The sequence below is a fragment of the Euprymna scolopes genome, chromosome 16, assembly GCF_053919585.1.
Source record: "Euprymna scolopes isolate OS-2025 chromosome 16, ASM5391958v1, whole genome shotgun sequence".
In the NCBI taxonomy this organism is placed as follows: Eukaryota; Metazoa; Mollusca; class Cephalopoda; order Sepiida; family Sepiolidae; genus Euprymna; species Euprymna scolopes.
Genome location: NC_136497.1, coordinates 54,129,962 through 54,274,140, shown reverse-complemented (window position 1 = coordinate 54,274,140; position 144,179 = coordinate 54,129,962). Strand labels below are relative to the sequence as shown.

The window sequence follows — 144,179 nt, the reverse complement described above, 5'->3', positions numbered from 1 at the left end:
TCTTGAAACAACAGATGTGGATCCAGTGCTTTTTCGTTTGCGGCTATCTTTTGCAATTCTTTCAAGTGAACCAATAATGCTATCTTTTGCAATTCTTTCAAGTGAACCAATAATGCTATCTTTTGCAATTCTTTCAAGTGAACCAATAATGCTATCTTTTGCAATTCTTTCAAGTGAACCAATAATGCTATCTAATATTTGCTGCTGATGGTTTTTCTTTCCTCAAAAATATGATTTTTTTGTTTCGTTTTAAGTCCCTGGTTAAAGAAACAACGTTTTCTTTTAACTTACAAAACTAATTGTGCATCAAATATTATTATGAGATAGCAATTTTTTTTCATGAGTTGTTGATACATCTAAATATAGAATTAAATAAAGAATACTTTTTAATGCAATTCTGAATTTTTGAGATGAGATGTGAATGCTTGTGTTATGTTGATAAATCGGATTATTATTCTCATCTTGGGTATTATTAGCAACGTTTCGGTCGCTGCAACCTTGAGCCATAGAAAAACCTTTAACAAATATCTTAGTGACCCCTGATGATTGAACCTTTTTTTATGATCTACGAACCCACCCTCAAACGAGCGGTTCGAATTCTTGTAATGCAGAGTCAACCCTCTTTTTCCTTAGTAGGAAAAGAAGCATGTTCTCAACACCTGAAGAAGGTCGCAGGTTGCAGCGACCGAAACGTTATGCTAATAACACCCAAGACGAGAATAATAGTCCGATTAATCAACATAACATAAGCAAGAATATTGTTTGTAAGCAAAAAAAAAACATAAGATTTAACACAAGTCTTTAATGTATTTTAATTGGCGTTAGTTCATTGTACGAACTAGAAGTCACTAATTGTGCATATTACAAACCAGCCTTCTCGTAACTGTCCACGCAAGCTGCTGGAATATGCTGAGCGCCATTAAAAACGCTCAAAATCTCGTTCAAATAATTGTTTGTTCTTTTTAAATAGCATTTTCAAGTTAAATTCAATTTTTACGATATGTTTGTTCTTCTTTTATATCAAATAACAATTTTGAAAACCATTTTTTGTCAAGTTTGTGTGTATTTATTTAATTCCTATTATTATTTGGTAGAATGCTAGCTGGAATACTTGTCACAAGTAGGGTGTATACCACTAAGACACCCATGGACCTTTTAATAAATGCTATTGATGGGACGATTCCAATATTTTTTTGATAATTCCAATACAAATACTGATTTCGATTTTTTTCGTTTTTAATCTCTAAATATTTAGCTATAGAGTTATTTATATATTTGGATTACTGTAAAACCTCATATAACATGTGTAAATATTTTTACAAATGTAAACACTTGTGGGTGCTGATCTATAGATTTCAGTACCATTAATTACTAGTAAGGTGACCCGCCGTTACCTGGTATTGAATGATGATCAACGAATGTTTCACACTCCCATATTTTTATTGTCATCGAAATTGGTGAAACCGCACGATTTTCAATCAAATTGATTGATTGCCTTCCCTAATTGGGGGACCCATTGCGATGCACCTGGAATAAACTACACATGCTTTTTACATGGACTAAGTTCACAATATATTGCAGTCTACATTGCACTGTAGAGAGTGTACTATTGATTTTATAAAATTATTTTTATATATGATGGCTTGTATTAAAGTTGAATACGCAAAAGTCAAGAACCACTGTGAAAATGTGCTCTGAACAGAAACATTCATTTCAAACGTGCCCTTGCCATACCAAAGAACCTATTCTTGATTTTATATGTTGGGCTTTATGTTTTTTTTTGTTGTTTTTTTTTGGTAATGAAACTTCTCAAATGCACTTGCGATGTACAGCTGTGTAAGATGTTAATTTTGATCAAAATCGCCTGTTCCTTCTTTCATTAGATTATTTCGATTAGCGATTATCAGTACTTATTGAAGACATTCTGGCACAAAACCTATTTAAGAACACTACCAGGTATATAAAGTACTTTCATGTGTAATTTTATAAAAATCAACCCAGCCGTTTTCGAGTCCACAGAGGACGAACTCACAGACAAAGTTCTTTTTTTATAATAGTAGAGACTTAATATCAATAAATATTTATCATTTTATAACTAGTGTCAACAATGGAAAATAAAGTTTAAAAAGAAAGAAAAACAATTAAAAGAATTTTTCTGGCATTGGAAAAATAGGTACGATTTTTCCGATTCTGATACCCTCAAAAGTTTCGATTCACGATTTCAATTAATCGTCTCAACACTAATAAATAGTAAAGCCCATACACACAAAATATTTAGAAACAGATAAACTCATTATACTAATGGTGAAATTTATAAAATTAGAGCTTATAATGGGCTGAGAAATGATCAATTCGGGTTTAGATCACGGTGTGGTATCTGTTCTGATATTGTGCTTAAGTCAATTTATCCATAGTCAATGTAGGGGAAAGCTTTCTATACTGAGGTTATTTTTATTTTTGCCTACTACCAAAGTGCCCCATTTTGGGGACTTGGTTTTCCCCCACATTAAAATCGACCTTGTGTCACATTTTGCTCTTTTGGGGAAGCAAATAAATAGAAATGGGTAGAAATTGTAGAAATTCCCATTAAAAAAAAGTCATTTTTATTTGACGAAATTCTGATAATCTCTATACTATGTGTCGTTTGCCATGATGTAAGTCTAAAGAGAATATATACAAATAATTTTCAACCGAAACATAAGAAAAGTATCAATTTTAACAGCTTTATGATAATCGTAGATTTGATAGTCTAAGGGTAGGAGATAGTCATGTGGACGGGAATACCACTCGTGTTATTATATATTCTTGATTGCTGTTAAAAACAAGCAACAATTATTTCTTTGTAAACGATTTTTGAAAAAATAAATAACAACATGCTATTTTATTTATTTATTTTAAAAATGAAGTAAAACACGGAAAAAAATACATAGAAGGAAATTGTGATAAAAAAATGTAACTAATATTTCGATTTGAAAACCGAGAATGAAATCTAATAAGTCATATTTTTGTGATTTATCCGGTCGATCCTTCCCAAAGAACATCAAGAAATACAAGGAGGAAACAAAATTTCTTGCCAGAATATTTCATTTGTTGGACACACACTTGAGACTTGAATACCTATTAGAGAGAACTTGAATGTTTACTGGACACTATCCTCGGGTGTCTAAGTTTTCTCTGTTACAGGGGTTTGTCAGGACAACATGACAAGAGGATACTTTGCCCTACAAGTAAACCCTGACTAAATATTAAAAATCACATAATATTCACAGCCCAAGTAAGATTTTCTTGGTATGAATAACATACAGTGACTTTTACGACGATAAGTGCATCGTTTTTAGATGATGTTGCCTTTAGTAATAGCACTAAGCTGGATACTCCACCAGACTAGATGAATTCTCATCCTGAAATCCAGTAAGATGAAGAGAGCACAAGAAAGATACGCTATAACATTTTTAAATGGTCAATTGGGGAGAAGAAAAGTGTATTCTGAAATTCAATGTTTGTTAAATAAAGAGCTGTAGGGATTACATCCTCGGCCCCAAAATCAACAGAGATTAGACCATTCCTGTAATGGTCTGGTCCTTGCTGATTTTGTGGTGGGAGTTTAGTTCTGTGCAATTCTAGGAGGTTTACCTTCCCAGGCTTTGTCTTCTCTCTTTGAGAATGGGTTAGTTTATTGCTAATCGTCTGATGCACCCTTACTGGGAAATGCCGAGGGATTGCCCAGGCACTTTTTGCAGGTCAGAGTGTCCCTTCTCGGGGGTGCTGCCACTTTCCGGCCCTGGTGTCACAGTTCCTGCAGTGGGAGAGAACTAAATACTTTCAAATTCAAACATCTCATGTAGAGTTCAAATGTTAGCCCCCAGGCAGGGGAGGGGGGAGCTTGATTTCTGAGAACTTCGACTGAAGTAAAATGACACCAAAAGGTAAAAATGTGAAAATCTTTTTCAGTTAACTTGAGTTTATTGCAGCATATGCGAACACATGCTTGAGAGAGAAAAAAAATCTGGAAGAATGGGCCAACGAATTATTTTCTGGATTAATTCACTTAGGACTATATAGATAAGGAAGATTATATAGACTGACTAAAAAGAGGATTGATCCACTATGATCAGAAGAGGATTATAATGGCTACCCAACATCAAGGCTTTATGACCAATACTTTTAAGGAGATGAATGCAAGTGCTGCCAAAAAGAAGTAGAGAGTGTGAGCCACCTGACATCGTTGTAAGGTTCAGCTGGTGAACGGCTACTATAAGACACAACACAGTAGAGTGTGTAAATATCTCCAATGGACGATCTGTAAAAAGTTGAGAACCTGCATCTGCAGTTGCAGAGGAATTGGAAAAAGTGATGCTTGAACAAGGTCCAGTAAAGGAGATGATAATCGACAACGGCACTGTTTTTCGCCCAGAACCTTTCTAGACGATGTTAAAAAAAAATTGAAGATAAGAAGCAGGGCAATGTATAGGCCTGGAGGAAATGGAATATTTGAGCAACATCATTAGATGGTCAAAGTGATAGCTGAGAGAGGAAGGATATCACATGCCGGTACAACATGGTTTCTAAGGTCGGACAGAGAGAGGACACAGTGCCACATAGATAAGTTTTTAATTATAAATGAAGGTACCTAAGAGATACATCCCCAGAAAGTGATGAGCAAGGACCCTCCAGAATCCAAATAGGAAAAGTGGTTTGTGTGAAACCACCGAATGTGTGATGTATGATGCATTGGGGAAGAGGAGCGATTACTGGAGTGTAATCCACTGAGTGTAGATAAAATGCCATGACATATTTTAGATTTAATGCGTGTGATGCATGTAGACGATGAAGACATAAATGCTGGGCCAGAGGACAATAGAGATGATTCAATAGCAAGGCATACACCACAGAAAAAACTGTACTGAGTCCATCTGGGCACGGGATTATATAATGTCAAATGATCTTTAATGATCAGGGGAGTCTGTGGTCTGAAATGCTACCAAAGTGCAAGATAAGTTACTCTTCTTTTATTAAACACCTTAAAAATTGGTACAAACCTGCTTTCATACAACCTATAGGGTCCCGTGCAGTCAAAAAGAATGAAAAAAAAATGGCTGCCTTTTCTTTTTATATGCTTGCGATTTTGTCACCTAATATGCAACTGAGATGTTTCCGGTTTTAAATAAAAAGCCTGATTTTTCAGAGACTATGTAGATTTTGGATTTGGATGTCGGCGTAGCAGGTTTTTTCAGCAGTGCGCCGTGTTTTAGAGTAAAGTTTTTGATAGCAGAGCGTCGAGTGTTGGAGTAACGAGTTTTTTGCAGCAGTGTGAAATTTTGCTTCATGAATTTTTACATCAGTATGTCAAATTTAACCTCTGAAGTTGTTACTTGGAAGCGAAACATAGTAAACAATCCATCAGGACGAGTGTAGAACATTTAATTGTTGATTGTTTTAACCATAAAAATAATAAATTAACATATAAATAGAAGGAAAGAATGAAAAGGACATAGAGAAAAAGTCAAAGAACAGAACATGTAAACTGAGAAAATTCGATTTCATCTTTTAACATGATGAAGGAAAAACTGGTTTTCAAAGTAGATCATCATCATATTGTATGAATCAGAACATTCTATTGCTGGCATTGGTTTCCTCGATATTTTTCTTGTCGGAATTCTTTATAAAAAACATAGCAGGGACCATGAGAAAGTTGCCAACATGTTAAGTGAAAATGATCTTTTTTGCAACCTCTTTTCTACAGAAGGTACGTTGTGAGCCTGTCTTTGTTCTATCATTATTTTCATATCAAATGCTCGTCTGAGCTTCAATCTATGATCCGCCCCTTTGTCAAACTTTCACAAGAAACACTCGTTAGCTATAACAACCATCAATAGTTTCCTTCACACTCTCTATCTGTACATGAATCTATGAAAAAAGCTTATTTCCTTAAAATTTTCTGCTTGTGAAACTGTTTCTTTGGCCATCTTTCCAGCTTACTACAGTATGGTCGTCTTCAAGTCCAATGTAAACAAGCTCTTGTTGGGCCGCTCCATAAATAATCCATTTCTATCCCATTTTCACTGCTAACTATTAACATGCTGTTGTCTCAGTGACTACCGTAAATTAATTAACCCTTGTCCTCGAGTGGCTTTTGAGCCTTGATAAGTGATAACTCCCATGTAACAAAAAAAAAAAAATTAACATAAATCAGACTAGAACACGAATCGCATTTACCATGACTTTCTATAATGGTTAATGTTCAGAATGACTAGAAGTTTCTTGAAGAAATCACTAAATATTTTCCTCGATATTGACACTTAGAAAATATAGAAAGTTGTGAGATTAATAATTCTGAATAAAATTGTATCGAGTGGGTTCTAATACCGTGGCCGACCCCCCTCTGAATGAATTTGTAAAAAAAAAAAAACAAGGAAGTTAATTTCCTAATGTTCATGTGTTGATAAATTGTGGAAGTAATTATTAGGAGATGAAGAACTGCATAATTAAGTGCTGTCAGTCCTAAGATCCGGTTAAGCAACCAGGTGGATAATTGTATTAGGGCTAATCGCTTAGCAAAGCCAGAATTATAATTACCCCTCAATCTTTCTGAAGGCAGAAGAAAAACCGTGAATTAACTATTTTAAATTAACACCAGCTGAGCAACAATAGCAAGCTAATGAGGCAATTTAGTGAAAAGCGGCAAAGTTGGAAATTGATTGATGCTTGAATCTGGCCATAGTGAAGCACAGATCTTAAGTGACCGTTGGACTACTGGGTGGAGCTTAACTGAATTAGCCAAACTGGAATAAAGATTGTAATTGTCACATGCTCATTTAAAAGACAGAATAAAGATTCTAAGATTGACCATTTAAAATTAAGGCTGACAAGATGGGGAGCAAGATGGCGCTAATAGGAAGTAATTGATATTGATGAGAAAAATAAAAATGAACACTTGCTAATCTGATTCTACTTGACTAAGAACAAGGCAAGTTTTGAAGCCTATTGTGATAGTCTATTATAAACAAATGGGAATATCACCACTAGTATTAATACTATTAAACCATTAATAGGCAGGAAAACATTTGGATCATACTTTAACAGTACAGGTGGTTGGAACTTATACTTATATATACAGATCTCTCGAAAGTATTCAACAGTAAAGATCAGACAGGCGTCCCTGCTTGCTTCTAGCAAAGCCACTGTGATATCAAACTATACACTGAGCCATGATTTTGCATCATACTCCCAAAACACATAGCCAATAAGAAAGTTCACTGAAGTGTAAAATTAGTGTCACCATTAGGAGAGCGATTCAGCAATGTATCTTTTTATATATTATTACATATAATTATTACATATCAAAGTTGCGTTAATCAACGTTTGTTTCCCTACGGTTTTTTTTTTATGTTGAATGCATATTAAAATATCTCTTAGTTTTGAGATTGAGTTTTGTTTGAGAAAAATTCATTTTAATTATTCTAATTAGTCATCATTTGGAATTTACTCATCAAGTCATCCATCTCTTACTACGGCTCTGGATATTGAACTCACCATGCCTCACTGTATATTATTTGATTCCTACTCTTATTTTATGCAGCGCCTATCACTCTTGCATCATTCATGCTCTCTTTCTCTGTTTATTAAGAATCAAAGATATCTAACTATAAAACAGAAGATTGTAATCGTTCCTTATAAACAAATGGCAATATCATCACAAGTATTAATACTATTTAACTCATAACTGGAGAAAGAAAGGTAGAGGAAAACATAGTGAGCAGAAAAGGAATAGCTTTAGATTTTGTTTTTATACCTTTTAAAATTGAACTGACTTTATAAACTCGTGTTTTCTTGATTCAAATAATCTGTCTCAAGCTCAATGATTGATCCAATTAATCACATTCTTTTTAGATTTTTATATAAACCGTTTCTCTTGCTTTTCTAAACCTCAAATCGATTCTTATTTTTTTTCTGTGAATGTCTGTAACGTATCTCCTTGAATACTTTCTATTAGTCGAACAATTTTGGTGTACAATAAGTTTTTTCCGAGATCAAATACACAGTGTATGTGGACAAGTGATTAATCGCAGACTTTATTAGACCATTTCAAACTCTGAACGTTGAGATGCATCTAAGGTGGAAGTTCATGACCAGAAGATACAACATAATCATGATGATCGACACAGGGTCTGGACAACCATAGCTACATAAATAGAAATTGAGGCTCAAAGCAAAAGAAGTTTTTACATGGGATCAAAGAACTTATACAAGAACCAAGAAATTGTTACCTAACAAGCTATACAATTCTTGAATTAAAACGAGTACTAAACGCGAAAGCAACAAATTTAGTGCATTGCGTAGTTGGAATGCCTGTCAATGATAGACTTACTGTGGAAGATATATTTAACCAAGAGAAGAGAGATTACTGAAGAAATAAATAGATTTAGGTTTAGTTTGGACCAGAATTGCATTTCTCCATTTGGAATTGTTAGTATCTCTTTAAGCATAGGTTTATGCTGAGAATAAAAAAAGGACCTGAAAATCTAATGTCTACTCAGGCAGAGAATTTTCTGGGCAATATGTACTTTATGAACAAAGATTGGAAACAGTTTAGCCTTTTCAAGTGAGTGTCTATGTGATCTACTACTCTAAATGTCCCTAGTAAATTTCTATATATTCAAGCAGAGTAGGTCGTTTTTTTTTTTTTTGTATGAGTTGAAACCTAAGCTAAAGGATTGCGTACGATTGAAAGAGATGTTTGTTTTGATTTGCAGAACTGCTGTCTAGTAGAAGAAAACAAGTATTACTATAAAATCATTCAAAATGATACTTTGTTACTTATTTCAAACAGGATTTGTATTTTTTTGAAAGAGAGACTAGATATGAGTTCTCCGCTTTTTTTCCAATAAAAAAAGAGCTGATTTCTGCTAAATTACTAAATTACTTATTTTCCATTAGTTTTTTTGGCTGCATTTTATTTGTTTTTCTCTTTCTTTTGCTTTATCTTTCTTTCTTTTTTTTTCTCTTCATTTTGTCCTGCCTTCCTTTTTCCTCCTATGACAGTTCTTTCTGAAAACTGAAAATGTTAATTTTGTTGTGAAGGATGGACCTTAGATGATTGTTTTTCTTCATCAAGGAATTACTTCCTGTCTCTATTTCCCCCAAATGATGTGCAGTTGGTGCCTTTCTTAGATTTGACTTTCTTAGTTGATTGGAATAATTTAGAAAAAAAATTATTTTTTGCATTGCCTTCCCCACATGTGCACGCACGCACACACACACACACACACACACACACACACACACACACACACACACACACACACAAACACACACACACACACATACAAACGCATACACACGCACACATACAAACACACACACACACACACACACACACACACACACACATAGATACCTCAAGTACCGTTCGTGTGAAATTTAAACAAAATCGGCGCAACTATTTTGGAGTCCATATAGAATGTACACACACACACACACACACACACACACACACACACACACACACACACACACACACACACACACACACACACACACACACACACACACTCCAGGCTGGGAAATTTATCTCGATTTCAGCTTCTGTTTTCATCGTTGTATCACGTTTCATTTGCTCATCAAACTCACAAGAAGTCATTGTTTCAAATTCGATCATCTTTCACAAATAAGATAAATCGAATGTTTTCTACCTTGCCTTTGGTTACAGGTATATTAATGTGTTAATTGTCTTTCCTCTGGATTTGGTGGAGTAACGTTTTCACCACATAATTCTGCAATTATTTCTTTGTTTCTATCATACTTTATTTTAGGCAGCTGCGTAGGTCTGGGTTGTACGAATGTTATTTGCTTTCTTCCCACTTCCTTCTTACTCTTTATCATTTAAAAGCAGTGTCGGTCGGGAGATAGGGATTGAAAAGCATTATTTTTATCATCCTGGCACAACATTTAAGGAGAATATAAATTTTACTATTTAGGAGTAGTTCAATTCTATTTTCATTTAGTTTTATTTTTCGTTTATAATTCCTCTTCCCATGTCTAAATTAGGTGATAGGTTGCATGATTTGCTAAGATGTGGGTCTGTTTTTGAATTTCGAAAGAAGCGTATGTAATAAAATTTTTGTGGCCTGCATCATTTTTTCAACTGGCAAATCAGCTCGTCAGCTACATTTAAGAAAGTGTCTGCAAAGGAGGATTCTTATACTAATCCTGGGTTTTACATGGTAAATATATTTCATCTATTTTTTTGTGTATAAAATATTTATTCTTCAACTACTCACTACATACCATATCGTATTACATGGGTCTTAATGGTTGAAGTGAAGTGATTGTTAGAAATTATCTCCCTTAGACTGTAATTTTGATGACGTGTACTTTAGGTTATATATAACTGAGTGAGTTGACGTTTATCTTTCTCTTTCTTCCTTAACATGAAAATAAAATATCTTGTGTATGTGTACTATTGAAAAGGCCTTCTCAACGTGTCTTTGAGTTTTTCCTTTTTTTGTCATCAACTTCCACAAAGTTTATACAAGGTATGTAATTATTTGATTAATTAGCTTTATTGACTTTATAATTGACTGCTGTAAAAATTGGCTTGGTTTCTTACGTTGCACAGATACAGCTGGATGCTCTACTTACAGCTTCTCTACCGCCCATTTCCTCACACAGACAGTCATGTTCCCAACCCATCTCTCAGATTGTGAACACCAGCAGGTTTCACTTCTAGACATATTCCTTACTACAGTACCCGATGATTGTGTGAATAATGCCCACAGTCCACTTGGAAATAAAGACCCCCTAGTGATGTCAGTGGACATCACATTTAAATCCCAACCCCAAGATGAGGAGTTATTGCTCAAAACAAGGTACTACAAAAGGGCTGACTGGGAAGCCATGAGAGAACACACCAGAAATGCTACATGGGCCAATATCTTCTCTCTTCCTGCTGAACAGTGTGCCAATGAGACAACTGAATGGTATAAAGTGGGCGTTGAAGCACATGTTCCCACACAGAAGTATTATAGTAAGCCCCACTCACCTCCATGGTTAACTACAGATTGTGCAGCTGCCATTGCACAAAGACAGCATGCATTCTGCCGGTTCGTATGTGATAAGTCAAATACAAATAGAAAAAAAAAAATTATAGATGCTAAACATCATTGTAAGAGAGGAATAGCCGTGGCTAAAAGAAGGCATGCTGAAATAACCAGGGAATGCATAGAATCGCAGAAGATAGGAACTTGTGATTTCTGGAAAATCTATAATAGTGTAGTGAATAAAGGGCAATCAGCAATTCCCCCACTATCTAACAAAGATCGCATGCACAGCAACTGAGAAGGCGGAACTGCTTGCCTAATGATTCGCCTCCAATTCCACCTTAGAGCTAACAAGCAACTCCCTCCCAAATTTCCCTATGGACTGGAGCCACGCTATATGATGTGAAAATCGCCCCTGCTCATGTCCACAATATCATAAAAAACACCTCAAAAACGTGTGGGCCCGATCTCATCCCTGCATTACTAATTAAGGACTGTTCAGCCGAGCTAGCCCCCATACTTTCCAAGCTCTACAATAAATGCCTTGCTGAATCTTGCTTGCCTTATAGCTGGAAGATAGCCTCTGTGGTATCAGTGTACAAGAATTCTGGTGAAAGAACTGACCCTCTCAATTATCACCCTATAAGCCTCCTTCCCCTCTTCACTAAAATTTTTGAGACCTTAATAGGTACTCAAGCAATAGTCCACCACCACAAAAACTAATGTTCTCTCTAACAAACAGTATAGATTTAGGCAATGTCGTTCTACTGCAGATATCTTAACAGCCATCTCTGAATGCATATACCATACACTGGATAAGGGGGGGAGAGACGAAGCCAGAGCTGTCGTACTTGATGCATCTAAAGCTTTTGACAAAGTTTGGCATGAAGAACTGCGACTGAAAATTAAACTGTACGGTATAACTGGACGTATACTAAATATAATTAGATCCTTCTTAGACTATAGGACCATCCAGGTTGTCATTGATGGACGTACATCCAAACAGCATAACATTAATGCAGGAGTGCCTCAGGGGGCGATCCTTGGATCACTATTATTCCTGATATTCATTAACGACTGCCCTGATAATAATGTCTCTGGTATAGGTATATTTGCTGATAATACAACGCTCTATAACATGCATGAGGGAAGAACGGATGTATACAAATGGCAGAATCGTTAGCAAAATGACCTCCAGACAATCGTGGAATTGGGCCGCAAATGGATGGTAACATTGAAAGCTAAGATTAAGCTGCTCTCCTTAACAATTATCCATGAAAAATAACATGCTACCTGAGAATTCTTTCTTCAAACTCGTCAGCTTAACATTCATGGGTACTATGAACTAGAACAAATACATTGAGGACATTGCAAAGGCTGCTGCAAAGAAGGTTGGTTCTCTCTATTGTGCTAGAAGACTACTCACACCTGAGAGTATCTTGCACCTCTACAAGTCCACCATTCGCCCATGCATGGAGTATTGTTGCCACTAGTCTCTTTCTTCTCATATAGGATCCAAAAAAGAGTATTCAATCTAATCGGTTCCACTTTGTCAACTAAGCTACAACCCCTGTCCCATCATCGCAATGTTGCATCTCTGTACCTGTTTTACAAGCATTTTAATGGAATGTGCTCTGATGTGCTTGTTGCACTTATGGCCACTCGATGTATATATCTTTGACAAACCCGCTTAGCAACAAAATCACACCCCTTCACTATTTAAGATGCCAAAAAGCTTTCTACTCTAATAGTTTCTTCCTTCAAACAGCTAGATTTTGGAATTCCTTTCTTGCTACCTGTTTCCCTGACTGTACTTATATACAGAAGTTTAAACATAATGTAAACCAACATCTCATTAATCTTTCCTAGGCATAGTCCCAAATAGTAGCCCCTTACGTCTAAGTGGCGATATGCCCTGTTGGGGGTGAAGGTGAGTAAAAATATTTTTTAAAATTACCCAACATTGGTTATGGGCTCAGAATTCAACGATAAAAAAAAACAAAAAACAAAAAACGAATTGCAAAATAGCACGTTTGAACTTTGATTGCTCATCTGGAATTTTCGGTTATGATAAAATTTTTGTCTCGTTTATAACAAGGAATACCAATGGAAACAAAACTTAGTGTGATTGTATCTCTTCATGAAGCAAACTATGCGACTTGGAAAATTCAATGCAAAATGTTTTTGATTAAAGATGTATTGTGGAGTATCATGGATGGAACAGAACCTACACCCGAAAAAAGATTAGACATGCAACATATTTACGAAGGAAGGATCGGACATTAGCAACGGTTGTTTTATGAGTGGAATCGTCACTGTTATATGTAATCAGAGATCCGATTGACCCTGTGATTGTTAGGGTTATGACAAGAGAATATTCTTTTCATTATTTTGACTCTCTAGTATATATCAGTCAATATTTTATATGTTTTTTTAGATAGAGTGATGTCGTTCTTGATTGATTAACTATGTCTGTGTCGGATATATACTCGAGATTCAAAACAGTGATAAGAACTCTTGTCATAGCCCTAGTGATTGTTTTGAATAAATTGATTGATCAGTTTCAAAAGAAGACGTGGCCTAATAAATTAGTGTTGAGGAGAAAACTATTCCCTTAAATTAAAAGAGAATTCACGAACACATCAAAATGATGATAGAAAATTTTTTATGAGTTTGCGGTCATTGAAGACTCGATTGATGAAGATGACAGAGTTGTGCATCTCCTAGCTTCACTCTCAGATTCTTTTGATATATTGGTGAAAGCATTAGAAGCAAATTAAGATGTTTCCAAGTCGGTGTTCGTGACTTAAAGATTGCTATATGAAGAAACCAAGATTAAAGAAAGGGAAAATAATAATGCTGTATTGAAAGCCATAACGTTCAAACACCACGTCAGCAAAAGGGCCCAAAACGTGATTGTTGACTGCTTGGTGAAGAAAGAAAGTTTCCATCGGAATCATCCGAAATAGGAAACTTTTTTCACACTTTTTTCACTAAGAAAATTCAAGCTAATTTAAGTGTTGCTTGGCTGTTTTCGCATAATGCATTGTTGTCTAATAATAAAAAGACAGACTAGATTATGGTACTATGATGTGAAGAAATTTATTAATTTAAGAAAATTGGTTGTAGCAGAAGAAATAACCCTTGGCAATGGATTCTCAGTAGGTGCACTAGGGATCAGACCACTTGAATGGAAAGTGAGTTTACCAAAAGGGAAACACCAAAAATGCAGGTTGTATAAGAATCTATATGTTCCCACGTTATTTTATCTCTACTATTATATAAAAAAAAAATTTATCTGAGTGTCTGTAAGTTCGTTCCCTATGGACTCGAGAACGGCTAGATCGACTTTCATGAAATTTCACACGAAGGTAATTTATGTGTTTGGCAGTGTTCTTAGATAGGTTTTGTGTCAGAATGTCTTCGATAGGTATCAATAATCGATAACCGAAATAATCCGATGAAAGAAGGAACAGGTGAATTTGACCAAAGTTAATACACAGCCTAACATCGTAAGTGCATTTGAGAAGTTTTATTACCATGCAAGCCGAAATGCTAGCATATGAAATCAACAATAGGTTCTTTGATATGACAGGGGCGCATTCGAAATGAATGTTTCTGTTTAAAGCACAATTTTACAATGATACTTGTCTTTTTCATTTTAAACTTAAATTCAAGCCATTATCACCGCACAACCAGTAAGGTTAGGCATATAAAATCAACAGTAGGTTCTTTGATATGACAAGGATGCATTCGAAATGAATGTTTCTGTTTAAAGCACAATTTTACAATGATGCTTGACTTTTTCATTTTAAACTTAAATTCAAGCCATTATCACCGCACAACCAGTAAGGTTAGGCATATAAAATCAACAGTAGGTTCTTTGATATGACAAGGATGCATTCGAAATTAATGTTTCTATGTAGAACACAATTGAACCATGATATTTGGCTTTTGCATTTTAAACTTTAATAAAAGCCATTATGTACAAATAATTTTATAAAATCAACAGTAGGTTCTCTTCAGTGCAATGTAGACTACAATATATTATGAACTTAGTCACTGCGAGAGGTATGTGAAGCTTCTTCCAGGTGCATCGCGATGGGGCCCCAATTAGAGCAGGCAATCAATCGATTTGATTGAAAAATGGGCTATTTCATCGATTTTGCTGACAATAAAAATATGGGAGTGTGAAACATTCGTTGATTTTCAAGCCTAGGTAACGTCAGGTATATGGCATGAATATACTGCTCCTAAAACACCAGAAAAAAATTGAGTAGCTGAACGAATGAACTGAACATTGGTGGAAAGTGTGCTGTCGGATTTAAAGCTACATAAGAAATTTTGGGAAGAAGCATTAACACTACTTTATATGTTTGGAACCGAAGCCCAACAAATGCCGTACAAGGTATGACGCCATATGAAGTATGAAAAGGGTACAAATCGAATGTGAAGCACTTACGGATTTTTGGAATGTGATGTTTTTGTCCACATACCAAAGGATGTGAGACATAAAATTAACTCCAAAGCAAAGAAAAGTATATTCCTTGAATATGATATTGGCGTTAAGGGATATAAACTCTGTACTGCAATAAAATCAAAAGTATTTCATAGCAGAGATGTCATCTTCAATGAATCAGATTCATTAGCTGAACAGGGGAGAAAGAAAGTTGTAAACCTAGTTGTAATTGAACATTAAGACAGCTGTAATGATGATGGTGACAACTTGCAGGGGGTGACAGGACCCAATGAAAATTTACAAGAGATGATAGTACCTCGAAGATCTCAAAGGATTAAGAAAACTCCGGATCGGTATGGTGAATGGGTCTACATGACTCATACTTTAAACGACCCAGTGAAAGAAGCACTTTCCAGTTACGAGAAAAATGGATGGATGCAGTGTCTTCAAGATGATTTAAAAGGAGCTTCAGTTGAATCGACACTCATCTATGAGGACAATCAGTCAACGATTGACTTTATTAACTTTATAATAACCCAACATTAATTAGGTTAATCATTAAGCGATTTTGTTCTGGTGGATAGTGAATAAATGTTTAGTATAATTGTGATAGTTAAATGAAATATATGAATGTTGCTAGTTAAGTAGTTAAAGTTATAACCTCCCTCTTTTCGGCTTTGTGCCACATTTTGTATATATTTTTACACATATAAATATTAGCTTCGTTTTCATTTGCAATTTCTCGTAGCAAGATCAACCAACTGACCTCAGGTCTTCTTTGGAAAAACTTTGGCTTGTGATGTTGAAATCTCCGAGAGACGATCACATCAGATCCTGAGCGTCTCGGTGTAGAATTTTCTGGAAGCGCAAAGAAATGAAGCTCGCATATGCCAGAAAGACGAAAACTGGTTCACCAGAAAGAAAGACAAACAAAAACAAAATTCTATTCTACTAAAATTAATTTCACCAAAATTTATAACTTTTTACATATATATACACTTCAAGTTCTTAGTCCGTTTTCAATTGACAATTATTATTATTCTTCAGAGATGGCAGTCAGGCGAAATGGAGAGGGGAGGTGGTCACGTCTTCAGGGAGCTATATTATTATCTCAAGATTCTGCGCCAATCTGGAATCTAGTTAAAAAACTTGGGCGCTTGGTTTATATAGTAAGCGCAGGCGTGGGGGAGACGATATCCTAAGCCAATCAAATTAAGATACATGTCAAACACCTTAGGCTCCTCACTCACAGCTGGACCTCTTCCTCCCAACAAAGACGAGCCTAGTGTCTATTTTCACAAGACATCCTTGAGCTAACAGAGGTATTCACAGTTTTTTGAACTCAAACTATATATCTAACACAAGTGTGGTTTGAAAAGATTAAGTGAAGTTCACTAATTTACAGTCCTCTGCTGACAAACCGAGCAACTCTACATTTGTATTTACATTCACTCCTAGACCTCTTCACTCTCACCCCTACCACTGTAATGGTAGAACAAATATTAGTTTTTAGAACATAATTTTCCCTTTCGTTTGTGCTTGTTAAAAAAAGAGGAAATATTTTTCTGGGTTTAGGTACTTATTAACTTGATTTTTATCTAAAATTAGAATGTACTTTTGAATATAAAGACATTGTTTGATTTCTTCATAGAGAAAATCATTCACCGGTCAGTGATGATTAAGCATTTTTATTTTTAACTTCGACTTCTCTTTTGTGTTTCATTGTGCAATTCATTTGAATATTGATATTTTTTTATTAACTGAACAAAGAATTTGTTAAGAGCAATTGATTTTTTTAGTGTAGAATAAAAAGAAAAAAAAGTGATCGATTTATTATACACTTTGAAAAGCATTATTTGAACCATTTTTCAAACGATTATGTGATTAAATATGACTGTTTTGAAGATCAACAATAAAATATTTGTGTGTTCATTTTATTAACGTCTCAGTATTGGAACAAATTCACTCATATTTTGAATGTCATCATCGATGAATTTGCAATCGGTTTAATAAGAATATACGTTAGTTCGAGTTTGCCTCTTGGTTTCTATAGCTTAAATAACATATCTAATTTGATATTTTCACAAATGCGTTCACATTTTCTCAAATAATTTCGAAAATAATTTTTGTGGCGCATGAATATAATTATAAAAAGTTAATATTATTTCTTGAAATTTATCTTTTTAAATGCAGAATCTTTAAGAAACAAACAAAAAAGTAAATCCAACTAGTGTTTTATCAAATAATACCAATAAATAAAAAAAAAAAGCCACTTACATTTGACAAGAATTTTACTAAATTTGATACACTTTTCATGTATACGATTTCTTTTCTTTCTGATTTTTTTTTTAACTTAAAGCAATTTGCATGAAAAATTTTCAAATATATTTTCTGAAAACACTTCCATATGTGTTATGGCGTTCATGACATGAATAGCCTGATTAGTGCAGGATGACGTTGAATGTGATGCGGTTCAAAAGGTTAAGAATCATCAAACCCTACGAAACCACTCTGACGTCTTGTGGTACGGTGGCTTGCAGGTGCATCTGGGTTGAAGATCACCTACACGCACCTCATCCCCAATAAAAAAAAAGGATGGATGCACACGTGCTTGAGACTTTCGGTTGAGAGTTTAGTTGGGTCAGTTCGTCAAAGCAGAAAGCAGTTAGCGAGATTCGAAGAAGACTGGTCATCTAGGAAATATTGAGAAGAGAAAGAAAAAGAAAGAAACCAGAAATGGGTTGTGTGTGGAAAACCTTTCCAGAGAGTGTGAAAACTCTATGATTATAGACTGTCTCCACAAGTAAGAAACACGTTGTGTCTTGGGGGGGCATGCATTTTGGTTCCAGATCAACGAGACGAAATGGAAGACAAAGGGAACAGAAAGAGAAGGTATGACTTTCATTATATGCATATATGTTACACACACACACACACACACACACACACACACACACACACACACACACACACACACACACGAATGCACACCCACAAATGTATAATACACGCACATATAAGAATATATATAGACCCAAACATGCAACATGCAACATATATAGTCACCAGAATAATGATAGTCAATTTAAATTTAATAAAGAGTTTATTTTTTTGTTTTATTTCTTGAAGATTCTGCATTTTAAAAGATACACTTCAAGAAATGATCTTAATTTTTTATACATATTCATGTTCAAAAAACACTATTTTTGAATGGTATGAGTGTAAATACCTATTATCCCCCTTTTTCGATCTCTCTGCATGGGAGTTTGCAAATACAACCTTACATGAGGATATTACATTCCAGAAAATCTTTGAAATATTATAGTATTCACATTCCTAATAAGATGCAATTGGTATAGCTACGCATCGATGCATATGAGGTGCACTGTGATGCTACTTCAAGTGAAAATGCCAATCTGGATATTCCATAGAACCTGAGAAATTATTGTCCTGAAATCTGTTAAAAACCAAGAAAAGACAACAAGGAAAATAAACTATAACATTGTTAAAAGAAAATTCTTATTCATTGCTTTGTTTACTCTAGGTTTTAAAAATGTGGGGGAACCTTAAATAAACACTCGGATTTCTATGTATCTCATGAAGAAATGAAGTGTTAACCCCTAGGAAGGAACCCCTTGATTCCTGAGAGATAATTGAAATAAAAATCATGAAGAGTGAGACCATATTCTCATTTCATTTGCGGCTCATTTTCAACTAACTCCTGTTTACTGTCACATATGTGAACACAAGAACTTGAATGCCCACAGGAGAGAACTTGAATGTCTACTGGACACTATCCTCGAATGTCTACGGTGTCTTTGTACAGGGGTTTGACAGGACAACCTAGTATGAGGATACTTTTCCCTAGAAGTAAACGCCGACTAAATATGCAAAATAACACAGTATTCACGGGCCAAATAAGATCTCTTTGGTATGGCTAACCTACACTGGCTGGTATATTGAGAATGATGGTGACTATGTAGAAAAATAAATTTTGGAGCATAAAAGGTTGCTCGTTTTAATAGACCCACTCTGGTCTTCATAGCTCTCCAACATTTTAATTTTTGTGTTAAAAAATAGGAGATCTTATTTTTGGAATGCCCTTTAAAATTATTTTGAGGTGTTATATGTTATTAAAGTACTTTCCTTGAAAAATATGATAAATATATTCCGAGTTAATATCTTGTGGCTTGACACACACACACACTTAGAGAACTTGGATGTCTACTAGACACAATCCTCGAATGTCTAAGGTTTCTCTGTACAGAAGTTTGGTAGGACAGCCTGGCATGAGACTACTTTTCCCGACAGGTAAACCTTAACTAAATATTCAAAATCACATAGTATTTGTGATCCAAATAAGATCTCAGTATTGCAGCCAACACTGGCTTTTACAAGGAATGATGCACCTTTCGTGTGATGTTACCTCAAGTTACAGCATGAAGCTGGATACTCCACCAGACTAGATGAATTCTTGTTCTGGAATCAAGTAATAATAAGAAACCACGATAAAAATATACTATAACATATTTAATGATAAATTGGGGAGAGAAATTTATTTTCCCAACTAAAAAACAAAACAAAAGTGACATTAGTTGAAGTTATCTATCCGAACACATACTGAATCTTAGCAACCTTAGTAGAAGTTAGTGTTCTTAGTGCTGCTGAGCCGGAAACGATAGAAAAATACAAAGATCTTATGTACAACATGAAAAGAAACTGGAATTTTAAAAATATCTTCATCATTCCAGTAATTATAGGAATTACCAGACTCATAAAAAAAAGAATTTAAAAAAACTACCTGGCAAATATACCCGGTGAAACAAGTGCAAAACAGGTACAAACAATTGCACTTAAATGGGGCAGTTAGAATCTTAAAAAGATTTCTTGGTTGGAGTTTCTGAAACAGTGAATGAATATCCGGCATCTGATACGATGCCTCATCCCCAGCAAAACAAATAATACCATACCATCATTGAGGAATTAAGCAATACTGTCAGGGACTTGGAAGGCAAGATACCAATGTTTGCCAATAGAATTAAGTATCAGTAGACAAAGAACTAAATTCAAAACAGGCAGTTCCAAACAAACCAAGGAACATTATACAGAACACTTGAAAGAGACTCAATCTCTGTGAAGCAATCTACTGACAAGAGAAATATTGGAGATCCATATATTAAAATGAAATTGCACATAAATTAGAAGCCATGAGGATTGCGAACATTCAAAAGATGAATGAAACCTAAGTGGAAATATCAGAGCAAGTAATAACACCAGAGAAGATATCTAGAAAAACTGGCACGATATACAAACTCCTCGACCTGACATTAATGGGCAATATGAACTGGAATGAATACATTGAAGACATTGCAAAGAAGGTGAGTTCCCTCTATCGAGCTAGAAGACTACTCACACCTGAGATTATCCTGTACCTCTACAAGGCCATCATTCGCTCATGCATAGAGTATTGTTGCCACATATGGGCTGGTGCATCTACCACTAGCCTCTCTCTTTTGGATAGTGTCCAAAAAAGAGTTTTCAATCTAACAGGCCACACTTTGTCAACTAAGCTCCAGTCCCTGTCCCATCGTCACAGTGTAGCATCTCTGTGCCTGCTTTACAGTTATTTTAGTGGAACATGATCTGATGAACTCGTTGCACTTGTGCCCCTTGGCATACATATTCCCGACAAACCTGCTTAGCAACAAAATCAGGCCCCTTCATTGTTGAGGTCCCTAAATGCCAAAAAGCTTTCTACTCTAATAGTTTCTTCCCTCGAACTGCTAGACTTTGGAATTCCCTTCCTGCTACCTGCTTCCCTGACTGTACTAATATGCATAGGTTTAAATGTAATGTAAACCAACATCTTGTAAATCTTTCGTAGACATGGTCCCAAATAGTAGCCCTTATGTCCAAGTGGCGATATGCTTTGTAAGGGGTGAACATTAGTAAAAAAAAAAAAGTTATCTGGCATTGACAATGTCCTTAATTAACTTGGCGTTGATGAAAATGACATTATTCCACATACAAAGATGAAAGAAAAATAAGTATGTGGATAAGATCTACAAAACACAACTCACAAATAAAAATATGATTAGTGCAATCAACCAGTTTACCATAAAAGTTATCATGTACAGCTTTGGCATCATAAATTAACCCCAACAAACTTGATGTAAGGAAACAAAAGAAATTAACACGTTCTACCGTTCCAATAAATATCTCACTGCTGATGCAATTCTCTACATCTATAAGAGCTAAGTACATCCAAGGATGGAGCACTGCTGCCACATCTGGGCAGGAACTGCTAAAAGCAGCTTATCTTGCCTTGACAAAGTTCAAAATGGACTTGATGGGGGATGCTCTTTCCTCTTCCCTAGAACTTCTTTCTCACAGAAGAGACGTTGTGGGCCTGTCTCTGCTTTATCGCTATTTTCATTGCAAGTGCTCGTCTAAGCTCCAATCTATGTTCCCCTTTGACCTGACTTTCACAAAAAAACACTCATCTAACTGAAACCACTATCAATAATTTCCCCCCACTCTTTATTTGTGCCTAAACCTAAACGTAGATTCCATGAGCAAAGCTTCTTTCTTAGAACTCCACGCCTGTGGAACTCTTCCTTTTTCCTGCTTTCCAACTGACTATAATATTGTGGTCTTCAGGTCCAATGTGAACAAATTCTTGATGAGCCACCCCCTTAAGTAATCCAATTTACACAATTTACACTACTAAAGATGACTGACATGTTCCCCTTGACCACTGTACACTCATTAACCAATAACCTCGAGTGGCCCTCGGGCCTTGACAAGTGGTAACTCCTTTGTATAAAAAAAAAAAAGAAAGAAAAGTCATATACAGGAATTAGTGTTTGTCAACACTGTACCAGTTTAGAGGAATTGGAAAACTGGGAGTCTCAGAGATCAATCACATCACCAGCATACAGTATTCTTAGTATTGGGCAGTATCTGTAAAGCTCCAAAAACCATAATCTTGGAATGGTACAGGAACAACAAAAGCTGGTCAAACGACTTCCATAACATATCTGGCCAAATATTTCAAACAGAGCTGTCTAACCAATGAGATGGAAACACTAGCAACATTATAGCAGAAAAATCACACGCAAACTTTTAAAAATTCCTGTTTTTAAAGAACAAGCTAAATAGAAATGTGCCATTGATTTTTTTTCTGATTTAGACACCAAAGGATTACATCGACAAAGAACTGGCTCAAAAAAGATCTCAATTTAATATTTAAGCAATTTTCATTAGTGATTAAGATCTTGGTTGTTTGTTTTCTTCTGATCTGAAGCACGTCGTAAAATAGGGAAAACCTTGGGTTTTTTTTTTTGTTTTTTGAACACTTTTCAAATCAAGCCTTTCTCCTTTCACAACCAATGATCTTATTCTTGCATTGTTTTGGTTGAAATGAATGACTGCTTTTTTAAAGAAACAATCCTTTTGCTTTGATAAGCTCCTAGTGTAATGTCTTGTGTTACAAAAAATATGCAAATTCTATATAGTTATTTTGGTTAATCGTTAAATTCTAAAATACTTTTTGCACGCACGTTACTTCTTTAGTTTTCGGCTTCTTTTTTATAATTTTAATTGAAAAGCATCGAAATGTCCCTCATAATTATGCATGTGTGTATGACGTATGAGTATGTTGTTAGCTTTTCTTATACTTCTTTGTCAGTGACTATCGCTATGCGCTCAACTTCACTACCATTTTTTTTCTCCCATTGTCGACTGTTTATTACGATTCCCTTGTTTTTTTTTTTGTTTGTTTCTACATGACTGATTGTCTACAATATATCTGGACCCATGTCCTTTGTGAATAAAGGATATTATTTTGCACAGAAAGGAAAACTCAACTTGCGGCAAATTTTTTAAAGTTTATTTTAGAGAGAAATATTCACATTTGACAGATAAGAGAGAGAGAGAGAGAGAGAGAGAGAGGGGGGGGATTAGAGAGAGAGAGAGAGAGAGAGGAAGAGGGGCAAAATTATTATACTTAACATTACATTATTAGATTTTATTTATGAAAATTGCTCGAGACAAGACATAAGGCCACTTGATGTAAGGAGCTAACAAGAACAAAAGCTGATTATTGCAAAGACAGGAGATGCCTATTGACCTAAGTTTTGAAAAGACAAAGATAAAAGGAAAACAGTGACAAGCAAAATTTTGGCGATTTCAACTTATTTTAGTATTACATTATTTGAATTTTAATCCGTCTCATCTAAGCTGGTTCTCTGCAGTTCAATGTATTGTGGACTAAATCACTGTGGGGAAGCATGTGAAGCGGCGGGTCCTTAACTAGAGCAGGGAATCAATCGATTTGATTGAAAAATGGGTGATTTCATTGATTTCGATGACAATAAAAGTATTAGAAGAGTGGAACATTTGTTAATCTTCATTCAATCCCGGGCAACGTCAGGTTTTCCTGTTAACATGTAAAACATATACAAATGCATAAACTAGGGACGGACATTAAAATGTCGGAATTTAAAATAAATATTCCTGGATGTAAAATAGGAGTATCGTTTAATTTAATGAAAAGTTCAGTATTTATTGATAAATTAATGAAAGCTAATATAAACGGTTTATTTTATTTAAAAAAAAAAAAACACTTATTATACTTAACTACATTATTAGATTTTATTTATGGAAATTGCTCGAGACAAGACATAAGGCCACTTAATGTAAAAAACTTAAGATCATTTAAATTACTTTGACCCCCTCTTATTTAAAGAATTAAAAACGTCTTATTATACTCACAGACGAAACTAAGTGACAACCTTTACAAAGAGCAAAGGTGCAAATGAATTTTTTAAGGTAGCAGATATTTAACGTTCTCAAGAGAATTATTATTTTTTCTAGATTTAATTATTATTTTTTTAAAATCATTTAGTTGCCTTTATTAATTAATTTATTTTCATTTGGACGTTCATGGTGCTATCTCTTTGTAAAGGTTGTTACTGAGTGTTACTATGGGTATACTGAGACGTATTTCGTCCTTGAAATGTGTGTGTGTGGGGGAGGGGGGTGATGCTAGGGGTAAAATAATCTAAATGAACTAAAAAAATCGGCAATTTTTTAATTTTTGTTTTTGCTAAATAAAATAAATACTTTATATTAAATTTATTTATCGATAAACAAATACTGAAGTTTTCATTAATTTTTGTTGAACTATTTTTTCAATCAGGGGATTCATTTTTTTAATCTTTCTTTTTTTTTATAATAATAAAAAAAATACTTTCACTTTCATTGCCCGTCATTAGAACCTGATCGATTAAAATGGAGCCTTCGGGTTGCCCGCGACTATGATTGAACCAGTCGGAATGTTGGAAGTTACGTTTCTGAATTTGATAATTCATATTATTTGGATAATTCTGATAACTGTTCTCATCTTTAGTGTCATTTTCACAAAATAAAACTCAAGATAAAAAACAGTGGTTGGTGTGAATAATCAAAATTGTACGGAATGGTGGAAGGGTGCAGAAAATTATGTAATCCACAGAGAAGATGGCATGATATCATATCTTTCTAGATTAAACAGTCGGCTAAACAACTTAATGACGAACAGGAAATTTTGAGGACAATAGCTCACAACTTACACGATGTGAAGAAAAGTTTTCATAATGAGCAGTTTGATGGAGTTATCTCCCTTACATTATCTTTATGGAATTATCCCCCTTGCTACATTGCTGACAATTATCTCCCTTCTAAGATTATTGAGACGTTTATCTAAGTTCTAATAAAGGCAGTTGTTATATTTGATGGGGAGGCGGGGGGGGGGCATAAGATTAAAAAAGAAAAAGGAAATTTTTGCCATCACTTATCAAGTCATAGAAACATTCGAGAGCAAAGGTTAATTGGATGGATGAAACGATTGCCAACCGACATGAATCAATTCGATGAAGTTGGTTTGGCATGTTTTCCAAGTGACAACAGAACGAAAAATTAGTCAAAAAAAAAAAATGTTATAAAAGGTAAAATAAGTTACTTTTCTACTTGGCTGGATAAGTTTTTAGTATTTTTACGTATTTTAAAACGTTTATTCTGATCGAAAAATAAGTAGTGTTGAGTTACTAAGTTTTCTAACTTAGCAACTCGACACCACAACATGGTGAAAATGAGGATATTGCCTTCAGAGTTTAGTTTCGGTGATTGCTCAAAACTCGAAAAAATAAACAAAATACTGATAGGAATCTACTCGATAAATGTTACGGTGGGTTTTTTTTTATGCGTTTCTATCAGTTGTTTATTTTCGAGTTTTGAGAAATTGTCAACACTTTGAAGACGGCGTACCCATTTTCGCCATCTTGCAGTCGTTCTAGCTTAGCAACTCGGCGCCACTTATTTTTTAGCAGAATAAACGTTTTAAAATAAGTAAATGTTATACAGTGGGTGAATGGGTAACTTATCTTGCCTTGTGTAACATTTATTTGTTATACATTTGTTTTTTGTTTTTTAATATATATATATATATATATATATATATATATATATATATATATATATATATATATATATATATATATATATATATATAGTTGTTGTTTATTTTTCATTTTATTGTCTATGGTAAATAATTTTCGTAAGTTTGATTATTTATAGAATGGTTTACGACAAGTACTTGCTGACATTGGATTTAAATGGGACTAGATTGTAGTCTACAGGGAAAGCTTTATTCATGGAAATTATTCCTGGCGCTAGTCACATGGATGAATAAAAGAAAACTTTTTTTCTGGTGAGGTAGTAAGACGAGTTTTGTTGCAATTGTTTCACGAGAAAGGGGCAATTATTGGAGCTTAGTTGGCTCCCGTCCATGAAAATAATGATAAAGTAGAGAAAGTTGGAAAAGAGAGACTAGCAACGGTTCTTCTGTGAGAAAGGGACTGTAAGCAGCGAAAGAAAGTATCTCCAATAAATTGTGAACTCTATCTAGGCAACGGCAGATGAACTAAAAGACACTTTCCAACAAGGATTTTATATGACACACACTTGGGATTATTGTGAAGGCGTATTGATTACTAATACGAACCTTGGTAAAATAGAAAATATCCACTTGTTCATGGCCACCATATCTGAAATCGGAAATGGCGAACTGGTAAATAGACAAATATTCCACATTATATTTTAGGTCAGATTTTGGAGGTGGGGGGAGTGTTTTTGTCCAGAATCCAGAATATATGAAAAAAATAAGAAAGAAAAGTACGTATGATGTTCGCACCTGTGACGAAACGAAAATATCATATTCCAAAACTTACGTAAATTGATCAAATAATTTTGTTTTAGTAAAATAAATCATGTTTAAGCGATTAATGGGAATTCGTAAGCATTGCAATATAAAGTTTGGATTATTTCCCCTCCCTTTTTAGATTGTTTTCAAAATTAATTAAATTACGTGATTTTTGGAATATGATATTTTCTCTTTTTTGCAATGAATAAATTGTTTTTAACAAATTTTTAATTATAAACAAATAAAAAATAAAAATAAAACTGTTTTATATATATATATATATATATATATATATATATATATATATATATATATATATATATATATATATATATATATATATATACTGTGGCGTTTTCTTAATAAGGTTCGAATTGATATTGATATTTAGCGGCCAGAAGCAAGTTAATATTTTCTATTTCATGTGAACCTTAACTAAAGTGATCTAACTGAAGCCACTATCTCAAAATTAAAACGAACCCCGAGAAACACACAAAAGGACCGTAAAATTTGATTACGTTTAAACAGAATTCAAGGGGAGCAACTAACGCATTAACGGGAGATAAATCATTATCTTTTCAGAAATTTTCATATATTTAAAGCTAATTATATATAGATAAAATATGTTTTGAAATATGAATCCACTCAAAAATATTATTAAACTCGATATTTTTAATTAGGTCAACATATTTTTATTTTAAAAATACCTTTATAAGAGGCCTTTAAAAGAGGTAACTTATAACTTTAGATGTTCAATAAATAAAAATCGATTTTTGACAAATATACGAGTATTTGTTGAAATAAATTGTGATAATGTAAATATTTTTATGTAATGATAATTTTCAAGGTTAATTATTTGGTACTTTTTAGTTCATGTTGCATATAGGGATATAACGTATCTATTTCCAGTTTTCTTACCAGTAGAAAACACTATGATGAAGTTATGGCTATTGTAGGAATTATGTTATGTCAAGATGGGAATTTTATCTAATATGTTTGATGCTCTTTGTTGAAGGCAAGAAATGAGACAATCATCAAACAACAAACCCTGTAAAATTCAAGACAAACTTTATTGGTACACAGGATATTATTGCAAAATAGTGCGCCCATCTTGCGTCCAACTTTGGAGCTGGTAGTTTGCTTCAATGAAGCGGTAGTTTGAGTCCTTTTGCAATCCGCATGCTGTTGTAATCTGTTGCAGAGAAGGATGAATTTAGTCATGTTCCATTGGACTTCATGGCCCTAAAACAATTGGTAGCAACACAAATAGGCTGCATACCGAAGATGAAAAGTTCACAATGATAAGAAAAGTCTGTAATGCGGTTGTAGACATTCTGTCTTATAAGTAAGCCTAATTCATAGGCTTTTACAAATATGTTTTATACTGCATCCATGGCTGAGATCAGAAGCATAGAAGGCAATAATGTTAGCACCCAAGTCTTCTTCTTAGAAGACATAATAAAAATAAGTCCTTCCTTCTTCGCTGATCTGGAATGAATTGAAAAATCTGAAAAGGAAATAGAAATTGGCATCAAAGGCACATGACATGTCTGGTTAGATTCGACCAATCAAATCAATCGATACAATGGCAGTTAGGGCTTGTATTATGACTGAAAAAGTTCTTACACTATTGCATGCAACGTTTTAGCTTACCCTAAGGACAGTTTTGCCAATTTAGCGGTTTCTGGAGATTTTGTGTGAATCTAGCTAGAAAAATTTGAATCTAGCGGTTTGCAATTTCTGTTTTTTACTGAGATTTTGTTTGCCACCAACACAATGATAATGTCAGATTACAGTTTACTTACTTTTCAATTTCATTTCCTATCGTGTCATCATATAAAACTATTTTAAGCTATATACCATGATGTCTGTTCTAAGTAATTCACAACTGCATTTGTCACCCGCATTGAGGATTGAGCACTCAATCTCCAGAAGAGTATAACTTACAACTGAATTTTACCAAGTACTTTATCCACTATGTCACAGGTCCTTGGTGTTCAAAATTCTTACCGAGTTCGACAATGATATTGGAGTTCAACAAAAAGATCCTCAAGTCTGACAAGATACATCTGAAGAAGGTCGGATATTACATCGACCGAAACGTTGTGAAAATACCGCTTAAAATATAAGCAGTCCGAAGAATTCAAATAATACAAATAATCAATCATCATCTCAAAAATTCATAAAGATCAGTTTCAGTTCAATTCCAACATGATGTGCAACTACTGTTGTGCACTGCAATGTCCGACTTGCTTTATCTTTGTTATTAGTAGCACTAGCTCACACTACGGCATTTATATTTACTCTCTATCGCCCCCATAACAGCGGAGTTACTATCTTTAAAAGCATATCTGAGAAAATTGACCAAGTTCTATTAGCATATCCTTCAGCTAACATTCACGTATGTGGAGACTTCAATGTTCACAATGTGGAATGGTTGACCCACTCAAACAAGACCGATGATGAGGGGAGATTCTGTCATGATTTCTCCATTGCTTATGACCTCACTCAGATTGTTCACGAACCCACCCGTGTGCCCGACGATGACGGCCAGTATGCAAGTCTCCTAGACCTTTTTCTCACAACTTGCCCTGAACTATGTTCAGTTTCCGTTCTGTCTCCTCTTTGATCTTCCGACCACTCAGTTGTATCAATTAAGATAAAAATGAAATGTAATAAGTCCTCAGACGTACCTCTCCATCGTACAGTATATTGATACACTATGGCTGACTGGGATAGTTTCCGTACATTTATATCGGATCTTCCTCTGTGTTCCATGTTTAAAAAGGATGTGTCATCTATAGTATCAGACCTTACGGAATGGTTAATTGTAGGCATAGACCATTTCATACCCTCGAAAAAAGTTCCAGCAAAAACCTAACAGCCAGCCATGATTTTCTCCAGAATGTGCTGCTGCTATTGCGCACAGAAATCACTTTTTCCACTGCTTTCAACGTAATAGATGTATGGAAACTAAAGCCGTTTTCAGGACTGCCAACAACCATTGTAAGAAAGTAATAAAGAACGCAAGAGAATTGTATGCTCAGTCCGTCAAATCCAAATTGCTGAGCAGCGGCTTGGTTCCCACCAGTTTTGGCAAATTGCAAACAGAATTCTGAACAGAAGCGTGTGCTCTATCCCAACAATCATCAATGGACGTGCGTTAATCTCGTCAGCATCAGACAAAGCCAAACTCTTTGCCAAGAACTTTGCAGCCAATTCTACCCTTTGCAACCAAGGCCGCCAACCGCCAAATTTCCTCCTGTATCAGAAAACACACTATGTGATATACAAATATCTGTATGTGATGTTGCCAAGCTAATCAAAAACCTTGATTCCAGCAAAGCAACCGGCCCTGACGGTATTCCAATTATAGTACTCAAAAAACTTCAAGCAGAACTAGCACCCATACTTACAAAACTGTTTAAACGTTGTCTTAAGGAGAATTGCTTCCCATCACCCTGGAAAATCTCATCAGTATGCCCTATATTTAAGAATTCAGGTGATCGTTCATCCCCCTCTCAGTACAGGCCAATAAGTCTCCTGTGCATCATGAGTAAGTTGCTGGAATCTGTGTTAAATCGAGAAGTAATCAACCATCTCAGCAAAAATAACCTGCTTAGTAACACACAATATGGTTTCCGTTCTGCTAGATCTACAGCAGATGTGCTTACAGTTATATCTCATAGGATTAGCGAATCTCTCGACAGAGGCAACCTTTCTAGGGCAATTGCTCTTGACATATCAAAGGCCTTTGATAGGGTATGGAATAAAGGTTTACTTCACAAGATCTCCAGCTATGGTATAGCTGGAAATGTCTTCTCAATTATTAAATCATTTCTCTCTGATAGGTTCATAAGAGTAGTAGTTGATGGGCAAAAATCAGAAGCTCACAGTATAAATGCCGGAGTCCCTCAGGGGTCCATCCTGGGTCCAACTCTTTTCCTGATCTACATTAATGATCTTCCAAATCACATCCTTACATCATTCGTAGACATTTTTGCTGACGACACTACCATCTATGGTAGCACATCTAAGACAGTAAACGACCAAGTTCTCTCCGATTCTCTCTCCTCTGATCTTGATCACGTTGTACAATGGGGAAAGGAGTGGCTGGTTACTTTTAATGCATCTAAAACCAAGCTTCTATCTTTACATCATCAACGTTCTGATCCCCATCTGGCATCAATTAAAATGAATGGCTCTCGTCTTGGGGAGGCCTCAAGTTTTGACAGGCTTCTGGGCTTGACCTTTACTCCTGATCTTAAATGGAATACGTACATCAAATCTGTTGCCAAGGCCGCAGGAAAAATGGTCGGATCCTTCTATCGATCCAGTAGATATCTCACTGCTGATGCAATTCTCTATCTATATAAGAGCCAGATACGTCCAAGGATGGAATACTGTTGCCACATATGGGCAGGAGCTGCTAGAAAAGACTTGTTCTACCTTGATAGGGTTCAAAATAGACTTCGTGGCCTGGTGGGAGATGTCCTTTTCTCTTCGCTGCAACCTCTATCTCACAGAAGAGATGTTGCGAGTTTGTCTCTGCTTTATCGTTATTTTCATGGAAACTGTTCGACTGAGCTTCAATCTATGGTCCCCCCTCGCCAAACTTTCACAAGAAACACTAGACTAGCTGAAAACATTATCAATAATTTTCCCCACTCTTTATCTGTGCCTAAACCTAAACATAGATTCCATGATCAAAGCTTCTTTCTTAGAACTGCACGCCTGTTGAATTGTCTTCCGTTTTCCTGCTTTCCAGCTGACTACAATATGGTTGTCTTCAAGTCGAACGTAAACAAGTTTCTGATGAGCCGTTCCACTTATGTTGACAAATTTACCGAACTTCCATTACTATCGCTTACTATATTGTCCTTTTGACTACTCTACACTCTTTAACCCTTATCCTTGAGTGGCCTATCGGCCTAGATAAGTGGTGACGCCTATGTAAAAAAAAAAAAAAAAAATTAAAGTGTTCTCTTTATTTGGTATGTGGTTTAAAAATGAAGTGGCACCCGTCATAAAAAGTCACATGCAATGTGAACCTGCTCCAGTTTTTTTTTTTTTTTTTTTTTTTTTTGTTGTTGTTCAGGTGAGGATTGTCATCAAAGCCTCTCATTCAGATGAGGTCTCTATGCAGTACATCAGCTGGTACCGTAGAAAGTGAGAAGTTGTCCTTCAGTGTCAGATTGCTGTAGACATAAATAAAATAGACTCATTTTCTCTCACAAATCAATGTCCTTGCTAAGTGATATGGCTGTGACGTGACCGTCCCAAGGAGTGGTAAGGTTCCCCATTTGGAGGAGATTGAGACTCCCGAAACTCTGGAGAAAGCTGGGCAACTATGCTTGTGTTTTATTGTTAAGTATTGTTGTATACCCGGACAACAGCAACCAACCCTGCTGAAAAGAAGAGTTAAGTTACAAATTTTATTATTTTTATGAAACCGACATATAAATCTGATTGTTTGGTGCCAGTGACAATTTGATGTAATTTTGAGAAACATAACGAAATATAATTTCGTTTCCGATGCCAGACAAGGGGTCATGGGGTTAACCTCTCCTGATCGTGAGAAACACAACTGAGAGCGTTCGCAGATTCGCAGGTGTATGTAGTGAATCGGGAATCCCCCTGGGATGACGTACTTACTGGTGATTGGCCTAGGGAGCAACCTACCCTACCCTGATACCGCAGTACATAAGCGAATCCCCACGCCAAAATCAGTTGAGTTGGAGCTGAGTTTTGAGCAAATCTAATCCTAATCGAAGAGTCGTCTCCACCCCTCTCTTCTCAACCTCACCACTGCAAAATTAAGAGTAATGAAATCTAATTGGGACTCAATAGTGCTTGTTATAAGTGTATATCATATTTTGTATATCTAATTTGAATTAACCAAGTAGAATAGATATATCTGAGTCTGTCTTTCTTTTACGTGCATGAAAATCTATTTACTTCCAGCGTGATAGCGGCATATCAACCCAAAGGTGAAATCGACTCTGACCAAATCGATCAACGAATCCTGCTGCACCGAGAGATCCTGCGAAGAATTCCCTGTGAAGAACGAGCACAATGCATATGTGACAAGGGATTCCTGTTAGGGATCATTGAGGGTCCACAATCGCTACACACTGACCAATCAGCTTGCTGGGCACATTAATTCTATTTGTCTCCTAAGGAATCACAGTCAGTCAACAGATAGAACCTTGGAAACATTGGAGAAAAACCTCTCTCCTCTATTTCTTCTGTCCTTGTCCACTGGATAATCTACCATTGACGATCTTCATCTGAAGATAACTGCTGGCAGACTTGCGATAGCCCAACAAGCTTTCAACTCAATTCATTTTCTTCATTCGAACATTGCCCAACTTTCTGCCACTGAAATAAACCCTGTAGTTGTTATGTTAAAAGAGGTTTGAATTTTTACTTCCGTTCTACATTTTTGTTACTAATATATATAGAGGTGTATCTCACATTTTTTTTTTTTTTTTTTTTTTTTACACAGTGATCACCACTTATCAAGGCCCGGAAGCCACTCAGGGATAAGGGTTATTGCAAGTACATTACGTTAGTGTGGAGATTTGATGAAATGTTTACTTAAGGGGGCGGTTCATTAGGAATTTTTTAACGTTGGATTTGAAGACATCCAAGTTGTAGTCCGGAGAGTTCCATAGGTGTGCAGTTCTAAGAAAGAAGCTTTGTTCATGGAATCCACGTTTTGATTTAGGCACAGATAAAGAGTGGGGGAAATTTTTCACAGTGGATTCGGCTAGACGGGTGTTTTTCGTGAAAGATTGGCGAGGGGGGGACCAGAGATTGGAGTTCAGACGAGTACCTGCCATGGAAATAACGATAAAACAAGGATAGTCTCGCAACGTCTCTTCTGTGGGAGAGAGGTTGCAGGGTAGAGAAAAGGGCATCCCCCACTAAGCCACGAAGTCTATTTTGTACTCTGTCAAGGCAGGATAGGCTGTTTTTTGCAGCTCCTGCCCAGATATCACAAGATTATGCCAGTAGGATGAAACATAAGTATACTGGAACCTTAAATGCAAATCACAGCTAATTTTAGATTCCTTATATTGTCAATGTAGTATCATTATCGATCAATTTTTTGTAGGTCTCGTTCATAAAAGAACTATCTATAGTTGATCAATGATGTTAGTTGAGTTTTGTTGCTTACATGACCACCATATTGTGAAACAGGAAGGATCACAATCGATAAGTGTCAGAAAAGATTGCACCAAGATAACATTATATTCAAGTTAAATATGTTATAAAAAAAAAGAATATCTACTGTAATACAAGGAACATATTTTTGATTTTCTATTAAGTCCTTCTAGCTCAACAGCAAAACATAAATGTCAAAACTGTCATGAAATGAAAAAATAAAAAAGGGGAAAAAGATGGTCTGTATAGATGGAAACAATGAGTACGCTCTTATCCAATAATACCGTTTTTAATACTAATCTCAATTGATCTTAGCCCTTCAAGTGCTAAAATGCAACCGACAGTTTTTATTGGGCTCGTCTTTTATATTATTTACCTCCTCTGTAGAAGATTAGACACAAGGTCAGGTGTGGATTTGATGAAATGGTTTCTGTGGAACGAACTAAATATTTCTGTGAACAAACTTGGCACAAAGATTTTCAGTCCGTCAATAGATGGAAAAGCATGCCAATCACACCTGCATATCCTCGTTCCGTCATGCTTTTGTTCTTTCTCATATCCAGGTTTTGCATGCCAAGCAGGAAGGAGCCTTTTTATTGCAACGATAAGGAAGCCAAGACTATGACACCACTCGATAGGGGTCTTCATCTTATTCACTTATTATGCTTTGTGTGTTCATCTTGAGATAATTTGGACACAATCTTTTATTGAATCAACAGGATTTCAATTTACTCTGACCGTTTAGAAGATGTTATTCTATCTCTCTTTGGTAAAGGAGAAAGAGGAAAGTAAAAACGAAGAAAGGAAAGAGAGAGAGAGAGTGTAAAATGTTGAAAGAGACATCCTCTTTTACAGAACCAATAACATCTGAAACATAAAAACAATCATCTTCTGTTAGATATCAAGCCAAAACGTGAATATAACTGTAAGAATATATCTATGCCATCGAAACTAAGACCAAAATTGCAGATACTGATTTAAATGCAAAATACAACTGACAACTTCTATTGGGCACGTCTTTTATAGATGGAAAAGCACGCCAGTCACATTGCATTTTTTTTTTCGAAGGAATTACCACATATCAAAGCCCGGAAGCCACTCGAGGATAAGGGTTAATGCGTGTGTTGCAGTCATTGGGACAGTTGTGTAATAATCGTTTGCACTGGTAATTTGAGATAATTAGATTATTTACGAGGACAGTTGAACAAGAAATTGTTTACGTTAGACTTGAAACAATGATATTTTAGTAAGCTGGAAAGCAGACAAGCAGAACAGAATTCTTTACTCTCATTCCAACGTGCACTGGTTCTTTTTCACATCCACATTCTGCATGCCAGACAGAAAGTCTTTCTAACAGTGATAAGGTATTTCAAAATTATTTCCATTGCATGATTCATGTCTGTCACATAAGATGTACATATTCACATGTAAGTTCAGTGCAGTAAAAGCATGCTAGATGCATGCAACAGAGCACGGACGTACATATAGCAGCAGCAGCTGTATGACAACCAGTGTATGCAAATGACTGAGCCATGTGTGAGGTGGCATAAAAGTGAGAAAGAAGGAAAGAAAAAGATTGTAAAGAAAAGATATGCATGGTCCGAGAAGAACAGAAAATAGACTTGTTACACACATGGCCCGAGAGTGACAAGGAAAGACGTGTCCTAAACAGAGTACCATGTGTTCGACATGGCAGAGTCTTGTTAAACACATTAAAGTACGAGAAGACTTTTGAACAAGAGACAAGGAATTATTCTGGAAGTACCTGTAAATAAATGTCTGTTTTCTGAACTGAAAAATAATGTGAGTTGAATTCTTTCTCTGTCTTTGTTTCCTTGCGGCTGTCTGCATACAACGTGTGGGTCTCGAATGTTGATATGTAACGAGTGTAAAGTCATTCTTAAAATAGATGTTATATCGTTGTGACCACAAGAAATTATCTGTTATTTATCTGTCTGTTGATCTATGTGTATCTATCTCGATCTAGCTGTCTATCTAACTGGCGAGGTAAACAAGAGATGAGATGTAAAGCTATGTTTTGATGAAAGTTGTCAAAACATATTGAGATGTAAAATGGACAAGTTGCACCGAAAGCTAAAAAATAGCTGACCGGAAGGACATGGATGTTGTCACGTGTTCTAGTTGGCTGGACAAAGTAGAGTTGGAATTTGGATGTTGAGAAAAGCAGATGAGTTAACGGTTGTCTCCCCCTCCCTTGGGAGGGAGCTGATGTGTCTCAAAATTGGAAACTATAATTAACCATGCAAGCAAAGATATTCACTTTCCATTCTTCTGCGATTGACACCTGGAAAGTGAATAAAAATTATATAAAATCAATCATCGTCTTCGAGCGAGATGCATTCGTTCAAACAGGTTCCAGCTTCCTTCCAAGAACAGATGAATTTCCCGATGGAAGAAAAGACCAACGATGCAGTTGAAAAATTGACAAGGTATGTCGAAATACATGTATGTGTTTATGTCATGTCTGACACACATGCACGCAACACATTTAGATGATCATGGAACGTAAATCGACTGCAACACGATAACTTAGGGTTCAGATAGTGAAGAAGCCACTACAGACATTTAGTAACACGACGCACAATCACGCATGTATATATGAACCACCCTACAATGTAACATAGAAAGCCTGTGTGAACTTTGTGGAAAAATGTAGTTTCAAGCAAAAAAGAATGGCAGCATAAATCTGGTTAAAGAAGCTTTTCCAGGCAAAGAATTAATCCAGCAGAAACGTAGTGTGCTTCTCGTTTTAACACAGAAACGCTAAAGAATTCAACAAGATTCAGTTGTTTATAAAGCTGTTCTGGCATTTGATTGGTTCGTTCTTATCATGCATGATTGCAAATAGAATCGTCAAAATTTATAGGAATATACCCTTATACAGTGGCAAAAATATTGCAACAAATGGTCTCTTTCTAACAGTGATAAAGATGAAAAGACTTTTGAATAAGACAGAAGGCATTATTCTGGAAGTACCTGTAAATAAATATCTGTTTTTTGAACTGAAAAAAAAATGAGTTGAATTCTTTCTTTGTCTTTGTTTCCTTGCGGCTGTCTGCATACAACGTGTGAGTCTTGAAATTTATGAGGATATACCCTTATACAGTGCCAAAAATATTGCAACAAATCCATCTCTCTGAGCATCATTTTCATAGATATCAACTCTTCCAAGATGAGAGATTGCATCCATATCCAATGACCTCAAAACCATCCTGCATGAAGTGACCCCATTGTTCTCACAAGGTATTTTTGTATTGTTTCTTGCATATTCACTGTGTAATGTGCTTTCTCTCAGCATCATTTCATAGTCCGGGAGGTGAATGTGGTTCAGTGGTTAACAACATGAATTGTTGCAATCCGGTTCACTCCACAAAAATCACTTTCACTTAGAATATTGACAACCTTCTTGTGGTCCGTCCATAAATAGAATTAATAGAATAAATAGAAAAAAATTATGAGGGCATGCCCTTACACATTGCCAAAAATATTACTACAAATGGTCTCTTTCTAACAGCGAGAAGTTTATTCAAGATTATTTCCATTGCATGATTTGGGTTGTTGCTTATCATGTCCGCCACACTTTTGGATGTTCATCAGAACAAACGAGTACATAAATATTAATAATATATATAATATAATATATATAATACAATATATATATAATATAATATAAATGTTTAATATAAATAATAATAATAATAATAATAATAATAATAATAATAATAATAATAATAATATATGTTAGAAGCAAGAAACACACAAAGACACATGAGAAGTGGTCACACCATTTTATTAATATAGAAATAGGTTTACAGAGATGTATTAAAAGATATTGTCTATTTAGAAAATCAATTAGTACAATAGTCAGTGTAGCTGTCGCCTGTAAATGTAGCAAGTGTTTCGCTGAGTAGCAGTTGTTTCCTCTACATGGTCTGCGTTAATAGCTGCTAAAATAAGGGGGAATAACTCAGCTAAACTAATTGATACACCTTAAGGCGACACATACACTCATTTTTTTTTCTGTCTGAAATTAGAATTGATATTTGAATTTTAAAAGCTGATAGATGCGTGAACAGTCTAACCAAGTCATGCTGAAGCAAGTTGCGTCTGGCATTCTAAAGATCGTTCAAAAACCCATAGTAAACAATAAAAATATCTGTTCAATTTCAAAAGTCATATATGTTGAGAACTATTTCAATGACATGTTGCCTACAGAAAATCCTACAGGATCAATGAATGTTTGCACGTCAAGTGTCATTTTATAAAATCCAACTAACTGATTCACTTTTGTTTGTATGTATCCTTTAGAAAATTATTTTCAAGATAAGAAATGTGTAATATGTAGAGTGTTGTGGTTGCTTTTTTCCTAATACATGAAATCCGAGATTAAAGTACGATATCATTTGTTGAGTTAGTCATGTGCTAACCCATATAAAAAAAAAATATGACTCAGAAGTTCATTTCCTCTTTTACTCTTTAAACGCCAAAATGATAACATTGTTTGTCCAGGGCAATCCTCGGATATGTGCCTAGTCTTCTAACTAACAGAACCAGTTTGCCTTTATTTTATCCATGTATCGGGAAGGCTGATATATGTGTACATTTGGTGTATTACTTTTGAGCATAAATAAATCCTGCTACATTTTTCTAAGCAAGATTCTTGGTTCTTTTTTGCATTATGTAAAAGAACAATTAAAAAAACCGACAATTCTTATAAAAAGTGACTCCTATGTGATATTTGTTGAGAATGCTTAAAAAAGAGGAAAATAACAAACCGATAATTCTTATGAAAGTAAATCAATATTATGATGTCTAAGTGTTGATCCCATTGATTAATTAATACCTCGCTCTCGCTCTTTCTTTCTTTCTCTCTCTTTCTCTCTCTCTCTCTCTCTCTGTCTGTCTGTCTGTCTCTCTCTCTCTCTCTCTCTCTCTTTGTCTTGCAACTGGTTCAATATAATATAATAGTAAATTAGATTGTTTTTATTTCACCTGACCTTTCAGCAAGTTGCGAAACATTTACAAATAATATCTTCTATCTACATAAATTTGTACATAATAAAAAAAATTCTTAAAATGAATAATGAAAATATAATAGATATTTAGTGTCGCACGTCTGTAACCAAAGCTATGTCACAGTTCTCAACAATATTTCGTTATGTTTCCACATTTTTATTTGGCACTTGCGCATTTTCGTTATTTTGGACAGTTTTTTTTTTCTTTGCATTTTTGAAGAATTCCTTTCAGAACAGGGAGACAAATCAAGAAGAAAATGTCAACGTTTCATGTAACTTTTAGTTAAAAACAAAACAAATAGGCCGAAGAAATACAATAATATGAAATAAGATATTAATTACCTTAATATTTATTGAATTAAAATAAAATCAAGAAAATTTTGTAAGGGCCTCTGTTTTTTTACGATTTGGAAAAAGAAAAGTTCGTTTTCAAAAATATTTCAGAAAAAAAAATCACACTTTCCAGTAATAACTGTTCAAAACTATAAATTTTAAAAGTCATGTATTTTCATATAATAACAGCTTTCATTCATTTCAGAATTTTATGAATTTTATTTTAATTCAATAAATTTTCATGTGATTAATGTGTTATTTTGTGTTATTGTATTTCTTTAGTGTATTTGTTTTGTTTTTAAAATAAAAGTTATATGAAACTTTTCCATTTTCAGATATACATGCACTCCACATATATTTGTGAATAGTAAATTCTTATTAAAGCCGATTTTACCATCACCCCGTCAGATAAAAAAGTAATTCATTATTTATATCACAAATATATTTATACTTATAGGTATTTATACATATCATTGCGATGAGTGTTTTGGGGTTATTTTTATATACATACAATTGTATATCGGAATAGATTGACGCCAATAGAACCTGTAATACATGAAATATTACTGGATATGTGTTCAAGCAGCAAAGATTGATATCGTTTATTCTGCAGACAAAAGGTTACAAATCTTCTGTGGACCATCCCATTGATTCCTCGATCCATTGGCGCATTGGACCAATTTTTGTGAACACATTTGGAGAATTGGCTGCACAATTGTAGCGTCCTTTAGACAACACACCAACCAGAGTCCATCTATTGTCGGGTTCCCAACACATTAATCCTCCACCACTATCACCCTGGAGGAGAGAAAAAGAAGAAGATTTTTTTAACAAATGAAGGTATAAAGAAAAGTTAAAAGAAAATGATTTCTGCTGATGAAAATAACGAAAAAAAAATGAGTATGGAAAACATGATTCTTACATAGCATCCGGTGATCGTACTTTCAAGATAACCTGCACACAAATTGTGTTCCCAGTTCGGCTGCGGACGGAATGTGGAACAATCGGAAGTATTCCGAATAATCATGCGGACTTCATGAAGAAAGTTGCTATATCGTCGTCTGCCTTCTGAAAAAGGTAAATATAGGGAAATATCTTGAAATTGGTAGAAGCAACTTTGGATGTGTATCTTGATCTATAAAATTATTATTTGATCAGATATTGAGGAGGAAGGTTTGTGTGTGTGTGTGTGTGTGTGTGTGTGTGTGTGTGTGTGTGTGTGTGTGTGTGTGTGTGTGTGTCATGCAGAGGTCTGGTAATGTCCAGCGCTAACACCTTGATTATATGCCCCAAAATCTTAGTACTAATGGATTATGATGAATAAATATTATTAGGCATAATTAAACACGTGATTAGCTGCATTGAATGCTAACTCAAAACTAATACGGAAGAACATCTTATCAACACCTGTGTGAATGCCTGCATATCTTTCATCAACTATCTACATATCATGAAAAAAAGAAACTGGAATCTTAGGAAGATCTCTACCATTCCAGTAATTATAGAAGCAACTGGACTCATGAAAAAGAATTTCAAAAACTACCTGGCAAATATACCCGGTGAACCAAGTGCAAGGGAGATTCAAATAATTGCACTTAAAGGTCATAATCTTAAAAAAGATCTCTCAGTTGGAATATCTGAGTTAGTGGGTGAATGTTTGGCACCCGGTAGGATGCCCTATCCCCAGCTTGAACAAACTGATAAGAAAATTAAAAAAAAAGGTTCTTCATACCACCTATTTATAAATACGGTAGATAAATGTCAAGATTGATCATCTGAAATCAATGCCTGGTGGATTAGGACTTAAGTGAAGTCATAATATAAAACCTCAATCCCTTTGTGTTGTGTGTTTGACCAAAAAAGTGATATGATTATGGGACAACCTTGTGGATGACCGGATCTGGTCAGTTGGTCAAGAAATCATCATCATCATCATCATCATCATCATCATCATCATCATCATCATCATCATCGGTTTAACATCCATTGCTAGTATGTGTTAGACGGAAACATAAGCAAAATCAGTTCTGTAAACAATAACTTTATGAAAAAAAAAAAGAATATTTGACTGATTTGTAAATCGAAACCAATTCTGAAGTCAATATCATAAAGAGCAAATGTCGGCTTGCGTGTCCAGCTATAACTTGAAAAATACACAACAAACACCCACAAAGTCAGTATTTTTAATAAGTGTAATTCCAGATGCATATTATCTAAAATGAAAAAAAATAAGATTCATTATTTGGGGATCTAATGGATATTTATATCATTAATGTTATCAAGACGTACATGTATCTTTTAATGTCATCATATAAAGGGAAGTAACTCTGATTTTTTCAAAGAGTTATTTCCCTTACACTAACTTAAGTTATGTGTGTGTGTCCAGAGAGAGAGAGAGAGAGAGAGAAAGAGAGAGAGTGAGAGAGAGAGAGAGAGAGAGTTAGATGAAGAAAGAGAGAGTGGGAAGAGAGAAGACGGAAGAGAGGGATAGAATTTGTTACACTTTTGCCGTGGACAATGCCGGGTAGCCCTGCTGGTATTATATAAAAATAATAAAAATGATAAATAATTGATATATCTTTACCTCCTGGTTTATGAGTTCCTCCCCAGCCAGCAAGGTAACAAGTTGAGCTCTGGTCATGTTTCGGCAGCTTGGGCATGCATATAGATTCGATCTGGCGATTAGGTTTGGCCGGATACTTTAGACGTAAAAGAGCGATGTCAGGATCAGGATTGAAGACAACCAATTTCATATCTCCAGGCAAAACTATTTTATCAATTGGGATGCGTGTTCCATTCATCAGCCCCTTGAAAAGATCCACCTCTCCAAGAATGGCTGAGAAGTAATGCGGAACTTTGGTGCGGTTCCACATGCTGATGAAAGAAATACAGAAAAAATGTGATGAGAGAGAGGGATTTTTGATTCAGTACTGGCAGCAATGAAAAACATTTGGTGTTAAATATTAGACATTTAGATCAACTAGTTTATATTTTAGTTAAAGCTGGGTCAACTAGTGCTTTGAGAATAACAGGAATTTTAGTAGGCAAAAGGCCAACAGAAAAGCTAACTCGCTAATCCAGGGTTAATTTAGCTAAACTGTGGGATTCTGTTATCTAGCGCATATTACATTACATGATTCTGAGAGATCGAATGATAGCAACAAAATCAGTCTGAGAAAACATACAGCATGGCATATTTGGACATTAAATGTCATGGGCTGACAACAGATGATTAATAAGTGATTTTAAACAAATACAAGTTGAATAAATATCTTTTGTGTTCAATCAATTTTTTCTCAATCATTTTGAAAGGATAAATTGGAGATTTTATTAAAGAACAACAAACTCCTCAGTCTGAAAGGATTACAGAGTGCATTCAAAGAAAACAACCAGCAAGTATTTCTGTGATGATTTCGGCAACTTGGTTGCTGTGTGCATGACACGAGGTTAAAAAATAACACTGACCTTATCCATGTACATCTTTTCAAACTTAAGAACCTTCGAATTCAGTATTTCCTGAAGTTTGACTACAAGGTCCCCAAGTTCGAAAAGATGCACCTAAAAATGTCAGAGGCTACATCGGTGGAAACATTGTAAATATAATAATGATAATATTAAATGATAATAATAATGAGCATAGTCATCTGAATCGTTTAAATTTTCAAGCAGCATCTTTTAAATAACATCCACAATAAAATTCTGTTCAACAGAAACTGGTAAAATGTACATGGCTCTGAGAGAAAGGGTGATAGCAAAAAAAAGGCAGTCCAGAGCACACAACATGTTTGGATGTGTAAATGAAATGGGATGACAACACATGATTAAACAGTGATTATTGATCTCTATATTTTTTTTGCCTCCACCACTTATTAGCAAAAAAATTTTGTGTTACTGTAGGACTGCTTCCCTGCTGATTGCAACATGGTCATCTTTAAATTCAAGGTAAGCAAATTCTTGTTATAAACCATTCCAAAAGTAAATAAACACAGTTCATACAGTTGATCAATGCTAGTATTCCTATAGTGTTCCTCATCTATCGACTGAGATTCATTCCCATCTCATTAATGTTGATCTTCGATTAGCTCTTGGACTTAAATGGTAACCCCGATAGTGTAATAAAAGGAAGATGTTATAGTTTAAACGTTAAGTGCTCTATATTAAAAGTTGTCATCAAAGCTATCATGTTCATGTAAAACAGGGAGTTATTTCCCTTGTCTCCTGTGGACATTTGCAAAGCAAAAGCAATTGGAACAAAAGTGTAAAAGAAAATTATAGACATACCCAGTAACAATGCAATGGGCAGCTGTTACTAGCCAACGGTCAGAAATGAGAGTTGCTCCACATGTAGGCTCTCCAAGATAAAGCAAGGATACTGACCAGGGCCATGTGTAGCGCCGGGCTAAATCCCCACCAATTATGAACTCCTGGTATTTTATTGAATGATGTCGATTTGTGCCACAAGCTAAAAAAAAAAAAAGAAAACATTAGAAATACAGAAACTTAGATTTGAAAAAAAAAACTGATCTTTTTTTTTTTTTAATATAAATTTTTTTTTTAATATAAATTGATATAATATAAATTGCAAGTGCTTGCTAAGAAGAATTGATTAATGTGGAGTCCTGAGAATTGAACGAAAATATGTATGAATGTCTTCACACAAGAACTGGATAAATAAAGACAGGTGATCTGAATCTTTGTTTGATTTTACTTCAGACGAAATTCTTAGAAATGTGAGGCTAGAACTTGATTTCTACACAAGATACACAGATATTCGAATATTTTATTAAAGTTCTTTTTATCTCTCAAACTTGAGTTAGTAAAGAAATTGATAACATTAATTTTCCTCTCATCAGTTACCTATGTTATAGTATACCTTTGTTTTCGTCTCTTATTATTAATATTACCAGATTCCAAGAAAATCATCTAGTCTGGTGGAGTATCCCGCTAAGTGCTGTTACTTGTAGTAACATCACTTGGAGAAGGTGCAACATTCTTTGGATCAACCGATGTAGGTTGGCCATATCAAGGGATCTTATTTAGGCTTTGAATACTTTATTTTAAATTCTTGGCCAGGCTTTACTTGTAGGGGAAATTATCTTTATGCCAAGTTGGTCTTACAGACCTCCTCTGAAGATAATCGAGGATTGAGTCTAGTAAGTAAGTCAAACTCCCCAATAGGTAAGCCAAGCACCTGCCTATTTATGGATAGGGTGATGCATAGATAAATGTCCAGAAAGGTCATCTAAAATTCGAACTCCATTAAGTAAAATCATTTAGGGTCTCAATTCGCTTGTGTTGTGTGTTTGACCAAAAAGAGAGATGATTATGGGACGGCCATGTGGATGGGCGGCTATGGTCAGCTATTCAAGAAATCATCATCATCATCATCATCATCATCATCATCATCATCATCATTTCAATGTCCATTTTACACGCTGGCATGTGTTGGACAAGAACAAAAGTAAAATCAGTTCTGAAAACAGTTACTTTATTACAAAAATATTTCGTTGATTTGTAAATTGAAACCTATTCTGAAATCAATATCATACGAAGGATGTCCCAAAAGTAATGCCTCCTATATTTGTTATACCACACGAATGGATACGAGGTGGATTTAAAATTGCATTAATATGATGACTGAACTTTTGCATTCATGATCTGAAAGCCTCATCTATCTGTTGCAGATATTGACGGTGTGAAACTCAAAGAAAGTAACCCCTGTCATGGACGTGCATTAGAAACAGAGATGCATCATTGAATTCTTGGTAAAAGTGCCTTGAGAATGGTGGTGACTATGTAGAAAAAAATAATTCTGGAAAACAAAAAGTCACTCGTCTTCGTAGCTTTTCAACTTTTTTAGGTAAAAATAGGAGGCTCTACTTTTGGAACGACCGTCGTATAATTATCTTTTTTATATTTTGCTCCTTTTTAGATTCCATTTAGCCACACATCTAAACATAAGAGATTGATATTTTAAGTAATAAAGCATCACTTGGATTTGGTATTTAAGATTATGTGAGTATTCCAGGTGGCCAATAGGAGGTAACATCTTACGCCTGTTCTCCATGCGCTTTGATCGAAAAGATTATATTAATCATGTTCTATGCCATCAAATCACTTCTTATATACTCAAGCTGGTCTTCCTAGTGCCCGGGATATTCATAGGAGTTGATGCAAGAGGCAGCACACTGTACATGGTCGAACCACCTGAGACGGTGAACACGTAAGCCATTTATACTCCCACCAATACCAAGTCCCTGATAGAGCACTGTTGAATGGATCCAGTTTCCTGCTGCACATCTACCTACTCATGGCACGGTAAGTAAGCTGAAGCCAATGCAGGTCAGAAGCATTAGGGGCCTATGTCTTCCTTTCTATGCAAGATGATATAAAAGACATAGGTTGAAAATTTTGTCCTGAATCTAGGAAGAAATGTGCCTCGAAGCAAGTATTGGCACCAGCTTCCCGAACTTTCTTGAAGCAACGCAGTAGCAATCCGAATAACCCATTCACAAAAAATAAGATAAAACTAACAAACAAATATATTTGGTATTTTCTTCCTTTTTGTTCAACTCAAAATTAAATGCAAAAGTGACTTATGTGTCTAAGAAGGTTTGAGATATTGAAAGAATTTATTCATTTCTTTAAGAATATTCGATGAAAATTTCATCTTTAACGAAATACAAAGTCCACTTATAGCAAAATGAAAAAAAAGCTACAATTACAATGTGTGATTGTGTGCCGAAGCCAGGCAAAAAAAGCCGAGCTTGGACTTTGTCGTTCACACTGTTTTTTTGCCCATGAAAATGACTGATCCCAATATAAACACACGATCAATTTAAAGTACATACTCATATTTGGAATATTAGTTTATAGAAAAGTAGATAAGCATGTTAACAGGCTAGTAAACATAAGGATACAAACACTTCTTTAAAGCAGAACCCTGATATTTCGGTCAATTCGTTTGACCATATTAATTTCGTAAAAATAATATTTATTAAACAAAATTAAATATTCATATTTTCCAAAGAAAAAATCTCGAATAATTTGAATAATTTGTGGCATCTACAAATTCATTTACACTAAGAACACGATTCTTTGTAATTATGTAAAAGCACAATAAACTGATGTTTTTAATAGTTAAATTAAATCTGATAACCAATATTTATATAGTTACTAGTGATATTCACTTAAAGTTGCTCGTAAGGAGAAATATTGTTGGTCGTAAATTATTTTAAATATAATCATGTTTACAATTTTGGCTTGGAAAAGGTTAAAAATAACATTTTCAATATGAGATCGAGTAATAAAAAAAAACCGTTGGCACCGTACTTTACTTGTTAATTCTGCGTTTCTGTAGCACAGCAAATGGTTTCAACGAATCGAACCGAATTTGTTTTTATTTGATTATTTAAACTTTTAATAAATTTTTTAAACGTTAAAATATTTTTAAATGCACTCTCCGCTTTGTTTAATTTTATTTGTATTTTATAAAACGAAAAAAATCTCTTTAAAAATATGTAAAAAATATGTTCTAGTATATTTTAGTTATTTGGGAACCTAACTGATAATTGTCCCGGAAGGAATCGAAGAAACATTTCAATGATATCTTTAGATTTTATGAATAATTTAACCCTTCTTGAAACTTAATTAAATTTCCTCAAGGCTATTATGTCGGTTTCTATAACACACAAACAAACACTGACTTTTTATATAGAGTGATTTATAATGATAAATATTTATAAATTCATTTATAAAAATTATAACAAACCTTATACTTTGACTTAGCCTCGTTTTCGTTCCAATACACATGCAAAGTATTTTTCCTATAATTTACCAAGTCCATATATGAAGGACATCGGTTTGATGGAGATCACAGTGAAAGATAATTTTGTAGTTTCCCCAATTTATACTTACTTCTTTCGTTGCAGGACATGCGCACTATTTTGTTGGTTTTACAAGTCCTGAATAAATCAAGAAAATTCAATTAAATAAAAAATCAAAAGAAAGAAAATTAAAATACCTAATATCGATAACAACATTTTAACATTATCATGCATAGGCTGGTGTTTTTTTATACACTGGAAATTTAGTAACAATTATGGTAGCTCGTTGCATTACACAAGAAAGAACTACAAAACTATGCAATAATCAGCCTTTTTTTTTCAAACCAGTTGGAGCTCTCGTGGCAATATATAACAATAAAACTTAAGCAAAATAATAAACTTTATTTACATTGCGATAAATATAACAAACAACGGGATTATGAATTTCACAGACACAAATGAAAAAAATGGTTATATATATATATATATATATATATATATATATATATATATATATATATATATATATATATATATAATGTTTCTGCGTTGGTTCCTTAAATATATATATATATATATATATATATATATATATATATATATATATATATATATATATATATATATATATATACACTCATGAGTAAAAAAAAAAAAAAAAAAAACGGGCCAAGAGCGAAAAAAGGAAGAAATCGATTTTTCAATATTTTTCCATGAATTTTTGTTAATTTTAACTGAAAATTTCTATTTTGCAGATCATTATCATTATAGCATATAATAATAAGTGAAAAAAATTCATCCTAAAAATGGTAAGACCGCATCTTGGCGAGGATATAAAAAAAACGAATTGCAGGATTAAGGCAGTCCAAAATGACTTACAAGCAAATTTTTGATATTTTAAGAAAAGAAAATGTGAAAACATCTCTTTCTGCAGTGAAGCGAATTGGTCAAAGGTTCGAAGGCAAAGGCTCGATTAAAAGGAAATCTGGATCTGGTCGCTCTAGAGCATCCACTTTGAAGGACGACCACTGTTTTGAAGGATTGAAGGAAAACTTATGTTGACCATAGCAAAGAATTCAAAACAGGGGCTGGAAATTCTTTTCTAGATATACAATATCTAGACGAATGAAAGGAATGGGATTTTCTTCTAAAAGGTGTGCAAAGAAGCCATTTTTATCTAAGAAGAACATCAATGAGAGAAAAAAGTTTTCCTCGTGTTATTGCAAGAAAGATGCAGACTGGTTCAGGAATGTTTTCTGGTCAGATGAATCAAGATTTTGTCTTATTAGTGATGCTCCCGAATGGTGCATTCGAAGAACTGGAAAAATATTTTCGCCAAGTTGCATAAAATGAGAGTTAAATACGGGAATGGAGGGATAATGGTATGGGGAACTTTTACTGCAGCAGTAGTTGGGGAACTTCTTAGATGTGAGAAGTCAATCAATGCAAAGGAATACATTCGAATATTAGAAACAGGACTGTTACCAAGTATACAGAAGCTGGGAATATCCCAGAACATTATTTTTCAACATGATAATGCTCCTGCCCACACTGCTAAAGTCACAAAAAAATGGTTTTCTAATAATTCAATTTATTTGATGTTTTGGCCAGGTCAAAGCCCCGATTTAAACCAAATCGAGAATATTTGGTCCATAATATCTCATGCATTGGCTGGAAGAACTTTTTCGACAATGAAAAACTGTGGGAAGCTGTGCAAAATGAATGGAATAGCATCTTCTCTTCACAGTGTTTCACTTTTGTTGAGAGCATGTCTAAAAGGAGTGATCTTTTAAAGAAATCAAAAGGGAATGCGATTCCATACTAATCATTTATTAAAGTAAATGTCTTATTCTATGTTATTAGTCTCGTTTAAGCTTCCTTGTTCAATATAGCTTTTAGTGCAATAAAATGTATAAAATTTGTTTGGCCCATTTTTTTTTTCTCACGAGTATATATATATATATATATATATATATATATATATATATATATATATATATATATATATACAAAAGCCCCGCCACCCCACCCCACTGTTGTGTTGTTGGATGATGTTTTCTGCTTCTTTTTAGCATAACACAATGCTCTTTGTAAATAAATAAATTGAACACGTAGTAATTCGTTAACGATGTTTTTTTTCAGTTACCAGAGAAAGCGAGAGAGAGAGAGAGAGAGAGAGAGAGGGGGGGGGAGTGGCATAAAGAGAGGGGATAATAGAGAGAATGGGTAGGAAGAGGTAGGAAAATGGAGAAAATGAAATAGGGTAAATAGGATGGAAAAACTACAAAAGAGAGAGGAGGAAGAGAGGAGAAAAAGCGAAACCAAAGAGAAGCGGGAGGGGGTAGAAAAAGATAAAGAGAGAGAGAGAGGGGGGGGAGGGGAGACATTTGAAAGAAAGATGCTATACACACTTGTTAACGCTTTTACCTTATTGACCATGTTCCCCGAGTAAGGCAGGGTAATTATGCTAGTATATATTGGTTAACTAGCTAGACCAAACACTTTGTGGATACATAAAAACAATCGATAACACGAATTCTCATTCACTTAATTTGACGATTCCCTGCAGGGATAGAACACGGATGCTTCTGTGTAGCTTAATTGCCATTAATATATTTCCATAGCTTTCTACTTATATAGTCCTTGTCTGGTCCCTTCTTTCTCACTGCTATACACCTTGCCATACGTGCAAATACTTTCGACTCGTCCAAGTCATCCTCAGACGTGTGATGATGTTGATACAAATTTAAAATGGCGAATTTATTAAAACTTTTAAAAATATTTTAAAATTCTCACTCCATCTTCGCACGAAACCTGCTTGATGATAGGTTTATGCGCTCAGATGAATAGGTCTCGCTCTGCCAGGCCAAAATAATGTAATATATAATATAAGCCATCTAATCTAAGGTAAGATGAAAATTCATCCCTACATGATTTGTGGAACACTATAAAGATTGTGGACAATGTTGTCTGGATTAGAGTAACTTGTGTTCCAGTTTGAATCCTGTGACCGGTTTAAACAGTCATCCTCACACTAAAGATTCCCTTATGATGAAACATGTATGTATAATTATTTATTATTATATAGATATGGATATATAGTCATCCATATACAGCACTATTTCGCTGTATCACAACTCATCAGTGCGGTTAGACTAGAACCTTTCCTCAGCTGTGGATCGAGCCTATAACCATATCGTTGACAGTCGACAACTCTAATCACAGGAGTAAGAATCGGTACTCGTAAATGATTTATCAAATGCCTATTAGATATACATCTGCCCAATGCTGAACAGTGCTCGAGCTGATAGTTTGTTTGTAAACAAACAGACAGCAGCTTTGCTTAATCGCTAAACTAAGCAGCGAGTGAAGTACATTTACGTCAGTGTTCGACCCAAAGGTGTGTGTATATATACATTTTATTTTTTTATTACCGTTTTTTTCTGTTTAGTTACATTATTGTTTCAGCTACTCGACCATTTTTCGCGATGTAGTAGACTTTACAGAAGGCTTCTGTAAAGTTTGATGAGGCTACTACACCGTGAAAAACGGTCGAGTAGCTGAAACAATAATGTAACTAAACAGAAAAAACGGTAATGAAAAAATAAAACGCATATTTGCTCTACAACAGTATTGAGCACTTTCTTCAGGATTTTATTAATTACCATTCCTACTATATATATATATATATATATATATATATATATATATATATATATATATATATATATATATACAAGTTTTTCTCCCTCTTAGGCTTAGTAGGTTATTACTTTGAAATGTCCGGAAATAAGAACCTTAAATCTTTTTAATGAACATCTAAACTAAACAAATCTATGTTAAAAATGGAGTGATACTTTTGTTTGCTGCTTTATATACAGGGTGACCCCCCCCCCAAAAAAAAAAAACAGAGAACATTCAATTGTTTTTCTGAGCATTTTACAGTCAACGGAGGAAAAAAACCCCAACAATCCTAGTGTTTTGATGTGATGTTTTGAATATAATAAACTAGTTATGACCAAAGTTTCATTTCATGCGGACAAAACACTAAGAAACAGAGCCTAAATAGAGTTGGGGCCCGTTTGGGGGGGGGGTCATCCTGTATTCCTTAAATGTGATTATGCTTTATTTGTAATAGAGAGCATCCAGAATCATATTAAGATTCTCTTTGGCATCTGGGAAATGGCTTCTCCTGATATTATAATTATTTATCTAAGTATAGTCATAGAAGAAATGATTCCAGAAACAAAGTGAATACTTGCTTTGTGGTTTTGATAAAATCTTTGTCCGAGTATTCCAGGTTCATACTGTGCACTTCTTTGAAGGAGGTCGTCCCAGGAGGAGGATCCACAAACTCGACTTTTCTTACATTTCTGAATGAAAAATTAATTGAAAATTTTAGCAAAGTAATTTTTTTTTTTTTGGGGGGGGAACATATAGTTACATTTAAGAAAAAAATGATTTCATTTCTTTTTTTTTTGTCTAAAGTAAATCTTTTCTAAATTGTCTTTTAAAAACACTAAAGAACGTAATTTGTGAGTTTTTTTAGATGAGGGTTGATAATTTGTATTATTTGGATTAATCGGACTACTGTTCTCATCTTGAGTGTTATTTTCACAACGTTTCAGGCAATGTGACCTCTGACCTTCAGGTGTATCTTGTCAAACTCAAAAATCTTTCTGTTTAACTCGGGAATTTGTACAGAATTTCAAACAGAACCTTAGAATAATCCATAATAGATACCGTACTAGGTAACTTTTCTTTTAGAGGTTGAAGGTTCAATCCTAAATGTGATCGATACTCAAAATACAATTGAGAATTATTTAAGACTTCTACTTGATCATAGCTGACGAAACAAGAGCATGCTAATCACAGATTAAATAAAGGGGTTCTCTTCAAAATTCTATCCAGATTCTTGAGTTCAACAGAAAGATTCCCAAATCCAACAAGATTTACCTGAAGAAGGTCGCAGGTTACATGGGTCGAAACATTGTGCGAATAATACTCAAAATGAGAATATTAATCCGAAAAATCCAAATAATACATAAAAAAAAATAGATCCAACAACAACGCTTTGTGTTTTCTGTATGCATTTTGTTATTCACATATATTCTGCGAATACACTTCGGTTGAATCTTGTGAATGAAAGGAAGAGGAGGGAGCGGTTGTTATTTATAATTAAAAATGTATTGTAATTTGCAGGCAATTATGAATGAAAGAAGAAATAAATAAATGACAGAACTTATCAAATTCTTGGAGATACTTTACTAGATAGAAGAATACGAAGTGATTTCAACGAAACTTGCAAAATAATTAATGCCATCTCTAAATGTAGAGGAAATTAGAAAAATTAATGAATTAATTCTTTTGGTAATAGGTTAACATATTTTTTTAAACAAGTTACCAATTCAGATTAAAAAGAATAATAGCATAAAAAAGTTTCAAGATGGAATTAGATGAATTCAAAACTAATGGTGAGAAAAAGAAACAAGAGGGCATTTTGGGGAACTATTGAAATTTGATCTGTATATCAATATTTTATTAATAGTGCGAATTTTTCTGAACAATGGTATTTGTAAGCTTCTTTTTACTATCAGGATAACCACGGTCAAGAGACACTCAATAATAAGAGTTAATGAGATGGGAAAGAATGCTAGCTGAGAGATGAGGAACACTGTAGAAGTAATAACATTCATTAATGGTATGAACTGTGTTTGTTTACTTTGGGGCGGTCGATGACAAAAATTTATTCAAATTGGGTTTAAAAACGACAAGTTGTAATCAATAGAGAATAAGTCCCACAATAAACAATAATCTGTTCTACAGATGGAAAGCCCTTGCAAAGAAACTCTGTCCATCGAAATTCTGCCTGACATTAGACACATGAAGGAAGAAAAGAAATTCTTCTTTTGTTGTAAAAGGACAAGTTCTGGCTGTGAATGTCTTACAAGGAAGAAACCAAAGATTAGAGCTCAGTCAAGCATCTTTCATATGAGAAAGACGGTTGCAGTGAAGAGAAAAGATCACTTCCCCCCTCGCTAGATTTTGAAATCGATTTTGTTCTCTGTCAATACAAGGAAGAGTGCTCTATGTATCACCTCCCTAGATGTGGTAGCAGTACTCCCTCTTCGAAAAATTGTAAGGAGAATGAATTTAATCTGCGAATTAGGAAATCGTGGGATGGACTGGACAGGTTGAAAGCAATCTGGAAGTTAAATCTTCCTGCACAGATGAAATGTAACTTCTTTGAAGCTACTATTACATCAGTTCTCATGTATGGACGTAGCACCTAGACTTTTACCAACGGATTAGAAAAGAAACTTGATGATGATGTGTACAGCAGGATGTGAAGAATTCCTTTTGACATCACCTGTAGGCAGCATCTCACAGGAGAGAAACTCTATGGTATCTTACAAAGTATACTTCCATTAGTTCATGAGAATGTGCTCTGTTTTGCTTGTGTTTACGAAAAACCCAAAGCAATTTGAAATTTCTTCAAGATAACATAGTTTTTTTTTTTAAAATGGAAATCGTTCTAAACAAGGCTTGAAGCCACTTAATGTAAGGAGCTAAAAATATCACTTCAAAATTAACCAATGATAAGTATTGTATGGATAGATTCCAACCCAGAAAACAATAATTCTTCCCGTTTGTCAGAATCAGCGTTGGCGAATATGAAAGTGAGAGTAACAAGACCGGTGATAGCTTAAGATCCACTTTCAATTTTTCTCGGTTAAAAAAGAAATGAAAGTAAAAAGACTCCAAGGCAACCTCATACAGATACAATTAAGTCAGTATTGGAAATGTTTTCAATTACTAATGAGAGATGAATATTACTAAAGCAACTTCCCAAAACTTTTGAAAAAGACGTCATTGCTATGAGAAGATAAACAATGAAAGCTGTTCATTAATCACAAATAAAATTCCGGATCAAGAATAGATGTTATCATTGTACTCAGCCATAGCAGCGATCTGTGTTTTCTGGGTGCATTTCGTTATTCACATATTCTGCGAATACACTTCGATCTAATCTTGTGAATGAAACGAAAAGGAACGAGTGATTTTTATTCATAATTAAAAAGGTATATCAATCTGCTGTCAACTATGAATGAAGGGAAGGGGTGAGCGATAACGGTGCCTGTGTATTATGTCGCCTTTTAAAAACTGTGGCGGTGGCCATGAGTTACAAGAGAGTTGATAAATGTGAAAAGGCGACAAAGCTTGCTACCCTATTTATGGGAGACGTAGTTCTGGGAGTCAGATTTCTCGGATAAAATGTAGTAATAAATGAAAGTATGTAAAATAAAAAGATATTTTCTTGAAAAACCCATAATGATGTAGGATAATTGCGAAACAGAAATGTTTATCATTGGAAGTACTCATTTATTTTCTCATGGAGACTGACTTTACAAGGAAAAAATCATTTTAGATATTAGAAGAAGAAGAAGAAGAAGAAGAAGAGGCTAATTATATGCGTGACAAACTTATTTTATACTTACTTATGCCTGAGATATTTACAGATGAAAGCAGCCCAATCTCTTGACCATTTGCTGCTGCACACCATGTCTGTTTGACCTTGAACGGTTAGTGTCAGGATTGCAGTGGAATTTCTTGGTGATTCTTCTTTACGTAGAGACACTAAAAAGTATTAAAAAGTATTAACTTATATGCTTCTATTTTCTTTTTCATATAATAATTGCATGGGTATATATAATTAGTAACTTATACTCATTCTTATTAACATTTCATGATAGTGTTGGAAGAGGCAGCGGCAGTGAATACTATATTTACATATCGACACTTGATCAAACAAAATCCCTAATCAGAGTATACAGTAGATCACCAGTTTTTACATCAGAGTATATATATATATATATATATATATATATATATATATATATATATATATATATATATATATATACTTTGTATATACTTTGTAGAACATCAGAGTATATATATATATATATATATATATATATATATATATATAATCTGATGTTCTGTATATATATATATATATATATATATATATATATATATATATAATCTGATGTAAAAGTCTGTGGTCTATTGTATACTTGTATACCCTGTCCTGTGGCAGTCATCTGCACCAACAAAGGTTAGCAGTAATACCAAAAAGTGGGTTTGGTTCTACACAAAGGCTTCGTCACTATAAACAAATCATCTGTGTGGATTTCCGAGCAACTCAGTTATTATGACAGAAGTTCATACATTGAAATTGATGGGAGAGTCCATCATTTATATATATTCCAGTAGAATGGGCAAGTAGAGGGATCAGTTGAGTCTCTATGGATTTTTAAATATGCAGGTGTTTGCGTCTTCAGGTGGTGGACTGTTTGTCTTCGGCTGGAAGATATGTTTGTCCATTTTTAAAAGCCTGTTTATTTGTTAGAAAGAAGTGTCACTGTAACTTTACAAGTTAAACATCATTACTCGTTTTAAATTAGATTTGCGGTTTCCTTTGGTGAAATCAAACCACTTGAAATCTTAAAAAAGCTAATGTCCACTCCATATACAAGATACTCTGACCATTATATTTTTGTGTCCATAGATTAACAGCTCATAAATATCGAGTAGTCGTGCAGTGTAGTTTAACTATTATCTCTCTCTCTCTCTCTCTCTCTCTCTCTCTCTATATATATATATATATATATATATATATATATATATATATATATATATGAACAAATGATTAATAAAACATGTTAAAAGACATCTTGAAAAAGAGTTAAAAACATATCTAATTTTAAAAAAGGAAACACAAGATAAGTGGATAGTCCTTAATCCGCGGAGTTTCGAAGAAATACTCTCCTTCACATCAGAGGGCAGGAATTAGCAAAATGCAGGATCGGATTTTGCATATAAAAGTATTTAATGAAACTACAAGTAAGTCACAGATCTTACTTGGTTAAAAAAGGGTGAGGTAAAGGGAACAGGAGGCAAAAGAAAAATGATAAAAAGATTTCACATGAATGGACAGTCCGGTGAAGGGTAAAAATCCAAAAATGGTAAAATCCAAAACGGTCGAATTTAAAATTTCAATCGAATTGGTAAATTCCAAATGGTCCAAAATAATCCAAAAGGCAGAGTTCCTTGGAAAAAAGCGCAAATTCCAGCAAGATAGGCAGAGGGGATAAGTTGGGTTTCTGAGGATCTCAGAGACAGATAGATCTTCGGGCCCTAAACTGATAAACTGTGTTTGGTTAGCAAATATGTTGGCCTTAATTAGCAACCTTGTCATTAGGTAGAAAACAAATAAGTGCCATAGTAACTTCTCGAAATAAAACGTCCTTACTTGTTTGAAACTTGAATTGTGGTCTTGTTTTGAAGGAGAATCCTTTTTTTTTTTTACAGTAGTGACAGATACTACATGCTTGATACTCCAGTCAGTGTCACAATCACACAGTGAATTTAGACAAAGAAAATGAACACACGATCACGATCTGTGCAATAAGTGGGCAAAAATACAGATTCACAAATGTATGAAGATAATAGTGTTGTCTGATATTGTCTGATTTGAAATTTCTCCACTATGATTTTTATATGGTCTAGACAGCACTTTATTTTTATAAAACGGAAAGGCAGTAAACACAAACATTTTCTTTTTTTTACTAACTCAAGTATAAAAATTAAAAGAGTATCAATGTGAACAGTGAGAAAACATCATGATGATTAGTAATGATGGTGATGATTGGGTAGAATTTCATTATTTACGAAGCTGGTTAAATAAGAATTTGTTTACATTGGACTTAAAAATGACCATATTCTAATCAGCTGGGAAGTAGCTCACTAAAATATAGTTGTTTGTTGGACAATTCTAAGACAGAAACTTTGTACAGGAAAATCTCACTGAGTTTTAGGTAAAGAAAGGAGTAGGGATGAGTTCTTGTTATGAATGTTTTATAGGGGAGACCATAGATTGAAGCTCAGTCGTGAAAATAAGGATAGAGTAGAGAAATACTAGTAACGTCTCTTCCGTAAGAAAGAGGTAGTGGGGATGAGAAAAGAGCACCGCGTGAAAGATTAAACCTGAGAGTAGTTGTAATTGAGAGGTGACCCCCCACACTTCCCAAAGCTCCCCAGTTGGGGCCGCATCACTTGATACAGTTTTGGGATGTAGGAAAATTGGCTCACCACACGTAGCTTCATCTTCTCCATCTAAACAATCCCAATTCATATCGCAAACTTTGCTTCGATGTATACACTTGTAGCCACGCGTACAAATAAACTCATCCGGCCGACAATTATCTGAAATAGAAGGAAATACAAAAACACATTTACTTAAAGAGAACATCATAAAAAAAAAGCTGTTTGATAGAATGTCTGACTCAACAAAATTGCAGTTCACATCTACAGATATAAAAAATAATAATTTGATGGAATCACTTCAGTCTCCAATCGGATGTTTTTATGGTTTTATGTTGTTTTTTTTTTTCGAGTACATTCTGAAATATTTTAACATTGAAAATCATCTCAAGTAAGTAATATCTTTAACCATAACCAGAAACTGACTCTAAGTTCAGGTAGTAACAGACCTCCCTTCCCATAAAAAAATCAATTTGGAAAAGGGAATGATTGAGTAAAAATAGATAAATGAATTAAAGAAGGAATAAAAAATAATTCAATAGTAAAAACAGAAAAATATTGGCATCCTTTGTTTATGTGTATTTCTGTTCTTTTTTTTTGTTTTTGTTTTTTTCTCTTCTTTTTGTTTTATTTTCAGCAGATTATTAAAATATGGCTACTAGGTCAGAAATGTCGAAATACTATAGACCAGAGGAGTCTACTATTTCTCAACTTGCGAGTTACATTCAAAATGATCAGATCAAAATGATTTATATACATTAAAAAAATCGCTAAACATATATTTATTTATAGAGAAATTGCCATGAATCGGCGTTTAATTCTATAAATCAAAATTCTTCTTTTTTTTTTAATTTTCTTCCTTTGAAGATTGTAATGCTGGGTATGGGACAGCCAAATCAGCTGCCAACATTGCCCTGCTTTTTATTGAAACCAACCGAGAGCTCTTTTTAGTATCCTCGTTGTTCCCTTAAGTGCAATTGTCTGGATCTCTTTTGCATTGGTTCACCAGCAATATTAGTTAGGTAGGACTTCAGGTTCTTCTTCATAAGCCCTGTGGCACCTATAATAATTGGTATGATTGATATCTCCCTAAGATTCCAGTTTCTTTTCATATCATACAGGAGACCTTGATATTTGGTCTGTTTCTCCCTTTCAGCTCTGTTCAAACCTCCATCATTAGGGACACTCACTTCAACCAAGGTTGCTGCTCTCTCTAACTTATTTCATATAACTATGCCAGGTTTCACAGCAGTATTTTCAAGGTAGGTGGCTGTAGGGATTACATGGTCGTAATGTATGGTATACCATGAATCGAGTTACACATGATGAAGTATAGAGTTGAGAAATAGGATAGAAAGTTACAAAATAATTAGAAGTTGAACTTTGCTTAAACATCGCAGAGAGAGAGAGAGAGAGAGAGAGAGAGAGAGAGAGAGAGAGAGAGAGAGAGAAAATGAGAGCGAAAGAGATTTCTGTTCAATTCCAAGAGATGATGGATACTGTTTGTAAGGGTGCCTGTGCAGAGATTTATTGGGAAGCAAAGATTGCATAATCTTCAACTGCACTTTTCTTCAACCGACATTGAACTTCTGCTTCCGCTCCCCTCAAATAGGTAACGTTTACCATGGCCATGGATAACTACAGTTATTTGCACGGAATGCAACAGAAATGTATCAAATCATTGGATAATCACCGTCAACAACTAACAATCTTCATATCCATAGGTGATTCACAACAACCAATAGTTGGCAGATCTATCCACTCCTCTTTTTTGCCCCTTTGCATAAATCTGGATTAAACTAAACATAGCTCATATTCTTTACTCTTATACCTAGTAACTGTGTTTCAAAATTCATAATGATGGCTCAAATAATTATACAGTCTTGAAAAACGAACATTTCAATATTAATTGAACTAAAAATACTGAAAGATTAAGAACTGCATTATATATAGAATTTTTGCCCATTAAAAAGTGGCCAAAAGTTAAAGCCCGTTGACTTAGAATGGATGCTTTATACCAAACTTCCAGAATAAATTTGGTGTGTGCTGACTAATCTGTTTTAATCCCTAACTGTTCACTGAACGGATAGCATGATTCTTATTTCGCTGCATCTTAACATAACAAGCATCCATACAAAATTTCAACGAGATCAGACTAGTAGTTTCTAAGAAAAAGTGAAACAAACAGACACACAGTCTTAGAGGAATATGATATAGATATTACATGCAGGATATGATATATAGCGTGAGTCACGGGAAACGGATATTTCTAGAACGCTCCTTGTTTCCTTGACTAAGGGATATGCAGTGAGTAAGGTAATCTTGAAATATTCGCAGAGTTTTGTTTTCCTTTAAAACATCCGTTTCCCGTGCCTCACTCTGTATTAGAGTTAATTAGATGTTCAAATGAGAAAATGATATTGATATAAAAAAATGTGTAAGATTACAATACAAAACAGAAAATATTATTATGGGGATTGAAAAACAACATATAATGTGAACCGGATGAAACTGATTACATTGAACACTAGGTATACTTACCCGATGTTGCCCAAGAATCTTTGTACTCTCAGTTTTGCTTCATATTTTTTTTAAAAATATGCTGTTGTTTTTATTGTTGTTTTTTGTTGCTGTTTTTCGCTGTTGTTTTTTGCTGTTGTTTTTGTTGTTGTTTTTTGCTGTTGTTTTTTGTTGTTGTTTTTTCTTTTTTTTGCCAACTTATTATTTTGCTTTTTAAAATAGAGTTTTAAAAGTTAAAATTTAATTGTTACGGTATCTCATTCAATTATAATCTGAATCAAGTGGTTATAAAACTATAACTAATTGTGTTAAGGGCGGATTTTCTTGTAATCTTTATTCTTTGAATAATTGGATTTAAGTAGTTTCCGAAACTGTCAATCTTTTAATGCATGTAGATTTGCTAAGAATGTGAACGTTAAATTGAATGATTATCGTATACCCTGGTAAAGATTAAATTAATAACTGAAGCAAATCGTATTAAAACTATTGTAGCAAACATAAATAAAATAAAGATTTATTTTCTCACGCAAACCAATGCCCCTGCTGTGCAATTTGGTCACTTCAGCCTGCAGGGCGCAGTAATTCCATTTGTCCTCTCTAAAGAATTTCTTTAACCTTTTTTATGGTCGGTCAGCCGAGGGAACCCAAGAAGCAACAAGGAAAGGCATCACGTCTCCCTCCTATCTCTCTCTCTCTCTCTCTCTCTCTCTCTCTCTCTCTCTCTGTCCCTGTCCACTGGACGTTGCAAATGCTGGCCTACTATCAACAACCAAAAGAATTTTCTACTCTTATATTTTCCTCAGTCGAACACTGTTCAGTTTTCTGTCCTTGAAATGAACCTCTTTGTCGCTGTTTTAAAAGAGGTTTTGCTTTCCTTCTGTGTTACTTTTTCGTTTACTATTAATATATACAGAGGTGCATTTCGCATCTTTAAACGATAACTAATAGAGAAAGGTAGTTTGCTTGAAGCATTGCTATGAAATAGATATGAAAGAGTATAAGAAGGCTATCGCAATGCAGGGAACCGGCTGTTGTATTGGAGTGACATATGAACAAAAATGAATAAACGAAAGAAGATCATATTTATTTTGTTATTTTATTTAACTTCATATATCCATTTATTTTTCAACATACAATGCAAATCAGTAAAAATTCTTTGGTCCGTTTTCTTTTGAAAAAGAGATTCTATCTCGAAATATTAAGACCTTCACCATCTCAGTTACATAAAACAGTAAGCTCATTTTTATTGATTTATATTGTGATTAGGTTGAAAAATAAATGGATATACGAAGTTGCATAAAATAACAAAACAAATAAGACCTTTTTTCGTTTGTTTATTTTTGTTCATACATTACCAATACAACAGGCGGTTCCCTGCATTGCTATAGCCTTCTTATACTCTTCCATATCTAAACTATAACTAATTTTATCATGCTAATGTTGTTCTAGACACCATTCATAAAACTATTTGATGCAAAAGGCTTCTAAAGATTTCAATGTCTTAATTCATGAAAATTTGATAAGAATTTATGGCGAGAGGTAACTTTCTATTGAGCTCAAATTTCAAAAGAAGGTTGCATAAATTTGAATTAGAATTATTGAATGATAAATTTAACGTTTAATTACTACAGTTAGGTTGATGTGAAAACTATGCACACACACGCACACGCACACACACACACACGCACGCACACACACACGCACACACACATGCACACACACATGCACATACATGCACACACGCACGCACATACACATATGTGTGAAGTTATCATATAATTGTCTTAACAGTGATAAGAAAATTTTGAAGGAAAGGAATGCATTGTGTTGGGCTGCAAGGATAAACAAAAAAGGATTTTTTTTTTAAATGAATGAATTTCTCAATTAATCCAGGATACACATTTGTTTGTTCGTGTGAAGTTGATCCAATGGATCAGGGTGCGTGTGTCGTATTTGGAGCAACATTTTACAACAACAAAAAAAATAAAACGCATAGTACATATAAGGTGGAGGATGCTTGGTCACAATGGTTTCAGGGGTTGATGCAACACTCAGGGGTTAGGAATAACATCTCACAAGTTGTGCTAATTAGTTTTACAAATACCTTTGAAAGGACTAACTATGGTAGTTGTAGTAGCAGTGGTAGTAGTAGTAGTAGTAGATGGAGTAGTAGTAGTAGTAGTAGTTGCTGCTGCTGTTGATTCTAAATTTCCAATTGAATTGTTCTTCTTATCTGGAAAAAGGGTTCATTTTTATCAATACGAAATGGTAGGATTTTCTTGTACTTTTTTTTTCACCCATTAAAATATTTCGAAAAACATTAATCAACTTTCCCAAATATCTGTACAATCTCCAAAATTTTACAATTAAATACAAACATTTTTTTCATACAATAAATCCATATCGCACTGATCGGCATGATAGCTGATTCTGTTGTTGGTATTTGGATTGACTGCTTGAAAAGGTTGACAGCATCCATAAATAAAAGTGCTACTATGGAAATGACTGGATTTGAACTTGGTATACTCAGGTCGAAAGTCGATGTTGTTAACTATTAAGTGTTGAGATATTATGTTGAACAAAGATGGCGGCAGTAAATCAAATCGGCGAAGAATCAATGCAGTCCTGATCTCGAGTGTTGAATAATTCTTAGTAACAAAGATGGCGGCGAAGAATCAATGAAGCCACGATTCAGTCGTTTCGAGACAGAGGTTGACAGCGAACTGAATTGAATCCAAAATTCGATATTCTTTATAATAACGTTTGGAGCTTCTGATTGGTTGATTTTATAATAACGTTTGAAGCTTCTGATTGGTTGATTTTATAATAACGTTTGAAGCTTCTGATTGGTTGATTTTATAATAACGTTTGAAGCTTCTGATTGGTTGATTTTATAATAACGTTTGAAGCTTCTGATTGGTTGAAATCATTGAAGTCATACTCTCATCAATAGTCAAAAGTATTTTAGCAATTAATCACTGTCACATCCATGAAGTCATATTTAGAAATGTTTAAACTATCATAAAATGCATTTTGTAGTTGCATCGAGTTCTGTTATTCTGTTCATTATTTTCAGTCCTCTCATAATATTCATCATCATTCAACTGTTAATCTATCGATCTCATTAACCCTTATCCTCGAATAGCTTTTAGTCTAGCTAAATGGTTACTCATTAGAAAAAAAATTCACCAAGCAAGGTAGTACATGTATTATTTAGATTTTTTGGACTGCTGTTCTCATCTTGATTGTCATTTTCACGTTTCCGTCGAAGTAAACTCCGACCTTCTTCACGTGCATCATATCAAACTTGGTAATTTTCTGTCAAACTCAAGAATGTTTCCCTGTTTCCGTCGAACTTGAAAATATGCACAGAATTTCAACTGGAACCCTTTATTGAATTCCTAAGAGTATCATTTCGTCAGCCATGACGGGGTAGAAGTCCTCAGTAATTTGCAATTGTATTTTGAGTGTTGAGAACTGAACTTTCAACCTCCAGAAGAATGTAACTTATAACTGAATTTACCAAGTACTTTATCCACTACGTCACGGGTAACACTCAAGGTGAGAACAAAGAATCCAAATAATACAAATAATCAATCCTTATCTCAAAAATTCAGAAACAAGGTATTAAATAGTTGCAACATTGCAAAACGTTTCCATGTTGGTTGTGATGCAAATACCATGTCGGTGCAGACAGAAAACTTTAAAATATAAAACCCTAGAATTTGTAAAAGAAGATATTTTGTAAATGGACCAAGGTCGGTAATCAGCAATAAACTAGTGCCACTGCAGGATTCGGTTTTAAATCATCAAACCCACTCCACCTGCAACCCACGCATTTCTCAGAAGTAATTTTCTCGTGGACCCCCCTTTCCTCCCCAAAAAAACAAACAGTATCTGCTAGATACAAATTTAGATTTCATTAATAAAAATTAACAAACTATTGAAGTAAAAAAAAAATATTTATTAGACTAGCGGGGGTACCCGGCGTTGCCCGAGTGTTTGTTTCCGGGACGGGGGGGGGGAGTTTTAAAAAATGTTATGGTAGGTAAGTAGGAAGGATTAAACCCGGAGTCATGAGTAAAAGTAGGAAAATAAAGTGTGAAAAAAAACAAAAAAAAAAAACATCTGCAACGTTAACAGTTCGGCCACCAAGAAAAGTCCATTCCAGTTGTTTAGGAAAAAAAAAAAAAAAACGACTACGGTAGGTCGGCACGAACGTGAAAATGTAATGTGAATTGTCCAGCACGCTAACCACTACGCCACAGAGCACTGCAGCTTAGTTTAGTGATTTTAAATAACTTCACATGAAAGAACTACGAAGCCAAACCGGTGTTTTCTTCTCAACTGTTCCACTGTTCCTTGTGAACGATCCCCAAACGGTGTTAAGTGGTGGCAGGGGGAGGAGGAATTTATTAGAGAGAAAATATTTTACCACTTCCATTGATCTTAACCGATTTTGGCCGTGACTTCTCAGCAGAAAAAGTATAGAAATCTAAGATTATCGAGGAATTTGAGAAAAAATAAGCCTATAACACACCTCAGATATTGTTCTGCCGTTTGTGCATATTATATTTGCATGAAATATCTTGATTTTTAATCCTATTAATGTCAAAATCAGACGGGAAAAAATGAGTTCATTTTATTTATATAGAGATTAAATTTTCTTTTCCTAATAAGATTTTTAAAATATTTTTAAGGGAGGCGAGTAATATTATAACAGCACCAACGCGCGCATGCAAATGCATGTGAAATGACGTCATCAGCAAGGAAAATGAAGACTTTAAAAAGGAGATCACATTAGAGACATGAAGAACGTTCAGGATCACGTTAGAAGCCTGAATAACATTCGAGAAGAACGATCATGTGGTTGACGTCATGGCTGTAACAACAAGGAAATAAATATTGTTGTTACAAAGAAAAAGTCAGTAGAAGTTCTTTTCTATTATTTGCCTACTTTGCGATTGAGGCTACAACGTGTTGGTTCCTGCACAATTTTTAAATATTTGTAATGATAATAATAATAATACAGTGTGACTTAACCTGTTCAACAAACAAATATAATTCCTTATAAACTAGGATCGACAAAGAGAAAGAAACATTATTTAATTTAGAAGCTTATCATTTAACTTTCAATTTTTGCTCACAAATTTAGAAAGATTTACTTGGTAAAACCCGGATAGCTAAAAAGTTCCTTTTCTATTATTGAGTCACCATTTATCAAGGTCTAAAAAGGGTTAATGAGATGGAAATGATTGGCAGTCGAAAGATGAGGAATACTATGGGGGTACTAACTTGGTACGAACTGATTATTGCTTACATTACAACAGGATGATTAATGAACATTTTTTATTGACATTGAATTTGAAGACGATCAAGTTGTAGGAAAGCACTTCTGCAGTAATGTGTTCCACACAAAGTCTTCCTGGTGCTAGGCATATGGTAGAAAAACGAATTCTTACTGCAAATATCTTACAAGGAGGAACCAAAGATTGGAGTTCAGTCGAGTACCTTTAATAGAAATCACGTCTCTTCTGTAAGAAAAGGGTTGTAGAGAAGAGAAGAGAGCATATTCTCAACTAGATTTCAAAGTCGATTTTGTACTCTGTCACGGTTGGAAATATGTTCTGTTCGACACCTTCCCAGATGTGGTGGCAGTATTCCATATTTGGACTCATATAGACAGAAGATTGCATCTAGAATTAGGTACTTTCTGGAGCGGTAGAATAATCCAACCATTTTTCCAGTGACTAGCAACAGATCGGATATATGACTTCCACTTTAAATCCAAGATGAACAAGTTATCAAAACAAAAGTCAACTTGAGCTCCGTCTGTATATTGCTTATAGTTCCTTAAATTCCATATTTTGTAGATATTTTGTTGTGGTTTCTTTGACATTATTCTGGTTTCTCTACTAAATAAGGGAGATAATTTTGATCATAACTTTGAATAAAATGGAGAGTCATTTTTACTTTCTATGTAATATAACATATAAAGGCTATATGTCTGTCTGTTTGCCCATCTGTCTGTTCGTCTGTTTCCATATTTTCAAACTCAATCTCATCCGAAACTAAAAGTTGTAGAGTGGCGCTAGGGGCCTCAAATGATTGGATTTCTTATGGACCATTTTTTTTTATGGGTCTTTAACCAGTTAAAAACGTTTTTAAGGGGTCAAAATTTAAAAAAATCGTTATACGTTTTTTTACATTCATCTTAGTTTATTTTCAATTTTAAATTTTTAATCAGTTCATATGCGTGTCACGTTGGTACAGTGGTAACGTTACCAGCTTTGAATGTTACAGTCTTGCTTTCGGTTTCGATTCTGGTACCCAAATACATTTTTTTTTACTTTTGAAATCACGACTCTATAATAATATATACGAAATCTGGACAAATTAAAATATCATACTTAAGCATATTTTACGACTGGTCAAAGCCGGACCCCCCCCCCCACTAGTGTAGTTATACTTCTTGGACATCAGGGTAAGATCAAAATTCAGTACTTGCTCTCTCCTCAGTTGGGTAATGAGAAATCCTTCTGGTGAAATTGTTCTTGTTTTCCCAATAGGTCGGCTCCTTGCCCTCATGAAAAGTCAGGTAAATAGGGACAGACTACTCTAATATTTTTGTGGCTAAAGAATATTTCCATTTGTAATACTATTTAATTGCTTATGACATTTTATGATAATCTCACGCAATCTTTTTCTTAAACATAATATTCTTTGCATACTTACGGCAATGAGCTTCATCTTGTCCATCTGAACAGTCTTTATTGCCATCACACCACCATTCCATTGGGATACATTTGCCATCAGAGCACATCAACTCTCCAAGAGAACAATCTAAAATGAAACCACCACAGTTCAAGGGCGTTCATGTTGATCTTGATTATCATTGCTTAACTAGACATCTTCGAACTCATATTCCTTTATAAAGCGTTACTTTTATCCTCTTAAAAACAGAGCTAGGATTTAGAAGTTTTAAATCTTGTTTCATTAGCATCTGACGTTAAAATAAAACCTTGACCCTTTGTAAAACTTATTATATAGAACTAACAGAATAAACGTACCAGGATGGATGAAATTAATTCTCTGAATAGAACAGTTTTACACCACTTTTATGCCTCCTCTTGTGAAGATTCAAATATAGGTATAATGATGCTAAATCTTATGTCTAGAATCCTTATTCTAATTTGGATCAAAATCCATTATATGAATAGGATTATAGAAAATGTACCAAATTTAAGGCTTATGATTAAGGGGTCTTGAGAAGAAATTGAAATTCAGGCAATCTTGCTTAATTGGTGTCTAATGATTATAGATTAAATTTAATGCAAATCTGATATTTGACTTTTAAATGGGAGGATGTACCCATATTTCAACTTTAAAATAGACTAAATAAACTGAACAAAAATTGAAGGTATCTGAAATTTTACGAATTTACTGATGATTACTATACAATCGTAAATAAGATATAGAGTTTATAAGAAATAGTGTCCTTGTTTTAGAAAGCATCGTTTATATTGGTAATTTAAATGATTAAAAATAATAAATGCAGTTGAGTTTTATTCCCTTTTTTTTTTTAATATTATCGTTGAAGACATATTTCCTCATCCGAATTTCAAATAAAGACACAGTAAAAACCTTTTTAAACATAAAAAAAAAATGATTAAAAAGTAATTTTAATTTTTTTTTTAATTCTGATGAGGATATATATCTACGAAAATTAAATTGAAAAAAAAAAAACTCGATTGCATTCAATAACTTATTATAGCTTATTTCTCTTACATTTAATATAACTTTCACGGTAGCAGAATGGTTAAGCATGTTGGCTTGAGATTACTTGGTCGAGGGTTTTAATTGTTCAATCAACGGTACAGTTATATAAGCCATACTGGTGATTGTTAATGAACATGAAACATATAAGTCTGCAGATAATAAATATTTATTTATAAAAAAATTATTATTTGTATGAGTATAAAAAGACAGACTAGTCCGACAGTATATGAATAAAAGTGAATAATAAAAAATATTTTCAAATGCCAGTAAATGTTATATCAAGCATATATTGATAATAAAATAAAATGCATTGAAAATTTTTTTTATGCCGAAATACAGAAAAATGAATAAACGAGAAAAAAAAACACATTAAATTAAAAGAAAACTGGGCACGTATTCCAGAATTCCATTCCTCCTATAAAAAAAACAAAACATTTTTAATCAAATTTAAATTTTTCCAATTCCCCTCGCCATGTTAAGAATGGCTTTCTAAATTTTCGATTTGGAGTTATCTCATATATTAGCCATAAAATTTGATTTTGTTTATAAAAATAAAACTACACAATCAATTTACGTGATTTTTTATGTACAATTTATATGATTTTTGGAATATGATATTTTCTTTTCCATCGTGGGTTCATATATTATATAGTTTTCTTTATGCTTGATTTTTTCGTGGGGGAGGGAATTCTGGACAAGCACTGCAAGCCATCATACCACAATCCTTTTCATCGCTGTTGTCACCACAATTATCTTCTCGATTACACCATTTGTCCTCTGTGACACACACTTGGTTTTTGCATCTACGATGGGGAGCCGTGCACTCTACAAAGAAAATCGAATCACATTTACACATTTGTTAAAAGTTTTATATTGTTTTTCTGTGTTTACATTGTCGAAAAAATCTATCTGTTTTCAGACAAATCTGACTTTGTAAAAACGACCTGCAAAAAAAAAAAAAAATGGAATGAAGGAGTGGGCGAGTAAAGAAAGAAAATTAAAGATGGCCTTGTTGAAAAATAAAAAAAACTATCATGCTAATTTGTTGAAAAATAAAAAAAACTATCATGCTAATTTGTTGAAAAATAAAAAAACTATCATACAAATTTGTTGAAAAATAAAAAACCATCATACAAATTTGTTGAAAAATAAAAAAAACTATCATACAAATTTGTTGAAAAATAAAAATAAAAAATTAAAATATTAAAAAATTAAAAAATAAAAAAATAAAAAATTTGTTGCAAAATAAAAAACTATCATAAAAATTTTTTTCAAGAGGTATGGGTACAATTTTAATGCAAATATTTCTCATTGCGAGCATTTTAAAAGAAAATCACCGGTTAATCTTTGTTCCATGTTTAAAAAGAATGTGCCCTCCATAGTATCAGACCTGGTGGAATGGCTAATTGCAGGTATAGATTACTTCATACCCTTCAAAAAATTTCAGCAAAAACCTAACAGCCAACATGTACTGCTGCCATTGCGCAGAGAAATCACTTTTTCTATTGTTTCCAATGTGATAGATGTACCGAAACTAAAGCCGCTTTCAGAACTGCCAGAAACCACTTTAAAAGAGTAATAAAGATCTCGAGAGAGTTGTATGCTCAGTCTGTCAAGTCCAAAGTAGCTGAGCAGTGGCTTAGTTCTCATCAGTTTTGGCAAATAGCAATCAGGATCTTGAACAGAAGCGTGCGCTTCAATCATCAATGGACTTGTGGTAATCTCGTCAGCATCGGACAAAGCCAAGCTCTTTATCAAGAACTTTGCAGCTAATTCTACCCTATGCAATCAAGGCCACTAACCTCCTGTATTTTCTTTAACCTGAAAACATGCTACCCAACATACAAATATATGTGCATGATGTTGCCAAGCTAACCAAAAACCTTGATTCCTGTAAAGCAACTGGCCCTGATGGCATTCTAATTATAGTGCTGAAAAAGCTTCAAGCAGAACTAGCTCTCATACTTACAAATCTGTTTAAGCATTGCCTTAAGAATTGCTTTCCAACACCTTGGAAAACCTTATCAGTATGCCCTGTATTTAAGATTCAGGTGATCGGTCATCTTCCCTCCCAGTATAGACCAATAAGTCTCTTGTGCATCATGAGTAAGTTGCTGGAATCTGTGTTAAATACAGAAGTAGTCAACCACCTCAGCAAAAATAACCTCCTTGGTGATATGCAATATGGTTTCTGTTCTGCTAGATCTACAGCAGATGTGCTAACAGTTATATCTCATAGGATTAGTCAATCTCTCGATGGAGGCTTCCTTTTTAAGGCAAATGCTCTCGACATATCCAAGGCCTTTAATATGGTGTGGCATAAAGATCTACTCCACAAGATCTCCAGTTACGGTATAGCTGGAAATGTCTTCTCAATTATTAAATAATTTCTCTCTGATAGGTTCATAAGAGTAGTGGTTGATGGGCAGAAATCAGAAGATCACTGTATTAATGCTGGAGTTTCTCAGAGGTCTATCCTGGGCCCAACCCCCTTCCTGATCTACATCAATGATCTCCCAAATCACATTCTAAGATCATTCGTTGACATTTATGCTGACACTACCATCTATGGCAACATTTCAAAGGCCGTAAATGACTAAGTTCTCTCTGATTCTCTCTCCTCTAAGTTTGAGCATGTGCAATAGGGAAAGAGGTGGCTGGTTAATTTTAATGCATCTAAAACCAAGCTTCTATCTTTACATCATCAACGCTCTGATCTCTGTCTGGCATCAATTGAAATGAATGGCTCTCATCTTGGGGAGGCTCCTTGTTTTGAAAAATTTCTTTACTCATGATCCGAAATTGAACAAATACATCAAATCCGTTGCTAAGGTCACTGAAAAATAGTGGGACCATTCTATCGCTCCAGTATATATCTCACTGCAATTCTCTCCGTGTATTAGAGCCAAGTACGTCCAATGATGGAGTACTGTTGCCACATCTGGGCAGGAGCTGCTAGAAGCATCTTATCTTGACAGAGATCAAAATAGACTTCCTAGCCTAGTGGGAGATGCCTTTTTCTTTTCTCTGGAACCTCTTCCCCACAGAAGAGACGTCGCAAGCTTCTCTCTCCTTTATCATTATTTTCATGGCAAGTGCTTGTCTGAGCTCCAATTTATGGTCCCGCCCTCGCTAAATTTACACGAAAAACATTCATCTAGATGAAACCACTACCAATAATTTCCCCTACTCTTTATCTGTGCCTAAACCTAAACATAGCTGCGATGAACAAGACTTCTTTCTTAGAACTGCACACCTGTGGAACTCTATTCTGTTTCCCTGCTTTCCAGCTGACTACAATATGGTTGTCTTCAATTCCAATGTAAACAAATTCTTGATGAGCTGCTCCTTTAAGTAATCCAATTTACTAAATTACCACTACTAATGATTACTATGATATTGGCTTATTGACTACTGTATACTCATTAATTCTTGAGTGGTCTCCGGGCCTTGATAACTGGCGACTCCTTTGTAAAAAAAAAACACCATGTAAAAAATGAACTACTTTTTAAAAACGCCTTTTTTTTATTAACTGAAAATAAATGCATTTATTGTACTTGGTTTTATTTTCCTCTATTATTCATTTTGAAAATAAGATGTTACATATTGTTTTGATTGTTCAAACAATTATTCTCATCTTGGGCGTTTCGGTCGATCAACCCTCATGCTGTTGTCACGTGTAAACTCCGTGTTTTTTTTCAACTAAGGAAAAGAGGATTAGCTCTGTTTTGCAAGGAATCAGACCGTAAATTATAAAAAAAAAGAAGTCAATTTTCAGGGGTCACTAAGATATTTTTCTTATGATTCAATCTTTTACTGAATCCTTCTGTTAATTGTTACTATTAGTGAAAAAAAAATACGAAACTGTAGATATGTAATGTTATGATCCTTTAGGCTGTGATCATAGCGTAGTATTTGTTAACTGTGGCAAGCGGGGTCAAGGATCAAAACATTATTATTATTGCTATTGTATTATTATTAATTGATTTGATCGACGGATGGTCGCTGGATCAGTTATTATGATTAGAAGAATAAACAATTAAATTGTGGAAGAAATGATTGACGTGTGAATCGCAAAAGGAATGTGAAAATAGAAAATATATGTAAACATTATTTTGGGGTTTTGAATAAACAAATAACTAGTTGTGGATTAGGTTGGTCTGAGACACGTAATTAGATGACGTAAGAGAACACGTGATGTAGTTAGTTTTGGAGAGATGCAGAGAATTGAGGATTGACCATCAGAGCAGACAGACGTCTAGACAGGGGTGGACAGACAGCTAGGGAGCGAACTGTAAGAATAGAAATGTAGACTAACTGCAGATCCTGTGAAAACCATTTGAGACAACTGTAATAAATTTATATTATAAAAATATAAAGAGTTGTTTTATGGTTTTCACAAAGAAGAAAAGATGTCTCAATTGGCTTCATGGTTCATCATGGAGCAGCGGGAAGATACAGAAGAACTCTTCAAGAAAACAAAAGGTATGAAGCATATATTACTCTCCTTACATATGAACTGTAAAAATATCCCGTGTGATAAGTCTGATACAACATGATTCAGTTTACACGTCAATATCATGTCCCCTGGCTAAACAACATACATACGATTTATACGTTTATTATCTGTCTGTTAAAAGAACAATATCTTATATCAACTAGATAACACATGACACGTTTTAAAATATGATCTCCTCCAATATAAACCAATATACAACAGATAGACAACTTACATGTGTTCTTTTTTTTCTTCTAGAAAACATACTGTAATTGTCTGAACAATGAAACAATACAAACATTCATATCTCATCTCAAAAATTCAAAACTGCATGTTATGTTCTTTTCTAAATGTCCAAGAAAATTGGAAACAATTTACCACAAAGCTTTTCGTCGCTGAGGTCATCGCAATCGAATATGCCATCACAGAAGCTGCTTGTGGGTACACACTGCCCGGATCTACACAGTCGACCAACGCATTCAGTTTCTGTAAAAAAAAAAAAAAAAAACGTATATATATTAATAAATGGGATGGTTGATGGTTAAGTAAAAAATAAACTTCGTAGTCTAGTGGGAGATGCCTTTTTCTCTTCCCTGCAACTTCTTTCCCACAGAAAAGACGTTGTGAGCCTCTCTCTGCTTTATCGTTATTTTCATGGCAAGTGCTTATCTGAGCTCCAATCTATGGTGCCCCCGCCCCCTGACTCTCATGAAAAGCACTCGTCTAACTGAAAACACTATCAATAATTAATTTGCTTTTATTTCGGACTATTATTCTCATCTTTATTAGTTGTTTTTTTATCTTTATTGGCTGTTGTTTTTCACGACGTTTTGGCCAACTATTCCTCTGGCCTTCGTCAGGTAGTAACTACTATGGATAGGAACTTCGAATCTCCTAACTGCATTCTCAGCAATCACTGCCATCCGTAGTTGTTGTTGTTTGGCCAAGTAAACCTCTGTCATGTTTTGGGTAGGATTGAAACCGCTATCTTCAGACAATGTCCATCTGGAATTGTAGAGATTCAACGTCTCTATCAACTGTGCCACGAGCCCTGAAGGGCGATCAAGGTTGGATTCTTTGATCTTATAAATCCACTTTTTTTTTATTTATTATCTGATCTTCCATAGTCGGGTCCGTACCGATTGGTATATATATATTATTCCTTAATTGGAATTCATTTTTGAGATGAGCATTATATATTAATTTATTTTTATTTTTATTTCGGACTATTATTCTCATCTTTATTAGTTGTTGTTTTTCATCTTTATTGGTTGTTGTTTTTCTACAAATGGCAGTGATTGCTGAGAATACAGTTAGGAGATTCGAAGTTCCTATCCGTTGCGGTTACAACCTGATGAAGGCCAGAGGAATAGTTGGCCGAAATGTGAAAAACAACAACCAATAAAGATGAAAAAATAACAAACTAATAAAGATGAGAATAATAGTCCGAAATAAAAATAAATTAATATATATAATGCTCATCTCAAAAATGAATTCCAATTAAGGAATAATATATACTATCAATAATTTCCCCCACTCTTTATCTGTGCTTAAACCTAAACGTAGATTCGATGAACAAGACTTCTTTCTTAGAACTGCACGCCTATGGAACTCTGTTCCGTTTTTCTGCTTTCCAACTGACTACAATACGGTTGTCTTCAAGTCCAACGTAAACAAATTCTTGATGAGCTGTCCCCTAAAGTAATCCAATTTACTAAATTTTCACTATTAACGAGTATTATGATATTGTCCTTTTGACCACTGTACGTTCATTAATTCTTATCCTCAAGTAGCCTCCTGGCCTTGATAAATGGTGACTCCTTTGTAAAAAAAATGTAGTACATGGATAAATTGGTTAACAAGAGTACTTTCTCTCACACTCGTTCTGACTTACTCGGTCGCTCACTTTGTGGGAGGTAGTCCTCCCACTCGTCCTAAATTGGTAACCATATTTTATTGGTGATGACGAGTTCATTCATAGGTAGATCCCCAACAATAATATAATAATTGAAGAAATATTTAATTGACATATTTTTTAATTACTTTTATTAGTTTTAAATTTGATTTCTTGTTTTCTGACTTTGTGTGCGTTTTTTTTTTTTTTTGTTTTGTTTTTGTTTCCATTTGTAATAGATGAAAGTCTGGCACAGTTTTTTGGGGTTTTTTTTGTGTGTGTAAATCTACAAATCTTGTAAATACTTTTATTTATTAATTATTCATCATCAAAACGAATCATACTGCCACTGAATCGTAAGGAGCTACTGTGAGAGAGGCTAGATTTATAGGGTGCAACCTGGGTGGGGAGTTAAGCAGCAAGGTATTCATTCTCATTACATTTACATTTCTGGTTGTTGGTACGGTAATGAAAATCAATTTCCTATGCGGACAGACGCCACGCTAGACGATCTGAAAATCACCCCTGCTCAGGTGCATGCTATCATAAAAAACCTTGACACTTCCAAAGCATGTGGACCCGACCTCATCCCAGCTGTGCTATTAAAAAAGTGCTCAGCCGAAGTAGCTCCAGTTCTCTCCAAACTCTACAACAAATGCCTTAATGAATCTTGCTTTCCGAGCTGTTGGAAAACTGCTTCTGTAGTACCAGTATTCAAGAATTCTGGCGAAAGAACTGACCCATTAAATTATCGCCCTATTAGCCTCCTCCCACTTTTTGCCAAATATTTGAGACCTTAATTAACCATGCTCTAGTCCAGCACCTTACAGATGCTAAACTTCTGACCGACCATCAATAAGGATTTAGACAAGCCCGTTCCATGGCAGACATCCTCACTGTAATCTCTGAATGCATATACCATTCACTGGACAAAGCGGGAGAGGGCAGAGCGGTAGCTCTAGATATATCTAAGGCTTTTGACAGGGTATGGCATGAGGGTCTCCTCAGGAAGATTAGATCTTACGGTATCACTGGTAGAATACTTAACATAATTAAATCCTTCTTAGATAAGAGAAAAATCCAGGTTGTCCTCGACAGTCGTACATCTAAACAATATGATATAAATGCGGGAGTGCCCCAAGGATCTATCCTTGGACCTCTGCTGTTCCTGATATTCATAAATGACCTCCCCAACAAGATTGCCTCTGAGATGGGTATATATGCTGATGACACCACACTCTATAGCAGGCACGACAGGAAAACAAATGAACATGTATCTAAAGTAATGGCAGAAACACTAGAGGATGACCTCCAATCAGTAGTGGAATGGGGACAAAAATGGATGGTAACGTTCAATGCCACCAAGACAAAACTGGTTTCATTCAATAATTACAAGAAACCTTCTCTACCACCTATAGCAATGGCCAACGACTCTTTATCTGAGAGTACGTCTCTCAAGCTCCTTGGCCTAACGTTCACAGGAAACATGAGTTGGAACAATTACATCGAGGGCATTGCCAGGGCCGCTGCAAGGAAGATGGGCTCTCTCTACCGTGCTAGAAAACTTCTAACACCTGAAAGTATCTTGTACCTCTATAAGGCCACTATTCGCCCATGTATGGAGTATTGCTGTCATATTTGGGCCGGTGCATCGGCTACTAGTCTCTCGCTCCTTGACAGGGTTCAAAAGAGAGTCGCAAATCTGATAGGCCTCAAACTGGCATCTAAACTTCAGCCTCTGTCCCATCGTCGAAACGTTGCATCCCTCTGCCTGTTCTATAAGTATTATAATGGTGAATGCTCTGAAGAACTGCAAGCACTTGTGCCTCCACGACGTGAACACCCTCGACAAACCCGACAAGCTGCAAAATCCCACCCCCACACTGTAGAGATCCCTAGATGTAAAAGATCTTTCTACTCCAGTAGTTTCTTCCCCAGAACTGCTAGACTTTGGAATTCCATTCCAGGTCACTGCTTCCCCAACTGTACTGACATGCAAGTTCAAGTGCAACGTGAACCAACATCTCGCTGCCCTAATCCCTACATAGTACCCCAGTAGATGTTTCCCCTGATAGTAGCCCCCTACACCAAAGTGGCAATATGCCTTGTTTGGGGTGAAAATGTAATAAAAAAAAAAACAAAAAAAAAAAAACAGAGAACAGGAAGGGAATTCCAAAGGCAAGTGATTTGAGAGAAAAAGCTATTAGAGGAAAAAAAATCTTCCGAGATCTAGGAATCTCTACAGTTATCCTTTCGATCTCAGTGGCTATGTTTAGTTTAATTGGACAGAAAATGGGTAAAAAGGGTAGAAGCGTATGTGAAAACTCAGATACCTCCTATTTTTGTGAAATTTTATCAATATGTATTAGACATCAATTAATGAATATATCCTAAAATTTCAGTTTTATTAGAGTATTTTAAAGGGTCTTTAGATGGCATAATATGGATACAAACTCCCACGTGAAAATTTGGTGCAAGTCCAAGGTTCAATCTAATTAAAAAATACAGAAAATACGGAAATTGTTTTTGATGTATGTACCCGTCACGAAATGAAGATGTTATACTCGTAAAATCACAGAAATTGATACAGTAGTTTGTTTATTAGTTTAAGAAAATTAAATTTTATTAGGAAGCGAATACAGTGTTTCTCGGTCTGACATCTTTAAAATTCATCATTGGTTACCTCCTCCCTTAACAACCTCTCCAAAAATGAGAGATCAAAATCAGCCTTGTAATGGTTATGATATACTACAAATTGTAAAATTTGATTTTCTTACTGAAATAAGATACTTGATACATTCACATGATTTTTGGAATATGAGATTTTCTACCAATGATCAAAGATTTTTCAGTATTTTTGTTTTCGTTTTTTAACCAGGTGGAACCCTGGACTTGCATCGAAAATTCAAATATTTCAGATTTGCATTCAGTTTGATCTATGGTGATTAGGCATCAATTAAACAAGATTCACTGCATTTCATTTTCTTCTTAAGAAGCCTTAAATTTTAGACATTTTCTAGAATTCAAATCATGTAATGGATTTTGACTAAAATTTTAATAAGGTTTTTAGATCTCACGATTAGTATCATTATGTGTTGATTTTAGTCTTCATTAGGCGAAAACTGTTTTGTTCGAAGAATTAATTTTACCTTTCCTGGGGCGGGTATTCTCCTGGTTATGTAATATAGTCAGAAGATAAATGAATATTGAATGTGTTTATTTTTTTTTTTACCTGAACAATTGCGTTCATCAGAATAATCTTTGCAGTCTTGGTAGCCATTACATCTGCGAGAATTCATCACACACTGGCCACTGGCACATCGGAACTGATTGGGTAGACACGCTAAGAAAAAAGAAATGGATATTTACGGAATTAGATATGAATAACCATAAAAGAAATATATATTCCTACCTTTGTAGAATCGTCAAGGTTAATTGTTTTTATCATGAGAAGCTTAAAAAAAAAGAGCACCATGATTAATCGAATGAGGAACCAAACTCCATGACACTAACCTTCGAACTGCTTCAGTGCTTCATAACGAAATCACTCACTATCGTAAATTGAGCCATAAACTGCGAACACCTTCTTGTGAACTATCTATTCATTTGCATTTATATCGGGTTCTGTCTTTGCATAGATGCTGAAAAGGTGTTGATAAAGTTCTAGCTCGGGTTATATTGTAATATACTGTAATACTTTCAACAGCGAATGCATTCTAATGAACCACCTTTCTTTCTTTCTTTTTTTGCTATAATGTAGCACAATGAATAATTAATTCAATTAATTGAATAATTAATTTACAACATATTTAAATCGGCGTAAGAAATATCGCAAAATGTTGCTCTCTGACTGAATTAATTTGAAAGGTTATGTTTAGTAATGAGTGTCAATCACAAAATCTTGGTCTTTGCAACAAAAACGCTCTCTCCCTCTGAATTTGTAGAGTTTATATGAGAATGCGTGTGAATAGTTACTGTCCCTTGTAATTGTCTGCCCTTGATAAAAAGATGTCATCAGAGAATGCAAGAGTCAGTTATTGTAAGAAATATAAAGGAGACGACACATATATGGAGGAATTCTATTAGAAATAGTATTGCAGTTTATTAGTTGTGGTGTATCAAAAAATATAAGCCCTCTAATTTTATGACAAGTATAAGAATTATCGGCTTCTTATTACACATAAATGAAAAAGGTAAACAACTATATAATACCGTACTTATAAAAACATAACTGTATTTATTTACACTCACAAGTAATACACAGAAAGATGCAATACATATCAAGATTTCCTAATACGAGAAGATATAGAAAAACTTAGACGTACTACGATATGTAGGAGATTCAAATATCACAGAACTATATATTCTAAAACTTGACAAAGTACAATAAACGAATGTTGTCGCTTCCGTAATTAAACCATAAAGGAGAAAAAGAAGGAGGTGGACTTGTAAGTCATTCCGTTTATATCACTGACCGAATCACCATAATCAAGTAACTACAGATCAAATCAGTTTGAAATCTCACAAAATTTGATATTATGATACGAATGGAAAGAACTTTAATACTTACTAGACACTATCCTCGAGTGTCTTCGGTCTCTCTGTATACGGTTTGTCAGAACAATCCGGCATTAGAATACTTAACCCTATGAATAAATCTTGACTAAATATTCAAAATAATATAACAGTCAAAGTCCAAATAAGATCCTCTCCATATGATTACCTCACATTGGCTTATGAACAATGTTGTACCTCCTCAAAGTGATGTTGCCTATAGTAATAGCACTAAGCTTTATGCTCCACCAGACTAGACAAATTCTTGTCCTGGAATCCAGGAAGACTAAGAGATAAGAAAGACATTCTATAACGCAGTTAACTGGTATTAACTGGTATAGCTATGTATCTTATATAGAAAACAAGTGTTAAGCCTAAGAAGGGGCGCCTTGATGTTTGAAACCAACTGACGTAAAATGAAACAAAGAGAAAAATGATGGTTTTTACATTTATTTCTCTTCAGATTTTTTTTTTTTTATGAAGGATGCGATTTCTTTTGAATGAGATCTTCGGTCTCTCTGTATAAGATGCATTCTGAACTGGCATCCGCCACATAGAACATTCAAGGAATAATCTTGATTTTGCGCCTACACCTATTAAACATATATAGTTTTGCATCATTAAACTGTGCATCGTACACCAGGAATTATTTTTATCGCATAATTTCAGTCTCTGCAGACTCCCACAGAAGATGTACTATCGTCACTTTCATCTCAATAGAAAAAAAACTTCCCTGTTCGTGTTTCTGCTGTCAAAGAAGGTCATGGGGATGCCTACCATATCCAGTTTTAAAGTCGTCTTGTTCAAACATTCAGACGGCATATGGATGCAATATCTTTTTCATTTCTGTTTCATTTTACTCCAGGTAAAGTTCTCAGAAATCAAAGGACTCTTTCCTATGACTTACACTTGATCTTAGTATGAGATAGATATTCGAATATTCCGTAAGAAGTTCTCCATACCCATCAAACGTTGAGTAAGTAAAATGGATAACATAATTTTCCTCTCCCCAATTGACCAGCAAACTCTATTATAGTTGATCTTTCTTGTTATCTCTTGGTCTTACCGGATACCACGACAAGAATTCATCTATTCTGGTGGAGTATCCAGCCATGTGCTGTTACTTAAGGTAACATCACTTGAAGAAGCTGCACCATTCCTTGCATGAATCAGTGTATAGCTGTATCAAGAGGATCTTATCTGGCCTTTGAATTGAATACTGTTTTGAATATTTGGCCATGATTTATTTGTAAGGTGAAGTAACCTCACGTCTGGTTTCATTGACAAACCCTTGACAAAGGGACCGAATACACACAAGGCAATTCAAACTCGCCATTCGTCGATATCTGTTAAAATGTGTCTCTTAAAAAAAACAAAAACATTTAAATACTCACTGCAGTTTTCAGGTTCGTCATCTGCTTGTGGACAAGTTGGTTCTCCATCACACAAATGAATTGGATGCAGACATAAATTGCTGTTTTTGCATTGGTAATAGCCTTTTTGGCAACCTGAAAGCAAAAGTTGAAATAACACTGTCAACTTGCATTATTCATATATTTCAGTGAAGCTTTTTATTCAATTGTAATCAATTGAAAATTTAAAAATAAATGGTTGATTGTTATTAAATAAGAAGATATTTTAGGAAGTCTTTTTCTGTCATCATTTTTATTTGCTGTACAAATATCATAATATGCATGAGAACGATTTATGCATGTCGAAAGTGCTTAAAAGTATGACAAGTTCCTGTATAACCAGGACGCTGGTCTGCCAGTGGGAAAAACAATTTAATTTAACTTTTGTTTCTGTTTTTTTTTTTTTTTTTTTTTTTTGTAATCAATGTAATTTACGAAAATTAGGATTCAAAAATTTTTGTTCTATTTATGGAAATCGCTCCAGACAAAGCATGTAGTCACTTTAAATTCTTTAAGCATTTCTAAACTTCGGCTCATTTAACACACACGCACACACACACACACACACACACACACACACACACACACACACACACACATATATATATATATATATATATATAAATTAGATTACAGGTTGGTGAATCTAGTGGTTTCAAGTCTTATAGAACACTAGAAATAACTATTCATATGAGACAATCCCAGCCAAATAAATTTGCTCAATAGAAAATAAAAATTATAGTTTATATGTTGAAATTTCATTTGAAAGAGTCCATTTTCAAAATAAAATTAAAAACTTATTATTTGAATCAAAGAATACAATTTTTAAACAATAAATTTTAAATTTTATTTTGAAAATTGATTCTTTTAAATGAAATTTGAACATATAAACTATATATAAATATTTATTTGCTTCCCCACCAAAGCAAATTAGGCACAAGGCCGTTTTTAATGTGGGGTAAAAACCAACTCCCTTAAAAGTAGGCAATATATATATATATACAGGGTGTTTCAAAAGTCTTGGGAACATAACGATTTTTAATAACTCATAATGTTTCCAAGACTTTTGAAACACCCTGTATATATATATATATATATATATATATATATATATATATATATATATATATATATATATATATATATATATATATATATAGTGTATGTAGGTCTTTAATTATTATAGTAAAAAAAAATTATGACAGCCCCCTTAAGAAATTCGTTTCTTATCGTTGAGCACTTTCAGTTGAATTAAAGTCGGTCAATTTAGCTCTTATGCATAGATCATCGTATAACGATTAGATCACTGTCTGACTGATGTAAATGAACATTTAAAATTAAAATGTTTAAATTCAACGTTATTTCACGCGGTTAATGGTAGTCGAATTGATACGGTCTTCGCTAATCGAGTCAGAGATGTCCGGTGGTGCGGGGTTCGAATCGTTCGACTGGTGTTAATCGTGACACACTGCACTGAAGATTCCCGAAAGGATGAAGCACTAGTGTCTGTAGGTACTTAATTATTATAGTAAAAAAATAATTATTTATATATATATATATATATATATATATATATATATATATATATATATTAGAGAGTTAGGAGAATAGAGTAAATTCAATTCTATAAGAGGAGACTGATCGGGATAATATAAAGCTGAACAAATTTTATTGGAACTTATATAGGGAAACAATAAGATTGGAAAATGAAGTCACAAAAATTATATATTGGTGAATATAGAATGGTTCATTAATTTAATAAACATATACAAAGATTTAGTTGGGGGATAGAGGGGACTTTTTATACCAAGGTATTTCGAAGCCTAATGCTTCTCATCATCGCCTGAAATTATACACCGTCTCAATGTGCTGTTGTCGTCTCGGTTGCATTTGTCGATAAAAATACCCAGTTTTAATTTCTATACATCTTACATACGAATAAAATATGGGGGTGGATGGGTAGTGACCCATCCACCCCTATACCTACACTTGAGTCTTAAGGCATAAACTACCTACATTATTTAAAACTATGATCGAAACCCTATACACTTTTTTACATTACACTTTATATAATACGCTCTTCCTTTATCTTCGAATTCGATATAATTCTATCTAACAACATCAATATTTTCATTGATTTATTTCGTTCCTGATGAATCCCACGCTAGACATCGCATCCCCATTATGTTACCTAGCATCTTCTCTACTCTTCTGATGAGAAGCATCAGGCTTCGAAATACCTTGCTATAAAGAGTCCCCTCTATCCCTAAACTAAATGTTTGTATGCCTTTATTAAATAAATGTACCATTCTATATTCATCAATGTATAGTTTTTGTGACTTCATTTTCCAATCTTATTGTTTCATATATTCATATATATATATATATATATATGCACACTTTTCTTTTGTCTTTTCTTTCTGTTCTTTTAGATTTGTAAGGATAATGTTTGTTGCTATGAAAAAATTCAAGCACGATAATTTTCTTCACTTTTTATCTGCCCCGCCTCCACGACGATAATGCATCACAATTGCTCCAATAAATCTTGTCTTTTCGAAGTCTTCAGTTTTTCCACTTTTCTGGATAGAATCTTAGTATACTTAGCTGATACAGCTTGAGTCGGAATTGTTCTACACGAGTCGAAGATACGTCTTTGCCAATAGGTTCGACAGTGGCTTTGCTCTTGTTGGGATGAAGTAGGAAGTCCACTTTTCCAGTCTTTGTTCTGTCACTTTGAGAGTGGGTTAGTTATTTGCTAATCGTCTGGGGAATCATTACCAAGGAATGCCGATGGGGCTGCTTAGGCATTTTTGTAGTACGAGCGTACACTTCTTCTAGTGTGCGGCTTTTCAAAAATTCACCTGATCTTGTGTCTAACCTTATCGAGTGGAGGTAAATGAAGCATACTTTCCTTATTTTCACAACTTTTTCCGGACAAGATATGTCAGAAAAGAAAACACTTGTAACAAAGTGTGTGTGGGAAAATCACCAGCAGCATCCAGCTAGTGAAATTATTAGCAGCAGCCCTTAAAGCACATATACAAATTAGCAAGTGTGCGCGAGCTTGCATCACAAGAAAAGGAAAAAAATATATACCATATGGTCGAGGGGAGAAGCAAGTTGTGTGCTGGGGAAGATGGACAGCCAGCACGAGGTGGCGAGGAGAAAGATTTTTCAAAAGCACATGTCTGTGCGAAAAGCCTTGCAAGATAATGAAATGCGTTGCTTTGGAAGAACCACGAATAAATGTATTTGCACTTAAAAAAGGTGCTGAGTCAGATTTTATTTTTTTCTCCTCTTTTTTATTTGTTTATTCCTTTGCGACGGTTCTAGACGACTTGTGGGTCCGAGAGGTTTGAAGTATAACGACACAGTTAAAAAGTCTAACGGCCACTTTACACACTCACCTTGTTCTTTCTTGTTCGATGGGTTGCTTCTTGTATTATTTCCTGTAAATATAAATGAATGCAAATTTATTCAGATTTCATAATCTTTTGTTTATGATAATACAATTGTTTTTATATTCTAATCTATCCAAGAACAGGTATTCTCCTAATGATTAAAATTAATTCAGCTTTCATCATAGTTATGTCCCCTTACAAAGATTAAAATCATGATATAGATGCTACTAAAATTTATGTCTAGAATCCTTATTTAGATTTTAATCAAGATCCATTAACTAATTTTTATTCTAAAAAATGTTTGAAATATGGATTTGAAGAAGAAATTGAATTGAAAAATAATTAATTTTCCGAGTGTGTAAACATTCGAAAAATTAGTTGTTTTTGTACCTTAATTAGAATGTTACATCATCATCATCATCATCATCATCATCATCATCATCATCATCAACATCGTCGTCGTTGTTGTCATCATCATCACCATCATCATCGTTGTCATTATACTTATAGTCATCATCATCAGCATCATCATCATCGTCATCATCATTATCATTGTCATCATCATTGTCGTCATTTTCATCATCATCTTCATAATCGTCCTTATTATCATCATCGTTATTATCATCGTAATTGTTATCATCATCATCATCACTGTCGTCATCATTGTCATCATCATCGTCGTAGTCGTCATCATCATCATTATCGTCATCATTATTATTGTCATCGTCATTATTATTGTCGTCATTATCATCATCATCGTTATCATCATCATCATCGTTATTATCAATGTCATTGTCATCATCGTCATTATCATTATCATCATAGTTTTGGTTACAGTTCTTGGCCTTTTGGCGAAGATCAAAGTGTAGTATCTGTTCTTCAGATGCTTCACTTCCATTTCTTGTTCTCTTTCGGTGGAGGATCAGTCCCTCACGACTGAGACAATTTTTTATTTTTGTACGTTAAAAAACGACCCTGGTGTCTAACTCTGTCCAGTGGGGAAGCATTGTAAATAGGTACAGACATGCAAACACAAAATCTCGATAATCTCTTTCTTCTGCAAACTACTAAAATGTCTGAATTTCATTAGTTACGCAATGTTTATCTGTACAAATATGAACATATTTCTACTAAAATATCGTTGTTGTATATCATTTTAAAGGAAAGTGCTGTGATTAAAATGAGTACGTTGTGTTTGAAATATGGAATAATGCAAAAACAAAAAATAGTATTAATCATTGTCTACTACAAACTATTAAAAATCCTATGACACAATTGTGTCTACATAATATGTGTATATTTTTTTAATAATGTTACGTTTACGTTTTTTATGTTGTCACCAACTCTAAATAAATGTGCAAATTTTACTCAGCTTTAATTTCTTTCATTGGTTCTTATAATGTTTATATTTGGCATATGCATTTAATAAGATGTATTGTTTTATGACCAGTGCCTAACGATAACAAAAGTTGCCTTACTTTTTATCTCCTCATTTCCAGTTAAACCAATGAAACACCAGCGTGAATCATCAAGCAACCAATCACATGTGTCCAGTAGGATTGCATCTTTGCCACAGCTCTGCTCGACTTCTGATAATGAAAAAAAAAAACATTAAAAAGAAATCGTTGTATTTGAAATCTTCTAAGTGTACTCTTTTAAAAGAATCAGGCTTGAAAATAGAAAAATGATTGCCTGAAAATGAAATGAAATGGAAAAGTAAGATCGCTATGTACAAAACTAATACACTTGTGTTTGTTGTGGGATGGGATAGAAAGTTCAACGTTCTTTATATGTAAGAAGATTAGAGAAGAGAATATTAGAGTTTGATTTGTAGCGCAGGTTTAATTAGTAAACAGCCGGTGTAGTGCCCCTCCTCTTCAACGAAAAATACTTTTAAAAAATGTAACTTTTTCACCGTTTAAGGAAAAGCAGGAAAAAGAAACTAATCCGAGGAGCAGCCGGGCTGTATTATATGTCGAAATTTCTCCGACATCACAGATAGTAGGTTAATTAGAGTTGGCTCTGATTGCGAAATATCGCTAAATCGCGACCCTAATTCTGTCAGGAGTTAAATAACACAAGATTATGAACTGTAGACTATAAAGCAGTGCGCATGAACTCTAGTATAAGTAACAAGTAAGTTGGTTCTTCAGAAGTATAACCGTTATCAGAACCTCCTCAAGGACACTCCTGGAAGGAAGTAATACTCTTAAATAACCAGCAACTGACACATATGCAAGTCACTTCCTGTCAGCAGGAGGTATAAAACTAAAGCCAAAATCGTCACTAGGTTTTTCAAAATCAAAAAGTGAAACCGACCCTCAACCGATCACCAACTTCCTCCACCTGTAACTTATTTTTCTCACACATATTTAGAAAAAAAAACTCCCTGCAGGTGTAATAGTGCAATAGTGTTTCGATACCTCTTTTCAATATTTCATTAACAAACGAAAACAAAAGTTTTGTAACACTAATTTGTTCAGCCTACGATAAAAAAAAAAGCAGGATTCATATTTTGTATAATTGTAGATTAACATCTTCTACTAACGCCCTTCATCACCTTTTCTAAGAAACTTTTGATAATATTTTAAATATTGATAGAAATAAATTTTATTCGCACGTAATAATAAGAAAAATGAACACACATTCTAAACATTTGTGTCATATAATAATATGATAAAGATAATTTCATGTTCGTAGATACGTTATCGCCACCCACTCTCTATCTTAGAGAGTGGATGGCGATATTCTATATTGCACGAGAATCGCTCGATCACCGAACATGCCGTGTAAAATATACATATTTTTTTATTCCATTTCGCTTTTGCGTAAAACATGAAACTCAAACTAAAATACACTTTCCTGACTTTAGGATTATTATAAATGTGTCTAACCTTCTGGAAAGGAGATAAATAAAATAACCTTTGACCTTCACGTACATGTTTTCAAACTTGGGAATCTTCTCATCATACCATATGGAATCTGTATACAGAATTTCCAATTGAACGTGTTATTTAATTAAAGAGACTAGATTATTCTTATTCTGTCAACCATGAAAAAGTGTTAATTTTTTAAAATTATTATCGCTTTTAATTCTCATTAGAATTCTGAAGTTAAGCAATGTTAAGCCTGGTCAGTATTTGATGAGTGATCATTTAAGAATAAGAAGCACTCTATGTGGAATGCCAATGATACATCCTTGCAAAAAGTTAACGTCATCATCTCTCCTGATTAGGAAATACATGCGATTGGGAATCGCTTGTGAACGTAATATCCTTTGGATAAAGCCGATTCAATTTATCCAGGATGAATGCCACATCAGGTACGAACAGATAGTAAAGATTTAACTTCAACTTTTAGAAGAATTAGAATTAATTAATAACCGATGCTTTTAACCGTTATGCTATGTGTCACTGTGAACAGTCTTTACTACATGTGATAATAGTTCTTTTAACTTTTTAATAGTTTAAACAAAAAGTAAACAAACATGAAAATAAAAAGACTTGGAGAAAAATCCAGATTACATGGACAATGTTGGGGGCTTTCAGGTGAGATGTTTAAAAGATTCTGAAGTCACTGGATGTTATAGCGATGTGATATAGAAAGGAAAAATAAAAAGAAAGAAATAATAATGAAATAATTTCAAACATTAAAAAATGTTTTTTAATCGTATTTTGCATATTTTTTTTGCAAATCATTTATATCTATTTTTATCTACGAGTACTCGTAAGCAAAGGCATCCAAAAGATTTTAGCAATAGCCATTTAAACCCGAGTGTTTGAAGAGAATTGCAAGCCAGTCCTAAAAATAACCGAAACAGTTTACACTTTGAAAACCGTGAAAAAAAAAATGGAAACAACAAACAGCATTAAGTATGAAAAGGGTTAGGTTTAAGTTGAGTTTAATAAAATTCTTAGCCCCTTTGAAACAAAATAACGTTGTGAAAATCTCTTCAAACGGAAAAGAAAAGAAGATGGCTTTCAAATCGTAAACTGCGTCGGCCATTTCCAAGACTGACTCCGGATCCTTTGTCAATACTTCAGACTCTCTGGGTAAGTAGTGAAATCCTTTGAATACCCATACCTTCCAACTATCTGCTTATGGAGACATAATAAATGTAATAAAAATGTCGATTGACTAGAACATGATTCAAGTGCAACTTACCTCTGCAAATATTTTTGCAAGTGTACTTGGAGACTCCATCTTTACAAATTGGAAAGATTGTTCCACAGAAAAGCATTAACGCATTCTTTGAACATCCGCGAGCCACAATTGGCATTGCTTCCCCATAGAAGCGTTCCATCGCCTTTGCATAACTCCTATCCCCAAATACATTTGGCAGCAAAGAACGAGAATAACCAACTTGCAGACATTCTTTCACTTCCAACGGGAAACATTTGTCTGAAAATAACAAACATAAAGATTCGTAATATTTTGCATTTCTTTTTCAATAAATCAATTGATGAAGAGAAATATTACTGCCAAGTATTAAAGATCATTGATTAATATCTACAATTCAGTCACATAAATTATTTAGAGTGATATAAATGTAGAATATTGTATATTTCATTTTATATATTTTCATAGTGAACACTTTCTTCATCATGGACGGCACCATTTTGAATATGTATATTCTTGGGTAAACATTGATGATCGGAAATAACAATGATAAATGTAATTTACAGCTAAAACCAAATCAAAGTGTGATAATCCACCCCAGGGTACCCGGAAAAAAACTACGGTTGTATTAAACAGAAATCTACCAGGAATTGAGCAGCTCGTTTAATTTGCTAACATCTATAATATAAATCTCACCTTTCTATTTGAATGTATGTATGTATGTATGTATGTATGTCATATGCTACTGGTACCATGCAACCCAGTACTACCTGCCTCATGGTCGGGTCACCGGCGACTAAACTGGTTCCCCCACCAGATTTGTTTGGTGAGGAGGGCGGCTAGTCTCCCCGAAGGATTAAAAACAAGACCTTCCAAAGGGCGAATGAACTCTTTTTCTGGGTTAACGAGATTTAAAAAACCATAAAGCGGAAGACCAGTACCCGCATTAAGCTGGTCTGCAGTTTAATTTGTTGCTGGCTATCTTGCTCTTGCTTGTTGCTGGATCTCAACATTTTGAACCAAGAGAGAGACTTGGCTGTCGTACAAAGCTAAGACTCTGTAACATCATATTTGTATAGATACTCCCTCAGACATTTGGGCTCATGGATTTTAAATGTCTGAGGGAGTGGCACTCGTCTGACAAGACTTTGCAATCATCATCATGTATGTATGTATATCTGCCTAAAACTTTCGAAAGAGGCGACAGATTTTCACGAGATTGGTATCGTTTTGAAGATCGACCCTTCGGACAACAAATATCGACAAATTGGTTAAAAACATTAATTCCTTCATCCTCATCTGGGCACTTTTCTACAAGGGGTCGCTTTTTCCGCCGATATTTTCGAAAGCCATCCCCTTGTTTTGATTGACTAGCCTTAATTTAAACATTCGCCACTTCCGTTTTGGCGATGGATGCAACGGCAAAGATGTTACTTTTTTTTTCATGTTCCTCTCCTCCTCCGTGGTAACCGTTCGAGCCTGTCTACCTAATACCACTTTTTGTTTGCTCAACACACACCTCAAAACACCCGAGCAACGTCGGGCACCCAGGCTAGTCTATCATCAAAAGTAAAACATCATTACGTACAAAACCTGGAACAATAAATACTAACAACACTGGTGACAAGGATGATATTCGAACTCACGTATTAGTTTGGTTGTTTTGTTTTACGGCATATCAACCCTTTTTAGATTATTTAATGCCAAATCCAGATTTGGAAAAGATTTATGCTTCAAGTTCTTTATATTTTCAAATATTTATTCATGAAGTTTAGTTTGGTTGTTTTGTTTATGGCATATACACCCTTTGGGATTTATTATATGCCAAATCCAATAACTTTAGAACAAGTTTGTCTTCATATTTCAAGCAGTATTTTTTCAAAGTTTTAATTGTTTCCAAACGCGTTTGCGTTCAATCCTCCAGTTGCTTTCAAAATAGATTGTCTTTAAATTTTATTCGTTTAAGCTAATTTAAAAAGTTGAGTTTCTTTCAGGTATATATGATATGCGATTTACTTGTACAGAGGAGGTGCCATGTTGAAATGGCTAGCTGTTTAGGAGTCCTATTGCAACGTCCCAAAGCCAATCCCCATCTAGATGATGGCGAGACAAGCAATGTGGGTAATTGTAGTTTGCTCCTCGTTACAAGTAGTGTATTTTGACAGCAGAAATGTTTTTGAAAAGTGCCAAGAACAGTACTAACAATAACTATAGTAGTTAAATAACGGAGTAAAAAAGATGCATAAAAATATGAATGTTATGAATGGGTCATCAGGTCGCAAGTGCTAACTTAACAACAGGATTTGGAGAATGAAACGAGAAAACATGAATTTATATCAACAATTTTACAGAAATATAAAATATACTTTGAAAGACCAAAATTTATTGAGAAGTTTTAAGGTTCTTAGATAAGGAATAGAAAAAAAGTGTCAAAAAGTTTGTTCCCAAGTTCCGTTGCATGTGTTTGTATATGTTTGCATATGTATGTGTGTGTGAGAGTTTGCCCTCTTAGGCTTAAAGGAATTTCAGCATGGGACACACCAGTCAAATATTTCTATGATGAGCGTTGTTGATGCTGAGTGTCGAAGCACGTCGCACCATGGAAAAACTGATTTCAGTTTACCAAGTCAATGTTTTATAGGGGTTTCTGAGTTTGCATCGACTTGTTAATCTGACACAGAATTGTTATTTTTGGAGTTTAAAACGATTTTCATTGGTTACAAATATTTTGAGTTAGCAAGTTCTTGTGAAAACTAACTTGCTTTAGCAAGTGACGAGGAGAGCGAATCCAAACAAAGCTGAGAAAGAAAGAGTGTAACTATTTGACTCCATCGCCAAACAGCTATGAAAAAAGTGAAAAGGAAAGAAGAGGAAAGAGTACGCTGAATGGGCAATTGAAGAAAAGGAGTATCTTATATCAGCTCGTTAATTTTCCTATGCTCATTCGCCTCGCACATCAATTTCTAATCTACCATATAATAATTTACAAAACATGAGCAAAACACTGTCCAAAGCATGGAAAGAGGAATGTCGTCAATTTATAATCTCGCATCATACACTTTTTTTCTTTTTTTTTTTTTTTGTACTACAAAAACTGAAGATTTATTTCTCAGCAGTATATATCAGGGACGATTACTTGAAATTGATTCAAGGGTTATAACTGTAAATATACTGAGCCAACGGTGGATGAATTTCGGTACTACTCTCAAACATGTTATTTCTCTTTAAATTCCTATTTTAGTAACAAAAAAAACGAAAAAGAAAAAAATTAATAAATTCATTATAACAAGTCAACTGGTTTACACAAAACGATAATTAAAAATTCAATATGGAGCTTTGAAATTTTGGAGGAAATCGCAAAGGAGATAAATATGAATCCTAATTCTAACAAAGGCATTCAATTCAGTTCCAGATCCTTTATTTAAAAAAAGATCACTTCAATAATTTTTATGGGACTGAAAAAGGAATTAATCAGACACATTTATATTCTAACAAATAAATTTGATTCAAAACAGATAATTTTAAGAATGATTTCTAATAAATTTTGCTTAAAAAATGTTGATTTCACAAAATTTGCTGATTTAACATTCTTATAACATGACGATTTCGCAGATTAAACTGCATTTAAAAGAAAAAAAACTTTTTACGGTGTACTTGTATTAGAAAAAAATGATTAAATGAAAAATAAATACTCACCAGAAGGGGGAATTGAAGTTTGAGGACCATAAAATAGAGAAAAACAAATATTTTTGAGAATGTATATTTTAACTATCTTTATTTTATTCTAATCCAGCAAGGCTACCTAGCGTTACCCGGGGGAAAAATGTAACATATTTCTATTAAACCTCCTGTCTCTTTACTCCTCTCTATCTTTCTCTCTTTCATCTCCCTGGTTTTCTCTCTCCCTCCCTCTTCTGAATTCCCTCTTTTTTCTCCACTAGCCCATTCTTCTCTCTGAACACACGCACGAACAACTCTCCTTTTATATAGATGCCCTGATTCAGCATGTTCTTTCTAAATTAGTAAATTTAGTACATCAGACCATTGAAAATGGAAGAAAAACCGTCCCTCCTGACAAAAACCTGGCCCGGAACACTCAAAGACTGAATATTCTTTTTTATTTCAGATATTATTAATCCAAGGAAACCATGATCAAGAATATACCCACTTTGTGGATGCTTGTTTAGTAATTTTTGAGTTTCAGCTGGATACACAACCCGCCCCTTAAGGACAATTCTTCTCTAGCCAACATTTACAAAATAAAAATGGGGCTCATGTTCAATATTTTATATTGGCAAGACAGAAATATAATCTCCTGCATTTACAAACATAAATGAGACCTCAAACGCAATGAGCTCACTAATACATTAGTTAGACACAAAAACACATTTATCTACAATTTTACAAATTTTGTTTAGTGCAGATGAGAAACCAGTGATCAAAACACGAGACAACATAAACTAGAAGTAAAACAGAGAAAACGGAAAATACAAGCTAAATAGTTTTCTGGTGATAAAAATAACCCTTTTTTTTTAAATACCGGGTAGATATGTAATTCTGTGTTTCCAGTAATTTATGGCAAACATTGGTAAGTGTTTATATAAAAAGGAAGAAAAAAATGAGTCAATTAAAACTAATAGCATATCAAATCATCAAGAATTCATGGATTTCTTTTTAACTTTTAGATATCGTTAAAACAAGACAACGTTGTAAATTTAAATAATTAAGAGTACTTTCATATAAAATCATGAAAACCGTGTCACCTTGATTTTAACGATTTTCTTCAAATTTTAACTATTTAGACTAGATGATCTTGGAAGTTTGAACCTTCAACTCGAAGTTGGTAAGGACATGGTCTCAAATATTTTGGCGAAAAGTGGGAGGAGGCTAATGGGGCGATAATTTGATGGGTCAGTTCTTTCGCCAGAATTCTTGAATATTGATACCACAGAAGCAGTTTTCCAACAGCCCGGAAAGCATGATTCATTAAGGCATTTGTTGTAGAGTTTGGAGAACTGGAGCTACTTTGGCTGAGCACTTCTCTAATAGCACAGCTGGGATGAGATCAGGTCCACATGCTTTTGAAGTGTCAAGGTTTTTTTATGATAGTGTGTACCTGAGCAGGGGTGATTTTTAGATCGCCTAGCATGGCGTCTGTCCGCAAAGGAAAGTCAGGCAGGGGGTGGTTGGAAGGGTCCAGTGTGGAGTTCGAGGCCAACCGGCTGGCAAGCATATTAGCCTTGTCGGTTGCTGAGCAAACAACCTCATGGTTGTTGGCATCTAAGCTTCAGCCTCTGTCCCATCGACGAAACGTTGCATCCCTCTGCCTGTTCTACAAGTATTTTAATGGTGAATGCGCTGACGAACTGCAGACACTTCTGCCCCCACGACGTAGACACCCTCGACAAACCCGACAGGCAGCAAAATCCCACCCCCACACAGTAGAGATCCCTAGATGTAAAATATCTTTCTACTCCAGTAGTTTCTTCCCCAGAACCGTTAGACTCTGGAATTCCATTCCAGGTTTCTGCTTCCCTAACTGTACTGACATGCAGAAGTTCAAGTGCAATGTGAACCGACATCTTGCGGCCCAAATCCCAACATAGTGGCCCAGTAGTTGCTGCCCCTGATAGTAGCCCCTACACCAAAGTGGCAATGTGCCTTGTTTGGGGTGAAAATGTAATAAAAAAAATTTTTTTAAAAACATGTGCCGTTTTGAAGATTTTGCATGAAAACAGCATTATTATAAAATCATTTTTTAATTCAATAAATAAAATTCTAAACATGCTGTACAGCAATGAAAATATGCGCGTGTGAGAAATAAAAAAAATTTATATTATCTTAAGATGAAGAACAAACAAGTACTGGAAGAATATACAGGATAAGTGTTGCAGATTACAACAAGACTGTAACTGCATTTGCTAATTTGCATTCCCAGACGAAAATCATGTGATCAATTGTTTTGGATAATGAATCCTTTTTCTCGATGTGATTATTTCCAGTGAGATTTATTTTGTTTCTCTACTGTTGAACATGTTGTACTGTTTAGTATTTGATAATCATTTGAGCTAATAAAAATATTGGAGGTGTGTGTTGAGCAAAAAAAAAAAAAAAAAAAAAGTGGTTGTAGACAGGCAGGCTCAAACCCGTGACGCGAAGGCAGAAAAGACAGTGAAAGAAAATCTGACGTCTTACCTCTGCTCCATGACGCGACCGGAATGTCGGAACGTTAAAATAAGGCAAAGTCCATCCAACCGATACGATGACTTGCAATAATGGCTTTGCAAAAAATCGACCCCTTCTTGTAGAAAACTGCCTTGTTAAGGGTGAAGGAATTAATGTTTTGGGCCAATTTTTGATATTTGTCGTCCAAGACGTCGAGGTTAAAAATGATACTGATCTTGTTAAAATCCATCGCCTCTGTTTTTTAAGAAGACATACATACATACATACATTTAAACAGACAGGTGAGATTTATATTATAGACTAGCCTGCGTAGTAGGCAGACAGGCTGGAACCCGTGAAGGAGGAAAAAAACTTGTGACGTCTTTACCGTTGCATAAATCACCAAACCGGAAATGGCAAAGGTTTAAATTAAGGCTAGTCAATCGAAAAGAGGGGATGACTTTCGAAAATATCATCGGAAAAAGCGACCCCTTTCTTGAAGAAAAGTGCCCAGTTGAGAGTGAGGAATTAATGTTTTTAGCCAATTTTTCGATATTTGTCGTCCGAAGGGACGAGCTTAAAAACGATACTGATCTTGTGAAAATTTGTCGCCTCTGTCGAAAGTTTTAGGCAGACATACATGCATACATACATACATACATACATACATACATACATACATACATTTAAGCAGACAGGTAAGATTTATATTATAGATGTCTATGAGGAATAAATAATTACAAAATGGAATTTTGAATTATCTATATTATTACATCATTTAAGAATTTTTTTTTACATATTTCTCACATGCCAAAATTTACTAAAATTGATAAATAGTTAAAAAATGTTTCATTTCTGGTGGCTTATTTTATCTTTTTTTTAATTGTTTGTTAAAAAAGAAAAAAAGAAAAGAGAGATTCACGTTCAAATGTCCATGGTTCGAGCATGTCTGGAGAGATTTTATCGAAGAATTTTTTTGTAATAATGTTGCAGTTTTCTTGCAGATCACATTTCACACAAAAATTTTTAAACGGTAAATTTTCTCAACAAAAATCTTTAAACGGTACATTTTCTCAACCGTTTAGTGTTAAAGGCTTAAATTTTCAGGATATTTTTTTTCAGTTAAAATTTTAAGAAATTCTGTAAGTAGATATGTACAATAACTCAGGGAAATGAACGTCTCTGGCTTGCACAGTTCCAGGTCACCCTTGGGCGAATTGTAGCACCTGTTATCCTCTTTCTATTATTTTTTATTATGCAGAGGTAGATGGAGTTACTCAGCCATGGTGATGACAATACATCTGGGGGTGGGGGGAGTGAAAATACAAACCAGACAGAGGGAGCCCGTTGACCCTGTACAATAATTTTCTAGTGATAGTGTCATAAACAAAACACTCGTTTCCAATTTGTCATTAGCCAGCACGGGAGTTGTTGGGCTCAGAAAAAGTGCACAATATTGTCTAATTGGAGATAGCAAAACATGAATAAAAGGGGCGAATTTTCTATTTTTGGGGATGATTTGATATGGAATTTGATATGGAATTTGATATGGAATTACCTCGACTCAATTTTTCTGTTTTAAGAACTCCGGCTTGCCATACATGACTGGAAAAACAGAATTAATTATCGATCCTACCTAAAAAAAAGCGTATTTGAATTTAATTGTGAACCATGTGCGCCCCCCTCGCCAATCGTTACCTCAACGCTGCTATGCGCCATGGCTTACTATTCATTCTGGTCATGGTCTCGTCCTTCACATTAGTGGTTGCCGAGAGCATGAGCATTGACTTACAAGTATAAAAAATAAACAATACAATCTAAAAAAAGAAAACACAGTTCTGCATATCACGTATAAATCAGTTGTGCCCAGTGAGTGTGTCTGGTAAAGTACTTCCAAACATTGTTGATATCTTTGTCATCGGTAGATCAGTTCATCTCCTCAGTTGTTAAAGTTTTCCCCAATCTGACTCCAGTCTCTCTCGGCAGATCTCCAAGCTGTCAACCGTCATCAACTGTCTCAAACTGAAATTTGTCAATACTAAATCTGACTCCTAAATTTATTCATGCAAAATCGGAAATCCTATGTCCAGTATTTTATCTTAGTCACCAATACACCCAATTAATAGAAACTGACTATTTCCAAACGTGTTCTGTCAGCTGGGAGTGATTGATTATTTGAAAAATGGCCACTAACCATGAGGCATCTTTCTGTCTCGAGAGTTCAAAAAGATCTCAGCGGTTCCCAATCGTCTTTTAACTAATCTCACTTCCTATACTTTTGCTTTGTTAAGGAATCATTTCTTTCCAATATTGGAGGTCTTTGCTCTGGGCGGGGTGAGGAAGGACGTCCATAGTATCGCATATAAACAAAATTCCGAGAAACAGATCGGCTTTATTTCATATATGAGGAGATAGTTAAACCATCGACTCATGTGAAAACGTTAGATTTACTCACCTGAAGAAGTCTGTTTTTTGCATGAAGTTTCATCAGCAGCACTTGGACAGTCCGGCACATCATCGCATACATATTCGGCATTAATGCATTTCCCACTCGGACATTGGTACTCAGTTTTTGTACAAATTTGAAAATCTGAAAGAATAAATGTGTACATTGATTTTTCTACATAGCTAGACCAAGAGATTTTCATAGCAAACAGCAATTCAACAAATAAACATATTAAATGAATCATCTTGACATTAAATGCTAGGGTACTGCTTTGTTTTTTTTTTTTGTTTTTTTCATCTATAGTTGTATTTTTCTCGCCATTTTTCACTGTATGTTAATTCAACCACTCTCTTAATAGTGTTTAATGTCTCTACGACTATTCCGGGATAGAATGATGCTCTCTTTTCAGCAAATTTATATAGTGCATTTGTACACATATTAGATAGCAAAATAATAACACGCTTTACTTTATTATAAGAGACCTATTATGCAAACAAGTATTTCACAGTTTACGAATTTTCAAATAAAATCAAAGTTGAACAGGATCACGTTTGTTTAGCGTTTGTTTTTATCGGCCATTCCCAACTGATTATTGATCCAACTTCAAGATGCCTTTGTGAGCCTTGGTGAATCATTTCTTACCATCGTCCTGGGTTATGGCTTTTTTGTTTGTTTTTACTTCTGACAACTTTTCCTTTTTTTTATGAATCATTTCCTAACGCTCGTTGAACGTTAGGAAATGATCCAAGGTCGTCCATAGCATCACAGAATCAAAATGTATGAATTTTCTAATGAAATCAAAATGGAACAGATTGTGGCAGAGGTTGTGACGCAACAAATCACATGTATATCTAGATATAAATATACTTTCTTTTTGGTATAAAAAACCTAAAAAAATATTTTTATAACTAAAACAAGTATATATATTTTTTTAATTTTAATATTTTTGCTTTATCCGATATTATTAACTTTAATTTCAATTCTTTTTTTTTTTTTTATAAATAGACTTCTTGTAATTTCTGTTCATATACCTGTTCTAACAGCGAGTCTCCAAACTGAAGTAAAAGTCTTTAAAACATCTACATGATAATATGGTTTAGCAATTTCATGTTTGTACTACATTATCACCATCCACACCTTTTTTCTGGAGAAGGGGACGCCATTTATACAGTGTGCTCATTCTATATTATCTATAATTGTTATAGTTAGTTCTGCAAGAATAATTCCTTCACAGACATGTCACATATTTGTGACTGTTTGAATGTTTATGAAATCAAAGTAGAATAAATATTTGAAGTAGTTGTGATCCTATGGGTCACGGATACCTTTTTTTTTTTAATATATATATATATATATATATATATATATATATATATATATATATATATATATATATTAATTTATTTATTTAATATATATATATATATATATATATATATATATATATATATATATATATATATATATATATATAAGCAATATTTCTGTAAAAAAAAAAAACTTTGGCACTTGTGCATTATAGTCACAGGAGAACTTTTTCGGTTTCAGTTTGAAGAGCTCATATCAGGGGAAGACAACCGAGAGAATTGAAAATCTCAACAAATGTTTACAACAATACAATTTCACGAAATAAAACATTAATTATCTGAACATTTATTGAATTAAAATAAAATTAAGAAAATAGAAGTATTCTTTTTTTGCAAAAAATAAATGAAAGCTGTTAAAGTCTATGTTTATAATATTTGTAAATACTATTTACAATTCTTATAAACTATAAATAGTTTCCAAATTTGCAATTTTCGTAACAAAGTCAAAATTCTGAAAGTTTCGTAACAAATAAAAGATTGAATAATTATTAAAAACATTATTGCTCCCTCTGTTCTTATGAAATTGCATTGTCTCCTCCTGATCTGCGCTCTTCAAACTGAAATAAAAAAAAAGCTGGCAAATTTTTTTTTTACGTCATTGCTTGTACAGATTTTCTATATTCAGTCATATTCATAATTAAAGCAAAATTATCGGTGTATTAAAATGTAAACTAACCAATAATTAACCTTTATTTTCACTTTTAGAAAATAAACATTTTTAAAAGTACACATCTTCGTTTACTTTAGTTTCAAACGACAACGTAGTATGCAATGATGTATTTTTGTCTCAACTTGGCACGGTTACAGGTTCATGGAGCTCATTGTGCAAGACGTATGCCCATCTCATCATCAGCCTTCATCTTGGTTACATAATGACAACTTGTAATTTAAATGCAAACCATCTAAGCCAGCATTTCATTCATCTTGCTCTCAATTTATTCCATGCCACAGTGCCTTCAAATATTGTTTATTATAGATCTGGTCTAGTGATGTAATTCCCGAAAACCAGCAGAGCATTTTAGTTTCTATAACCGCACTCTGTCTCTCTTATTGTTGGCAAACACTTGGAGTTGTACAAAGCACACATAGTGTAAACAAATTAAACTTATAAATCTTTATAGATTTTCATGCTTGGTCTTTTGGCTAGGAGTAAAGTGTAGTGCTTGCTCTGATACTACGCTTCAGTTTTTCTGTCTTTTATCAGTGAAGGAGAAATGTTTTTAGACGTAGGCAATTTTTATTTTTATCCCAATCTAGAGTGCCCTTTTCGTGGGAGCTGAATTTTCCCTACATTAAAAGCTGAACTTGTGTCTAACCTTTCCTTTCAGTAAAGGTAAGTAAACAAACAATCTTGACTATTGCCTGTAGATTAAATTGGTTGTATGAATAAATTACCTGTCGTAGTTGTCGCCAGTGTTGGGTTAGTCATAGAACAATCTTCTTCATCACTTGAATCTGAGCAATCAAACAGCCCGTCACAGACGAACGCTGATTTTATGCACTCGCCACTCTTGCAATGGGACTCATCACTTTCACATCCTGCGTAATATTATAGATAAAATATCATCAAAACAAGCAAGAAACACATTTGATGTTAATAAACGTCTAATAATGCTAGAAATAAATAAAGTTACAACAAAACATGGTCAAATATGAATCACATTTACGGATAGATTGGAACATTGTTAATCAGGTAAAATAGGGACTGCATTATTGTCGATATATTTCAGGCAGATTGCATAAACCGCAAGGTACTGACACACTTAACCAATGAAATCACAGCAGCTGACAATTGGCAAACTGTATCTTTTGTTTATTAAATTATCAGCTGAAAGTAAAGAATAGCTAAAAAAAATCCCCCTCCCCATGTTAAGAATAGCTTTCTAAATAATAACATTATTCCAGTATGGTCCCTGAATTGCACAATTATCTTTTTTTTTTTCATTGAAATTACTATACGATGATTATTTTTGATTATAATTTTGTTTATTTTCCTTAATTTTTACTATTAAAACATTAGCTATCGTTTTTGGTAAAAATAAACACTTCATTTTCCAACAATAATTGATATTAGTCCAACATTTCTCGATAATTTGAAAGATTCTTGTAAAGGCATATTAAAAAAATAGACCTATTAACAAACTGAGTTATGTTTTTCTTTTGCTAATAGAGTAATATATACTTCTTCAACAACTTGATACATCAAATTAAGAACAGCAATGCTGTTCTTAATTTGATGATGGAATTAGATGAATTTCTTGATGGAATTAGATGAATTTCGTGATAGAATTAGATGAATTTCATGATGGAATTAGATGAATTTCATGACTGAGTTGGATGAATTTCATGATAGAATTAGATGAATTTCATAATGGAATTAGATGAATTCAGAAATAATGGTAAAAGAAAAAATTAAAGTAGCATTTTTGGGAACTATCAAATGAAATTCGATCCGTTTATTGGATTTGTAATTATAATGTAAATGTTCTTTTTATTTTTTTGAGTTGGATTAAGAATGTAGTTAAAAAGAAAGATAACCAAATATTCATAAAAAATAATAATAATAATAATAATAATAATAATAATAATAATAATAATAATAATAATAATAATAATGCTGTCACTAAGACTCCAGGGAACACCACAAATTATTTTCAAAGATGATGGCTTATGTGAGTACTCCTAGTGAGTAAATAATACTGTGTGTCTCGATTGACACCATGCAAAATAGCTGTGATGGGCCAAGGAGAATGCACAGACTGCGAAGAAAGAACACCAACCAGACCTTCACTTGAAGAGTGCAGAGAATACTACAATTTTTGATAGGCTTATTACTACTCAAATTCTAGTGGCGAAAGTCAATGGTTAGTTGTGGGTGGAGAATGACGTCAGAGTCAGAAAAGAGTGAGGTAATTTCTGCTCCTGTCTTGTTTTTTTTTTTCTCGAACATTTTGAAAGAAATGAATGCGTTTGCCAATGACCCATGTCTAGATCAATGGGGGTGCATCCCTCTACAGTAGAGTATTTAAAATAAGGTTTAATCGTTTTTGCCAATAACAAATGAAGTGAAATAACAGGTGTCATTAACTACCGATTGCCACAGCTGATAGCATCCTTCCTGAGGGTTCAACATACAAACTCCTCAGTTTAACATTTGAAAGCAATAAGAATCGGAATAAACATATAGAAGATACTGCCAAGTTTGCTGCAAAGAAGTTTGGTTCCCTCTACCGGGTTAGAAAACTTCTTGTACTTGCCAGTATGCAATATCTCTATAAAACCATTATTAGCCCATGCAGTATTTTTGCCATCAACCACTAGTCTCTCCCTCTTCAACAGTCCCCAAAAAATAGGTTCCACACGGTTTACCAAAATCAATTTTACCGTATTTTACATATACTTTTTTAACAAATTACCATTACTGGTGATATCAATAGACGATGGTAAAATAATGCCAATTAACAACGAGTATCAATAAAAATAATAATCTTAAGCAAACATAACGCTTGGCAATTTAAATGATTTTAAAAGAAATGTAGTTGAGAAATTAGTTCAAAAATTTATTTTAATTTACCTACTCTAGTTAGGGCATTTACTAATCGGTCAGGAGACTGGGGTTCAATATTTAGCAGAGTCATACCAAAGACTTGAAAAATGCTAAACACTCAGCATTATAAAGTGAACATCAAGGCTAAGAGGAGTAATCCTGGGAAAAGAGTGGCGCCCTCCCTTATATCTTGGTGTAGCAAGCAATGAAAAGAGAGTATTTGAGTTGGCCTCGACTATGGTCGCCGACTTTACTTACTGTGAGATATCTGTGTTCAAAACAATTTAATATTTTATAGAAAATGTAAGCATATGTAGTTATCATAAACATTGGCCTTTAGTACAGGGTAGAATGATAAAATTGTCGCCCTAAATAAAACAACACTACAGCTTTATTTTAAAACTTTTATTGAGAAAATCAATTCGGTAACTTGATTATGTAGTACAGCTGACATTTATTCAATGTAGCCGCCTTCAGCCTCAATGATTGCCTCAAAATGGGTTCGAAACTGGAAGCACACCTTTTCCACAAACACCAGCAAGAGCTCGCGAATACTTAGCGGATGACAGGGATCAAGCTGGCTTTAATGTTGTGGGAGGTCATGTTGGTGATTTTCTCAACATATGACCAAACGATGTAGTCCAGTGGGTTCAGGTCGGAGGGGGGGGCAGTGAGAGAAGGGTAGACATACATACATACATACATACATACGTACATACATACGGACAGACAGACAGACAGACAGACAGGTGAGATTTATCTATAAAGAGCCTGGGTGCTCAGTGTTGCCCGAGTATTTGGAGGTGTGTGTTGAGCAAAAAAAAAAAAAAGTTGTAGTAGGAAGGCATGCTCAACCCCGTGACGCGAAGGCAAAAAAGAAAGTGGAGGTGGGTGTAAGGGTGTTGGTTGAGCGAAAAAAAAAAAAAAAAAGAAAAATTGAAAGCGCAAAAAAATTTAAAAAAATAGGAGTAGTAAGCAGGCTTGAATCCGTACCCTCAACTGGGCACTTTTCTACAGGGAGAGGTCGCTTTTTTTTCGCCGAGATTTTCGTAAGTCATCCCCTCTTTTCGATTGTCTAGCCTTACTAGCGTCACTTCCGGTTTGGCGATGGTGGCAACAGCAAAGACGTCACTCTTTTTTTCACATTCTTTTCCTTCTTCGTGATACGGGTTCGAGCCTGCCTGCCGACTACAACTTTTTTTTTTTTTTTGCTCAACACACACGTCCAAACACCTAGGCTAGTATTATAGATTTTATTAATTTATTTTTGTTACTTGCAAATAAATTCTGGGCTCTTACTAGCGCACTCTTTCTGAAGACTGACATTCGGAAGATGTGTGATGTGCTCCTTGACAACAAGGTGACTTCCTGTTATCGAGGTTAAAAGTGCACTGACTAGAATCAGCTGCGCAATGCAACTGCCTAGTGTTATGGCTATGTTGAACAAAGCTCTGATTTGATAAACAGATGAACATATATTCCAACTGTGGGTAAGCTAGAAAAAGGCAGGACGAGAAAGGCATGGAATCATTCAAAGATGAAACAATGAAACAGTAAAGCCAATGAAGCATCAAAGCCAACGTACGAAATGAAAAGAAAAAATCCAAAGTAATACGAATGTTATAGTTTCCTAAATGTCTTTTATGTCGTCAAGAGTTATGTTTGCCTAATTCTAAACAACAGCAAAAAGTGAAATGTGTAATTGTTGATGTTATTAATATTTCGTACTTACCTTATTATTTGAAGAAATCACGTGCAACGTGTGAAATCAAGGTGATGCATACTTCCGGTTTATATTTGAACTGCTTGTTGTGTGTAAAAAAAGGATCAGGCAATTTCTTTTAAGCTACTTGCATGTGCGCACGTATAATCAAAGCACAAGTGACAGAAAAAAAGAGGTATAACAATTATCGGTTTCTTGACTACACTTATAAAATATAAAAGGATTTATTTGCGCTTAAAAGCAATGCATCAAAACAGATGGTACATAACAAGGGCTATGTTTGAATGGAAAAGTTTGAGTCGCACTTTTAAGGGTCACACGCCATTCCAAAAGGAAGTCGCAAAACCACGTGATTTCCGAAGGGGGTTAATAAGCAAATACACATGTTAAATCATAAAATGTTTGTTACATAATGATGGCTGTGTTTGAATGTAAAAGTTTCAGTGACACTTAAGAGTCACAGGTGACCCCATAATAGAAGTCCATGAATGACACAGATTCTCTAGCTATTTCAAGTCGGAAAGCGGTTTCCAACGGTCCATTACATATAAGAAGGGGGAACCATGTAGAGTAGTGAGATGAGCTCTGTATGTCTGTCTTATTCTCTCTCCCATGTGTATGCAAGTAACCCGTCTCTGACGTTTTCTGTAACTTCTTTTTTTTATAAATCAACATTGGTGTCTGCGTGGCTTTGTATCAACAAACGATCCTGAACCTGGATTGAACACATGTGTAAAACGGTTTATACACACATTGGTAAATGAAGCTGGAAAGCACGCACGCAAAACTTCCTAATACTTGAATATGATGAAACCACATTTTTAACCGTTAAGAATGGGTAAAAGTTATAACCCGTTGATTTAGACTGAGTTCTTCATGCCAAGTCGATGGTTGAATATGGTTAAATTTGTGCTCATTATTCCATTAAATACTTATCTCTATTAATCCCTAACTGTGCATCGAATGGATACCATAATACTTAGTTCGTTACATCTTATCATAACAAAGTCCATACAAAATTTAAGCCAGATTGGACATTTGTAGAGATCTGGTTTCAGAAACATGTCAGCAGAACTGGTCTGACCAGAAAGGAGATTGACCGCTTGTTGTCTAAAAAACGCATAAAACAAAACTAATACGAACGTAGCAACGACTGTAGACATTTTTCAAATTGGCAGCCAGAATTTAAATGTAAAAAAGAAGGATAAAAACGCTTGCTGACATCTTACCGTTCACGGAAAGGGGGAAAAGAGATGGACTTCTGAGCCAAGCATTTTATACTTGTAATCACATGCCTAAATATATTAATGGTTGACCTCCAATCTTCAAGTTGTTGCAGATATTGACAGTGTAAGACTCTAAGAAAGTAAACCCAGCTTCTTTTGATGCCTTGGTCCTAAAAGTCTGGATCATGCTTTGTCACTCACATATCGGTCGCCATTCTGAAATTCATGAATCTATCTCTTAACTATGCTGACACCAATCGCATCGACGTCGTAGGCGTTCAACAGACGCTGGTAAATGTTGATCAGTTCAATTTTTTCTGCATGAAGAAATTCAATGACGCATTTCTACTTCTAACGCACGTCAATGACTGGGCTTACTTTCTTAGAATCTTACACCGTCAATATCTGCAACAGAGAGATCAAACTTTTAGGTTATGAATGCATAATTTCAGGCATCATAACAATGCAATTTGTAATTCCCTCTGATCCACCCGGGCAAAAGAAAAAATAGCAGCCATTAGTTTTGGAACGCTCCTCGTATGATGTTTCCATATTCGTTTCAACAATAATCCAATGAAAAAAAAAAAGCAAGATAATTCGTAACACAATTATTTTGGTTGAATAATTCGGACAATCTGGCAAAAGTGGATCGAGAATGGTGGTGACTATGTAGAAAGATAAATTCTAGAGCACAAAAGATCGCTCGTTTTAATGGTATCACTTCCACCTTGATTCAAAATGAAATAACACATACATGGTTGATATGCCGTAAAACAAACCAAACAGAGAACAATGCATCAGACTGGTAATGAAAACGACATTAAAGTGTTTTTTTACCAAAATGAGTAGACTCGGCATTAAATAACCATGAAAAAGGTTGATATGCCGTAAAACAAAACACCCAAAGTAAACTTCATAAATAAATATTTGAAAATATAAACATCTTGAAATATAACAGCATAGAAAATTTTGCCAAAATAACCAGAATGCGTATTATATAACTCGAAAAGGGTTGATATGCCGTAAAACAAACCAAACCATAACTTTTTAACTCATTCTAATAACCAGGAATGTTGTCATTCCACTACATTTTCTTCAATCAGAAAAAGGATCATTTGCTTTTTTTCTTTGTATTAAAATTCGAATTGCCATTTAATAGACCATGAGTAGTTTATCAATTAGCCCCCATTTTATAAAAATGTGTTTCATTTTCAGAATACATAGTTTACACAGCGAGACTACTTGAAGTGCTCCATCAACCTTTAAAGAGAACGTTAAATGAGCGAATTATAAGGTTATCTCTTACAATAATTTGTAGAAAGGGATTGTTAAAGAAAGAGAAAACAATGCTTTTCTATAAACAAACAATTTAAAGCACATTATTAGTGCTTTAATAATGATTGTTAAAAAATTAACCTCACAAGGATTTCTCCCTACAAGAGGAGACAAATATCAACGTCTAGACTTACCATCTGGTTGGAATAAATGGAAGCATTATTGATTACTAGCAGGCCACTTGACGCTGCCTGGTCGTAAAATATTCATAAATATTATATTTCAATTAACGCAGAATTCTTATTTATTATAAACAGAAATACCATAGGTATTAAACATAAGGTTGAATTTCTTTTAAAAAATGAAGTAAAAAAAAAAACTGGAAAGAAACTGAGACATGTGCATGTGAGTATTATGTTTTTTCTTCTTGTAAGTAAAAAACTACTTGAGCTGAGATCGAAACCAAAACCTAAAGACAGTGAGTCAAGCATTATAACCATTAGACCACTTGACATGATCTTTAAAAAGTGTTTTCAAACCAACTTATACTTAACATAAGGAAACTGTCATGTTTTACGACCGCGCATGCGCAGTCAGGAAACTGTTGAAAATAGATAAAAATTTGATACTCCCTTTACCAATTTTTTAATTTTGACCCGATACCAGCTCTTTTTTCTGGATGTCAACCGATTACAAATTTTTTCTATATGAAAGACTGCCATCAATTGAATGAGTTTTTTTGCAGAGCAAAGTTTCTTCTCAGAATATGGAAGTAATTATTGTCCATCCAAGTCTACAGGTCATGCTGGTTTTCTGATTAGATATGAGCAGACAATTTATATATGACCATGCTGTTTGTCAATTTGTTAGTAAGTTAATCACCTGAACATTTTTATGAGGCCGTTCATACACCTTGCTTTTCTCATTAAACTGTAGAAAAATGCAATGGACAAGTGAGTCGTTGTTGTATAAAAGAATTACTATATTCATTAGAATTGATTTTACCTCGCATATTTCAGAAATAATATTCCTCTAGTCAAAGTGAAAAAAGTTAGTTTGAATATAAAAGATTAATTAGATAAAAAAAATGGCATCACTTTGAATGATAATTTAGAACAAATATGCGAAATTAACTTTTGGAAATTTTTCCTCTTTCATCTATTCTGTTTCTAATTTGAGAAAATGCTAAAATATTCCTTTTTTAAGATTAAATAAGAAAAAGTAAATAATACTAGCAGGGGCGCCCATAAAATATACTTAAATATGATAGAAAAAAGGAGGGAGAGGGAATGGAAGGAGGAGAGAATAAAGTGAAATAGAGGGACATAGAGGTAGAGGGAGAAGATAGAAGTTTTAAAAGAAAAGCGTTATACACACTCTTTAACACTTCATTTTTTTTTTTTGTCCATTTCACCAGACAGCCCCGGGTGAATAAGCAAATTCTTGATACACATATCTATCTATCTATCTATCTATCTATCTATATATATATATATATATATATATATATATATATATATATATATATATATAGCTATAAAAGTGAACGTGTCTGTGTGTGTGTCTGTGTGTGTCTGTGTACAATTCTCTACGCAATAACTCTGTCAATTTTTAGTCTACAGACTCGAAATTTGATATACATGGTACTAAGATTTGGAAAAATCGATGTGATTTAGTTTCGGCCAGAAACTTGGCTGTTAAGGGGTTAAAGTTCAACGATGTTCTTTGAGAACTCTACTAAACTCCTCCGACAATTTTGGGTCTAAACACTTGACATTTTAGATATTGGTTCCTTGGACATGGATCTAGCTTAATAACTTGATTTGAGCCCAAAACAATGAATATTAAGGGGTCATAATAAGGGTAAAATTTTAAAAAATTACCGTTTTTTTTTTTGTTTTTTTGTTCAGCATACACCTCTAAACACCCGGGCAACGCCGGGCTACATGCTAGTATATCTATAAAAGTGAGTGCGCGCGCGTGTGTGTGTGTGTGTGTGTACATTTTCCTACGCAATAACTCTGTCAATTTTTATTCTACAGACTCGAAATTTGATATACAGCGTACTAAGATTTGGAAAAATCGATGTGATCGGTTTTCGGTCAGAATCTTGGCTGTAAAGGGGTCAAAGTTCAACGATTTGACCTTTGAAAACTCTTCCAAACTCCTCCGATAATTTTGGGTCTAAACACTTGAAATTTTAGATAATGGTTCCTTGGACATGGATTTGACTTAATAACTTGATTTGAGCCCCAAACAATAAATTTTAAGGGGTCATAATAGAGTCAAAGTTAAAAAAATTGACAGTTTTTTTTTTTTTGGTCAGCATACACCTCCAAACACCCGGGCAACGCCGGGAAACGCCGGGCACCCATGCTAGTATATCTATAAAAGTGAACGTGTCTGTCTGTCTGTCTGTGTACATTTCCCTACACAATAACTCTGTTAATTTTCGGTCTACAGACTCGAAATTTGATATACAGGGTACTGAGATTTGGGAAAATCTATGTGATCGGTTTTCGGCCAGAAATTTGGCTGTTAAGGGGTCAAAGTTCAACGATTTGACCTTTGAGAACTCTACCAAACTCCTCCGACAATTTTGGGTCTAAACACTTAAAATTTTAGATAAAGGTAACTTGGACATGGATCTAACGTTATAACTTGATTTGAACCAAAAACAAATGTTAATGGGTCATAATAGGGGTCAAAGTTTTTAAAAAATTGCCCTCTGCTGTCTCTACCAAATTACTCAGACAATTTCTGGTCTAAACATTTGAAATTTTACAGAGATAGGGCAAGATTTTTAATCGGTGTGGGTCGAAAATTTGAGCTACCAATATATAAACGTATGTATGTATGTTTGCATGTGTGCCTAAAACTTTCGACAGAGGCGACAGATTTTCACAAGATCAGTATCGTTTTGAAGTTCGACCCTTCAGACGACAAATACCGAAAAATTGGCTAAAAACATTAATTTCTTCACCCTCAACTGGGCACTTTTCTACAGGAAATGGTCGCTTTTTTCACCGATATTTTCGAAAGTCATCCCTCTTTTCGAATGTTTAGCCTTAATTTAAACCTACGTCACTTTCGGTTTGGCGGTGGTCGTAACGGCAAAGACGTCACGTTTTTCCCCGTTCTTTTACTACTTTGCGGTACAGGTTCCAGCCTACCTTCCTACTACCACTTTTTTTTGCTCAACATACACCCCCAAACAGCCGGGCAACGCCGGGCTGAAATGCTAGTATATATATAATTCACGTTGTCATTGGACGATAGCCATTTTGAATTCCAGAACTAAAACAATAGTCTATTCCATTGAGTGACGTCAAAATACACTTGGGAACAAGCATTTTGACTTTCAGATTGAATGAACTTTCTGGTACATTTTAAGGGTACATTGCTATCCTGACTCCATACACACATAGACAAAGGTAAGTGACACATCATGCCACTTTTTATTATGATTAACCGTCTTTTTTTTTTTTTAAATATTGTTAAATAATATTAAGTACAAACCTTTCCAAATGAATATCTCGTATTAAAAAAAAAAATTCTTTGTATTTTGATAAATTGTATGCGTAGCCCAGATTTAAATACTGTAAGTGTTTTCCACATTGCAAAGAAAGAAAAGAATTACGTTATCATATATTAGAACCAGAACATTAATACTTCTAGAAACAGCAGCAGCAGCAGTAGCAGCAGCAGTAGTAGCAGCAGCAGCAGTAGCCAGGATGTGTTATTTAAAACATCAACTTTTGATCAGAAGCACAAAAAACCACACTTCCGAAAATTTTGAAAAAGAGTCGTTAAAATATTATGTGCTTAATATAAAAACCAAACACACCAGCTTCTTTTCTGTTTCTCTTTCCACTCTATTTTTGTTGTTTTGTTTTGTTTTGTTTTTGTTTTTTTTAGATCTGATGCATAGGGACACTTAATTAAAAATCAGCCTCGGTCACTGGCTGAAGGCACACAACACATGCAACAAGAAACTATCACAAACTACTGAACGCGCAGCGACAAGATATGCACATACACTGCTTGCTGAACTCACGAACAAGAATGCACAAATTCACGGAGCAACAGCAGAACAAACATGTCTACACGACTTCTTGATACACAGACTCAATTATAATTCTCTTCACTTGGAACGTTCAGAAAAAAAAAAACTGAATTCTAATTCACTAAGAATTCTATATTTTTGTTATCAATAAAACTAAGTATTTTAGTAATGGATTAACTTCATCATTTAATTTTATATTGTCTTTACCTTATAGACATATGAATATGGCCATATGAATCGATCGAAATATATTGGCTCTTGTTTCGTTTTCTTTAATAAAACGTTGTCGCTTATCAAGGCTTAAAGGCCACTCGCAGATAATGGTTCTGCTTTAGGAATGCATTTTTATCTTCATATTTTGTTGCCAAGCCTTCCATGATTCCAGATACTAAGCATTCAATTCTGTCAGAAATGTTATTTCGTGGTTTAAACTTCTTTGTATTCTAAACTTCTTTGGTTCTCGTCAGATCACCGGTTAAGCAACGTAAAGCCTAGCCAGTACTAGATGGGTGACCATTTGGGAAGGCGATGTGCTGTATGTACCGTGAGGTAAAATACCAGGTTGAGAAATTGGTGCAGTCTATCCTTCTCTCGAGAGTAGATGGGACTCTCTTAAGCCGTGGTAGGCACCTCATCTAGTGATGGCGTCACGATAAAAAATACCCTTGATTGTCCTAGTGAAGCATCAAGTATTCAGCTATCAACAGGATTTGAATTACTCGTGTAGTGAGTTCAATTTCGGCTATGACCGTGTAACCCAGTACTACCTGCCTCATGGTTGGGTCACCGGCGAATAACCTAGTTCCCCCACCAGACTTGTTTGGTGAGGAGGATGGCTAGTCTGAAGGATTAAAAACAAGACCTTCCAAAGGGCAAATGAACCCTTTTTTGGGGTCAACAGCCAACTAGCACCGTGTGTGTTTGTGTGTATGTATGTGTGTGTTGGGGTGGAGAGGGCTCCCGTAAGCCATGGTGAAGGCAACCTTTCTAGGAGAAGCAAATCTCTAATGTAAAAAACCATAAAGTGGGAGACCAATACCCGCATTAAGCTGGTCAGCAGTTTAACTTGTTGCTGGCTATCTTGCTCTTGCTTGTTGCTGGATCTCAACATTTTGAACCGAGAGAGAGAGACTTATCTGTCGTACAAAGCTAAGACTCACATCATCTGTGTATAAATACTTCCTCAGGCAGTTGTCTATAAAAAATGGTCCTGTGACATGTGGAGGCTTGAAATGCTGGAAGCATGTAATAATTGATCTCATTGACCTTCAATATCAAGCCTGCTTGAGCGTGTGAATTCACCAGTAGGACTAGAAATAAAAAAAGTGTCTGAGGAAGTGGCACACGTCTGACAAGACGTTGCAATCATCATGATATATATATATTTCAAACTTTTCGCTGGTTATGAAAGTTTCTTAAGCTAGTTACTGCATCTTTAATTGAAAAAATTTTAACGCTTTGAAAAATTTTCTTCCTCAATCGCTTGCAAACTGTTTTTTTGTCTACAGAATAATAGAATTACACTCATTTTGGATTTTTAATTTGGATCGCTATGTCAATATTGCCGATTACAACTCAGACTACTTCTTTGAATTTTCTGACCAATTTGTCTTTATGGAACAACCCAATCACTGAATATCCTTTTATTTGAATTTTTCATTTTGAATTTTGAATTTCTTTTCTGCATTTCATAAACTCTTCACAGTAACTTTTATGCATATATGATTAGGTTTCATATAAGGCAGTTTCAATTTATGTTAATACCAGAAAATTCCTAGTTTCACTATAATAATTATTTTGCTAAAATCTAAAATCTTTCCTCTGATGAAAAGAATGCATTCTTGAAACTCTGTAGATTAGGAAATTCTTGATATTTCTTTTTGTGTATCCTGTCGAACAATAAATTATATATATATATATATATATATATATATATATATATATATATATATATATATATATATATATATATATATATATATATATATATATATATGTCAGAGTAATTTAATGGAAATCGCTACATCGCTACGATGTAATTGAAAAATTGGAAACACATGAAATATCTAGTCAGAGTGTAGATAGAAATGTTTTGTTAAAAATTATAAGGCTCTTTTAAACAGGCTTAAATACAATTTAAAAACTAGCATTAAACTAAATACAATTTTAAAATTAGCATTAAATCAAACACCATTTTAAAACTAGCATCAAATTTCCAATAATCTTGGATCATAACAGAAGTAAATATATCATTTTCAGTGTTACAAATTCTATGTATTTTGTAATTTATGGGAAAAACATTGGACGGTAGCCATTTGGAATTCCAGAACTAACGAATATTCTATTCCATTTATTGAGGATACGATTTCTCTATGGATAATTGCGTCAAAATATACTTGCGAACAACCATTTTGATCTTTAGATTGAATGAAGTTTCTGTTACATTTAAAGAGTATATTGTTACCCTGAATCCACACACACATAGACAAAGGTAAATGAAACTTTTTTTTTCACTTTTTATAGCATGTGATTAACCGTTTTTTTTTTTGTTGTTTTTTTTTTTGTTTTGTTTTTTTGCTAAATATTGTTAAATAATATAAAGTACAAACCTTTTCAAAACGAATATCTCGTATTAAACAAAAGTCTTTGTATCTTGATAAATTTAACATTCTTGAAATAAATATTAGATTTTTATATTATAGTCTTTGTGTGTGTTGTTTCTTAACGGCTAGTTTACTTGTTGATTTCCAAATCCAGTAATTCATGCGATACAATGGCCAACCTGCGGCTGTTAACGAAGGAAATAGGAAAACAAATAAAGTAGGAAATAGATTTATCAGTAGACAGTGGACAGAAATTTATTTTTAACATAGACAACGAGAGGTAAACGTAGTTTAATTTCGGGTGTGGCGAATGACAGTAAAAGGACTGAACAATAGATAGAGATATATTTAGTTTTATGATGCTAGAGTGTGCCATGGGGTGCTACAGCCAATGAGTTTTTAACAACAATAGAGAAGATTTATGGAAAACAAAGATCAGCTTATGATCGACCGACGTCAGTGTGAGTCAGACTTTTTAAGACAATGAGAATTGAGAATTGAGTTGGACAATTGAGCAGTAAGACTTTAACAGCAGTTGAACTTTGACTACAGTTAGAGACAGACCGTGGCTTGGGTCAGGTGGGGAAAACTTTGAGAAATGGGGGAAATGAACTGACGCCAACAAACAAACCCAACCTTGACAGGACGTAGATGTGTACCTTAGCATGTCGAAACCAGAGGCCAATCGATATATATGTAAAGCATCAGTGTCTGTAATTTTCTTGTGTTTTGTTTTATTTTTCTACTTGTGGACACGTGCGTCCCCATCGATGGTCGCCAGTGTCAAAAAGACAATGATGATATGGCCAGAACAAGAACGATGAAAGATGGAGAACAAAGCTATGGCACACTACGCTTGAGGTCGGCGACTTGTCGGTGGGGTCACGTGGTGTCACAATTCATACCTTATATATTTTATGAACATTTTTATTGGATATATATTATGAAAATGCATCACCTTTAGGTAACTCGAACTCATGGTATGATGATGATGACGATTAGATAATTTTTCAGGCGAAAAAGATTTTTTTCAATCCATCTGACATTTCAGTATATGATTATACTTTCTAAAAATTTACAAAAGAACGGTGTTAAGACAAAATTTGTGCTTTTGGTCGTTGTTTGTACCTGGTGTACCTCAAATCTATTTGATCCGTAAGTACATATGGAAAATACAATTATTTTTATAACCTCGACTTTACAACAATTCAATGCGTGTACATTTCATTTTTTAACACCTTGCATATGCAGATATCGACAGGCACATGATGATGAGCACTTTTACATGGGAGGCACTACTTATCAAGGCTCGAAGGCTATTCGAGTATAAGGGTTAATGAATGTAAGGTGGTGTATTCATAATACATATGGTTGTTCTTAGCCTTCGGGCCGGGATCAAAGTGTAGTATCTGTTCCGGCAGATACTGCAAGCTATGACTAGCTATGACTAGCTATGACTAGCAAAGACCAGATGTGGGGGCAACCCCACATGCCTGACCTTTAACCAGCTCCCATTTCCCACCTCTCGGGAGCTGGTCCCCATTTTCCCTTTCCCCTCCCTTCACTCCTCACATTAAAAATCGGCCTTGTGCCTAATTTGCTCGGTGGGGGAGCAAATAAATACCATCTGTTCCGGCAGATACTGCAAGCAAAGACCATATGTGGGGGCAACTCCACATATAAGACCTTGGTCAATGTAGGGGCAACCCTTCATACCAATTGTCACTATCCAGCTCCCCTACTCCCCGGGGAGTTGGTCCCCATTTCCCCTTCACTCCTCACTTTAAAAATCGGCCTTGTGCCTAATTTGCTCGGTGGGGGAGCAAATAAATACCATCTGTTCCGGCAGATGCTGCAAGCTATGACTAGCAAAGACCAGATGTGGGGGCAACCCCACATGCCTGACCTTTAACCAGCTCCCATTTCCCAACTCTCGGGAGCTGGTCCCCTTTTTTCCCTTCCCCCTCCCTTCACTCCTCACATTAAAAATCGGCCTTGTGCCTAATTTGCTCAGTGGGGGAGCAAATAAATACCATCTGTTCCGGCAGATACTGCAAGCTATGACTAGCTATGACTAGCTATGACTAGCAAAGACCAGATGTGAGGGCAACCCCACATGCCTGACCTTTAACCAGCTCCCATTTCCCACCTCTCGGGAGCTGGTCCCCTTCTCCCCTTACCCCTCCGTTCACTCCTCACATTAAAAATCGGCCTTGTGCCTAATTTGCTCAGTGGGGGAGCAAATAAATACCATCTGTTCCGGCAGATACTGCAAGCTATGACTAGCAAAGACCAGATGTGGGGGCAACCCCACATGCCTGACCTTTAACCAGCTCCCATTTCCCACCTCTCCGGAGCTGGTCCCCATTTTCCCTTCCCCCTCCCCTCACTCCTCACATTAAAAATCGGCCTTGTGCCTAATTTGCTCGGTGGGGGAGCAAATAAATACCATCTGTTCCGGCAGATACTGCAAGCTATGACTAGCTATGACTAGCTATAACTAGCAAAGACCAGATGTGGGGGCAACCCCACATGCCTGACCTTTAACCAGCTCCCATTTCCCACCTCTCGGGAGCTGGTCCTCTTTTCCCCTTCCCCCTCCCTTCATTCCTCACATTAAAAATCGGCCTTGTGCCTAATTTGCTCGGTGGGGGAGCAAATAAATACCATCTGTTCCGGCAGATACTGCAAGCAAAGACAATATGTGGGGGCGACCCCACATATAAGACCTTGGTCAATGTAGGGGTAACCCTTCATACCAATTGTCACTATCCAGCTCCCCTACTCCCCGGGGAGCTGGTCCCCATTTCCCCTTCACTCCTCACATTAAAAATCGGCCTTGTGCCTAATTTGCTCAGTGGGAAAGCAAATAAATACTTCTTAGCCTTCGGGCTGGGATCAAAGTGTAGTATCTGCCGGAACAGATACTGCAAGCAAAGACCATATGTGGGGGCGACCCCACATATAAGACCTTGGTCAATGTAGGGGCAACCCTTCATACCAATTGTCACTATCCAGCTCCCCTACTCCCCGGAGAGTTGGTCCCCATTTACCCTTCACTCCTCGCATTAAAAATCGGCCTTGTGCCTAATTTGCTCAGTGGGGGAGCAAATAAATACCCCCACCATATATATAGAAAATATGTATAAACAATATATTATATTACCTTATAATATTTTATTACCTTATAATATTATATGTGTATATTTGTTAATTAATTAATTCCAACATTTTAGTTTCTTTAGTGTATTTAAAAAGGTTTTTTAGGGTATAATATGCTCATAATTCCCATTTGAAAATTCAAATATTTCCAATTTGCATAAAGTTTAATCCATTATTGTTAGAAAATAATTAAGCAAGTTCCCCTAAATTTAACTACTTCTTAAGATTCCTTAAGCTTAAGCCAGGAATTTTAGACATTTTCTCTAATAAAAGTCATGTGATTGATTTTGATCGAAATCGGAATAAGGATTCTAGGCGTAAGATTTAGTAGCATAATCCTTTTGATTTTAATTTTTATAAGGTGGTATGAAAGTGACGCAAAACTGTTCTATTTGGGGAATTAATTTTACTTGTCCTGGGACGGGTATTCTTATAGTTATCTTATAGAGGGAAAGATATACGATGTTCAATCATCAAGATTTAAAGATTATATTCTCTAAAAATGAATGAATCGTGTTCATAAGTTACCCTCCATCTTTGTGCTTTGCATTTCTTTTTAGCTTTTTTTTTTAGATTCAAGCGCAATTAAAACCATTATCTTTGCATTGTGTAACTCTGCAGTGTTTATGGTGCAGGATTAGTATAGTGACAGGTGTTGTGGTCACTGTAGGCCCCGTACCTTCATATATATATATATATATATATATATATATATATATATATATATATATATATTCTCACTATCCCCTTTTTCTTTTTTCATTTTTATAACTTACTACCTAGATCTACCTATGTATTGAGCACTGTTAAAGTAAATACTTAAATTTTACGCATAAAATACTACTTTCCTATATTAATTTATGTGATTAAATGTAGTAGTCGTATATATATATATATATATATATATATATATATATATATATATATATATATATATATATATATATATATATATTGAGAAAAAGTGGATAAGACTGTGAACCCTACTCGTTCGGAGATGTTTTGACTTGGTCAGGCTCAGAATCCTTAGGGAACTAAGTGTCATTTTAAACCTCTCAAAATATTGTTATGTATTTGAAACCACAGTTGTGATTTTATTTAGAGGGAAAATCATTTTGTTATAACAATAACAAAGGCAACATGATTGATATTTCGGCCAACGTTGAAATCATATACTGAATTCCGATGAAAACAAAGTGTGGACGATCACAGCCTGTGCAGTGAACGATCACGAATGCAAGTTTACACTTGGTGCTGCTGCGATCACTGAATCAACCCTACAGTGAACACACACAAATACAAGTTAGCATTGCATGTAAAGCATAGTTGTGGCGGCCTTGAAAGCTAAAATGCAACAAATAGATGATCTTGAAACGTTTATGATAATCTCCGCATCATATTCAGAATTCAGATGATCTTAAAATGCACACACACACACACACACACACACACACACACACACACACACACACACACACACATATATATATATATATATATATATATATATATAAGCGAAGAAAAAAAAGAGGGAGGAAAAGGAGACAACATATATATATATATATATATATATATATATATATGTGTGTGTGGGGGGGGGTGTTTTCTCTTTTTTCTCCCTCTTTTTTCTTTCTTCTCTTCTTTCGCCTTCCTTTTTTCCCCCTTTTCCTTTTTCTCTCTTTCTCTTTTTCTTTTTTCTCCTTTCGGTATTTTCCCGCCATTTTTTTCTTTTTATCCGAATTTCTATCGTCCCATTTTTTCCTTGCTGTGTAAAATTTCTATTTTCCTCAATCAATTCTATTCCTTAAAATTTTTCTATTTTTAATTTACCTTTTTCCGTTATATTTCATATAGTTAAAACTACCGTAAATGTTTTGGAAGGATGTAGCGCTTAAATATGTAACAAACCTCATGCCCGTCTACTCTGAAGCCGAGTGTTAACTAGCACGTATCTAAAAAAAAAAAACACTTCCGCTTCTAGTGCTGAATAAAGCAAATTTGTCAAGTTAGACAAATCATTATTGAATTTAATTCGGTTTTCACTAGTGCAAAAATCCAGTGTAGTTATTTGGTGTCATGCAGTGATCTATGCAGTGTTGATACCTTGTATTGAAGATGGAGGCTGTGTGTTGTGACTGCAGTTGTTTTCGTCACTTCCATCATTGCAGTCAAAGAGAGTATCACAGCGAAATGACAATGGTATGCACTGGCCATTGTCACAACGGAAATCATCAAAGCTACAACCTGGAACCAAAAATTATAAATGAAGTGATATATATATATATATATATATATATATATATATATATATATATATATATATATATATACAAAAAAAAAAAAATATGAAAAAGTTTATCCATTACCTGCAGAATGTTTCTTACCAAAATTTTCCAATGATATACACGGTCAAATAAAATCAAACTGAAACATATTTTAATTTACTCAAGATTAAAAATAAAAATAATTTAGTTGCTTAACAATAGACAATCACTTTTGTTGGGGAATAACTGTACGTATTCGATTCAAAATAAAGGAAAAAAAATCAATTGAAATAAAAATTATCTCATATATATATATATATATATATATATTAAAGTCTGTCTGATTCTCGACTTTAAACGTACATAGTATTGCACATCTGATAAATCGATATCTAATTCATCCCAACCATTTTTTATTCATAATTGTTGCACCAAGTTCTTTGCATTGAATTAAAAGTACTTAATTTTAGTTTTCTTCAAAAAGTGCCTACTCTAGCCTGGAAGATTATTAAAAGATTATTATGTTTGAATAATTAAAAACAATTATTAAGATTATTAAAAGATTATTATGTTTGAATAATTAAAAACAAAATCAGTTTGTGTCATTAATAAAATATCATCATTGCTCTCTCTAATTAAAGCTAACAGATAATAACTGTATATATTCAAAATAAATGAAAAACATCTATTACAATAAAAATCATCTACTATATAAATAAAAATCAGTGTAAGTCTTGACTTTAGGCCATTATAGCATTGTTTCTGACAAATCGATATTTTATTCCGTCTAGCAATTAAAAACATATTGTTGCACCAGCTTATTTGCAACAAAAACAATCATAATTAATTTGAGTTTTTGGAAAATACTTATTCCAGCCTAGAATATTGTTAAAATGGAGACATTTTTTAATAGTGACCAAAACAGCAAAAATCAGCTTATGTCATTAAGCCAGTCCATTAAAGGTACCCAGGTTTCAACCGAAGGATCAGCAGAAATTATATAAAATTTCCTTTTTTAAATGATCATGTGAGGCTGATTATTATTTTAAACAAGAACTTTGATAAAATTTGAAATATAAATGTATAAATAAACTATAAAAAAATCCACATATTCTGCTCTTACATTTTTTTGATTGAGCACTTTACTTGATTTTTAGTGTTATAACTATACACATATATATATATATATATATATATATATATATATATATATATATATATATAACTATACATATATATATATATATATATATATATATATATATATATATATATATATATATATGTATGTATATGTATATATATATATATATTATTTTTAAATATATTTTCAAGAATATTTCCTTGGATGGTATTCAGAGATATCGTGAAAGTTTCTAATATGATAATAGATGCTCAATACTGGAAACAGATACTACATTTTGTTCCTAGCTAAAAAGTCAATGCATTATGGATATTTACCGGAATACCTCCATCATCTTAACGTTTATTTACTTTTGTCGTTAAACCGTTTACTTTAATCTGCTGTAAGAAATAGATTGATTTTTTAAACTTTTCTTCAAATTACAAAAAACAAAAACTGTTTCTTACTCTTTGAAAATTTAATTCAAAAAGGCTTTTTTAAAATTTCTTTTTTCATTTGTATTTCAATATGAAAGCTATCATCATTTATGGGAATATAATTGCATTTAACCTTTCTTAAAAATGCTTAAAATCTTGGAAAGTTTAAAAATAGTTGAAATTAAAAAAATATATTTTAAACTGCTTTTTTATTATTTTAAAGCTCAACTTGGACTCGAGATTCAGAAAATAATGAAGACATCAGTAAAATATGCGAATAAATGTTTTTATGTTTCTGAATCTTTGAGATGAGGATTAATTGTTTATATTATTCGAATTACTGCATTTCAAACAGAACCCTTTACATTATCCACGAAGCTTGCATGCTTTCATTTCATCAGCTATGACCAGGTAGAAATCTTAAGCAATTTGCAATTGTATCTTTAGTATCACCTGCACTGAAAATCGAACCTTCAATCTTCAAAAGAATGTTGACAAAAGATTCCTAAGTTTGACAAGATAAATATGAAAAAAATAGAGGTTACATTGACCGAACCGTTATGTGAATAACACTCAAAGTTGAAAGAAGTAGTCAGATTAATCCAAATAATACTGAATAATATATTTCGTTTTTTTTTTTTTTTTGATTTCTAACCAGATTAAGTCTCTTGGGCAATGTAAATAAATAAATTTTTTTAACAAACATTCATCTCCTACAATGCGAATTAAATTGTGGCTAAACAACTCATTTTAGACAGTATGGTTTCATTTGGATATATTTATATTTTAATATATTTTTATATATAGTTATACTTTGTAACTATTAGAAAAATGCACAGCAATTTAAGCATGTATGAAAAGTAAATAATACGATAGTGTCATCACTGAATATGAGATACAATTTTTTAAAAAGTAAGGAGTTAGTTTTGTATCTACGACTTAAATAACCCAGTCAACATACTTTAGACAAAAATTATTAGTTTAAATTTTGTAGATTAAAACCATTTGAAAATATTATTTCACCAATACGTAAACTAAGACCTGAATAGCTTTACTCTGAAAACTAAAATGTCTACCTTAATAAATATGCAACGTTAATACTTCTACAGAATTATTTCCGCCGATTTTTTCCGGTTGAGTATATGCAAGAAAAAAATCAATATTGACGTATTAATAATGAATGATTCTGTGTAACGAAACAGGTGTGAAAATGTACAGAATTTTGATATGCTGAAAGAACTGAATGGTAAGATTGAATAAAAGCATAAAACTTGAAATGTAGCTAAATTTTTATTCATTTATATATGTTCTGTTGTTAGATTTAGCAAGTATCAAGCTTCTAAACTAAAAGGAACTATAACTGAAAAAGAATATTTTCTCCCCAAATTATATATAAATTTTTTTTTGTTTTATTTTACTTCAGTCGAAGTTCTCAGAAATCAAGAGGCCCACGACCTGCGGCTAACACTTGAAGTGTATATGAGATACATAGATATTCGAATGTTCCACTTAAGTTCTTTATATCTCAAACACTTAATAAAGAAATTGAGAACATACTTTTCCTCTCCCCAATTAACCATTTTCTTATATTGTATTATATCTTTTATTTTGGTCTCTTGGTATTACTGAATTCCAGGACAATAATCTATCTAGTCTGGTGGAGTATCCAGTTTCGTGCTGTTACTTGAGGTAACATAACTTAGAGAAGGTGCACCATTCCTTGTAAAAGCTAATATATTAGCCATAGCGAGGAGATCTTATTTGGGCAGCGAATACTATGTGATTTTGAATATTTGGCCAGGGTTTACTTCTATTGAAAAAGTATCCTCATTCCAGATTGTTCTGACAAACCCCAGGACAGAGTGACCTTAGACACTCGAGGACAGTGTCTAGTAGGCATTCAAGTTCTACGTGTATATGTTTGCGTGTGTATAAATATATGGATGTATATATTTATTTTTTGTGGTCAAACCTTCAGTATTTAAGCTCAATATTCAATATTTATTTCCAGAGCATTTATGAATAAACAATAGAAATAAAGCAGATTCCAGTGATAATATTTCGATTTTCTAGTAAAGAGATTCATTGTTTACAGCCGTTTCTCAATTTATCAATAATATTTTGAATCTTCTGATGATTCATTCTGTTAGAAGATTTAAGATATACTTGAAAACATCGATTGTCTGGACAAATAAAAGATTTGCCCATAAAAAATCAGTCTTTGTTTTGGAAAATAAAAGTATAGTCGCTTGAATTGACTTTTTAAAAATTCTTTCTCATATATATATATATATATATATATATATATATATATATATATATATATATATATATATATATATATATATATATATATAAGGGAAAAGGGAAAAACAATTAAGCAATAAACGAAATAAAAGATGAATGAGGGATCTGACTGCAATGGTTTGGAAGATGTTGCCCAGAATGCAATCGGTCAAATCTCACATTTTAATTTCTCTTATTTATTCCTGTGTTTAATTGTTTTTCTGTCTCTCATACATTCTTTCTTCACAAATCTTTATTTTGTAATATATATATATATATATATATATATATATATATATATATATATATATATATATATATATATATATATATATATATATTATCAGTAGTAGTATGTTTCACCAACTGAAATTTTAACATAAAATCTTTTAGAAATTTATTCATAAATACACAAATTTTAAAAAAGTATTTTATTATACAATCAAGTTATAAGATGGAAAATTCAAATGTTAGTACAAAACGTATGCAATAATAATTTCTTGGCCAATTCATGCGTTTATGATTTACACGACCTTTTGTTTTGTTTTTTCTTATGAAGTGTTAGATGTTTTATAGATGCATTTACTTATTTCCTAAAATAGTCAAACTTCAATTTTATATGAACACTAACAGGCCGCCCGGCATTGCCCGGTCATAAAATACGCTTAAACATGATATTTTTATTAATGCAGATCTCGTATTTATTATCATATTAGACTCACTGTATAGTAATGATTTAAAAAGTTAAAAAAAAAAAATGACTTGTGCGTCACCACTGGGGATCGAAACCAAAACGTTTAGCTTATGATTTACTTTTTCCTCTGACGTTAATGCCTGAGCTATGAAAATATATTTGCTGCAAAGCTAAAAATTAAAACATGAACCAATAGCTATTATGTTACGCATTCATATTTGCAATGCTGTCGTTCAACCTCCATCTGACAAATTCCATTTTTTTTTTTAAATTTTCACACTTTTGCAGCGTTTTTCCCACGCTAAAACCCAAATATAAAGTTTCGCATGGGTTCCAATACCCTATATATTAAGTTTCATGTCTTTGTACCAAACACTGACAGAGAGATTTGGTAGGCAAATTTTTTAAAACAAATAATACGCATGCATGAATATATATATAGAAAGAGATTTCTGTTTACTATAATCTTTTTACGCAAATATTATGCAAATATAAATCATGTAGAATATCTGCATGAATATAATTACACATAATAGTTAACTAAAGATGATCATCCCATAAGAAAACCGAAAAAACTAATAGGAAAGTAATTAAAATGAATGTTTAAAAGAATATGCAAATTAGCTAGATCTTTTGCAGATGAATGCAATTCCACAACTTATATAAAACAAAGTTGTGTTTTCTTTTTAAATAAATAAAAAAAAGTGTTTTTAATATGAATACTAACACACAAAAAATAACAAATTTATAGGAGCATAGAAGATTTATATATTTTACTTACTCTTTATACACACCTCAATCAGTTTTTATAATTCACATACAAATGTATGCCCTGTATATTACTCATAAATTAACTGTATGGGAATTATAACAGATTACCTCCCTTGCATAAAAACTCATTAGTAAACTTATTTTTATAGTCTAACATTCTACAGTCTATATATATATATATATATATATATATATATATATATGGAAGGTTATCTAACTATGCTAAGCTATATCGCCTTCCCATATTTTTTATTAAACTTGGATTAATCTTATCCTGAACCTAAATTTGTTGTATGTTTTTGTTAGAACTCTCAAGTCTATAGATAATCGTACATAATTATGTGTGTTTGTACAAAAAGTCTAGGCTCAATAAAGCTTCATACTAATTCCTCATGCTTTTATAATCTTACATTAATTTAAACATGAACAGAGAACTATCATGCTAATTTTTTGTTAAGATTATCTCTCTTCGATAAGAACTTTCCAGTTTATAGATAACTACAAAGTTATCTCTATACAAAACTATTTTAAGCTTCCTTAACTGATATTCTGATATGGAGCTGATATTCTGATATGGACCAGTCGAATTTTAGGACTGTTACCTATTTTTTTTTAATCAATAACCCTTATTTCGATTGGCGTAGTTGTAAACCACACATAATCGTCTACAAAAACATCCCCTTCCAAAAAAAAAAAAAAAAAAAGAAAATGCGCAGAATTTATCTCCCAAAACAAAGAAAGAAAAAATGACAAAATAAAGAGTCAGTGAATTGTTTTATGGAAGTTTTGTGGTAAGGAATAATACTTTTCATTACTCAGATTTTTGGAACTACTATTCTCAATCTAACTTCTTATAATCACAACATTCTGGCCGATATAACCTTTGACTTTCTTGAGGTGCATATTTTCAAACTTGGGAATCTAATAGTCGAACTTGGGAATCTTTATATTGAACTCGAGAACCTGGAGGAAATTAGAACTGCCCCCCCCCGTCTATGGGGGTAGGTTATTCTCATTTCATCAGCCGTAACCCAGTAGAAGTGTTAATTTATGTTCTTATTTATTTGGCTCCCAACGAGGACAGAGTTAAACACAAGGTCGGTTTTTGATCTGGGGAAAATACAGTTTCCCTAAAAGGAGCACTCTGGATTGTGACAAAAATTTAAATTTCTTCAGTTTGGAAGAATTTCTCTTCCACTAAGTGAAGATACAAGAGATTAAATGTAGTATTTGAAAAAAAAAAATACTTCACTTTGCTTCTAGGCTGAGGAAGATATAATTCCCAGTTATTATTGCCTGGAGTAAGGATTGAACCTTTAACTTCTATAAGACTCTCATAAAGAACTGATTTTTAATCAACGTTATTACTTGCTATTCTAGATATCCATGTGGACAGTTCTAGTATAAATTTTGGGAATCTCACAGCTAATCTTTCTTAAATGTGTCATATTACTACTTATCACATGGCATAACATATAAAAACTTTGGTTAACAATCAGCTTTAAACGAGAAGGAAGTCGAAGGTTCAATCCTTGCTATAGGCGATATTAACTTAAAATAACATAAATTTAGCATTTCTATCCAACCATGGCTGACGGAACGAGAAATATCTACCTCGTGGATCAAATACGGGTTTCTATTCAAAATCTGATATAGGTTTCTAAATTTTACATAAAGATTCACAAATGTGAAAAAATGTGCTTAGTTGAAACGTTGTGAATATAAAAATCCATAATGAGGATAGTACTCTGAAAATCCATACAAAATTGTTCAGGAATCGCATCTGATTTTAGCTTTGGACTTCATTGGAATCGAAAACAATTATACATGACAATTTAAAATAGATTGTAACATAGAAAATCAATCGTTTTCTCTTCAGAAAAAAAAATATGAACAGTTATTCCTTCCCCCGCCAATTTCAAAATTCTGGTTTAACTATTTGTCTCCAGACAATATTTCTCAAAATAAGTAAAACAAATAAGCAAGCGTTCCACCCCCTACACTTTAATTGTTTCCTGCCACTTATATAATTTTTAAAAAATCATTTTTTATATATTTGGACAACAATGATTAATCTTATAGTGTTTAGTTTTATAGAAATTATCATAAAATAAAATAATGTTTTTCCAGTGAAAGAGGCAAACTTTATATGAAAATAATCAAACACTTTCTATGCAAATCTTTAACCCTCACCGTAACTTACAGTAACTCCTAAAGTGTGTTTCACAAAAGTATGTGTACATTTCTTTCTCGTTTATAAATCATTACATTTAATCCAACTAAACTGATTCTTCCAAATACATAAAAAGGAAGAAGGCAATAAAGAGTTTACTCGCTAGCAATGAAGTCCTTCCACAAAACACATGTCAGTGTGTGAGTGCTTTCATAAGAATAATTTCCATTATGCTACCGTTTAATACTTCATTTAAAAAAATACTATTTCCTACGTATTAGATTAGACTTAATTTTAATGGTATATTCTTCTTATAATACAGAAGAGTTAACTACCTTTTCCATATGTTAATCATGGGTTTCTAAATAATGATGTCTATTATTCCACCACTGTGCATAAATTGCACGCGTACAAATAACTTTTAAATACTGTTTTATTTTGAATAAAACATGACATTCGCATATAAAAACACTTTCTTTTTCATTATGATTTCTTTCTTAACTAAAACAAAAGAATAAACTATTTCCTTTTTAAAGTCGTTATAATGGTATTTGTAAAACCACTATTACTGTTGATACATAACACCGACGAAAAATAACAGAAATTTCTGGGATCTGCTTTTAACATTGTGTAGTCTGTGTTATAGACGGATCATTCAAGGTTAAGCATGAAATTTTTTGAATTAATCAATTTACCAGGCAACGCCGGGACACAACTAGGTAGTGCTTATATAAATCCTTGCATAACATGTTACAGATGTGACAGATAGTACTAATGATTTCTTAGGCTGCATTAAATGTTTTAAATAGCTATTGAAATAGTTTAAATCTATAATCTCATACACATTTACACTCTGGATGATGTAATCAAAAGATTACCCCAACAGCAAAAGTCATTCCAATAACAATTAGCTATAATATTAATAATAACCATTTCACACAAAATAAAATTGTTTCGATTCATGTTCTTCGCATAAGTACTCCTTACTTATATACTGTAATAAAAATGCAAAATTCCATAAATTTCAGATCGTTTAAAGAATTTTTAAATAGTGAGATCCTATTTGAAGGAATGTTTTTTAGTGCGGATCTTTATATGCTTATTTTTTGTGAGTGTGTTATATGTTTGTATGAAGTTGTTTGTACGTGTGTGATTGTATGCATATATGTCTGTATGCATATTTTTGTTGTGCATATGTTTGTATGCATATGTTTGTATGTACATGTTTGTATGTGTATGCTTGCATGTGTATGTATGTATATTTGCATGAGTATATTTTTTGTTCGTGTGAATATTTACCTTTGTATGCTATTTTTTGTCAGTTCTTATATATGCATATATTTTTAGAGTATTTTTTTTATTAGTGTGTATGTGTATGTTTGTAAGCATATGTTTTTAAATAGTTATTTTCGTCAGTGTGTATGTGTATGTTTGTCTGCATATGTTTTTATAGTTATTTTTGTTAGTGTGTATGTTTGTATGCATATGTTTTTATGCCTATATTTGTATGCTTCATAATCTGTATGTGTATATTTGTATGTGCATTTTTGTTAGTGTGAAGGTATGTATATGTTTGTTTCTATGCTTATATTTTGCCATTATTTTTGTTGCCATTTTTGCATCCTTTATACAATATGGCCACATTTGTTCAATATTCTAACTGAGATTTATTTATTCATTAAATTCATTGTATTAGATAAGGGAGAACATCATTTTCCATCGTGTAATATCATATATACTTTTCTGTTCATTGATGATATCGTTCGTCCAATTCATATGTCCATAATATTAATCAAAGACCTTGAGGCAATCATTGAACTTGTAGATGTGGAAGAAAGTTGCCGAGGTCTGGGTGGTGGACATCACTTTGGTGCAATTCGTACTAACCTCTCACTGTTGTCTTTTGTGTCGTCGTGCACTGTTCATCTGACAAATCAAAACAATCAAATTTTCCATCACAGAATTTGCTCATTTCAATGCAAACACCACTGTTGCATCTGAACTTGCCGTCAGGACAACCTGCGTTGAATAAGAATAGGTAGAATTAAAATAGGGGAATGCACAATCATCACATAACAGCAAAATAACATAAAATAATAGCAAAAGATCAAAGTCCCTTGTACAGCGTGGATTGCAGCATTATCTTGCTGGAAGAACCATTCATCCCCACACAAACGATCGCCCTGTGTCATCAATAATGCTTTTTGTAGGATGCTAACATAAGCAGTCGCTGTCTGATGACCCTGCACCACCTGAAGCTCCATCGTCCATCTGCACCCCATACCATTAGGGGCCCTCCATCACTATCACACGTGGAGAAAATTTCAGGAGGCATGTTTTTATTATGCCAATATCGTTGGAAGCCATTAGGATCATCTGGATTGATTTATTTCTCATCAAAAAACAGGACTTTCTCCCACTCTCAACGTCCCCTTTTTGGTATTCACGACCAAACCTTAAGCAGTCCACCTTGTGACGTGGAAGTAGGTGAGAAATTTGTTTACGCTTTTTATTTATGTAAGTGTCGGCTGAGGATTACTGGATTACAATCAGCATCTGTGACTGACTTAATTTGACTAGAAGGAACTTCCATATCTTTCACATTTCTTTCACAATCTTATTCTCCTACTCAATGCAGGATAAACTTTTGGAGCCCTACTAGTGGATTTTCCTTTTTCGTAATTCTCACAGTTCTTTAGAAAGTTGCAAATCACAGTCTCACTGCATTTTGCCTTAGCTTCGATCGCTCACTGTGACAAACCTTGCTTATGAAAATCTAGAATTCTAGCGCGCTCAACTTCATTAAGTTTACTTGCTTTAGGCATGGTGACACCTTTATGCAGTGATTGCTAATCTGTAATTTATACCCCTGGTCTTATAATTTTGATCAAGTGTAAAATGCCTCATTTTATAAAAATGTAAATTTCTGAATTAAATGTTTGAAATGTAGCTTTTTTACCATAACCTTTTAGGTTGTAGTATTGGTAACCTTAAGTGGGAGGAGTTTAAAATCTATTCTTAAAAAAACGCTTTCTTTTTAAAGATTTGTGAGTGGTCTTAAATTTTTTATCAGATGTGTATAAGCACAACCTCCCATTTTGAAAATCATAATATTTCAGATTTACATTAAATTTGACCCATAGTCATTACACAAGATTTCAGGAAACGGAAGAAGGTGCTGCAATAGGGGTTTTATTTATAGGAAGGGGTAGCAGCTGAGCTACAAGATGATTTTTTTACATTACATTTTAATGTAAATGCATGGTTGAGAAAACAGGGAGCAGGAAGTGAATTCTGAAATAAAAGAAACTATTAGAGAAGAGAATCTTCTTGCATCTAGGAACCGCTGCAATGAAGAGGTAGAATTTTGTTGGTAATGTATAATGCTTGAAGCTTTGTTCTTCTATTTCAAAGAGACAACAGACACTGAAACAATTGATTTCTCTGTCTGTCTGTCTGTCTGTCAGTCTGTCTGTCTGTCTATCTCTCTCTCTCTCTCTCTCTCTCTCTCTCTCTCTCTCTGTCTCTGTCATGTCTACTCAGGGCAAATGGTGTTTGGTGCTGAATGTTCTTTGATTAGTGCCGAGTATTTATTGCTTGGTGCAAAATGTTTCTTCTTGGTGCAAAGTGTTATTATTTTAATAGTATCACACCAAATTGTGATAACGGTTCTTTTTCAGTGCACAGATAGAGTATCTCGTTTTACTATTCTAATTGCTGAGTGATTCTTTGACTGGTGCCGACTGAGTGTTCATTACAACTTACCGTTAGATTCAGTAGGTTTTACTGTTGTAAGCGAATCGTCACATTCGATTTCATCTCTTCCATTGTCACAGTCTGGTATCGAATCACAGACAAATGCTTTCAGAATGCATTGTCTCTCGTCACATACAAACTCATTAACTGCACAGACTGGATCAGCACACAACATAAAACATTACTATTGATACTCACAATTTACAGAAACATAAAACAATTTCATAATCTACCACGTTTTTAATTTTTTGGAGATGAAGATTGATTATTCATATTATTTGGATCTTGAGTGTTACGTTTTGGTTTAGGTCGATATTCTTCGGGTGTATCTTGTCAAACTCAGTAATCTTTATGTCAAATTTGGGAATCTGCATGGAATTTTTGAATGGACTCCCTTTCTTTAATCCACGAGGATAGCACACTGTTGTTCCATCAGCCATGACTGGATAGAAGTCCTAAATAATTCGTAATTGTACGATTTAACGTCATCCATGCCAGGACATAGAAAATCACAGGTTTATATCTGGGGGGGGGTGCCTTTAATCCACTGAGAGAGAGATGCATCCACAATGTTTATGAAGACATGCATCTAGAAGAAGGAAAAATCTTATGTAAAAACTTGAGGATCTGCTCTGTCGTGTGGCAGTCGTTGAGATTAGTACCAAAAAGTGTGGTTGGTTTTGCACAAAGCCTTCACCACTATAAACAAATCACATATGGATTTCCAAACAATTTAGTTATTGTTGCGGACCTCAGACATCACATTCAACGAGAGTATCGCAACAAATAAAGCATATATATACTAGCAAAGATACTTGCACTTCATGCAGGACTTTGCTATATGCTCAGGTACCCACTTCATAGGCACCTTGCAGTAAGTGGATGTTGTAAGAGCAATTATTGCTTAAGGTGTTTAAAAATGTTTAACTACCTTCTGAATTGACTGAAATCCAACTATGAACTTTAAAGCAAATAGGTTTATCAGTTGACACTTATATTGTTACACATAAAAATTGAAACAATTACAAAGTGATCTGATTCAAATTCACAAAGAAGTTGGCCGGCACAATGGTGGCAGATCCAAACTTGATATGCACCATCCCAAGGTGGGGAAGTTTATGAAGAGCTGCACCAAATATGATCTCTGACATTGACCTGGAAAAGTGGTGTGCACCATCCCTAGGTTAGAAACCATCATGTCAGGTTTGGTCATGATCCGTCCAGTAGTGTGGGTTGTGGCTTGACCTTTGACCTTTATCTTGGAAAATATTGTACATCATCCGTCGGTGGAGGGCCATCATCATACCAGGTTTGGTTATGATCCATCCAGTGATGTGGGTTGTATGAGAGTTGTACACACACACACACACACACACACACACACACACACACACACACACACACACACACACACACACACACACACAAACGCTATTACTTTATATATATACATATATGTATGTACACACACACAAACGCTATTACTTTATATATATATATACATATATGTATGTACACACACACACACACACACACACATATATATATATATATATATATATATATATATATATATATATATATATATATATATATATATATAATACAATGACCGAAACGTTGCAGAAACAACACTTAAGATGAGAGCAGTAGTCTAAAGAATCCAAATAATACAGTTACAATACTTATTGGCACATTTGAAAAAAGAGTTACCCACAAACTTCACATATATTCCCTTGTAATAGCTATTGTATTTTGTAACCCACAATAATAATTTAGTGAACCTCAAGTTTGGATGTTAACATGATATAAAAAATTGCAGCTCATGGAATCCTTAATAAAATTCATAATCCTTTCTGTGATCCAATCATAGTTCATTGAAATAAGCATCCATATATGACTTACTTGTCCGCGATGCTTCAGTCCTAAATGTTGAAGAGTTTTTGTTTTATCGCTGTTTAATGGTCAGCATACTTGGATATGCTGTACAGAATGTTCAATAACTTTGACACACTCCTCTCTTGACACTAAGAATTTGAACTGTGATGATCTTCTTCGATTCAGCAATAGTCTGGAATTGTTTTGATAGACATTATCTTCAAGATGACCCAACAGATAAAAATCAGAAAGAGAAGGGGGCGGTTAAAATCTGATGAGTGATAATCCCATTCAGGATCAAACCTTCAATTAATTAGACAATCACCAAAGTACATATAACTGAATGGTAACAAAACAAACACTGATGGACATTAATGACCAAAACATGGTGGACAAGTAAGACATAGACTGTAGTTTTTTAGTATCAAATTAGCAGGATGACCCATCCTTGCCCGGGATTGAATGATCATCAACTAACGTTTCACACTCCCATATTTTTATTGTCATTGGAATCAGTGAAATTGTCCATTTTTCAATCAAATCGACTGATTGCCCGCTCTTTTTGGGGACCCATCGTGGTGCACCAGGTGGAAGCTTCACATACCTCCTTTCAGTGACCTAGTTTACAATACATTGAAGTCTACATTGCACTGTAGAGAACCTACTGTTGATTTTAATGGTTTGAAATGTTTAAAATGCAAAAGTAAAGTATCATGGTTCAATTGTGCTTTAAACAGAAACATTCATTTCGAAGGCGCCCCTGTCATATTAAAGAACCTACTGTTGATTTTATATGTCGAGCCTTTCGGCTTGTGTGATAATAACATTTCCCAGTTGTACTTGTGATGTTAGGCTGTGTAAGGTATTAACTTTGGTCAAAATCGCCTATTCTTTCTTTCATCGGATTATTTTGATTATCAATTATCGATACTTATTGAAGACATTTCGATACAAAGCCTATCTAAGAACACTGCCAGGTACATAATGTATAATGGTGACCGATACCGCACCAACCACACCGGGTGTCCTTAATCTTGTCGGATTCCACCCGATATGACAGGTGTTCTTTCGATCGTACATTGTCCCGTCACAAGTTGGCCTGTTGATCGTCTTCACCCACTGTGTTTTCATGGTGGGACGCTTTGCCTCTCGATCGAATCGTCTCCTACCCTGTGTAGGTAGTCTCCGGGTACATCAATCACTCCGCTGGTCCTTGCGGCTTGCTGCAAAATGAAGAGTCCTCACCACAAACAAACAGAACTCTGGTTTATAATAATAATAATAATAATAATAATAATAATAAACTATTTATTAATTTCATTACTTCATAACAGCTATTGTCTAAATTGAGGTGATTGACTATAGCAATGAAACGATGTAAGACCAGACCAGTAAAGTCACAGATTTCCCATTAACACAGGCTAGTTAACATCATAACATCAGGCCCTGAGGGCTCCCAAATCGGGAGCGCTTGACCAGCCCAGCCGTTCAGTTTGCTGGTTACGACTCTACTCTTTTTAGAATTCCTTTTTCTAAAAATCCAACCCCTTTTCCTCCACCTCTCCTTCAAAGAGTGGTTACAAACACCCTTTCTTTCTTCCTCTTAGAGCTTACCCTTTGTCTTGTCCACTCAGCACCTCTCTCTCTCCCTTTCCCTAATTTCTACTCCTCCTCTTTTGAACCTATCTCTCCCAAACCTCAACCCCCATTTGCACTGAGGTTTCTACTTATTATCAAATTAGGAGTGATTAGTCACCCCAGGTCGAACAACGCCCGGTGGCGACCCTCTCTCCTTCTAAGCTGTCAGCCTCAATCAGCCAAGAATCTCTGGATCTCTTCATACCTCTCAACAAAGGTTTTAAAAACAACCTTTCATGTTAACAGATATATAACGACAATCAGATAAAAACAATTATTATTTGTTTTTCTCTTTTCTTGTCAAAATCCCATAGATATTTCTGCCCTGTCCCAATCAGACATCAACACCTCCTCTTCCGCCCTCTCTTCCTCTATCCCGTCCGGTTAAAGACCCCCCCCTCACTGCAATATGCACCTCGCTGCATGCATTCATGACATCAATAGTGTCACAAATGTATCTTTGTGTAAAATTTCATAAAAACTGACCCAGTCGTTTTCGAGTCCATAGAGAACAAACTCACATACACACACAGAGTTCTTTTTATATAATAGAAGATAGATAGATAGATAGATAGATTGTAGAAAGGATTATGAATCTTATTAACGATTAGATGTGTGTTAATTTTTTGCAGCATTGGGAAAACAATTCTTGTAGATTATTACTTAAATGATACACATTTCTTGTAAAGATTATTTCTTTTAATGATGCAAAAACGATAATAAAAAGAATTATATGCGAGAGTCGTTCTAAAAAGTAAAGCCTCTTATTTTTTATTTAACTAAAAAAGTTGAAAAGCTAGGAAGACAGGAGTGGTACCATTAAAACGAGCGACCTTTTGCACTCCCAAACTTATTTTTCTACATAGTTGCCACTATTCTTAAAGGACTTTTGTCAGGAATTTAATGGTCCATCTCTGCTTCTGACGCACGTCCATAACGGGCGTTTCTTTCTTAGAGTCTCACACCGTCAATCTCTGCAACAGAGAGAAAAAACTTTCAGGTCATGAATGCATAAGTTCAGTCATCATAACAATGCAATTTGCAATCCATCCATTCGAGTAGAATGAAAAAAATAGGAGGCATTACTTCTGGAACGCCCTCTCGTATATGAACATTTGAAAACATAAATAAAACAATAATAAAGCATCAACAGGATTCGTACAAATCGTTTAAAGCAAAGACTTAAAACTGAGTAAAGCAGACGAAACAAAAGAAGAAGCAGTTTTTGGAGTATCAAACATAAAACAAAATAAGATGTCTATAGCTATATTTGTCCGACGTTGCTCGGCATTTCTTTTTTACCTTTTTACTTTCATTTACTTACCTTTTAATTTGATGCGGAGACACCTGCGAAAGTCATCTGCAAATGTTATTTGCAGACGAGAATACACCCGTCATTATATAAATAATAAAACGGAAGAAGGCACGTTCCAGAAGGGTTTTGGCTACATGACAGCAGAGGTGAAATCCCAAAATGGGCGTTTACAGTTGGATGTATGGGTGTCCAAATGTGTTATATAAAATAGCCCAAATTGAGATTGAATAATCTGCCTAGAAAATTTGAGGGATCACCTTCTGTCAATTCCTGTTCTTTTGCTGCTCTTCTCTCACCCCAATCATTATTTGCCGCAGCAAAAGGATTATTCTTTCAAGTACAACAATAAAGTCTGTTAGGATTCTTCACAAATATTACTTACATAGTGAAACAAGTTTTGATCAGTATGATGAAGTAAAACTTAAGATAAAAGTAATTAGTTGGTGTGTGTGTGGGTGTAAGAAGACAGACAAACTTTTTTTGATGAAAGAACTAAAGTCATTATAGTGTTTCCATCTACATTCGTTTCTAAGAAAACTAGTTTAGACATAAATAAGCATTGACTGCTATCCATTTTTTTTATTTCGAACCAAAAGTAAAAACAAAATGGTTAAATAGTGATTAGTAATCAATCAAATTAATTAAGAACATGTTAAAATATAACAAAAACTTGTTTAGATACATTAGAAACTAGAAGGCTGCCCGGCGTTGCCCGGTCGTAAAATACACTTAAATGTGATATTTTAATGTATGCAAATTTCAAAGATATTACTATATTGTACTCAATATATAATAATGCCCACTCCCTCGGAGTGACCCAGTCATAAATTATGTTTAACTATATATATATGAGTAGGTGCCATCAGCTAGAACTGAAACCAAAACATATAGCATTTCAGCCTTTGAAAAGTTTGCTAGAAATGACATCATGACGTTCAATTTTGACACGTGACAAACAAATTCAAACTTTTAGTATAGTAATAGATAAGCACTGACTGCTATCCATGTTTTACTTAGAACAAAAAGTTAAAACAAATGTTTAAATAGTGATTAGTAATTAATTAAAGCAATTAAAAACATATCTCAAAATATAGATTTTTATCTTCAGAAATAAAATAGTATGTTGTTAGTATTTACCTGATGTTGTTAGTGGCATTGTAGTTGTTGGAATCTTTGTTGATATGTTACAATTTTCTTCATCTGACTTGTCAAAGCAGTCAGCCATTGTATCACAGCGTTTACTTTTTAAAATGCAATTACCATCGTTGCAACGGAATTCGTTAGATGGGCAAGCTGAATGGAAGAATTAGTAGAAGCGGAAACATACGAAATTAGATCTGAAAGCAATATATAATAGGTGCATAACCTTAAAGAAAATAAATCTCGAGATAAAATGGGCATCCTTTGAAAGAATACCTCAAGAAACAATCGATACTCTCTCAAATGAGAAGCAATGTTTGACCAATCCTTGACTGCATTTCTCCTATTGTAACATTGCGAAAATCCATTGGCAAGGAGTAATATTGGAACAAGTAGAGAAGAAGCTAGTGTTATTTTATTGTTTTTCCTTCTCCCAGAATAGTTAACTTAACAAAGCTTTAGAGACTCATCAACCCTACTATTTCACATCTAGTTTTAGGTGTTACGATTCACTTCCTAATTGCTGACTGCTTTAACAATTTTCTTCTCTCTTACATAGTCACTTTATTCCTCATCCAATTTCTTTATTATTTCTTATATTCCCGTGTTTGCTTGATCTAACGATTCTAACCCTGTCAGACAGCTTGTCTTGGAACAATTATAAGTACAAGTGGATCTTGCCAAATTCGGGAATCTATATGTCAAACTCTGAAATCTATACAGAATTTGGAATTGAACCCTTTATTTAATCAGCAGAGGTAAAGTTTTCTCGTTCCTTCAGCCACAGCCAGTTGGAAATATTAAGAAAGCAATTTTTATTTTATTCTTAATGAACATCGATTGTAGTGAGGATTGAACCATAGACTCATTGTACATAATACCTGTATCTATTGTGTCATGTATCCACATGGACAATTCTACTATGAATTTTGGAAGCTTTTAACCTTGTTTTACATGTGTAGTATTATTACTTATCATTTTTGTAAAGATTCTGAAGTTCAAAACGATGTAATTAGAAAAGCTCAGAGGTTATATTGTGCAAAACGTCAGACTAACATCCAAGACGAGAACAGTAGTTCGAATAATCCAAATAATTCATCCATCTATACAACAAATTCATTCATATATATCTATCTCTACATAGAGATAGATATACATGTGTTATGTTTCAAAAGGTTGTCACAACCGAGGGTGGTAATGGGGATAAGTTCCCTTTCCTTAAAAAAATTCCATTATGGTGTGCATCTCTGACAACCAAAGCCAGCTCCCGGCCTTCTTGTGTGATTTGGCTTAAACGTGGCAAAACTGTTTATACTAACTGGCGGAAAGGGCAAAGGCAATCCGCTAGTGCCTAAAAACCAGCCACTTTGGGCAGATGGGGCTCATCAACTTTGGATGGTAGCTTACTTAGGAGAAGGCAACTCTGATTCAAAACCTCCACTAACTTGCAGGATCACCCCATCAGGGAAAAGGCTAAGGGCGTAAACTCCAACAGAAAATCAGGACATGGAGTCCCTAAAGCGGTCTGACTTTATATTGTCATCACCGGAAACTCCTGCAGCGCAGTTAAAGGCAAACTGTATCGATTTTGTCTTTTTCTTCGATTCTCTGGCTTTGTGGAGAGGAGGGGCGGCTGCTGCATGGCCAACAGCTATCCTCCCATATCACCCTGTCTAGACTATGTAGCTCCACTGCTACATCATCGTCTCCTGAGACAGACGATTGCCAACAACAATAATATATGTTTTATTGTAAGCCTTATTATAGGATTCAAATATCTTTGGATCCTATATTTATAAACTTGAACATAAATAATACATGTCTTAAAATCTATTACATTTTGTGCAAATAGAGGCTCCAAATAGGAAAAAGACGAAATTGGAGAAATAACAAGTCACGTGATATGTTTACAATTACATCTGAAAAATGAAAATTATTCTCCCAGTCCGACATGCTTTCAGATCCCGGTGTTTTCTATAAAAAGGGAATGAGTCAGCATAATAGTACCAAGCCTGCCAAACACTTCAGTTGATGTCCCCTCCCCCGGCTACTAGCTGTGAAGAAAGTTAAAAAACAACTATCAATTCACTAACATATGATGCTACACACATACTGACAAAATGAATGCAAGGCAAGTGAACACACTTAGTACAACTGACTTATTCCTTTTCTTATCACTACAAACTTTCTAAACTTATGTACCCCCAAAACGCTAATGAACAATTAACTTCATGAAAACATAATAAATGAAATATCTGAAATGTCCATAAATTGTAAGTTTGTAAATACATTGTGCTTCATTGATTGTTTCCACTTTCTTCCTTTCTAACAAAAATCCCCTGCACTTTAATAATGACATCAAATTCATGGGAGATCGTCGTTCGAAATTAACTCATTTCCTACATAGGTGGTGAGTTCTCTACAAAGATGGTGGTCCCACTTAAAATACGTACACTCACAGAATAAAGTTTGTTAAAATAATTAATGATCAATCTTCTATATATTCTTAAAAAATGGCCTTGTGCCACAATTTGCAAATTATTCATACAAAAAACATAATGAATAAAGCTTTATACCCTCGTTTGTCTGATTGCAATTAATTAAACAACATATGTGACCAGAGAGATTTCTGCTAGCATATATGCCGAATGAACATATATTACACTCTTTTAAAGGAAGAAATAATGCCTGGGACGATGGTCCTATAACAACAAAACAAATACTATATTACTCCCTCTTCAAAGGAAGAGGTAATGTCTGGGGGACGGTCTCTTGACAACAGAATAATTTAATACTACCCTCCCCCCACCCCCCAAAAAAGGAAAAAGGAATTCCTGAGGGGATAATATCATAAGGAACGAACATATACTATACTCCCAAAAGAGGAAGCAATGCCTGGGAGGATGATACGACTACAGAACAGATTCTACCTCCTCCCTTGAATATGAGCATTGAAAGATAATACATTAGTATAAATTAGTATAGTAAACTGAATCAAGCATCAAAATGTAGTAATATTATAGTTTCGATTTTCATCATCATTGACAGAAGTATTAGTATATTTTTGTTTTCAGATAGACAGATCCCAAATCTCCATTAGTAATAGATGCTGATTAAGAAAGGCTATGCACTTTTTTTTTGACATTTAATGATTTATCTATGTAAATTATCTACTGCAGAAGTTGCTGGTTTTAAACATGAATTAAAAAATTATATGTAATCATATACATTTCAAAACAACAAAAAACAACAACAAAATTGATATGAATAAATTGTGCTGCTGCTGATGGCAGGAAATTACAAGTCATACGTTGTATTAGGTTGATGCAAAAAATGATGCCGTATGTCAAAAAAGCGACATTATTTTTGCACCAACCTAATTATATAAAACTATTCTAGACGAAAATGGATTTTAATACCTTTTAAAAGCAGGCACATTCTACATTAAACAGATATTACAATCTAATCCTAATGCAGAAGGTCATATAAAATGCAATTTCTCTAAAGATATGTATGTACAAAATGTTATCTTGCAATATATTAATAGATTGTAATTAGGAAGAATTGTTAAATATTTTGCAGTTAGATGGAATGACTAAATAGAACTGTTATTAGGTTGGTGCAAAAATAATGTTGTTTTTTGACGTTTTATATGTATATATATATCTGATTGAGGTATTTTTTATATATATATATATATATATATATATATATATATATATATATATATATATATATAATATATATATATGATAAAAACGACATTATTTTTGCACCAGCCGAATATTTTGTGTTTAGTAAAATTGAATTATTATTTTGTGTTTAGGAAGAATGTAGAAATATTTTGTGATTAGGATGGATGACTAATTATTTAGTTATTAGGAAGGATAATTAAGCATTTTGTGATTTAAAGGGATGGCTAAATATTTAGTAATTAGGGCGGATGACTATATATTTTGTGATGAAGAAAGATGAATATTTTGTGATTAGGATAGATGACTAAATATTTGTGGATTTTGAAGGATGTCTAAATATTTAGTATTTAGAAATGATGACTCAATATTTGTGGTTAAGTTGTATGACTAAATATTTATGATTAAAATGGATCACTAAATATTTTGTGATTCAATATTATGGCTAAATATTTTATGATTAAGTTGGATGACTAACCATTTATGATTAAAATGGATGACTAAATATTTTGTGATTCGGTAGCATGACAAAATATTCTGTGATTCAGTAGGATGGCTAAATATTTTGTGATTGGGTAGGATAGCTAAATATTTTGTGGTTGGATAGGATAGCTCAATATTCTGTGAATTAGTAGGATGGCTAAATATTTTGTGATTCGATAGGATGGTTAAATATTTTGTGATTCAGTAAGATGACGACTAAATATCTTGTGATTCGGTAGGATGACTAAATATTTTGTGATTCGATAGGATGGTTAAATATTTTGTGATTCGGTAGGATGACTAAATATTTTGTGATTCGGTAGGATAGCTAAATATTTTGTGATTGGATAGGATGGCTCAATATTTTATTATTGGTTAGGATGGCTAAATATTTTGTGATGTATATGGATCATTCGTGCTTCACATTTCGACTGTATATGTTAACTTACTTTCAGGAAGAAGTTTCTCGTGAGTCGTATTTCCCTTCTCACATTCTAACTCATCCCTACCATTCCGACAATCAGGAATGTCATCGCACATGAATAAATTGGGAATACATTGATTTTCATCACATTTAAATTCATTTGGAAAGCAGGCTAGAAATTAAGAAACAAGAACATAATTGCCGATAGACAAAACATACGGGCATATAAAAAAAAATCTTTCAGAAAATGTAAACAACTGCGTGTGCATTTCTTGTGTTGATGTAGCTTTTTAATTACACAGTAAATACATTTTTTTTGAAAAAAAGCTACTCGTCATTATTAATCTAAGTATTCTTTTGAAATATATAACTTACATGAAATATCTTTAATATAAATCTATTGTAATTAAAAATAGTTTTAATTTAATTTATTTATTGCGAACTATTATCCCCATCTGTTTTTTTTTAGTTGTTGTTTCTTTAGAGAAACAACAACTAAAAAAATTAGGATAATAGTTCGCAATAAATAAATTAATGAATAATACTCATCTCAATAATGAATTCCAATTAAAATAATATATAGTTTTCATTTGTATTACCTTCTTTGAAAAATTAATGAAAATTTAAAAGAAATGTTTTATATTTGCTGTCTTTTAATAATGAAGCATTTCTATTAATTACTGTTAATATTAACAAAACTATTGTATATATAAAGAAACAGGACAATTAAATTACAGATGGATAACAATAATATTAATTTATGATGAACTGTTTAAAATATTATTATGCAAATAGAGCACACAAATAGTTGTGTTTGGATCTTTCTATCTACTTTATATATAGTATTTTAAAGGACTATGTTTTATCATTGATTTGAATAACAATGGGCCGTTTTTTTTTTTGTAATATAAGTGTGATAAATGGAAAACTTTCCCATTTATTCACTTAAATTAATCAAATATTTATTGAGATGAATAGCATGTAAAAAAAAAGAAAAATACTATTTAATCAAATTATATTTTTAATAGGATTAAAAAATTATTTTTAGTACTTTATGCTATTGTATTTTTTGTTTCAATAAATAATAATTAAATAAAAATAATACAGTGTAAGTCATACAATTTAAAAAATTTTTATATAGAACAAGAAGTGTTGCCATTTTATAAATATACACAGATCTAATAACATAGAATAAAATTAAACAAATCAAATAGTTAAAATATGTTTGTGCATGTGTGTGTGTGCTCATGCATTTGTGTGTGTATGTAAATAATGTGTTTGAGTGTAGCTAGGTGAGACTGAATTTAGTGCGATCGTATGGTGTTATTACTATTTCTACTTTGACCAATCGGATCTAGACAAGACAATACTGTTCTAGAACTTAGGTGCTGTGCTTGATTCATCTCATTTCTCTGTCTAATGCATTCAGGCAGTAAATAGACTCACATTATGCTCATTATCTACCATTCGTCTAGCTGAAACCACTATTAATAATTTCCTCCACTCTTTATCTGTGCCTAAGCCATGAGTGATCTCCGGGCCCTGATAAGTGGTAACTCTTCTGTGTAAAAATAAAACAAAACATTACTTTGCCACAATGGAACCCAATATCTTTCTTCCGCTGTATGTGTCTCTGATGCAACCCTTCTTTTCCTTCTTCCACTACTATTCCTTTAACATCACTTTGCTATTATTTAAGATTCAAACGTTTTCTGATATTGCACAAGCCCACTCTTCACCACTCACAATTCAACAGATCAACCATCTCCAAATTCCATGCTGTGCAGTTTTGTCCAATCACTTGCTTCCAAGTTTTTTCTTAGCCTACAAACCTTCTTGCGATTTAGGACGTTCACGCTTCTGGAACAATTTATCCAGGAGGGTGAACATTCCACATGACCATACTAGTATCCATCGATCCATCCTTAGGATAAACTGCACGCTGGGCAAATGTCGTCCTTTCAGCACATCCTTTGACCTGATTGGTACGATTTCACATTGCAGATCTAGCTGATCATGGATCTATCATTGCACTGCAAATGGGTGAAAGAGGGCTGGGCAAGTACCCAACATTTACTGCCATATATTTTGATGCTATTAAGATAGTTGCTATACAACAGATTTTAGAATATAGCATCCAGGTTTCATACCCCTATCTCATTCAAGATATCCTCCACTTGGGGAAAATTCAGAGACTGGCAGCGCAGATGGTCCAAAATCTCTAAGCAAAATCCTACTAACATCAACTAGAAGTTCTCGCTCTGTACTCGCTGGAGCAAAGACAGCTGATATTACAACTTTAACACAATTTTCAACACAAATTGCAGCAACTGTATGACCTCTTTTTCACACTGTCGCTATAGAGAATGTTTTGTAGAAACTCACTGAAACTATACCTGAAACGATTTCTGTAGAATCGTCCAAAAGTATTTTTTTTTTCAATTCAGGTCGCTGGACCAGAGGCTGTAGTCACCCCATAGACATTTAAAGAGATCAATATAGTATTGGTCACATCATGGCCATCGATCTTAGGATAATTACCTCACTAAGTAACCCTCTCTGTTTATAAATTGCTTTTACATGACTCCAGCTCACCTCTTGTTAAGATATTGAATTATTATAATAGTACATGTGTGTGGGGGAGTGTGAGGGTGCTAAAATATCTTCATCCTAAATGCTATGCAATAATGCACAATATAGAAACTATGCGTAAATAGAACTGAGCGTAATAGTTAAGTAAAACCAATCATCTAATAAGAAACCATACAAATTGAATAAGTAATTAATGAAAGTTCGTTTTTCAAAGGAATATGCAAATTAGTTTACCACTGTGAAGTATCCATGATTGCGTATATTAAGCAATTCGTTTTAATAATTTTTAATCTCTTGCTTATATATTGAATTATTATTCTTTGCATTACTAGCACCATAAGCAACATTAAGTTTTTTTTTCTTATCCTGATTACCAAATTAGTACTATTAGTTCTTATAAACCTTATTAGGTTTAGCATTTCCAATGAATCTTTTACTCATAGTCAAGCAAAAAACATGTCAGTTGTCATATCTCTGCCTGACAAGGTAAGGATAGGTCATATTCTAATCCAGGCTTACTTATCCATATTGTATGAAGTATTCTCAAAGTTATCTCACAGAAACGTTGATAAATCACATTCTATTCATCTGATGAGGATGCAGTTTCACAAGATTGTCACTGTTACCAAAGAGCATCAGATCTACGCATTAAATTTGGTAAAAAACAGAAATTGACATTCTGTTAAAATTTCGATCTTGTGTAAACTTTTCATGCTTATTGTCAGATCTCAACATCATATCAGATGCGGGACTTCATGAGTTACAATATGGACCAAGTAGTAAATTTCTACCACGATCAAAACTGAAGTGTGACTTTCAGCTTGACTTTTCATCTAGATATCCCGAAATTAAATCGATTCTAAATAAGACCATGGCGATATTTGGCGATGATTAGAAAACAATGTAGCAAACTAAACAAAAAAAAAAAAAAAACTAAACCAAAATAAAGCAAACCAAAAACATGAACTCCATCTTGACAGAGGTAATATAAAGATTTTAACGTTTAATACTACTTTCTAATATTATTTTCTAATTACATAATGAAATAGCGTGAAAGAATAAATTTCTCCTAAATCAATTAATTCTGGTGTTTTAACTTATTCCTTTACTCAAATATAGTTTACACAAACCTTTCTTAAAGATAGACTTATGTGTGTATTTATTGATAAGTAACTATTTAAAAGCCATTGGAAGATAAAGGTCAATGAGATGGAATTTGTTAGTTGAATGATGAAGAATATTATGAGAGGATTGAGAATGATGAATGGAATGAACAAAAGTTGATTACTTAAAGGGGATAGTTTATAACAAGTAATTATCGACATTGAATTTGAAGATTATTATGCTGTAATCAGCAGGGAAGCATCCATCGAGCCATCATTCATAGCAATATGTTCCACAGATGGGAAACCCTTGCAAAGAATCTCTCTTCATGAAAATTCTGCCTGATGCTAAAAAGAAAATAATCTTTTCCCCTTTTGTGGTAAAAATACAAGTTCTTGCCATGAATGTGATTTAGAAGGAGGAACCATAGATTGGAGTTTAGATAAGAGACAAAAATGGTCAAAGCATTTTAATGAGTAACATAATTTCGAACACTGTGAATCAGAGAACTGCAGACTCCGTAGTGCTGAGATGAAGATAAAAATTTATCTATTGACTTCATTGTGTTGCTAAAATTACTAATTTCTCCAAAAAATATTTTCTTTAATAATTATTTTTCTACCTTATCGTTTTTCGTAATTTTGGGATATTTTCATTACTGCGACATGACAATTCAGTAGATACCATTGGTTTCACTTGAAATTCAATATTCTTTGTTTTTCCCTTTATCCCCACAACTTAGAGTTTTTTTCTGTGTGTACAAAATAAATTTCTGCTTTTTCCGCAACAAGTTTCCAGCAAACTTGTAAATGATATTCTTGAATGAAAAATGACAGAACAATTTTACATGACGATTTCATTGTTTCACGGCTCTTCAGGAAAATGCATCAGACTGTGATAGAAACTAAAACGTTTAGTAAACAAGCAGTACTTTTTAACACTGGAAAATCAACAGTAGGTTTTCTATGTAGACTACAATGCATTGTGGACTAAGTCACTGAGTCAACGAAGAAATTATTTAGGACATTTTTGTTTTTTCATGTGTGCTGTAAACACAAGGGGAACTAAAATTGCTAATTTCTTTGAAAACTATTTTCTCTAATAATTCATTTTCTACCTTATCGTTTTCCATAATTTTGGGATATTTTCATTGTTGCAACATGAAAGTTTAGTAGATAACATTTGTTTCACTTGAAATTCAATACTTTAATTATCGAATTTCGCTAGAATAACAAAGAAGAGCCTCAATGTTGACAGCGCAAAACCGTTCGATATGCTAACTATGATCTGGAAGGGATCTGCTGATGACAATCTGGTCCAACAGATAGCACAAGAGAAATGGTAATAGACAAAATAAGTTGAAAGTCATTCAGAAAATGTATAACCATGGTATGAAATACAAAGATAAAAAAGGATTGTGTGTGTGTATATATATAT

The 144,179-nt window shown here is 34.0% G+C and overlaps 3 protein-coding genes across 5 annotated transcripts in view; all 3 read right to left on the bottom strand.

Moving 5' to 3' along the window:
• Positions 1-39,550: 39,550 nt before the first annotated feature.
• On the bottom strand, positions 39,551-47,237 carry LOC145296263 (serine protease 33-like). Its single transcript, XM_080142469.1, has 5 exons — positions 47,197-47,237; positions 43,561-43,741; positions 41,864-42,153; positions 40,202-40,347; positions 39,551-40,077 (listed from the first exon to the last, which is right to left on the bottom strand). The coding sequence occupies exons 1-5, from the start codon at positions 47,213-47,215 to the stop codon at positions 39,901-39,903; spliced, it is 813 nt and encodes a 270-aa protein (XP_079998595.1). The 5' UTR covers positions 47,216-47,237; the 3' UTR covers positions 39,551-39,900.
• Positions 47,238-51,327: 4,090 nt separating this feature from the next.
• LOC145296177 (uncharacterized) lies at positions 51,328-101,008 on the bottom strand. The gene is made up of 14 exons (XM_080142385.1): positions 100,945-101,008; positions 98,766-98,909; positions 96,013-96,147; positions 87,438-87,674; positions 84,752-84,862; positions 83,280-83,321; positions 79,855-79,968; positions 77,139-77,249; positions 72,391-72,498; positions 68,232-68,339; positions 66,471-66,578; positions 57,264-57,377; positions 54,605-54,743; positions 51,328-51,478 (listed from the first exon to the last, which is right to left on the bottom strand). The coding sequence occupies exons 1-14, from the start codon at positions 101,006-101,008 to the stop codon at positions 51,328-51,330; spliced, it is 1,686 nt and encodes a 561-aa protein (XP_079998511.1).
• Positions 101,009-126,176: 25,168 nt separating this feature from the next.
• Positions 126,177-144,179, bottom strand: part of LOC145295964 (uncharacterized) — a 498,857-nt gene continuing 480,854 nt past the window's right edge. For 2 of the 3 annotated variants that reach the window (XM_080141872.1, XM_080141873.1), the window contains exons 43-44: positions 134,445-134,600; positions 126,364-126,739 (exon numbers count right to left, since the gene is read on the bottom strand). In XM_080141872.1, the coding sequence (XP_079997998.1) occupies positions 126,603-126,739; positions 134,445-134,600 (293 nt within the window). In that variant the 3' untranslated portion in view covers positions 126,364-126,602. Of the gene's footprint in view, positions 126,740-134,444; positions 134,601-144,179 lie in introns of all 3 variants that reach the window. The other variant, XM_080141875.1, reaches the window with a different exon arrangement.

Excerpts from the sequence above, each read along its gene's own strand:
- LOC145296177 (XM_080142385.1), bottom strand. The coding sequence starts at position 101,008 with ATGACTCTGCTAAATATTGAACCCCAGTCTCCTGACCGATTAGTAAAT. Across the intron at positions 87,675-96,012 it reads CAAAAAACAGACTTCTTCAG|ACAAATGTTTCCCGTTGGAA; the intron begins GTGAGTAAATCT and ends TGTTATTTTCAG. Across the intron at positions 77,250-79,854 it reads TGACGAACCTGAAAACTGCA|CGTGTCTACCCAATCAGTTC; the intron begins GTGAGTATTTAA and ends CTTTTTTCTTAG.
- LOC145296263 (XM_080142469.1), bottom strand. Across the intron at positions 42,154-43,560 it reads GCCCATTGCATTGTTACTGG|CATGTGGAACCGCACCAAAG; the intron begins GTATGTCTATAA and ends TTCTTTCATCAG. Across the intron at positions 40,348-41,863 it reads AGGAACTCATAAACCAGGAG|AAGGCAGACGACGATATAGC; the intron begins GTAAAGATATAT and ends TACCTTTTTCAG.